Genomic DNA, 121,896 nt, shown 5'->3' with positions numbered 1-121,896 from the left:
AATCTATGGCATAGATATCCTGTCAAAATTAAACATCAAATTTACCCGTCAAACTTTCATATTTTACCCATCAAACATTCATTTTTTTACCCGTCAAAACTAAACATCGAATTTTCTCGTCAACTCAACATAAAATGCTCGTCAAAACATCGTATTTGACGCGTCAAATATGATCTCGCATTACCTAGTTACTATCGTAGATATACTGTCAAAACTAGTTATCATAATAATGCCGACTCATGCACTAGGGAAATTGAATTGGAAAAAATTTAGATTTTTCTATGTAGAATATAGATAGATTTTCGAAAAGGGGAAGCTCCGAGAATAGCGGAAGAGTTTCAACTCCAGGAAACAAATATTCATGTGTTCTGCGGATTTTATTACGAGAAAAAAAACTGATCAATCGCAATGGTGCCGAGACGCCGCATGGCTCCAAAAATCGTCTCTGGCAAGCGTTGGATGACTGATACGTCCTGCCATCTGGTCAATGTATGAAAGTGTATCTGGCAAGTGAGTATGATCATCCGCTGCGCCGCGCCAGTTCGCAGTTGTGAGTTAGAATCAAATTTGAGTTAAGATTATTTCATTTTGTTCAGCGAGTCAAATTCTAATCTAATTTTTAAAGAGCACGGAACAAGGTCAACAATCAGGTGCTGCCACCTGATATCGCCTCGAAGTCGTCTCTGGCAAGTGATTCGGAACAATTTCATGGACCGGCACGTGCTGCCATCTCGCGACTCAATGACGTAATGTGTCATGGCCGCTAATTGACAGCTGATAGACGAGGGATTATTATCTAGATTTTCGGCGCTGCTATCTCAGGATTAGAACGCCGTTAACAGGTAAGACTACCCGCAATCGATTCCGACGGATCTATTTTTTCGAATCGTCTGAATTGTAGCGAATGTTATACTCGATTAAACCCGCTGGCAATATTTTAATTGGCTGTTTTTTTTGTGGCAGTTTTTTAATTTTTGACAGCTCGTCGGCGCCGCGCCCGGGTAATTTAAATGCCGGTGATTTATAGTAATTAATCGCTATTGACAACTTCTGTTTCGCACGAACTGGCGCTAGCCGTGGAATGAGACATTAGATGTTCAACGCTGTTGTTAGTTGAGATTGTCATGAATAATTGGTTTTGATAGTTTCACAAAATCGAATTAGTCTGAGATATTATATTTGCAAACCGCATATATTATTATTGATTTGGAAGTGGTTATTTTTAGTTTGTCTACCATGTTAATCTGGTCTACGCTATTTTGCCAATACTTAGAAATGTTTACTATTAGGGTAAGATGAAGTAGGGTATCCGTTAAGACTGAATAGATTTAATGTTTTGAGTGAGCTGTTTGTAGCAGTTAGTGGCCACCGACAAAATGCCAGGAATCTAGAAACCTTTTTGTAAAAAAGGTAAACGTCACGGGGTCAGTTGCTCAAAAGTTGGTTGAAGATAACCAGTGGATAGATACCATAGTAACAGTGAACTTTTAATTGTCACTATGTCAACTAACCACTGGTTAACTCAAACCAACCTGTGAGCAACTGGCCCATGGAAATTTGTTGAGATTGCTTGATACACATAAAATCAACTTGAACTCAAAAATCAAACTGTTTCTGTCTATGTTTTCCGTACTGACTGTGTTAATTGATTGGATTCTGAGTAGATCAAGTCAGGGAAAATAACGTATTTGTCGGGGAATAGTCATAATAAAAGTTGCCACTAAAGTCTTGGGAAATCAAGATCTGAATGATGTGAGGCAAGATATAAAAGCGCCACCAGGCCTAGGCCCCTATATATTGTTAAAATCTGATGCATTAAATTTTGTTGTTTTTTTTAGGCTCGACTTAGGATTTTGACCAGATTTCGGGGGTAAACTCGCCGACCGACAATATTCGAATATTATCGAGAATGATAAGCGGTCTATCAGCGAATCTCGACAAACGACGCCAGTTCGATGACATCATCACCCGCCGCGATCGAAATATGAACGACAACAGTTTAGAATCGCTTTACAATAAATCATCGTCGAACAACGAGAGCAGTTTTTACCTCGACGAACCGAATTTGGAAAAAATGAGATTGGATCGCGTCGATCGCAATCGTACGCTGTTAGAGGTGAGTTTACACTGTTTTCCTTAACCCTTTCAGTGCGGTGGACTCAACTAGTACATCGCACCGCAGTGTATTGAGATTGGATCGTGTTGATCGCGATCGTACGCTGTTAGAGGTGAGTTTACACTGTATTCCTTTACCCTTTCAGTGCGATGTATCAATTAGTGATGGACTTTGATAGTACACCGCAGTGTATTGATATTATTGGTTTTTATCTCCAATGAAAGATGGCATTGTCAAACATTGGGAAATATTAGTAACTAACGATACACCGCACGGTGGTGTAGATGCACCAATGTTATTGCTGTTATACACCACACTGGGGTGGAATATTTTTTTTTTAAAGTTTGAAATTAGCTCCAGCGCTTAAAGGTATTAACTAGTCGGCTCTGAGAGGGTTAAAGAACTTCCCTGTATCTACCTTAATCTTCATTCTTACAATTTTCGATCGTCCACACTTCAGAACTTCACCTGAGACATTTCTAATTGAAAATGAACTACAAACACCAGATATTAGACATTTTATCAGCACACTTTCTAAACTGATCGTCCACACTTCACATGTGTTCAGTGCTTCACCTGAGACATTTTTGATTGAAAATGAACTACAAACACCAGATATTAGACATTTTATCAGCACACTTTCTAAACTGATCGTCCACACTTCACATGTGTTCAATGCTTCACCTGAGACATTTTTGGTTGGAAATGAACTACAAACACCAGACATTAGACATTTTATCAGCGCACTTTCAAAAACTGTTCGTCCACACTTCACATGTGTTCAGTGCTTCACCTGAGACATTTTTAATTGAAAAAGAACTACAAACACCAGACATTAGACATTTTATCAGCTCACTTTCAAAAACTGATCTTCCACACTTCACATGTGTTCAGTGCTTCACCTGAGACATTTCTAATTGAAAATGAACTACAAACACCAGATATTAGACATTTTATCAGCTCACTTTCAAAAACTGATCTTCCACACTTCACATGTGTTCAGGACTTCACCTGAGACATTTTCAATTGAAAATGAACTACAAACACCAGACATTAGACATTTTATCAGCACACTTTCAAAAACTGATCGTCCACACTTCACATGTGTTCAGTGCTTCATCCGAGACATTTTGAATTGAAAATGAACTACAAACACCAGACATTAGAAATTTTATCAGCACACTTTCAAAAGCTGATGTGTGAAGTGGGTTTCGGTTTGTTCCATAGGCCGCAGATTGATACCTGTGCAAACACGTGATTATGAAAACTCCTCAATAAACCGATAAAATCCGACAAACAAAACCAATAAAGCAAAGTAAAGAGTTCAACTTGTCGATGAATAAATGAAAATCTAATGAAGCTTCGAGCGATAGTCGTGATTTTCTCTTTATGTTTACAGGCTGTCGACCCGGCGCTGGCGAAATGTATCCTACCGAACACGACGACGACAATGGCGACGGTAAGTCCACATTTCACGATCGTCGAAAAATTTGTCGATAGTAAAAAATAATTCCGATTCTTTCACGAATTCGAATGTCGTCGTTTTAGATTGTGATGAGTAATTCTAGGTAAGACGAAGCACGTTCGATAGGGTTTGTAACAAGTGCGTCTGAAATGTGCCGACCTTCGGGAAAAATATTGGATAGGTCCTGATTAGTGCTGGCTTTTGGTAAAATCCTGGGTCCAGTTCCACAGTTCTGAGTTAAGATTTGACCCTGGGTTAAAACATTGAAAATTAACTAACTTTAACTCAGAGTTAACTCTAACTCACAACTGTGGAACTGGGTCCTGAATGCCCTGAAAAGTACTTTAGGTGAAAGTAATTGCCTGCTCTTTTTGGACTCAATGTAATCTCAGGAAATTTCTTTTGACGTATTGTCATCTATTCAAAATTTCCAGTCAGGGTCCGATACAACTCCTTGATACCTTATAAACTCCTTCTAATCAGGGAATGCTTTTAAAGGCAGACATTTCCTCGAAATTCGAAATTTTCTCCGGGAGTGGCCAATCTGTAGCGACCCTGCCTGTTAAACATAGTCAAAACTTGCGAAAGAAATCTGATATATTTTCTTATTTCTGATTTCATTTATTATGAAAACTGTCATTGCATTCAGGGAAAAAAGTGCCGGCCTTAGACTTTCAAATAATGATTATAAGTGCTGACTTTGGCTTCAGTCCGACTGCTACAAACCCTGTTTAACCCTTTAGCTGCGGAGAAGGTTTTTTGCGATATAGGTTTTCCTCGAACTAGGTTTTCCTCTCATCCTCTTCTCAAATCAAAACCGAATTTTACCGGAATTAATCCTCTACATCTGTCTGGTATTCAGCTTTACTTTCCGAAAATTCCTTCATGACAGAACAGATTTCGTCGGTGCTAATTTGATGATGTCATAGGGGGATTTTCGGAGGCGGCCATCTTTCCTAGAGAATTCACCTAGCGATATATCGATTTAATCGTTGAGCAATTTGTTGATGAGATCATAGGGTGATTTATGGAGCTGAATCAAATTTGATGATGTCATTAGGTGATTTATGAAGGCTGTCATTTTTCTTGAAGGTCTATAGTTTCATTCACTAGTAGATAATTTGATGATGTCATAGGGGGATTTATGGCGGTAGCCAGATTTTCTAGAAGTGTCCATAAATCATATCACTACCAGGGTTCAATCTAAGGAATGGAAGCCACTTGCCGGGTTAAGCATTTCTGAAATTTTGCTTGCCCCTCCAAAAACTACTTGCCCTACACAGGCAGTCCGATTGGTGGCACTATGATCCGTTGTATCGAGTGGGAAAAAAACAGCTTTGTGACATAAATGATTGCACTAGCCCGGCGGACAAGTGATTATGATTACCTACTTGCCCTTATGAGAATATACTTGTCCCGGGCAATCGGACAAGTGCTTAGATCGGACCCTGACTACACGGGCATTTTGACGATGTCAAAGGGGGTTTATGAAGGCAAGACATTTTTCTTTTAAACAGTTGTCACCAATTCCGTCAATTTAAACTACGATTATGTAACGGGCATTTATGAAAAATTCCGATTAAAAAAAAAGAATGAAAACAACGACGACCAATTATTACTAGCGGGCAGACGTGCGGAATAATAGCGTGTAACCATGGTAACCGGATCGTAGCAGACGTCGTCACAATGTCTATATTGTTTGAAAAAATCGTGCGTTTATACGACAGGCAATGACCCGTATATATATATATATATATATATATATATATATATATATATATATATATATATATATATATAATCGAGGTCCAGTAGATAATGGTTTAATTAGGTCCAGAGGCTGGTTACACAGTCGTGAATTATGTCCAAAAATGGTCTTAAATCTTGAGATTGGCCCTGGGGCCGGTTGCATAATCAGACTTAGACTTAAGCTTAGACTTAGACTTAAGACCAATCTAAGACCAACTTAGTTCTATAACCAATCTAACAACTTAAGACCAGTCTTAAGATTTAAGACCACGTTTGGACTTAAGTCATGACTGTGCAACTAGCCCCTGAGTTGTTAGATTGGCTATAGAACTAATGTCTTTGACTGGTCCTTAGTCATTAGATTGGCTATAGAAATTGTCAAAATAGTTTGAGAAATTTCATTTAACCACTCCCAAAAATATCAAAAATACTCTCAAAATCAAATGATTCATTGTTCATTTTCATTCAAACCGCTAGTTTTGATATCAGAAACATCCTTTGTCCCTATTTTCCGACCTGATTAAGACTACTATTTGAGAGTAGTTACTTGAATACTATTTTCCCAACAATATCGAAATACTCGCAAAATCAGAATCATTCATTTTCAATAAAACAATTAATTCCGATGACGAATTGCTGGTGAAAACTACAGGATGATTAGAGAGATGTCAGGTATTACAGTATATTCTCTGAAAGAGAGGGAGAGGGAGAGAGAGACAGAGACAGTTACAGTACGACGAGTAACCCTCAGAGAGAGAGCTAGTTACAGTAATACTGCGAGAGTAGTGGCTGCTGCTGCTGCTGCTGCTGCAGGTTGTACCGACGAATCAATACGTAATCAGTATAAACTCCTCGCGCGCGAGTAAAGCATCTCGTTCGCTATGGGGATTATTATTCGGGAATCAAAACGCTAAAGTTAGCCGCAGACGCTCGGCCTGCACCGGTGAACGCGATTCATTGATGATTTCAATTTTCCGTCCGTTTGTGAGTTTTTGAAAATGCGGAAATCATATCTCGCTCGTCGCTCAGGAATATTATTATAGATCAGTGTTTAAGAGGATTATTGCTTACTCAGGGATAAGTGTTTGATTAAAGGTAGGCTATAAATGCGTTGTGGAGCTGTCTGTCAGGATCTGGGGACCGACCCAGTTGTGGGTATGAATTTGACTCTCGTGTTAAAATCGGAAATGAACTGATTTTGACTTGAGAGTCAAATTGAACTCACAATTGGGTCGAAAAAAAATTTTTCTTTTTCTTTTATCAAAATTCCTAGATCTACAGGTCTCCCCTCACCCTGGCCCCACCAGGATTTCTCTGACCCCAAACCAAGCCCCACCGGGATTTGAACCTGGGTCTCCTGCTTTCTAAGCCAGTGTCCTACCACTAGACCATAGAACTGTGGTGAATTAGCGAGTTTGTAAGTTTGTCTTGTCAGCTGTGGTGACCAGTCACCTGTGAAATGACCCGTCAGGTGTGTGGTGACCAGTGGTGACCAGTCAGTTGTGAGGTGAACCAATTCACCAACAATACCAGCTGATCACATTTTTTCACCGAGCTTTGATCTAAGACTTTTAGATAGAGCTGGATTAAGACTTTTAAAACTAGTTCATCGAATAAATAGACTCGGGATAAAATCGGTCTTCATAGGTTTTAACCCTCAGGAACCCAAGCCGTAGGACAAACTGCGCATTCGTGGTTTTAGTTTATTTTCAGTCCCTTTATCACAAATCAACATTATTCTAGGATTTATTTTCACATTGACATAGTTTATGGGGATGGGTCAAATCTGACCCCCACGGGCCGCTCCATTATTAGCACTTAGATATCTCTATCTATCTATGGCCCGTGATCTAAGATTGTCTAGGGGCAGCTGGCAGCAGTTGTGATGTTGTGAGACCGGTCCACTCTTTGATGTTGTCTATCCAAGTTTTCCTTATGGCCTTGATTATTTAACTTCATATAATATGGATCATTGGGCTTTTAAAGTAGCACAGGTGCTTCATAGGTAGTTTAGTTGTTAAGCACAGGTGCTATTCAACACAGTTAGGAACTCAGTTGCAGCCCAACATCAGGAGTTCTGAACAGCTAGTTAGGAGCAGTCCGCAATTGACCCCCGCAGGTTCTCAACCTACTGGACCCAGTTCCACAGTTGCGAGTTAGAGTTACTCTGAGTTAAAGTTAGTTCATTTTCAATCGGTTAACTCAAGAGTTAAATCTTAACTTGAAATTGCGGAACTGGACCCTGATTGTCAGCTAACCAGTACAGAACAACCACCTCGCGGAGCACCTTGCCAGTTTGAAGGTCGCGTTGATTCCTCGTTGGTCTTCGACGATCGATAATTAAAGGACACGTTATCGATTCCTTTAGACCAATTTTCATCATCTCTCGTGATCTCTCGTGTGTCATTGATTTATCGATTGATGATGATCTATAGAAATCTCGTTTCACGCGTCAGATTTTCCGCGGACGTCGCAAATGTTCATCGAAAACGGTGAAACGTCGTCCCCCGCCCCCCTCCGCTCGAACGTGCGGGAAACTCTGCACTTATCGTGAGGATGTGAAAAAATGATCGAATTCCAGAGTTCATACATCTGACCCTTGGACTTACTAAACCCTTTCAGTGCTGACTAATTTGTACCTGAAAATGCTGGAGATGAAATATTTGAGATGAAAAGAAATTCCATACCAGTTGTGTTGAATAATGGCACGCCGCTTTAGTGCGTCTACACTGCGGTGCGGTGTATCGTTAGTTACTAGTATTTCACTACGTTTGACCGGTGCTGCCATCTTTCAATAATAGAGATAAAAACTGATTACTTATTACATTACACGGCCATGCGGAGTACTAGCAAAGTCCATCACCGATTCATACACCGCACTGTGGTGTAGACGCACTGAAAGGATTGATTAAGACTGATACTAGGTGGTCTGATATTTTGGTCAGAGTTGTGCGAAGTTGACTGAATGAATGTATTTGAATCGCAAGGCGTAATCTGTTGGTTCTATGTGAACCGCGTGTAGCTCGTTATTATATAGTTAGTTCAGGTCTGGTCGGTTCGTTGATACGTCTAATGAAATCGGACCGATTTGATTGACCAGTTGGTCACGGTGAACTGACCACCATACTGACTGACCATAGTCTTATTGACCGGACTGCAGTATTGTGGTCAGTTTCATGAGACTGTTACTTAAGGCTGATATTGTAGATACAGGGGGATTGATGGAGACAGTCAACCATCTAATTATAGATGGGTATTTACATCAACTCGATGTCATAGGGGGATTGACAGTGGCAGTAAACTCTTCTGGATGGGTCTTCAAATTGATGATGTCATAGGGGGATTGACGGTGGCAGTCATTCATTCTGGAGAAGCATCTCTTAGATAAATTTGATGATGTCATAGGGGGATTGATGGAGGCTGTAATCTATTCTGGATGGGCTGAGGTCAATTTGATGTCACAGGGGGATTGATTGAGGCAAGCATCTATTGTGGACGGGTCTAGGTCAATTTGATGATGTCATAGGGGGATTTATGGTAGCAGTCATCTATTCTGGAAGAGGATATTTTAGATTAATAAGTTGATATGCTAGGCGGTCGTCTTATTGTGGGTAGTTTAGTTTGATATTGAGTTTTTGGCGAGCACCGCTATCTGTAGCTAACAGCAGGTTGTGGAGGCGGTCATCCTATTGAAGGCAGTTACGTAGATGTTGAGAGTTTTTGGCAAGCATCATGATACGTATAGCTAATAGCGGGTTACTGGCATTGATTCAAACATTCCTGATGCTGAACTGTGTGTGTGTGTGAGAGCTGCTGAAACTATTACGCTTTTAACTCTTTGTTATTTATCGCGTAATTCTTAAATACCTTCTTTCATCGCCTCGCCTGCCAGAGGAGGAATCTGTGAGTGCAGTCATCTGTGTTGACTTGAATTACCTGGGGCTATGACTCTCGTAGAGTGATTACTAGACTCCTAAAGTCATTGCTAGACTTGTGAAGTCATGGCTGGACTCATGAAGTCATTGTCGGACCACCCTCATAGTCATTGCTAGACTCCTAAAGTCATTGCTAGACTCCCTTAAATCATTGCTAGACTTGTGAAGTCATGGCTGGACTCATGAAGTCATTGTCGGACCACCCTCATAGTCATTGCTAGACTCCTAAAGTCAGTGCTAGACTTGTGGAGTCATTGCTAGAACCCATGAAGTTATTGCTGGACGGTGGAGTCATTGGTATACTTGTGGAGTCATTGGTTGACTTGTGGTGTCCTTGGTATACTTGTCAGTGAGATATTACTATGGATCTGATAGTCAATATGAAATATATATAATTAGTAGTATTCACACTGACTGAGTAGAGAGTAGTGCAGTTAGTTAATCATCTATAGTTAATTTAATCATATTCATCTCTTCTATTCATAATACGCATCATTCAAGTCGTTCTGATCAAGGAGAGACAGATATAGTCATATATATCTGATCATTCAATCAGTGCAGTACAAACTGCTATAAAGCTTTCTGCGATTCTGAGGGGCTATTATATATCGGATTCGCCAATGATGTCGTCAAACGGCCCCCTTCTACTGAGTTTCTCAAAAATGTTAAACTCAAATTTTTGGTTACAACTAGAGGACAGCAATTCAAACTTGAACCGATTTTAAGTTTCATAAAACAGCGCTGTAAATGTAACAGAGTTTTCCGTTTTTAAACGGATTTCCGGTTATTTTTAATTGCTGACATACGCGAGTTTTCCAATTGATCCGAGCGATCAAATGAAGCGTTCTAGCTCTGGTACGAGCAGCCATCGACCTTCGTTTCTTTTGGCATCGCCATTTTCTTCGGGTTATTTTGGGTTTTGCCATATCTCTGATATAAGCTTTAAATCTTTCATCAGTCCCTCAGCGAACCGGAGTAAAGGGTTCGTTTCCTCAATTTCTCAGTTGATGGTTCTTCTCTGGTTTGATTAATCCCCGGTGGACGAGCGAGATGTTTGAATTTATTGTTTTCGTTCGAAGCCGTTTTGTCTCCGGTCACGAGTTTTACGAAATTTGCTGATTTCGATCAATTTGAATACGTGACCAGAATTCATCGGTTGTTGCACCGACCTCGGAAAGAGACTGAACTCAATGTCTCGATCGCATTCATACTGAGGTCGGAGCAGACGGATTTCAAACGGAGGTCGGAGCAGACGGATTTTAAAACGGAGGTCGGAGCAGATGGATTTTAAACGGAGGTCGGAGCAGATGGATTTTAAACGGAGGTCGGAGCAGATGGATTTTAAACGGAGGTCGGAGCAGACGGATTTCATACGGAGGTCGGAGCAGACGGATTTTAAAACGGAGGTCGGAGCAGATGGATTTTAAACAGAGGTCGGAGCAGACGGATTTCATACACAGATCGGAGCAGACGGATTTCATTCACAGATCGGAGCAGACGGATTTCATACGCAGATTGGAGTTGACGGATTTATTTCAATTACGCGAGCGTGCATTAGTTTTTGTCGTTGAAAATTTCATGCGAATTTGATTGAAATTCGCTGTAATTGCGTTGACACTGATGACTGATCGCTTTATAGAAATAATCTCATCATTCTTATTCATTCTAATTAAACGAAATATGATACTATTAAAACAATATAGTTTTCGGCGATTTTTCCTAGAAAGGTTGATAGATCAGATCGCTGTAAGCAATTTAATGATGTCATAGGGGGATTTTAGAGGCAGTCATCTTTTTGAAAATAGGTAGTTGTACAGTAAACTACACCTAAATCGATACCATTGGGAACTGGTTATTGTTTCGCTCAATTGGCGTTTGCCAAATTAGAATCCAAGTTTAGTTAGTTCAAAGAATAAAAATTTGTTTATAAAACCTCTGAATTAATGGTTTACTGAGATAAACAGCACTGATTTAGGAGGAGACTGCTGTAATATGGAGTATAGAAGTGATGCAGACACTTCCTTAAGATTTTCTCCTTGAAAACTCCTTATATTGACGTAGGGATCGTGTAGTCACACGCAACCACCCTGTGGTGGCGCCTCATACAATTACCCCTAATAGCCGGTCTCGTCGTCGTCGCATCCGCGTTTCTAATCCGTTTACGTCGTTTATCTTTCGCGCAGGTCCTCGACAACGAGTCGCGCGAGACGCGAGCCGCCATTCGTATCCAAGCGAGTTACCGTGGTTACGCCGCGCGTAAATACTACCTGTCATTGTTGTACGAGCGATACGAACAGGTACGTATACTTACTGAATCAAGGTGGCGCCACTGATGTGGAAAACCTGGGAAACTCCGGCAATCAGAAAAATCTAGTATTAAATCACGGAAAACTCCCCAGGGAATTTGCCAAATTTAAAAAAAACTTTGAAAACTTGGGAATTCAGATGTCGCTATTGACCACGGGTCAGTTGCTGAAAAGTTGCTTACAGTTTACCGGCGGATAGTTGACATAGCGACAATGAAAAAATTCATCGTTACTTTGGCATATATCCATCGGTTAGCTTTAACCAACTTTTCAGCAATTGGCACCTTAACGAGGGCAACTTTATCCGGCAAGTTTTCTCGAAAATGAAAAAAAAACACCCGTGAAATATTTGGAAAAAATTAGGAATTTATAGTTTATGTAACGACGGGAATAATTTGACTAAAATTGTGAAAGTTTCAAATTCGAATCGATTTTGAGGTTCATATTTTTTAATTCGTTTGATTTTTTGATTGCGTCTATGTTTTGTAGGAAGAAGCCATGAGACTGGAAAAAACGATGCAGCAAGTGGATGAAGGGGAACTTCTAGTCGGAAAGTAAGTGTTGAAATATCGATTTGTCCGAAGTGGCCTTAATCGTAAGACTGGTTTTAAGTTGTTACATTGTTTATAGAACCCGAATGAGCTTAGACTGGTCTTAAGTTGTTAGATTGGCTATAGAACCAACATGAGCTTAGACTGGTCTTAAGTTGTTAGATTGGTTATAGAACCAACATGAGCTTAGACTGGTCTTAAGTTGTTTGATTGGTTATAGAACCCGAATGAGCTTAGACTGGTCTTAAGTTGTTAGATTGGCTATAGAACCAACATGAGCTTAGACTGGTCTTAAGTTGTTAGATTGGTTATAGAACCAAAATAGATCTTAAGCCATGATTGGAACATGGATTAGAATTTTGACTTGTGGAGTTAAATTCGGTATATTTTCATTGTTTTACAAACTCGAAGAAGAACTTTACATGTGGAAGCGAGTTGCGCGATGTAAGATAATCGAAATTGCTTTTTAAATCTGCGGAAAATATGTTCGATCTCTTGTATCAGCATGTTAAGGCTGCAGAGAGAGAGGAGAGAGGAGAGGGAGAGAGAGAGAGGAGAGGGAGAGAGAGAGGAGAGGGAGAGGGGAAGGAGAGAGAGAGAGGAAGAGGGAGAGGAAGAGGGAGAGGGGAAGGAGAGAGAGAGAGAGGAGAGTGAGAGGGAGAGGAAGAGGGAGAGAGAGGGAGGTAGAGAGGGAGAGAGGAGAGGGAGAGGGGAAGGAGAGAGAGGAGAGGGAGAGGAAGAGGGAGAGGGGAAGGAGAGAGAGGGAGAGGAGAGGGAGAGGGGAAGGAGAGAGAGGGAGAGGAGAGGGAGAGGGGAAGGAGAGAGGAGAGGGAGAGGGAGAGGGGAAGGAGAGAGAGGAGAGGGAGAGGGGAAGGAGAGAGAGGAGAGGGAGAGGAAGAGGGGAAGGAGAGAGAGGGAGAGGAGAGGGAGAGAGGGAGGTAGAGAGGGAGAGAGGAGAGGGAGAGAGGGAGGTAGAGAGGGAGAGAGGGAGAGGGGAAGGAGAGAGAGGAGAGGGAGAGGAAGAGGGAGAGGGGAAGGAGAGAGAGGGAGAGGAGAGGGAGAGGGGAAGGAGAGAGAGGGAGAGGAGAGGGAGAGGGGAAGGAGAGAGGAGAGGGAGAGGGAGAGGGGAAGGAGAGAGAGGAGAGGGAGAGGAAGAGGGGAAGGAGAGAGAGGGAGAGGAGAGGGAGAGGGGAAGGAGAGAGAGAGAGAGGAGAGTGAGAGGGAGAGGAAGAGGGAGAGAGAGGGAGGTAGAGAGGGAGAGAGGAGAGGGAGAGGGGAAGGAGAGAGAGGAGAGGGAGAGGAAGAGGGGAAGGAGAGAGAGGGAGAGGAGAGGGAGAGGGGAAGGAGAGAGAGAGAGAGGAGAGTGAGAGGGAGAGGAAGAGGGAGAGAGAGGGAGGTAGAGAGGGAGAGAGGAGAGGGAGAGGGGAAGGAGAGAGGAGAGGGAGAGGGAGAGGGGAAGGAGAGAGAGGGAGGAGAGGGAGAGGGAGAGGAGAGGGAGAGTGAGAGGGAGAGAGAGAGATTGTTACTGAGTGAGGATTACGAGGCCTTCTCTCTGGACCGAAATAACGCGTTTGAAAAAACCTTACTCTTCGCGATAGATAAACCACACGCGCGCTCATCAAAATACCTCATGGATGAAGTCACCGTTCACCGGGGTTCTGTTTACATTCACTGTTTATAAACCGATGAGAATTGCATTTTATGGAAAAATTCACCGAAATATCATCGAACCCATGAAACCAACGGCACAAAAGAGGTTTTAAATCCTCCAGGACTGGTCTTTGAGTTGTTTGATCGGAATTAAGATGGGTTTATTCTAGTCTTGAATCTTGATCTAAAACAGGGTGGGTCGCTCATGTTCTTCGGGGAATTTCTTTTTACTAAAAAAAAAATGTTTAAAACAAAATTATTTTTTTCAAAATTCTCCAATATACAGTTCTTCCCATCCATGGCCTGGTAATGTCCTCATCGGGATTTGAACCTGGGTCTCCAGTTTGTAAACCCTGTGTCCTACCACTAGACCACAGAACTGTGGTGAATGACTGAGTTTGAAAGTTTATCAGGTCGGTATGTGTGACCAGTCAGCTGTGTAGTGTCACCTGTCAGGTGTGAGGGGACTCTATTCACTAACAATTGGCTATCATTCCCTGATCAACTCGTTAGACTGGTCTTAAGTTGTTCGATTGGTTATAGAACCAAAATGAGCTTAGACTAGTCTTAAGTTGTTAGATTGGTTATAGAACTAAAATGAGCTTAGACTGGTCTTAAGTTGTTAGATTGGTTATAGAACCAAAATGAGCTTAGACTTGTCTTAAGTTGTTAGATTGGTTTTTAGACTGGCCCCTGAACTCTATATTATACCGGATATGAATCTTAAGCTTGTCTGAAAACTGGAACAGATTTACAGGTGCTATTGGGTTAAACCACTAGATAGTCAACTGGTATGCAGGTTGACTGACCTTGAATATATCTCCCATCAATTTGACAGATGGCAGTCAGTAGAGAGTATGCTGCTGCTGCTGCTGCTGCTGCTGCTGCTGCTGCTGCTGCTGCTGCTGCTGCTGCTGTTGTTACAGTCTGATATGCACTGATAGTGGCTCATATTACAGGCAAACGTTAGATCTGAAAATGGTTCCACCAGGCTGATAGTTAATTTCCAATCACTTAGCAATGAAACCCAGTTCCACAGTTAGTGAACCCAGTTCCACAGTTAGTGAACCCAGTTCCACAGTTCGTGAACCTAGTTCCACAGTTCGTGAACCAAGTTCCACAGTTCACAATCCAGTTCCACAGTTACTGCACTCAGTTCCACAGTTCTGAACCCCGTTCCACAGTTACTGGACTCAGTTACACAGTTCTGAACCCAGTTCCACAGTTTTAGACCCAGCTCCACAGTTCTGAACCCAGATCCACAGTTCTGAACCCAGATCCACAGTTCTGAACCCAGTTCCACAGTTACTGAACCCAGATCCACAGTTAACGATCCATATCGACGCTTTTGCACATATAAATTCCACAGTTATACTGGACCCAGATCCCTAAGAGAAAATAAATTGAGACCAAATTATATTGATTACCACTGATTGTAACATAGAACTCAGTTCCATATGGTTTAGTTTAAAATGAGTTCATTTTCAGGTTTTCAAACTAATAAAAAGTCGAATTCTAACCAATGCTCTAGACCCTGTTTACCCACATTTTTATAAGCGAAAAATTTAAGTTAATTCCAAACAAATTTGTATCGAAGTTTTTGATCCGGGATTGAAGATGTTGATTTGAAGATGTTTTGTATTTTTTATTTACAGTCATCAGTTAAGTTATTAGTGAAAGAAATGTAATTCTTTTCTGAATGAATTTCATTTTTAAGTTTATTGCAAACAAATTTCTATCAATATCTTTGATCGAGGATGGATTTGATTTTTTAAGATGTTTTCTATTTTTTATTTACAGTCATCAGTTAAGCGTTGATATCGAAGACAATACGACGACGAGTCGCAACAAATCCCGACAATACGTCGACCGTATCATTACGTGAGTATTCTCACCACAAGGGGGCGCTGTAGATCTGAAATACCGTGGGCCCAGTTCCACAGTTGTAAATTTAGTCCTATTCTCGAAGAATGGTCGATATCGGAAAATCCGGATGAAATGACGAATGAACGTTCCAGTTTGGACAACAAAACTGATTGATCTTTATTTTACACATAAACTATTTATCTACATTGGTTACAAGACGAGTAGAAACAAATAAATTGATGTAAGAAAAAAGGTGACGAGTAGTGACATGACAGGAGACTAAGAATAATTAATACGCACAGACCTAGACAAACCATCTCGGAGGACATAGAATAATTACATCAAGACATTTAACCCTTTCAGTGCTGACTAGTTAATACCCTATAGTGCTGGAGATTTGAAATTAAAAAAAAATTCCACCCTAGTGTGTTGAATAACGGGAATACCACTATAGTGCGTCTACACCGCGACGCAGTGTATCGTTAGTTACTAGTATTTCACTATGTTTGACATGTGCTGCCATCATTCAAGAGAGATAATTACTAATAACTAATTAAATCAATACACCGCAGTGCGGTGTACTAGCAAAATCCATCACTGATTCGTACATCGCACTGCAATGAAACAATGTGACGATTCCAGAGTTCAGCGATCTGATCTCTGGTTTCGAGCTGATGCATGAGAAGTGACAATTTTGAAATTTGATTGATAGTTCGACGGGTAAGGATGACGAATGGTTGTTATTTACGAGGGGGGGACTTTGATCGGTTCTCTCGTCAGGCGTTCATGAGTGGTTTAATACGATATAGTTCTCTAGGTTAAACTGATTATTTGATAGTCGTTTATAATGCTGCGTAACAACACTATATGAGATATCGTATGTAATAGTATGTATATAATATAGACCTGTGAACAGTGAGTGAGATTGAGACCTGTGAGCAGTGAGATAGAGATATAGAGAGAGGGCTGGAATTTTCTGGAATCAATCAACCAGGTATTATCGTTACAGTTATAAAACTAGGCCCTCTAAGAAATTTCGGCGGGTTTCAATTGAAAGTATTTTTGGTTTTACTTCCGGATGACAGCAGGGCCCGGTTTCATATAGACTGAGTATCAGTAATCTGTGTGACAACCACAGTAACAATGAGAAACCATGGTTATAACTGACAAATTTAAAACTGTTTCCACCATTTTCTTCCATATCAATGAAACCCAGCCCAGGGGCAGTTGCACAGTCGTGACTTCAGTCCAAGAGTGCTCTAAAATCTTAAGACTGGTCTTGAGATGTTAGATTGGTTATAGAACCTAAATGAGCTTAGACTGGTCTTAAGTTGTTAGATTGGTTATAGAACCAAAATGAGCTAAGACTGGTCTTAAGTTGTTAGATTGATTATAGAACCAAAATGAGCTTAGACTGGTCTTAAGTTGTTAGATTGGTTATAGAACTAAGTTGGTCTTAGACTGGTCTTAAGTTGTTAGATTGGCTATAGAACAAAGTTCTTAAGTCTAAGCCATGACTATGCAACCGGCCCCAGGATTCTACAGTAATTTGGTGACGCAGAGGCCTCCTCGGAATTTTCTCCTTTATAAAACTCCTTGAAAACTTCAGAAATGACCGATCTGTACGGATCCTGAAACTCTACCAGCAGATTATGATGGGTAGAGCATATTCTGGTCAAAACAAACACGTCAAAAAAGAATCTGGAATCGGAAATCTGCTTATGAACACGTAATTCAGTAAGATTCCAACAACGGTTTAATTTATTGAGTCATCACGGAAATTTCGGAGCAATTGAATTTCTCGAGAGCAATTCAAAATAAACATCGATGACTGAATATTCTATTTTAGTTTCGATGACAAATTCTATGATGCACCAATGCTCGACTGGTGCTGCCATCTGTCCATAAGATTATGAAGTATTCTCGGCTTCGGTATTGATAGAGTTCTTCACTTGCGCATTTGATGTGAAATTGATCTTCAAGGGTCTGATTATCAAACTTACACGGTGTCGGCCTGGTCTGAACTTGGTTTCCAGTGATCTGACAAAACTAGGAAAGTGATCATGCCCATAAAAATGGTTCTGACAGCTGAGAAAAATGTTTTAGAAATCCGGAAATGTCAGGGAATTTGAATATTTGGTGTCTCGTTGTTCTTGCTGTTGATGAGTGACACAAGGAACCTCTTGATAAGAAACAGTCCTCACTGAGGATATCTTATAATTTAATCAGGGAATTTGAATTTTTGGTGTCTTGTTCTTGTTGGTAATGAGTGACACGAGGAACCTCTTGATAAGAAACAGCCCTCACTGAGGATATCTTATAATTTAACCAGGGAATGAAGGGTCAGAGAAACATCACAGAATTATGGATTCTTGATCTGTAAGAACCCCAAGAAAAATGATATTTTTGGAATTTTGTTTTGTAGGATTCAAAGAGCTTGGAGGGCGTACCAGCTTAAAGACCAGCACCAAAAATCATCCATGACATCGAACAGCAGTCCGAGTTCGGACGTTGAAATGTCGGAGGTGGAAGCGTACGACGAGCCTGCCGTATCGACGCCGCGGAAACCTGAAAAAATCCACCAATCGAAACCGTTCGACGGATCCGTCTGCCAGTATTTACCGCTGACGACCTTGAAACCGCAAAACGACTCTGAATGCGAGTCGATCCTGTCGGATTATTCGGAACTCGCCGACCCGCTGATCGACCATTTCACCGAGCACGACGTCAAAATCATCAACATGGACGACCTGGCGACCGGTAACACGATGTACCCGCGCGACGACGACGCCGACGCCAACGACATCAAACGCCACGACGACGAATCCGACGAAGAGTTCGCCAAACGCGTCAAGAAGATCAACTATCTGAGTTTGGCGCAGGAGTTCGCCGAGTTGAAGAAAATCGACGCCAACGCGTTGCCGTTCGATCTGCATAAGGATTCGTCGGCGCGGGGATGTCGGCGCGATGGCGCGGACGACGACGACGCCACCAGTCCCGATTCGGCGTCTGCTCGTAAAACGACGGCGCCGCACGAGCTGAATTTGAAAACGTCGGAGAACGCCGAAATGCGGAAATCGCGCGAGAAGTCGTCGACCGCCGCCGCCGGTGGCGCCGCCAATGTTGTCGCGCAGCATCAGCAGAAAAATCGTCAGCAATCGACCGGCGCTGCAGACGACGGTTGCGATATTTACCGCAATGACGGAATGATGGACTGGTCGAAGTTCGAGAAGAAGCTGAAGGTCGCTGAAGAGGTTCAGAAAAAGGTAAGTTTTTCTTTTTTTGGATTTTTTACAGGAATCAGGGAATTCTGATTCTTTTCTTGAAAATAAGGGAATTTTTTTTCAATTTTTGGTGTCTTGTTGTTCTTGCTGGTGACGAGTGACACGAGGAACCTCTTGATAAGAAACAGCCCTCACTGAGGATATCTTGTAATTTAATCAGGGAATTTTTGTTCACTGGTCAGAATAGTAATATAAGGATTTTTGGGGGATTTGTAAGAACTCGATGATTGTTCAGATTTTTTTTTGGTTTTGGGGGTGTCTTATTAGTTCCAGATTCCTCCCCTGACTGTCATTTGTTCCAATGTATCGAAAAACTTACAGCTTTATGGCATTGTGGTATATGCATTGTAGTTACTGGTATTGCTGTTAGATGGCGCAAGTGTAATTACATTTCTCAATATCTGACGCAGATGTTTGTACATTTCTATCAAATTTTCTATCTAGAAACTGTTTAAATCCACCTGTTGCAAAAAGAATTCCGGTTTGTGGGAAATTTAGCAATTTTTAAATGATTTTAAGCCAATTAAATGACTAGAATTGACTTAAAGACTAACTTAAGATAAACTCTGAGAGTATACAAGGAAAATGTTTTTGAAAATTAAGATTAAGGCCAACAATACCATAGTCAACTGTGACAGTTATTCTTACAGAAGTGAATTTGATCCAACTGAAATAGACTCGGATGGATCTGAATACCTACTTCAGCTGTGTTTGAAAGAAATGATCCGAGTGCGAGACTCGTTTCAGACTTGTGCAAGTCCATCAAATTATTTTGAGCGCCCTTTTTCATTTGTCAAGAAAACAGAAAATGGGTCGGCGTGGTAGTAGTACACATGATATTGACTTTGGGACACCGTAAAACTGAAGGGTTTGAGGTTCTGTCGTGACAGAAATTGTCACCATAAAACCGATAGGGGGTATGGTTGTACAGTTTTTGAGGTTTGGAGGTGTACGTTTCGAGATCCTGTTCTAAGTGAGAAAAATTGTCACCATAAAACTGATAGGGGTGTACGGTTTGAGATCGTGTTTTAAGTGACTATAAAACAGCTGATTATCGAAGCGGTTTGATTAAAGATCTATCTGGGACGCAACGATCGCGTATTCCGCGCACCGCCGCGCCGGAGTTACCGCGAATCCCGTCGCCTAGCAACCATAGCCGAGATGTATTCCCGGCGGGTCGAATTTTGAGACGGCAGCGGCGGTTGCTCGAGCAACAAGTATGATTGTTATCGTTATGCACGTTTGTTTAGATGACTACGACGGAGGAGAGCAGACGACATTTTGATTATTTCCTTTTAAGAATTTTGTTAAGCTTTCAAATCGAATTCGTTCAGATTTTGATTCAAGTATTTAAATTTTTTTTGCAAGTTTTTTCAAACTTAAAGAAAACTTAAAGTTTTAAAGAAAATTATCTGAAATGATGTTCGATTTTTTTTCGAAAAAATTGAATCTAACTCTTATTATGTTGGGCTATGTTTCAGTGTTATGCATATATTCATAATTGGGGTGGCTCCAGCTGGATTGATATCCCGATCACAGCATTTTGGAGTCATCCCTATTGAAATCACAGCATAAAGTCAAATCTTTCTTTTTTCATGGTAAGCTATGTGTTGGTTTAAAAACACAGGTATTCACTTTTAGGCTTGGACTGGAGCCATCCTTTCTCGAGTGGTTGGCTCCGAGCGGACTGGTTCAGTGGAACACGAAGCTAGGAACATGTCGCACGTGTATATGCATAGCCGGGTTACGTAACCATAGTGATCGGTATTCGATTGAGTCGAGGAAGCTCGCTCTCTCTCGGCAGACGGCTGACGCTCTTCGACCTAATCACTCGAAAAATGGTGTCAATTTCTAATTCAGTCTGACATAAATCAGGTAAAATGAGCTGAACTCAGACGCAGCTATTAGCAGCTTCAGCTACTGCAGCAGCTACCAGACGCAGACCTGATTGTTAACTTGACGCACGAGCTTCTGCTAGAAGCTTCATCAGGTGAATGAGTGAAAACCATCGGAAAATATGTCTGAGTTAGGCTCGTTTGACTTTCAGTCGTATATAATCAGCTCCTGATTCACGGTTGCGATTCAGGCCTGTATTTCGTATCGTACTTTTGAATAAGAATAATATTATTCGGCCAATCTCATTCCAGATATCGGTATCTTTAAACGGCCAGTGTAACTATCGATCTATTGATTGATTGCTTTCGGAATCTTATTGATAAATTGTCAATACATAATATTGATGATTGATGAATGGCTGTTTGTATTCGTTGGAGGGGGAGGGGCTGAAGGGGGTTGATATCGCCCCTCCCCCCGTCGGGTGTCCTAACAGGTATTTCGTTAATTGACTACATTCGCGTTGCGTAAGAAATTTATCTCCTCGTGCGACGAGCATACATTGTTGCACGCGTCACCACGGTGATTTATGATGTCTGAGCGTTGCTGAGAGATTCGGTTTTTACGAGCCCGGCGGAAAAAACGTGCGTCCTTCGTTCGACCTTGAGAACGAGCGACGATTCGTGAGCAGACGGACTTCAAGCAGACGGACTTCAAGAATTTTTTCTTACGTTCGTTTTTGCACGAATTTTCTATTTTTATGAAGCGTTCGGTTCTGTCCATTTGGCGTCGAGGACTGCAGAAGTCAATATCAGTTAATTTCAGTTGACTTGAGTCAAATCGGATAGCTATGAAAAAATCTGGTAGCGCGTGGAGTCATCATTTGACTCTTCAAATTCAACTGACTACTATTGAATTCATTATAGAAGTCATTGTTTTGACTAAAAAGTCAATCCTACTGATAATAAACATTGTACACCGGACTGATGATAATCATTTTAACTCTAGAGTCATATGCAACTGACTCAATGGAACTGGACTCATAGTTTTGACTCAGACGTGGTAGAATGAAGGCATCGTCTTCATGGTGGGGGCTCCATAGCCCCCTTAAGCAGAGCAGCAAAACTTCTACGAGTGTCAGAAATGTCACGAATGAGACCAGGATATGAGAAATGGTGTTATTGAGTGCAGCCGATCCACACACTTATACTTCAAATAGATAAATATCATTAGAAATAAAACCCAAAGGATAATCGGAGTTAATTTCCTTCATGCCCGGGGTCGGTTCTTAAGGTGTAATTTTCTGCGTCTATGCAGATGGACGGCTATTTTCTAACGACGGACTCCTGCTGTGATGAAGACTCGAGAATAATTATCATTTACGCAATTATCTTTTATCAAACCAGGGCTCAGAGAGCTAGTTGAAATCAATACCGATCAATGCTGGCCGCTGAGTGGTCAATTTGAACCGTTGTGGCACTAAAACATGTTAAGCAGGCGCGGTATCTTCTTTCGAATTTAGTGAAATTATTTTTTAAAAGTCGAAAGAATCGAAATTTGTCGTCTTCGAGATTGGTTACTGTTCGATAGTATCAGGAGACAGGATCGATTGTTTGCTTTATCAGATAGCTACAATTGACGTGGACCAGGTTGGCTGGCGATCGAGGGTGTGTGTCCAGGAGCAAGGAAGATACCGCTATAAGACAAAGGAGCGAGGTTTTTGAGAAGCTTGGCATTACTAAGGAGCTCGCTGTTCACCGGTAGCACGGTATATCTAAGAGCTGAGTGTTTCCAGGAGCAAGGAGCAGTAAATTAAAGGAGCTTTTCAGTTTAGTCGGAGCGGCATGTCGCTGTCTTTCAACAAAACGACAGCACCTAGATATTTCCTGCCGTGGTACACGAGCGTCATGTTCGACTCTCCAAGACTCTGTTCTCCGATGCTCCGTTACGCGCAGGTCATCATCTTACCGATCATGACACTCATCGGTCTGTTCGGTAACGTCGCCAGTTTCATCATCATGACCAGCGAGAAATTCCGCGTCTGCTCCTACGCGTCGTATTTGGCGGCTTTGGCCGTTTTCGATACGCTGCTGATGTTCGCCTATACGGCGCCAGTTCTTAACTACGCTTTCTATCCGCGAATGGTCATCAAATTTACCAGCAATTTCGCGTGTGATTTTTACGAGTATTTTTTCACGGTCACCGACATAATCAGTTCGGGTTTGATCGTGTTACTGACCGCCGAACGCTTCGCCATTGTCGTCTGGCCGTTCACCGCCAGAACCATAGCGACGCCGTTCGTCTCGCGGACGCTGGTCATCTTGTTAACCACTACGTGGTTTGCTGCATTCACCTACTTACTCATGGCTGTGGAATACAGCGCCGACTGTTCGTTTCGCAATACTGGGCGGACTTCAGTTTTCGAATTTCGCCCACATTCACGTCGTATTTACCTGTGACGGTTGTGGTGATTTTTAACATGGTTCTGATCTTGATGCTCCGTCGGTCGGAGCGATTCGGTGGAGCGGGTGGTAAGAAGGCCAGCTCGACGAGAAAAGCAACATCTTTAGTAATCACGGTATCGATCATGTTCGTCGTGTTCATTTTCCCGACCGATATGTTCGTGTTAATCTCCACAATGGTCATCATTCCGGACCAGCTTCTCATCGACGTTACGGTGATCGTCGCTGATTTCTACGCCACGAACAGCATCGTCAATTTCTACGTTTATCTTCTCACCGGTGAAGAGGTGAAGAATTACGTGACGAAAAATTGGCTCCCGCGGCGGAAAATATGACGGCGGAAAAGAAATAAAACTTGGTAACTTAAAGATTTGAAAATACGATTAAATCTCCCATACTGATATTTATAAAATATAGCTGCTGAACAGCTATAACAGGTTTCTGTTCCACCAAAATGAATGATACTTCAACAAATAAATCAACATTCAATATAGCTGCAAAGCAGCGATAACAGGTTTTCTGTTCCACCAGTAATGAATAACACTTCAAGAAATAAATGCATATATTCAATATAGCTGCAAAGCAGCGATAAAAGGTTTTCCGCAGCCATTTTCTGTGACACCAATTTTATATGGGAGACTGAAATATATAACTGTAGCAGATACAATCTACAGCTATTAGCAGCTTCAGCTACTGCAGCAGCTCCCAAATGAAGACCTGACTGTGATTACTAGATGTTGGTATATGACGTAGAATGTCACACTCAATGGTGTCATCATTAACCACGAACTCCCTTGCCAAACAACAAAACATTTAAAAGCATCATATATTGCCGCGATCACACAAGCGATTTTGGCCCATGCCAAAAAAACTGTTCACACGGGTGCCAAATCTGTCCGTGCCTGTTTGACCTGGGCCTGTTTGGCCTGAGCCGAATTTTAGCACTGTATAAATGGTTGTGTGTGATTTGCAACTGGTTCTGGAAATGACTCACTTTGCTTTGTTTGAGCATTGTTTAATATCGACTAAGTGGGTTGCGTGTGAGCGCGCTCTTATTAGACATGGGTCAAATTTGACTCGACCTGGTATGCGCCAATTTTGCCCGGGCCAAATCGTCTCCGTGTGATCGCGGCTTATGTCGCATACAGGGTCGTTGAATGCTCCTGGTCCTTACACTTCAAATCGTTAGATAACATTACATGTACGTGAAAACCAAAACGATAAAATCGGAAAAATCTCTGCGTGCCGGGGTTCGGTAGTTAAAGGGTAATTTAGTGTGCGCAGAGGGACCGCTTATTTTCTAACAACAGACTCTTGCGGTGAAAACTCTGAAAAGTTATCGTGTACCCAATTATCTATTATCTGGCTTGAGTTCAGATCAATAACGATCAATACTAGCCGCTGATTGGTCAATTTAAACCACCGCAGCACTAAAACGTGCAAAGTAGGTGCCGTATATTCTTTCAAGTTTAACGAAATAACTTTTTGAAAAATTGAAAAGACCGGGTTTGACGTTGTTTAGGCAGGATGTCTTTGCGATGAGTTCGTAATAGTTTGAAACTGCTCCATCATCGTTTTACCGACAACTGAGGTAGTTTGACGTGGACCAAGTCGGCTGGTGATAAGGCGTGTATCCAGTAGCAAGGAGGAGACCGAGATAAGCTGTGGTGTATCAAAGGAGCTCAGTCTTCCCAGGAGCAGAAGTGGTGTATCTAAAGAGCCAGGAGCAAGTAAGGACCTAGTAAATTAAAGGAGCTCGTTGATTTGATGGGAGCAGCATGTCGCTGTCCTCGAACGAAACTACGGGGAAGCAATATTTCCTGCCGTGGTACACGAGCGTCATGTTCGACTCTCCGAGACTATGTTCCCCGATGCTCCGTTACGCGCAGGTCATCATCTTACCGATTATGACGGTCACCGGTCTATTCGGTAACGCGGCCAGTTTCATCATCATGACCAGTGAGAAATTCCGCGTCTGCTCCTACGCGTCGTATTTGGCGGCTTTGGCCGTTTTCGATACGCTGCTGATGTTCGCCTACACGGCGCCCGTTCTTAACTACGCTTTCTATCCACAAATGGTGATCGAGTCGACGAGCGATTTTGCCTGTCAATTCTACGAGTATTTCTTTGGAGTTAGCGACATAATCAGTTCAGGTTTGATCACGCTCCTGACAGTCGAACGTGTTGCCATTGTCGTCTGGCCGTTTTCTGCCAGAACTATAGCAACGCCGTTCGTCTCGCGGACGCTGATCGTCTTGTTAACGGTCACGTGGTACGTTGGATTCACGTATGTATTCGTGGCTATAAGATACAGCGAGGACCGCGGCGGTTGCGTGTTCGTTTCAGAATACTGGGCGGACTTAGATTTACGAATTTCGCCAACATTCACGTCGTATTTGCCGGTGATGGCTGTTGCCATTTTCAACGTAGTTCTGATCGTGATGCTCCGCCGCTCGGCGCGATTTGGCGGCGCTGGTGGCAAGAAAGGCAGCTCAACGAGAAAAGCGACATTTTTAGTAATCACGGTATCGATCATGTTCGCCGTATTCGTCATCCCGACCGATATCTTTGTTTTTATCACCACGCTCGTCGTCATCCCGGACCAGCTCCTCATCGATGTTACGGTGATCGTGGCCGATTTTTACGCCACGAACAGCATCGTCAATTTCTACATTTATCTTCTCTCCGGCGACGAGGTGAAAAACTACGTGAAGAAAAACTGGCTGCAGCAGTGGAAAAAATGATATAAATGTAATCAATATAGCTGCAAAGCAGTGAAGCAGGTTTTCTGTTCAACCAGTAATGAATAATACTTCAACAAATAAATGTATTCCATATAGGTGCAAAGCAGAGAAGCAGGTTTTCTCTTCAGCCAGTAGTGAATAACACTTCAACAAATGAATAAATATATTCAACAGGTTTTCTGTTCCACCAGAAATGAATTATACTTCAATTCATGAATAAATATGTTCAATATAGCTGCGAAGCTGTGATAAAGGTTTTCTGCAGCCATTTTGACTGCATTTTTAAATCGGGAGACTTGGAAAGCAGTAAAGTCGTAATGAATATTGCTACATAGCAGCGATAAAGGGTTTTCTGCCTTATTGGTTTAAATATCCGCACTATCAAAATTTATGAAGTTGAGTCATATTGGCTCAGTTAAATTATTCCACAAAGTTCAGTGAAAAAAAAGAATAGACTAAAAGTAGCTTTGATAAGTGAATGGAATTAACATTTTCATTCAAAAATATTGATTGATGAATTACATTTGAGATTTAAACACCACACATACAGTATAACGACCTGAGATGTGTTCATCTATTAACCAATGCGTCTCAAAGAGTTGACGCTTAGAGTCAAATTTAATTGATAACTAATAGAACTGAGTCAAATCTTTCCGACAACGATGGAACTGAAGTCATTGTTTTGGCTCCCGGAGTCAAATCCAACTGATGAAGCAGCGATAATGGGTTTTCTGCCCCTAGCAGCACCATTAATATGCAAACCTTTGGAAATTATAGATAGAAATGAAAAAATTCTTTATTGGCCAGGATTTGAACTATGAAATGACTGGTAGAACTACGTCAATGTACCATATCACGTGAAAGACCCTACGACTTACTTTCGATATGACAAGAGTTCGAACAAACACTGTACGAGACTATTCAATAGTTCACTTGAATTTCTTTTTAACCCTTTCAGTGCTGACTAACCCTATAGTGCTGGAGATAATTTGAAAATTTTAAAAATTCCACCCTATATTGTTCAATAACGGGAATACCAGTATAGTCCGTCTACACCACGGCAAGGTGTATCATTAGTTATTAGTATTCCACTTTGTTTGACAGGTGCTGCCATTTTTCAAGAGAGATAATTACTAATTGTATCAATACACTGCACTGCGGTGTACTAGCGAAATCTGTCACTGATTTATACACTGCACTGCAATGTAGACGCACTGAAAGGGTTAACAAGAACTTTATTTGCCAACATATACATCAGTACATGAAATGTGTGCAGTTGCGATTGATATCATTGAGTGAAAACCAGAAAAAAATCAGAGCTGATTTTCCTCATGCTGGGGTCAGTTGTTTAGGGTGATTTTCTGTGTCTAGTCAGAAGACCTTTTTAGCCCGAGACTCCTGCAGTGAAGAAGACACCTTACTAGTTATCATAGCATAGTCATCATCTCCACACTTGTTGTCATCCCGGACCAGGTCCTCTCCGATGTTTCTTACTTTCGATATGACAAGAGTTTGGACAAATCCTGTATTATTCAATAGTTCCCTTGAATTTTTTTGCCATAATATAGATCGGTACATGAAATACGTGCAGATGCGATTGATATCATTAAATGAAAACAAGAAAAAATCGGAGCTATTTTTCAAGTCGAGTTGTTGAAGGGTAATTTTCTGTAGAGGGCTGTTTTAGCGCTAGACTCCTGCAGTGATGAAGACACCTAATTATCTATTATAAGGTGAGCGCATTGGGTTGAAATCAATACCTATCAATACAGGCCGCTGATTGGTCAATTTGAACCCCTGAGGCACTAAAACATGAAGATCTTCAATCATTTATTTGATTTGTCATTATCGACGGTAAGCGTCTTTGTGATGCAGTCACGATAACCTCAGATCCGTGCGCTAATATTCAATATTGGGGAATCAAACCACAGGATATCAGTGATCACTAACCTGACCAGGGACAATTCAGTGTTTGACTTGAACCCGGCAAAAATCGAGGGGAGTTTCAAAGACTGCGCAGTATATCGAAGGAACTCAGTTTTCCCAGGAGTGCTATATTCTGCCTGTATTTGTGTTTAAGTTGCTGAAAAAAACTTCAAACGGTGCAGAAACGGCAAGAAGTGTCTTACGAGAAACGCATCGACGATTGCAGCCGACCTGGGCTGACTGTATGGATTAGCTGCCGAATAGACGAACATGAACTCCTCAAACGAAACTTCAGCGCCTCGATATTTCTTGCCGTGGTACACGAGCGTCATGTTCGACTCTCCGAGACTCTGTTCCCCGATGCTCCGTTACGCGCAGGTCATCATCTTACCGATCATGACACTCATCGGTCTGTTCGGTAACGTGGCCAGTTTCATCATCATGACCAGCGAGAAATTCCGCGTCTGCTCCTACGCGTCGTATTTAGCGGCTTTGGCCGTTTTCGATACGGTCCTGATGTTCGCCTACACGGTGCCCGTTCTGAACTACGCTTTCTACCCGCGAATGGTCGTCGAATTGACGAGCGATTTCGGGTGTCAATTCTACGAGTATTTTTTCGGAGCCACCGACATAATCAGCTCGGGTTTGATCGCGCTCCTAACCGTCGAGCGTTTCGCCATTGTCGTCTGGCCGTTCTCCGCTAGGACGATAGCAACGCCGTTCGTCTCGCGAACATTGGTCGTCTTATTAACCATCACGTGGTTCATCGGATTCACCTATGTATTTGTGGCTGTGGAATACAGTCCAGACCGCGGCGGATGCGTGTTCGTTTCAGAATATTGGGCGGACTTTTATTTTCGAGTTTCGCCCACGTTCACATCCTACGTCCCTGTGACGGCTGTCGTCATTCTCAACGTGGTTCTGATCGCGATGTTGCGTCGGTCGGAGCAATTTGGCGGCGCAGGTGGCAATAAGGCCAGCTCGACGAGAAAAGCGACAGTTCTAGTGATCACGGTCTCGATCATGTTCGTCGTGTTCATTTTCCCGACCGATATGTTCTTGGTCATCTCCACGTTCGTCGTCATCCCGGACCAACTCCTTATCGACGTTACGCTGATCGTGGCCGATTTCTACGCCACGAACAGCGTCATTAATTTCTACATTTATCTTCTCTCCGGCGACGAGGTGAAAAACTACGTGAAGAAAAATTGGATCCCACGGCGGAAAAAAGTGAGAAACCGTCGCGGAAAAGACATAACTTAGTTTCTCGAAAATTTGATGAGAAACAAATTTTCTGAAATTACGATAAACTTTCCCATACATTATTATTATAAACAAATATAGGCGCTAAGCAGCAGTAACAGGTTTTCTCTTCGACCAGCAATGAATAATACACCACCATACAAATAAATATATTCAACATAGCTGCAAAGCAGCGATATCAGGTTTTCTGTCCCTCCAGTCATGAATCATACTTCAACAAGTAAATAGATACTTTCAACATAGCCACAAAGCAGCGATAACAGGTTTTTTGCATCCAATCTCTGCGTTTTTAGAGACAGTGGAAAGCTGAAAAACTCATATTAAATATAGCCACAAAGCAGCGATAAAGGGCTTTCTGCCCAATTGGTTTATATGCTCGCACTATGATTGCTAAAATGAAGATAAGTCTTATCGGCTCTTAAGAATTATTCAAATATATTTGGCGATGGAAGGTCTGAGAACAATAACAATATAGTGATTCTTATCATAGTCCCCCTGGTGATACTTTTCCGAATTAATGCCAAATATTAAATACAACTAGACTAATTGTACTTTTACAGGTTTACTATTTATTTGATGCACAAACTTTCACTACTAGTGTATACTAGTGTATAGTAGCTTTATCTAAGAAGCGTCGATGGGTGCAAGGGACGTGGACCGTTTTAGCAGAGCAGCAAAACATTTATAAGCGTCACCGATTCGTCAATTTGAACCAAACGTGCTTAGTTGAAAGCGTATTTAACGAAATCATGTTGAAAATATTATTATTATTATTACTATTATTAATGTTGTTGTTATAAAAGAGGTGTTCACTGGTATAACAGGAGTTAAGTCATCAGTCAGTCAGTCGGTCGGTGGGGGTATGTGGGGATATCATGCCACTCGGACATACATAGAGTTTATTCAATAATTCATAAAACCAGGCAACATGATGATGATGGCGATGGTGCTGGGAGAGAGAATGAGTTGGTTTTGTCATATTTCCATTAATTTCCAGCTTGTGTCTGGTTGCCGAGTGCGATCGCTGCAGGACTCCCGCGTTCCCGTCGGTGTTGGAATTGTGTCGTCGAGGTGTCCGTCTGCTGCGGGGGTCAATCGGTTCAAACATCACTCGACATCGGTGACACAAAACACGGCTGCGAATAATTCCTAATAACTGGTTGATTTGTCTCCCAGAGTCTGGTTCCATAGTTATCAGTTGAATTCGACTTCATAGTCCCTAGAGTCCAGTAGTTCTTTGAGTCAAAACATTGCTTCCTATTGTCCAGTAGTTCTTTGAGTTAAAACATTGACTCATAGAGTTCCATAGTTATCTGTTAGATTTCACTCTTCAGAGTCAAAACAATGACTCCTAGAGTCTGGTTCTGTAGTTATCAGTTAGATCTGACTCCGTACTCAAAACAATGACTCCTTAGAGTCCGGTTTTCTGTTATTGTCCGTTGGGTATAACTTAAGGAACCCAAATCTCAGTAAAAACATGCAGTGATTTCGATTTGTTTTGTTTACTTCCTGTTGAAGTTTGACATCAGGTATGAACCGTAAAACTGCAATGATATGAATATTAGTGACAATGTTCTGTAGGTTTTACCTATACGACTCCCGTCTCCTGTAGAAAGTGTACCCATTGACACCGCAGTCTGTCTGTAAGTATAAGCCATAAACGACAATAAACCGACTATGAATCTGTGTGTGGCTGGTTTAACGACATGTTTGGCCCGATAGTTTAGTTATTAGAACCCATGAAAAGCCTAAGCCTGGTCGATGTGTGCAGTTTCATATTTGAATCTGTTTCTATTCAGATTGTATAGGGAGTCAGCACCGACTGGACTGGAATGAGCTTAGACTGGTCTTAAGTTGTGGCTGGTCTTAGATATATATGGTGAAGCTGGTAGCCAGGAATTTGGGAAGGGTGGTGTGGAAAATTCAAAAAAAAAAATTCTTAAAAAACATTTTTCCTTTCAAAATTACCCTTCGTTCTCCTCGCAGGTCATGGACATCCTTTAACCCTTAACCTAGCCCATATCAGGATTTGAACCTGGGTCTCCAGTTTGCAAACTCTGTGTCGTACCACTAGACCACATAACTCTGGTTTGTAGGTTTGTCCGGTCAGTCAGCTATATAGTGACCAGTCAGCTGTGAGGTGACTCTATTCACTAACAGCTCACATTCTCTGATTACAGGTGCTTAGATTGACCTCAGTTTGTTATTTTGGAAAGAAAATGCTGTTAGACTTGACTTATATCTAACCCTTATCTGTTCATTTGACCCCAGTAAAATTGGAATTGTTACAGAACTAAGATGAGCTTAGACTGGTCTTAAGTTGTTAGATAGGCTATAGAACCAACATGAATTTAGACTGATTTTAAGTTGTTACATTGGGTTTAAAAACCAAAATGACCTGAGCTCAATTTGACTTGCTTTCTTCAGTCTGAAGAAAATCCTCTCTGATCAGCGGTAATCCTGATCAGAGGTAATCCTGATCAGCGGTAATCCTGATCAGAGGTAATCAGCGTTTAAGTCCGACGTGAGACCGCTTAAAGCAAACATCGATTTATGCTGCGAGTTTTGGTCGTCATTATCCGCGGTGAGGATTGTTACATAAGACAATATCGGATGAGGGAGCGCGAGGGGGAGGGGGAGAGGGGGAGAGATTTCTAGGGACATGATTTCGGCATTAAATCGATCGAAAATTGATCCCTTATAAATATTCAGTCGTCTGCTTCTGTCGTCTGCTCGCGAATTAGGTTCCCGTATGTTACATCGACAGAAAAATGGAAATAATTCACTGAAAATGGCGGAAAGAGTCTGGCGGAAGAATGTCTAGTTCGGTTTTTTTCTCTAGTAAGGGTTTTACGCGGAGGAAGTGATTAATAATATCAACCGGTAATCATGGATTCGTTATTTCATCGCCCGTCTGCCAGTGCGTTACCGGTTGACGCAACGCGAGATCTAATTTGATGAATCGGAAGGTGTTGCTTGTAGCAGGATCGCAGGACGGGAAGCTGCGGGGATGGACGACAATTTTTCAATTCGCGCAACTTGTATTATATCGTGAAAAGGTCGCGCTATTTTTACGACGAAAATTTCAAGAAATTTGAGTCTGCTAGAAAAATAGAAAAAGTATAAAGATGATTTGAAATTCCACACTAAGGCTAAAATAAAATGATACCTTGTTTCTCCTAATCAGCTGGGTAACTGCGGTAAAATTTGTAATCAGTTCATTTCTATAACTGCAGTGTCTTTTATCATTGGCTTGATCATTATTTTGTTATAGCAGAATCAGGAAATTTGAATTTTTGGTGTCTTGTTGTTGCTGGTGGTGAGTGTCTCAAGGAACCTCTTGATAAAAAATGGCCCTCACTGAGGATATCTTGTTATGTTCTTAGATAATTTTCGGTCAGGGGTCACTTAACTAAATATGATTTGGGATCCCCTTGTTCTATAAGAACCCTGGATACAATCAATGCATTGAATAAACCACATAATAAATCAAGGAATCATTTCAGGCTCTATTTTGTCATTCTTGGTGCAAGATTTTCTTATATCGAAGAAATCCTGCTTGTTTAGTTGATGCGTCTGCTGGTTCAGCAGCAGACGGTTTGTCCGATATCGAGGACAGTGATTGACCTGAATGTTGTGTTTATCCGATTATTTGTATAAGATTCTATTTGATTCTGGTCACGTTTGAAGACGTTGAGTCAAGCGGTCGTTCTTTATTCATGAATTCTTTTTCGCTTTCCGCGCGACAACCGCGAAGATCTTTTTTTCTGGGGGGGGGGGCAATGATTTCTTTCTGCGCGCCGGGAGTTTAGAAATCCGGTTACGTGCCTTATCAGAAAATTGTGGTCAAAATGATGGACTGAGTTTCTCAGCTACTGTTGACTGTAACTCACAACTGTGGAACTGCAGCCTGAGTTCATAGTTAAATCTAACTGACAACTGTGGAACTGGTTCCAGAGATCATAGTTAAATCTAACTGACAACTGTGGAACTGGATCCTGAGTTCATAGTTAAATCTAACTGACAACTGTGGAACTGGTTCCAGAGATCATAGTTAAATCTAACTGACAACTGTGGAACTGGATCCTGAGTTCAGAGTTAACTCCAACTTACAACTGTGGAACTGGATCCTGAGTTCAGAGTTAACTCTAGTTCCACAACTGTAGAACTGGATCCTGAGTTCAAACTCTAACTCTTATCTGAGGAACTGGATACTGAGCTCGGGGGTAACTCTTACTTACAACTATGGAACTGGATCCTGAGCTACCGGTGCAACAAATCTAAGTTATCCAACTCTGAACTCAGAGCATCCAGTTCCATATCTGTGAGTTAGAGTTTACTCTGAACTCAGGATCCAGTTCCACAGTTGTGAGTTGAAGAAATACATTGGAATTGACTATAAATCAGTTCTATGTGACTGGATGTGATCTCGGGTTAAATATGACTGCGTTAATTATTAGATTATTTCAATTATTCTAACCCTAGAAAAATCTAATCGAGAACCGAGAAAATTTATCTCGGACAAGAACCGAACTCTTAATAATTGAGATTTGTGGATTCTGTGTGAAATTCAGCTTCATGTTGTTATCTATGCGTAAAGCTTGAATGACTGCGAACTATTGAAAACATCTGACCCCCTTCCTCCCATTCCCCCCGCCCCCGGCTATCGATGACAGGTTAATTATGATTTTCAGATATCATTATTCCGTCCATGGTTATCGGGAAAAAATACCGCGATACCGTAACACAGCATCCCTCGCAGTTGCAGCATCCGTAACCATCATCATCGTCCTCGTTATCAGCGCCGTTAACCGAGCCAAGGACAAAACAATTCATCGTTTGGTAATCGACAACAAAAACTGCTGAAAACGTGATTCGGTTGGGAATATCAGCGATTCACCGGCTGTGACCTAGTTCGCCGGCTGTGACCTAGTTTACCCGCTGTGACCTAGTTTAACGGCTGTGACCTAGTTCACCGACTGTGACCTAGTTTACCGGCTGTGACCTAGTTCCAGGGCCGTATTTAGGGGGTACATTGCTATGAGGTGATGATCATTAAATCAAATTTTCAGATTATATAACATTATTTAGATTCTGCCGTATTCATGATGGAAAACGTCCGAAAAGAAAGATAGCCAGAAAGCCCTCAGAATACACCTTAGAGTACCTTAAATTAAAAAATGGCCCGGGCCAAAAATGCTCGTGCGATCGCGGCTTATATGTTCACACTATTTAGTCTTTGTAATAAGGCGAGCAGCATTTTTGTAAAATGGTTAACCCTCTATGCTTTGGATACTTAAATTGTTGTCTCATAGATAGTGCTGATAATTGGACGGGATGGAAGACAGCCTCAAGTTGTTTTGAGACTTGAAAAGGTTGAAAAGTATTTTCTTCGAATAAAATGATCTGAAGTTTTTCAAGTCGCGAGGATTTGGATTAGAGGACGATATTGAGATATCATGATATCGATAGGTTATTGATCCGCTAAGTGACCGGTAAAAGCTTGAATTGAATTGTTTACGGTCATCTCTAAATACAGCGGTCAACAATTGACCTTCAGGCGATAGCGTGTGTAACAATCGTTAGATGACCGCAGCTTGACCACCGAGTGACCACCGGGTGACCGATCTATCTCGTTAAATGTTCAAACGTCCAATTAACCGCAGTCGTTTATTAATTAATTAAGATCGTTATTAAACAGCACGGGATATTGCGCTGCTGTGGCATGCGAGGTCCCGCCAGGTGTCGCTAGTAGTTTCTCGGTTATCGTACTATATTTATTTCCCCCTGCTTCATGCCATTTCCCCGTGAGCTCTGAAGGCATTAGTCGTTGTCAAGCTTGGCAAATTTCATCGGGATTCATCCAGATCCCTGCGATTTATTTCATACCGCAAATAGATGTTTTTTCTTTGCGTTTCCTGCCGGTTTACCGACTTTAAGGCCATTTTCTCCACAAATATCTGGGAAATATTCAGTTCATTTTCGATTTCAAATCGAAAGTCGATATTTAAGAAATGTAAGCCGCTACTAATCGGTAAGATGTTTAAAGCCAGTCCTCGTCCTCGTTGTCGGCGTCACTGCTGTTCAGTTCTCACGATTGAAGTTTTCACTATTTTCTCTATTCTCGGTTCGCGTTGATTGAATTTGTCTGTTTTCGCCCGTTTCTCTCGAGGCTTGTCAAACACTGGTTTCGAATTAAACGTTTCCTGTGATCAAACGTTTCGGAGATTGCTAGTATTCGTTGTTTTCGACTTTGTTTCGGCTTTTATCTCTAATTCTATCTCGGGTTCGGGTTCTGCCTAATGGCATCTTTCGGAAAAAAAACACTGAAATATTTTCATTGAGGCATGCACTGTTGCTATTTAAGTGATTTTGGATCCACTAGGTGGCGCTAGCGTGAAGTCTATCTTTGAATGTGCTGACAATGCTACTGTGGCAATTGAGGATCCACTAGGTGGCGCTAGTATGAAGTCCGTCTGAATGTGCTGACAATGTTACTGCGGCAATCGATGATCTACTAGGTGGCGCTAGTGAGAAGTCCGTCTTTGAATGAGCTGACAATGCTACTGCGGCAATTGAGGATCCACTAGGTGGTGCTAGTGTGAAGTCAGTCTGAGTGTACTGACAATGTTACTGTGGCAATTGAGGATCCAGCAGCTGGGTTAAGCTACATTCTCCCCTCTCTCCCCTCTCCTCCCCTCTCCCCTCTCCCCTCTCCCCTCTCTCTCTCTCCTCTCCCTCCTCTCTCCTCTCCCCTCTCTTTTCTCGATATGTTGAGATCTTATTAATGGCCGACCTTGACCCCTATGTGCTGAATCCGTCTGGCACAGTCATCATCTCATCGTTGTTGTGGTGATAGAATTAGTCGCGGGGGCAGCAGACAGACAGACAGACATCTTGAGAATGATTCAATCCTTCTGTAGAACCAAAATGAGTTTAGACTAGCCTCAAGTTGTTAGATTGGCTATAGAACCAAAATGAGCTCAAACTGGCCTCAAGTTGTTAGATTGGTTATAGAACTAAAATGAGTTTAGACTGGGGTTAAATCTAAGCGTGAAGTGTCTAATTGGTTACTCAGACTAATGGTTTGTGTGTCTATCTGTGGTTGTTCTCAGACTCTCCTTGATTAGGAATATGAGACTGTATCAGTATATAGACTCAGGCTGCAGACGGAAGGAAGGAAGGAAGGACGGACGGATAGTTCCACGTTTAATGTATTTGTAGCGATCGTGTTGTTATTGATTTCGAGATTTGTGGCGAACGTTTCGCCCGGAAATGAAAACTAACGTCGGAGCGCGACGCGGGAAATGTGGAGATTTCCGTCGCAAAGCGTTTCACATGTAACATCGACGACGACTCAACTAACAATATCACTTAGAACTGTCAATATATATAAACACTTTATAACGTTACTTGAATAAGTGTTTAATGATATATAGTCTGAACATTGTTACACAGTTCTGGATCCAGTTCCACAGTTCTGGATCCAGTTCCATAGTTCTGGATCCAGCTCCACAGTTCTGGATCCAGCTCCACAGTTCTGGATCCAGTTCCACAGTTCTGGATCCAGCTCCACAGTTCTGGATCCAGCTCCACAGTTCTGGATCCAGCTCCACAGTTCTGGATCCAGCTCCATTCTTCTGGATCCAGTTACATTGTTCTTGATCCAGTTACACAGTTACTGTAACACAGTAAATGGATCCAACTCTGCAGTTATTGGATCAAGATCCACAGTAAATGGCCGTGTTCCACAGTTCAGGATCCAGTTCCACAGTTACTGGATCAAGTTCCACAGTTACTGGATCCAGTTCCATAGTTCAGGATCCAGTTCCACCGTTCTAGATCTAATTCCACAGTTACTGACCCCAGTTCCACAGTTCTGGACCCAGTTCCACAGTTACTGACCCCAGTTCCACAGTTCTGGACCCAGTTCCACAGTGCTAGATGCAATTCCACAGTTACTGACCCCAGTTCCACAGTTCTGGACCCAGTTCCACAGTGCTAGATGCAATTCCACAGTTACTGACCCCAGTTCCACAGTTACTGAACCCAGTTGCAGTACTGGATCCAGTTCCATAGTAACTGTACTCATTTCTACGGTTTCTGATTCCCCTCCCTCCTCTCCTCTCTCTCCTTTCTCCTCTCCCCTCTCTCCTCTCCTCTCCCCCATGGGCTCTGGAAACATCATTTCCATGTTTGATGCGAATGCGTTTTTCACAGCCACATCAGAATGAATCGTGACAGTTCTCTGCGGCTGCTACTGGCTCTCGCCGCTGTAAACCACTGCAGCTGCAGCAGCAGCATTTCTCAGCATCAGTTGAGCAGTATTTCATCTGTAATCACACACCAGCGAAAGTCTGCTGAGGATCCAGTCTTGAGTCGCGCTGTTTATGAGTCGCGGTGTACTGCAGGCTTCTCTTGTGAGTCGCGCTGTGCTGCAGGGTTGTATTCTGAGTCCCGCTGTATATGTTGGAATCTGTATAATTTGTCAAACGCGCTAGAAAAGAAAAATTTTTCGTCGAAACCCAACCTGTGGGGATCGTTTGAATAATTGAATTTCATAAAAATCGGTAAAATTTGTTTGCTGGATAGTTGCTGACGTTAAAATATACCTCAAAATTGCGTTCAAATGGATTTCGGATAATTAATTTTCTCAAAATTACAGCTAGAATCTTGATCGTAGCGTACATCGATTATTAGAATGTTCAGCGAAAAAGTAAAGAAAAGTGAAACCGGAGCGGAACGGACTGTAAAGATGATCGGAAATGTGCCGTGGTAGGGTTGTTTTAATTGATTGGATTTTCTGGTTACCGATGTGTTGGAATCTGACGGTTAGCGCGATGTAACCGGTGTCGGTCGTTGCAGCGTCCAGACTCTCATTACTCGTATCCCCGCGTTCACGTAGGTCCGTTGAATCATCGGAGAATCATCGTTTCGAGCAGCTGCTGCTGCTGCTGCTGTTGCAGTCGTCATTGACAGTACCGGCTCGTCGTGTCTTCGATATATGTGGATAGATTGTTGATAGTTTTATACGCGATAGTCGGATTCCTCTGTCGATACCTCGACGGTGTATACCGGCCTTAGCCTCTCGCAAAGCGAGGTCTTTAGTCTTCATATTGAGGAGTACTAGCTCTTTTGAACTCTCGTCCAGTGAGGTCATTCTTCGTCAATGTTAGGAGTGCTAGCCAGTTGGACTCTCGTAAAGTGAGGCCGTTCATCGTCCATCTGTGATTCTTGTTAAATCAGTTCACTTTTCTAAAGGACGTCTAGCTATTTTGGACTCTTGTTAAGTGAGGTCAGTTGTCATCAAAACAGGGAGCGTTATAAGCGGTCGGACTATTGTAAAGTGATTTCGGCTTTAGAACTATTTGCCTTTAAACCTCTGGGATAACGAGGTATTATAAGATCTCTTTTAACGAGGTCTCTTTTAACACGGTTTCAAAACGGTTGTTAATTTTCAGTGGTTTAAAAGATGAGAACTGAGGTCATCGTCTGCTAAGTGAGGACAGGACTTTATTGAAGTGAGGTTCTTGGTGAACTAGGTTGACACGTAAAGTGAGGATATTGCTTGTTCTGAATTGAGTTATTCAGATTGAAGATATCGTGATAAGATATATTCGGATCTCGTTTTTAGTGCGAGGCCATTCAATGAAGAAACCTATGTGAGGCCTCGCGTGAGGTCACGGTGAAAGTAGCGAAATTTAGCGCGATGTTCGATTGTTTCGGTAAGAAAACATACATAGATGGACATTAGATACTATTTCGTGGCTCAGACTCGGGGAATTTTTTAAAATCGTCACTTGACCGCTGACCGCTTATCCGAAAAAGATCTCGCGAGTGATGCGCATCTACTCGCCGAGCGTACTCTATTTTCGGATTATTAGCGAACTTGTCAGTCGGGCGAGTTTCCGACGGTTTTAGCAGACGGATCCGTTGAATTGGTATCAAATATTGAAGGAAATTAGTGGTTTTAGCGCGATATTCTGTCTGATATACCGGCGTTGATTTTTTTCGTCTCCGAATCGAGCTCGGAATATCGTGAATATCGGATATTTATAGGCGTGAGTCTGTAACGCGAGATGTGAATCAATCAGGTGTGTATTACAGTCGTGTGTGTCAGCGTCGTGCAGCAGCAGACGCTCAGAGCAGACGGACTCGGGAGTACTACGCAAACCCGTCTGTTGGACTGTACACTAAAAGCCGTCTGCCGGACTGTGAAAGGAAACCAGTTTTCCGATTGTGAACTCAAACCTGTCTGCCGGAGCGACTCGGCGCTAAAATCCGTCTGCGGGACTGAGCTCTGAAGTCTGCCTGCTGGATTGAATGCTCTTAAATCCGCCTGCTGGACCGAGCAGTACAATCCATCTGCTGGACTGGGCAGTTAAATCCATTGATAGTGATTGTCGTAGGAACCTCAGTGATTATCTCGAAATCTATTAAATCAATCTCGACTGTGATTGAGTTTTGATCGGCCGCGTGTGAGGTCTATGACGCGGGTATAGTGCTGCTGGTGGTAGTGGTACTCCGACCACCCCGATTACGGATTAACAGTCATTCGATCTGACCGGCGTACTTTAATACGTGATCATAGATTTCTGAAGTTTAGAGTTACCGAAATTTGAGAATATTTGACTGATATTTGTGATCGCGAAATTCAGGCATGAGAAAATAGTTCGATTCAGTATTTCAGCTTTTTCAGTGGATAGATAGCTATGACTGTGGATAGCTTGTAGTGGATAGCTTTGATTGTGTATATCAGCGGACTTATGTGGATAGATAGCTGTGATTGTATAGCTTAGGCCACGGATACCTTAAACAGTGGATAAACGCGTTTTAACTGTGGACTGTGGATAGATTTAACTGCGGATAGCTTTTCGCGAGGAATTAATCCGCTATTAGATATCGTTATTCATTGTGTCGCTTTCGCGCGGAATTCCAATCGAGTCTCGTGGCGAATTAAGAAGAATTCCGCTTTTAATCCGATTGAAAATAGCGTGTTTAAAAAATCTTAATGACGGTTTGATCGTTGAGCAAGGTGTCTCGGCGTAACGCGGTTATTATAGGGTTAGGCTCGCTGCTAGGAGCTCGGAGCTGTGTAAACCTATCGATTTGGAAATACCGCGTGGAATAACGAAGCCCCGAAGTAGCGTCGAAATAATCTAGGAGCGATATCAAAATCCGAACGTGATCAAGTTCGGTTTTTTCGAGAGAAAAAAATTCGTTTTGCGACTAGTCTAAAATTGGATATATACAAAATTGGTTTTGAACTTTCGAAATTGTGCGCGATAAATTTTTTGCGCTGACAAAACATATTTGAGAATTATCGCTGAATTATTGTCCGTAATTCGTGAGGATCCAGGATTAGTCTGCATACGTTCATGTAGCTTACCACGAGGAGTCCACGAATGCAGAGTAAGGATTCGGATATGCGATACTTTCCCGAAATTTATCAGTGGTTGTGGTTATAAGTTAGAGGTATAAAATTCATGGGTCCGGGTAACCCTAGCCCAACCGGAACTTAAAACTGCAAACAGTGTTTTTGTGTATTCTCAAAGATTGGTCTTTTCAATTGTTTTATTAGTCAATCCACGATTAGAGTCTGTAGCTCTACTTCATTAACACCCAGAAGAGTCCTACATCAAACTGAAAACTCTTTCCATAAGTGTTTTTCACATATCCTTTGTAAACATGTAATTTATCCCTGCCTCATGAATATTCAAATGAGTTTCGGTTTCCAGATCCTCGGTTCTGTACTGTGTATGTCTTATTCGTGAATATTCAAATGAGTTGTGGTTTCCAGATCCTCGGTTCTATACTGTGTTTGTCTTATTCATAAATATTCAAATGAGTTGTGGTTTCCAGTTCCTCAATTCTGAACTGTGTTTGTCTTATGAATATTCAAATGAGTTGTGGTTTCCAGTTCCTCGATTCTGTACTGCGTTCGACAAGTTCATGAATATTCAAATGAGTTTCAGTCCCTACCGTGCCCATCCAGATCTAATTTTCTGTACTGTGTTTGACTTTTCCATGAATATTTTAATGAGCTGCGGTCTCTGGTTTCCAGATCCTCTGTTCCGAGTTGCGTTTGACTTGCCCTTGAATATTCTAATGAGTTGCGGTCTCTAAAGTTTTCAGATCCTCGGTTTTGTACTGTGTTTGGTTGGTCTATGAATATTCTAATGAGTTTCGGTTTGTTCAGTACTGTGTTCGACTTTATGTCCGATATCCAGGCCATGTTTTGTCAATGCTTGACCTTGGACCCGGTTATCAATCAAACGCCGGACGATAAAAACACCGTCGACGGCCGAGGATGTTTCTCTCTCAAGACGAGATCGAGTACCGCGTATAAGATGGAATTGTATCGAACTAATTACTCCAATTCCTACTGCATGTTTTCTGGTACCCTTACCCGATGCTCTCACTGCCTCTACCAGTCTTAATCGACTGTTTGTTAGGCAATCTCTCCGATCCTGTCCCGGTTCTCGGACCACTTCATGTAGAGCAACGGGGATCGGACTAGATCGCGTTGACCGTCGATTTTACCTAATATTGTCCCACATTTCTAGAGCAATGGCAGAGACACTTCTGACCCCTTCCCAGTTAACAGTAATAGACACAGAAGAACTACTATAACACAAATTCATCCCCCTCTTTTCTCTTGTGCCTTCCATTCCCTGAGTTCGACTGGATTAGATCTAACCCTTCTCTATGCCTCTAGTCTCTACCTATTCTCAAGTAGGAATAATGCCCTCCACTGTTGCCCTACCTCGTACAAATAGGACTGTTGCTCAAGTAGGAATAATGCCCTCCCCTGTTGCCCTACCTCATTCAAGTAGGACTGTTGCTCAAGTAGGAATTATGCCCTCCCCTGTTGCCCCCCCTCGTTCAAGTAGGAATTATGCCCTCCCCTGTTGCTCAAGTAGGATTTATGCCCTCCCCTGTTGCTCAAGTAGGAATTATGCCCTCCCCTGTTGCTCAAGTAGGAATTATGCCCTCCCCTGTTGCCCCCCCCCCTGTTCAAGTAGGAATTATGCCCTCCCCTGTTGCCCCCCCCTGTTCAAGTAGGAATTATGCCCTCCCCTGTTGCTCAAGTAGGAATTATGCCCTCCACTGTTGTAGGAATAATGACGCACTTCTCTCTCAATCTCTCGTCTCTTTATATTTTATTAGTTACAGACGAATCGTGATTTCGTATTCCGTCCGTCTGTCTGTCTATCGGTCGTCGTCTGCTCCGACTGTCAACCTCGTTCTCTTCACACTCTGATTCTATACTGATATTATTCATGCATCACCGACTCCGGAGAGAGAGAATCTCTGTTCCTTTGAATTAATCATTCGTCTCAATGGGAAAGTTCGACGTACTTTTTCGTTGGATCAACAGAAAAAGAGGCCATTCAGAAACTGTGCAAAGAACTGTGGTAAATGTTTGCATTTGTCAGAAGTCGTGATAGGCCTTCAATGATCGGGGTTTAGAGGCTATCCCTCTCTCCTCTGTCTCTCCTGTCTTTCCCGTCCTCTCTCTTTCCTCTCTCATCTCCTCTATTCCCCATTTACTCTCCTCTGTTTCTCCTTTCTTCTCTCTCTTCCTCTCTACTCCCCTACTATACTATCCTCCCACACTTCTCTCTTCTTTACCCTGTCTCACTGAAAGCCCTTTGGTTCTATCTCTCTGACCTCCACTCCCCTGCTCGGGTCTCTACCCCTGCCCACGATAAATCTCAGTCCTCCTTTCCTCTCTCTTTCTCAGTCTCTCTCGCCTCCTCTACTTTCCATCCTCTCTTGTCTTCAACGACAGGGGTTTATGGTCAATGCCACATGTTTACTGGATACCCCCTCTCCTTTGTCTCCTCTTTTCCCGTCCTCTCTCTTTCCTCTGTCACTCCTTTCTCCCTCTCTCCTCTCGTCTACTATCCATCCATTCTTCCCCTCTTCTTAACCCTGTCTCACTGAAAGCCCTTTGATTCCGTCCCTTTGACTTGGCCCCACCTACCTGGGTCTCAATCCCTGCCCACTATAAACCTATCTCACTCCTTCGCTCTCTCTTCCTCAGTCTCTCCTGCTCTTCTTTCCCTCTTCTATCTATGTCGGCCCTTCTTATCGCTTACACACTGCCTGTTAGCCAGTGACCTTGCGTGAATCGCTATTTCAGGGTGATCTGACTGTATCCTGACTCATTGATACGCGGGTATCCGTAGATACTCGAGTCACGTTGATGACGATGGTTAAGAATCCGATGCAAATTGTCTTACAGCGAGCGATACGTTCTCAGAAACTCAGGCAGACGCAGCAGCGACAGTACCAGCAGCAGACGTACAGATAGTGATTAGTATTCCGAATGTCTCTTCATTTACCGCGATACGATCTATGAGTCATAGCTACCGTCTTAATCAACGCGCTTCCCTCCGACTCCTCCATCCGGAGCAGAGCCGCCCACTCGTTCAGCCCGATTTATCATAACCTGCCCACTCTGCGACCAATTACGGACAGCCTGCCCACTCCAAGACTCATTACTGATAACCTGCCCACTCCGAGACCAATTACGGACAACCTGCCCACTCCAAGACTCATTACTGATAACCTGCCCACTCCGAAACAAATTACGGACAACCTGCCCACTCCAAGACTCATTACTGATAACCTGCCCACTCCGTGACCAATTACGGACAACCTGCCCATTCCAAGACTCATTACTGATAACCTGCCCACTCCGTGACCAATTACGGACAACCTGCCCACTCCGTGACCAATTACTGACAACCTGCCCACTCCGCGACCAATTACCGACAACCTGCCCACTCCGCGACCAATTACTGATAACCTGCCCACTCTGCGACCAATTACTGATAACCTGCCCACATCGCGACCAATTACTGATAACCTGCCCACATCGCGACCAATTACTGATAACTTGCCCACTCCGCGACCAATTACTGATAACCTGCCCACATCGCGACCAATTACTGATAACCTGCCCTGCTTACTCGGGCCGATCTAATACATTTGAAACCTGACTTTGAACCTGCGTCTGTTGAACTGGGACTGCAAGCCGACTCCTCCCCGAAATTGCTTATATGAACCAAACACTCATTATTTTGCGCTGTTTAGCGCGTGTTTTTATCCGCTGATCGCTACGATGGTTTTTGTTGAAATTTTGATTCAGTTTTCTATTCGACCGTGAGTCGTCTGCTCGGGGCTGGTTTAATCAGGCGACAGACAGATGAGTTATCATTGATTCCTCGAGAGTGTACACGAATATAGACAGCAGTGAAATCCAATTCTGCAGCACCGGTCGTGCTACAACCAGGTTTCCCGTAAATCCAGACGTGCCACCAGGTGGTGTTACTGAACATTGATCAAACGTTGATAACTATTAGCAACACCTGATGACAGGGGAACCATCAGTTGCAGCAGTAGTTCATGTCCTACTGCACACTAGCGAAACCTGGTGGATCCTCTATTGCCGCAGTAGTTGATGTCCTACTGGACACTAATGACGCCTAGTAGATCCTCACTTGCCACAAGTGGAATCCTCCACTGCTGCAGTAGTCTATGTCCTACTGCACACTAGTGACACCTTGTGGATCCTCATTTGGCACAAGTGGAATCATCTATTGTTGCAATAGTAGGAATCATCTATTGTTGCAATAGTTAATGTTTACTGCACACTGGCGACATCTGGTGGATCCCCACTTGCTGCAAGCAGAATCCTCTATTGCCACAGTCGCATTTCATGAAAGCCATGAACTAGATTTAAATCTGATGAAAAGTGCAAATTTTTTTCGAATTCGGCAGATGGAAATTAGAGTCTGCGTCTGAGTGCGTGAATCGAATTTGTTTGAAAGTCAAATTCAACGAGACTCGATAAATTTGAAATTCTAATATCATCATCACAGACCGTGCATCACTTAGACTCTGTTCTTGTTCTCCAAACCTATTCTGAATTCTAAAAGATGTTTCTTTTTGTTTGCAAAATCTTTGCGCGCAACCTCTTATGTCTAGACAGTGCTTAAAGCCTCAAAAGTTGCGTCAGTAGGAACTTGAATTCTTAAACTGATTATAGAATATAAATGTGTTTAGACTGGTCTTAAACTGTTTGATAGGTTATATAACCAAAATGAGCTTAGTCTGGTCTTAAATTGTTTGATAGGTCATAGAACCAAAATGAGCTTAGTCTGGTCTTAAACTGTTTGATAGGTTATATAACCAAATGAGCTTAGACTGGTCTTAAGTTGTTAGATTGGTTCTAGAACCAAAATGAGCTTAGACTGGTCTTAGGAATAGCACTATAGTGCGTCTACACCATGGTGCGGTGTATCGTTAGTTACTCATATTTCACTATGTTTGACAGGTGCTGCCATCTTTCAAGAGAGATAATTAGTAATTGCTAATAAAATCAATGCACCACAGTGCGGTGTTCTAGCAAAATCCATCACTGATTCGTACACCGCACTGCAGTGTAGACACACTGAAATGGTTAAGTTGTTAGATTGGTTATAGAACCAGAATGTGTTTTAACTGGTATTAAGCTGTTAGCTTGGCTATAGAACTAAAATGAATCTTAAATCTAAGCCACATCTGTGCAAGGTTTAGTTTTTTTGGGGGTCTCTAAACGATCTAACCACTTCGAACGAGAACTAAGCTCTGATTTTGAAATGTTCTTGATACCAGTGGTAGAATGATTTTTGCTGTTTCTGATGCGCGTTAACGAACTCATGAGCTGTAGTCATGAGCGTAGGTAAAAAACGTACCCCATACAACAATAGACTCCCCGTTGAGTTGCCGTGGTAACCCGTATACTGTTGATTGCGGGTGTACCTCACCTCGTCGATTGTGACTCAGACAGAATATCAAGTAGAAAATGGATCGATGGTGCTCAAATCTGAAACTAGTATTTATCTTAAGTTGTTAATAGATTGGTTTAAAACTAAACTAAAATAAGTTAAGATTTGTCTTAATCTGCTGTTAGATTGGTTATAGAACCGACATGCGTTTAGACTGGTCTTAAGTTGTTAGATTGGCTATAGAACTAAAATGAGCTTAGACTGGTCTTAAGATGTTAGATTGGTTATAGAACTAAAATGAGCTTAGACTGGTCTTAAGATGTTAGATTGGTTATAGACCTAAAATGAGTTTAGACTGGTCTTAAGTTGTTAGATTGGCTATAGAACTAAAATGAGCTTAGACTGGTCTTAAGTTGTTAGATTGGTTATAGAACTAAAATGAGCTAAGACTGGTCTTAAGTTGTTAGATTGGTTATAGAACCAAAATGAGCTTAGACTGGTCTTAAGTTGTTAGATTGGTTATAGAACCAAAATGAGTTTAGACTGGTCTTAATTTGATAGATTGGTTATAGAACCAAAATGAGCTTAGACTGGCCTCAAGTTGTTAGATTAGCTATAGAACTATGATGAGCTTAGACTGGTCTTATATTGAAGTCTCGACTATGTAACAGACTAAGATTGTATGAATGCAACGTCCGTCTTCTCATATTACTCGACACTTATTGATTATAAGTTGGTAATTCGATAGTTTCTTGTCATAGAACCATAAGGTCTGTGTCAGAATCAGGTCGGCGTGGGGGGTCAGTTACTTTCTGCGATGATTAATCGTTTTTTTTCTGTCAGAATGTCTGAGGACCAACGTGTTCTGAAATGCAGATATCGATGATTCAACTTGTGGTGCATCCACAAGGTGTCGCTAGTGTGCAGTAGGATATCAACTACTGCGGCAATATAGGATTCCACTTGTGGCAAGTGAGGATCCCCCAGGTGTCGCTAGAATGCAGTAAGACATCAACTACTGTGGCAATAGAGGATTCCACTTGTTGCAAGTGAAGATCCATTATGGCAAGTGGCATTACACCAGGTGTCGCTAGTGTGTAGTAGGACATCAACTACTGTGGCAATAGAGGATTCCACTTGTTGCAAGTGAAGATCCATTATGGCAAGTGGCATTACACCAGGTGTCGCTAGTGTGTAGTAGGACATCAACTACTGTGGCAATAGAGGATTCCACTTGTGGCGAGTGAGGATCTACCAGGTGTTGCTAGTGAACAGTACGACATTGCTGTAGCAAGCAAGGTTTCATTAATTCTGTCTACAAAACCATGAAGGTGATGGGGTTCTTATATAGTGCTGTATCTCCGCGAGTATTTCAGCTCTCACGAGGTCCAGACCTGCTCCTCACCGGTTCAGTAATCAATCATCTCTAATACAGAATCTCGGTGTCGGATCATTTTATTTAAACTACACTTTACGGGAATCATTAAATTGTCGAAACCTTTCATCGTCAGTTTCATCATCTCCGTCTGAGACCTTGAATGAATATCATCAACGGTCAACGCAATTATCAATCCACAAATCTATCCACTATCCTATCCACTATCCTATCCACTATCCTGTCGGCAACATTAATGTTATCCTTATCATATACATGATTATGATATATCATTTTAAAGCTAATACAAGACTAAACTGCAAATCTACAGAAAAGACCGATCTTTGATTCCTCCAGAAAAGACCGATCTTTGATTCCTCTCTTTGTTGAACTGTTCACTGATTCTCATTTCTACATTTCTAAACCATGTTTACTGTAACCATACCTGCGGTTCCAGTCATAGATAAATATTATACCGGTTTACGCTGGTTTTATCTCGAGACTTACGTAACTGTGTAACTGGACCAAAATGATTGTTACCTGGCTTATCCTAAAGCGGCTCGGGCCAAATTTGGCCCGTGCCTAATTAGAGAGCGCTTTCGCACGTAAACCATTCACTAGATACTAAACAATGCTCTAACAAAGCGAAGTGGATCATTTCCGGTACCAGTTGCAATTCAAACGCAATCATTTTTTGTCTGGTGCTAAAATTTGGCTCGGGCCTGGTCCGACGTTTTTGGTTGAGCTCGGGCCCATTTGGCACCCGTGTGAATAGTTGTTCCGGGCCGAATTAGGCACGTGTGATCGTGGCTTAAGTCTCAATTGTGGAACCAGATTCCGCTGCACAGGCATGAGTCATGTCTTAAGTTTCATCGGTGAAACTAGACCGAATTGAGCTTAGACCGCGGTTAAGCTCAAGACCCAACTGTAGATCTGGTCCCGGTTATTGTTAACTATACATAGGTGATAGAAATGTATAAATGAGATCGATTCGATTAACCATTCGTACGTAGGTCAGGAACCGGGCAAGGACCGCGACGTTTCCTACTGCGTCGACAGTAGCGTGGAAAAAACAACGACCATACGACGATTATATAAACCTAATTATAACAATTAACATCGTTATCGCTAACGAACTGTTAACGAGGGAAAAATATTCGAACAATCGTCGGACGATCAGGAAATCAGCGACGACGGGTATTTTAAGTACTCGAACCCGGTCAGCGTGGTCGTAAACTCGGAGGAAGCCGTGATCGTTATAGGAGAAAGATTTTATGAATTATGAATTGTGTTTGTGAATAGAGAAATTCTCGCTTCTTATTTTCTTTTTTTATGAAAAGCAACCGCCATCAAAATCGTCTGGATAATTTTCGCGATCTTGGAAAATTTACACAAACTTTTTTTTTTCTCGTTTTACCTAAAACACTTTTTGAAAGCGAAATGAAGGATTTCGATGATGATAAAATTTCGATTCTCGGGATTGGATTTTAACGAGTTTTGCGCCAAAAGATGTTTGTGTTTTTTATCCAAACCGTTGATTCGAAAATGAAATACGACAATTCGAAACGTGACGTCGTCGATATTCGCGGTCGAGCTGAACAGACGGACGCACGGCAGACGGACTCGGACTCCGGGCAGACGTCGTGAACGTAATGTCTCGAAAAACGCGTTTAAATCCGTACGTAGATAGAATTAGTCTCGTAGCAGACGCCGACGATTTTGACGGCGTCGAAAGCCTTTTTACGCTCGACGAAATTGGAACTATTTCGTATCGTTACGCGCTACGTATTCATACGCCCGCTCTAAGGACGAATCACCCGACGGATTAGGAGCGTAAAGTTACGGTAACTTTTTACGAAGTGGTCGCAAAGGTTAATGCATGAAATTGCGGTTTATAGGGATTTGTTGATCTCGTTGACATTTAGACGGTTGAAATAGATTTCTTAAGAGCGAGGCCTTGTCTCCGAGGACGTATTTATTTCCGGAAAAGCTTCTCATTCTCGTCGAAACACGGTTAGCATAGAAAACTGATTTGAAAAATCTAGATGAAAAGGTTTTTGAAATCTTGCCCGTTAATTCGAATATGATTTTACCAAATTGGGCGGAAACTTTGGATAGACAAAACTGAGTACGGAGTTTTTACATGGACCTGTTCCCATTCGGTCGAAAATGGGTCAAGAATTGTTCGCTAGGCTATCCCCCCGAAAGTCGTCCGGTAATTAACGTAATTAACTCTTAATTGGATTACGAGAAATATATACTTATATAGATATATCGATATTGACATATCGAGATAAATCCGGATTATTTTTTTTCGGCGAAAGGAATTTTTGAGATAGCGAAAAAGTTTCGGTTTTCACGGTCGTGATGTTGTTCGATATAAAAATGTTCATCAACTACGAAATCGTGAAAGTGTTCGAACGTTAGGCGTCTAGTTTCACGAGCATCGTCGTCACCGCCAGGTGGCGTTAGCGGTGCGTTTAAAATGATGTACAGTCGTAACGGTAATTTCAAGTTCTGGCACCGTCGCTGGACGATCATTACCGATGAACAGAGGATTATCTGGGTAAGTCGTCTGCCGAGTATCGACGCTCGGTATTAAAACCCGTCCTTCAGAGGTTGTTTTAACCCTTACCGGACTGGGTTTGTCTTTCCCTAAATTTGCGAAAATGACAAAATCAGGGCAAAACATTTTTTTCCTCAAAATACCCCTGGCCCTGTCCTTTGTACCACTCCTAGGACAAGCTTCACACTAATCTTAGCCACCACTGGGATTTGAACCTGGGTCCCCGAGTTCCAAATCCTGTGTTCTACCAATAGACCACAGAACTGTGGTGACTGGTTCAGTTCGTAAGTTTGTCAGATAGCTGGTGATAGGTGATCAGTCAGGCGTGAGGTGACTCTATTCACTAACAATACCAGCTACCATTCTCTGATGACCTTGTCAAACTGATTGCTAGGAATTTTCTAGGGTGACTCTAAATTTCTGAGCAATTTTAACGTATGTAAAAGTATTAAAAAATTGATTTTCTAAGGGAAGACTGGAGTGGAGAATTGAATTCAGAAACACGTTTTTTTTAAGGAAAATTGGTATAAGACTTGTCCTGGCTACTGGCCCAAAATGGTATTCGGCTGGTTTAAGCCTTTGGAACTGGGCCCTGGGGCCAGTTGCACAGTCGTGACTTAAGTCAAAAAAGTGGTCTTAAATCTTAAGACTGGTCTTAAGTTGTTAGATTGGCTATAGAACTAAGTTGGTCTTAGACTGGCCATGACCATGCAACCGGCCCCTGGAGTTGGTTCTTAAACCTAACATTTCATCTTGATCACCATTTTTACGAATAGATTAGCGTGTCCCGGACTCCGGAGTCCGTACTGTAACTGTTGATATCTCAGAGTCTCTATGCGGTACCACTGCGAGTTGAGAGTAACTACTACCACTACGTGATGATTGCCTGTCAATCATTAACGCGTGGATGGATTACCGTACTAGGGAAATATGTGTTTATTACGGATTAGATTCGTGTGTCTCCCATCTCCGGATATCCGCGTGTTCCCCGAGGAGGAGGAGGTACATCGATCTATCAGGCTGTCGATGCTAGTTTATACGTGTTGTTGACACGTTAGTCCCTTCCCTCATGTGGGAGGCAAAAAACAGAATTCTGATCGATTGTCCTGAAAATCATTTCAAGGTGACCCTACCTCTGATTAGATTCAAAATTTTTAGAAAAAGATTCTGATCGTCCTAAAAATGATCTCAAGGTCCCCCTATCCTTGATTCAAAATTTAAGAAAAATTTATTATCCTAACCCCCCTACCCCTGATTCAAAATTATTAAGAAAAATTTTATCATCCTAAAAATGATTTCAAGGTCCCCCTAGCCCTGATTAGATTTCAAAATTTCAAGAAAAATTCTGATTGTCCTAAAAATGATCTCAAGGTCCCGTGATTCAAAATTATTTAAAAAAATTTTATTATCCTAAAAAATATTTCAAGGTCACCCTACCCTTGATTAGATTTCAAAATTTAAAAAGAAATTCTGATTGTCCTGAAAATGATTTCAAGGTCCCCCTACCCCTCATTAGACGCAGCTGTGCTCCAATATTTGTTTGTGTAATGGAATTTTCAACGCGACCTCGGATGATTTTAGCAGAATTATCTAACGACACCCTCGAGAATTTATACAGTATAAAATATTCTGTTGCATGTGGAAATGTTTGCAATAGAGTGACAGAAGTCTATATGTACACTGTGCTATACCCGACCCTGATGGAGTGTTCAATCTATAAACCCCCCTCCCCCCGGCTATACCCGACCCTGATGAGTGTTCAATCTACAAACCCCCCTCCCCCCGGCTATACCCGACCCTGATGAGTGTTCAATCTATAAACCCCCCTCCCCCGGCTATACCTGACCCTGATGAGTGTTCAATCTACAACCCCCCTCCCCCCGGCTATACCCGACCCTGATGAGTGCTCAATCTACAAACCCTCCTCCCCCGGCTATACCCATCCTGAGTGTTCAATCCACAAACCCTCCTCCCCCTGTCCTACCTGTCTCATTTATTTCACTATATCCCCCCATACATGTCTAGTGCGGTCAATACACTCCCCTTCTACCCCTTCTAGCAAATGCTTAACATATCGATTACGTAAATCAGACTGGTGTCTAAAGCACTATTTTTTCATTTTTTTTCTGATTCGGCAACTACAGTTATGATTTGTATTTTCAAATGTTCTAACGACAAACTACCAACAGAAACTGGTCGTTATATTGTGCGAGGGAAGGAAAACGTGATAAATGTGAGGCAATGACAGATTTAATTTTACCTCAATATTTCAATCCCCTCTTTATTCGACGTTTTCGAAATTTGCCGTTTCGTAACTCAAAATAATTGGTACTTGTTAATTTAACTACGGCTGAATTCTGCGCTCCCTCCTCTTTTCACCTCTCTTCTTACTCTCCCCTCACTCCCTCCTCTCTCTCCTCACCTCTCTTGTCACCTCTCCTTTCTCCTCGCCTCTCCTCTCAATTTTGACCAGAAATGTTTGAAATATCTTGTAAGGGCAGATCTTTCTTTTTCCTGACTGCGCTTCTTACAGAAATATCTTTCATCACGCTAGCTCATTCTGTGGACGTTATATAAAAACTTCCCTCCGATATTATTCTGATTAGATTCATGAATGGATTATTTGGAAAGTCTGGTTCACGCTTCGACCGATCAACAGTTTGTTTTGCTGATTGATTTACGGACGGTGGCTCCCTCTATCAGCAGACGATTGTTGCGATGTGACGGTTACCACGACTACCACGCACGACTGCCCTGTCTCGCGACGGGAGTCGTTTACCATAAATCAGTCTGCTTCCTCTCATCGCACCACTTCGCCATCTATCGGCTTATCTAAGTACTAATCGTGTCCGTCTGCTTGCATTCTGAGAGAAGGTGCTGCCATCTAGTGTTGAAGCGACGAATTTATGGGAATTTATCTTAGACAGTCATCGCCATCTATTGGTGGAAGCTGTCATCGTGTCCGTCTGCTTAGATTATTTAAGATGGTGCTGCCATCTAGTGTTGAAGCGATGAATTTATGGGAATCTATTTTAGAAAGTCATCGCCATCTATTGGAGGAAGCTGTCATCATGTCGTCGTCAACGCATAAACACCATTAATTCCGATCATAATCTTAACCTTGGAACTATGTACAAACAATAATCGCAGCCCGCGGGGTAACACGGGTCGTCCCGGTCACAACTGTCAGGGGTAACGGGTACAGATTCACGGAGGTCAGCATCACCTGGGAGTAATCGATTATGAAATGATTCTTGAGTTTTGTTTTTTAGTCCGAAGAACTGCGATATCGATCTGACAATAATTGATTTTTTGAAGGACACGTTGACGCATAATTTGAAAAACCATTTTCGAAGTAAATTCACCTTTAGATATCGTTAAGTTCTAACCACTGTTCGAGGTGGTCAATTAACTGATGACCGCTGTTGGGAGTGGTCAATTAACTGATGACCACTGTTTGGGAGTAGTCATTTATCTGTTAACATGACCAAAGCTTATGCAGTCACTTGAGGTGGGCAGATGAGTGACCACATCTAAGCAGTTACTTTTTAGAAGTGATCATCGATTGACCACATATTGAATGGTCATTCTTCTTTCAGATGAGTGACCACACCTTCCTGGTCTGACATCTTAGTGGTCATCCGGCGATAGTGGTCATTTTTAGGACCACTTTTCAGCGGTCCCGTTTAGTTGGTCGTCAATTAAGGTTTGTTTCAGGTGACCACATCGGTGGTGGTCACCTGATGACCGCTTGGACGTGGACATAAGCTAATGACTCATATGTGGTTGCATGTAGTCAAAATGTGACTTCAAAATTTGATGAAGTATTAAGTGGAAAGAAAAGAAATGAAAGAAAAGGGGGTCAGAAATGTTTCCTTGAGCTAGTAGTTGTTTTATTCAACATATTGACTCTCCTATACTCATTATCAGGAATACTACTAAAGTGTTTCATCAATGATTATTCCAATTACTCAGATTTCTGAATCTCTACTCTGAAATCAGCTTCTATCGACGTGTGTCAAAATATCGATTCTTCTTTTTTTGGTTACGAATTTTGAGTAGATCTTAATGCGAACGTTTTGTCAGTGGCTATAAATATCGGTATGAGACACGCCGGAGAGGGAACAGGGGGATGAAAGTGTCAGCATCACGTCGACCTGCTGCATCAGCAGCAGCGGCAGCAGCAGGATCCGGTGATTAAATGAAGGGAATTGATGAGTCGAGATCGTATTGACTCACGACATCCGTAAACCGCGAAACAAAGAATTCAGATGGAGCAGACGGATTGAGAGTTCGCGAGCAGACGCAGACAGTTCAGCAGACGGATTCAAGAGGAAAACCAAAAAAAAAACGTTTTGCAATCAATTTCTGAAGATTTTTGGCCACGTTTGATTTGAACGAAAAGTGAAAATGGAACATTTTGAAATCAACGACGAGAATGGAATTTTCTGCGGAACTTGAAACAGACAGGTTGGGGATTTGAACGATTTTCAGGCGCAGTGGAATTTCTGATGGGAATGTGGGACAGGTTTTTTTTTTGAGAATGAAAACCCAAAGGAAATCAACAAGTGAAGCGGCTTTGTTTTAATCAGGTTTCTGAGGAAGATAAAAGTCTCAATTCGACGAAGAAATTTAGAGAAAGTTTATTCTCAGTTTTTTATCGGAAATTCGTAATTCGAATCGCGCGCTAAAAGGAACGGTGTCGAATCGTTTTTCCGCCGAAACGAACGCGTAAATCGATTACGATTTTGACGATCGATTCCGGTGAATATGCCCGCCGTAGTTTAATAGAGGATGGTCGTTTATTGTTATCGGCTCGTCGAATTTGCGGAAACTCTTCACGTAGCTGGCGGCCGGCTACGACCCCGCGAGAGAGATCGCGCGAAAAAACAATTACCCGTACCGCCGCGCGCCCGGTTGTCAAGGCCGACGTGAAAACATTCTCGGAAAAGCAATACTTATAAATAGACGATTAACTAATGTGCCTTACGCGGCCGGTGTTCGACGGCGCCACCTACGAACAACAAACGATAGCAGCAACTCATTGTTGTCGGGACCGCGATCATGAAAACCGTCCCAGACTGCTAAATCGGTTTGAAATGTCGAGTACATATTTCGCGGATAAACAGAGTTATTTTTCTAGGAGATTTTTATAACGCAGTATTTTTAACAAATCGCAGCGAAATTGATGGATTATTTAAATGGAATGTTCATCGACAATTTTCTCAAACGTTTTCGCATCGTAGGAATTTCGTTGTTTTTTATTCGAAATTAAGCTCTGAATTTGCGCTTGAATATTTGCCAGAAATTTCCGATTGCGGATTTCGTCGAATTTTTACGGTGTGTTTGCGCGTGAAATTTTAAACTTTGAATATTCTAGCAATATTTCGCATTAAACTGAAATCCATCAAAGAATTCGGGGATGAAGAATTTGCCCGATCTTTTAGAAAGTTTTGCTTAAATTCAGACTGACTTTTCTCAGTCTTTTAGCATAAAATTTCGCGCGAATTGTTATCGAAAATTTGCCCCGAATTTCTTCGGAGATTGCCGAAAATTTTGCCTCGAATTTCTTCGGAGATTGCCAGAAATTTTGCCTCGAATTTCTTCGGAGATTGCCAGAAATTTTGCCTCAAATTTCTTCGGAGATCACTGGAGATTTTGCCCGCGAGGATTCGTACGGATGTTTTGCCGATGGAATATCGCACCACGCGACCTCGCCTGGAATAACATCGGTTATGACAATGAAAACCGGTCGGTACGAACTAATCATAAAAATCAGGCTGATTAAGTATCTAATCGCGGGGCGTCGGGTGTGAACCACCGAACGACAACTCGGGAAGTGGCCGAACGGTCGGTTGAGTTCGACTTTTAGGGCGTTTACGGAATTCCTAATGAACATCGACCGTTTTCGGCCCTGAAAGCGGCTAATGTCGATCAACGATCGGTAGAATCCGGGTGTTTAGTTCGGAATCTCGCCCTGATCGAAGCAGACGGATTTGATATTTTCTCAACAGACGGATAGAACTCTGACCGTCCGAGAATTTGTCTGGATTTGATAATAGATTATTTTATATAATTTCGTTTTAAACTAGTTTTACTAAATGTTGCTGATTGTGCTGTGACGAAGTCCAGTGAATCGATAGTTTTCGATTCAAATCGTATTTAAAGGATTTAAACCCTGTTTTAGCAGTTATTTGGATATAACCGTTGCTATATATATATATATATATATATATATATATATCGTGCTGCTGAGAATGAAAGACTTCAGCTGCGTTTAACAAGTATACTTTTAACAGAGACTTAAATCCTAAGTCCAGTTTTAAGTTTGAATCGGTTTAAACTAAGCGTTATTTTGGATATAACTTAAGACTGGGTCCTGTTTCTAGGATTTAGTTGGAACTCAGGATATCGAAGGTTCTGTTAACTCTGGTGCGACCTGCTGCTATGATGCGACTTGTTGCTATTGATGCTGCTTAAATCGATCTAATTTTCCAGTCTTCCAATCATTTTTCTGCGACCGCGAATCTTTTCTTTATAGAAAAAAAAATCATATTTTTACAAAAAATAATTTACGAAAACTGTGATATATATTTTATGACTTCTGTATTTGAAGTCACGACTGTCGAAGTCATCGACTCCTCGCCCGTATCCGAGGAATATTTCTAACTGTCGCGTTTTTTTACGGAGATATTTTCGACGTTTTCGTCGTTTTCCGATATCGACGATGTTCCACGAACAGCGTTGGGTTTCGTTGTTCCGTCTGGCGTTCGGACGCGCGTGGGGTATCCTGCCACCGAGGGCGTCGCTGTACACGATCACGCCGCCGCCGCCGAAAAAGAAACGCAAAAGAAAACGAAAAAAGGTAATTTTTCTTTGAATGATTTTGCGACCAGGAGCTGCTGCCATCTGGAGGGAGAGTTTGTAACTACTGTGAACTGATACAGTAACTGTTATACAGATGGCTTCGTTTAAGTAGATTTAAGCAAAGTTTGGTTCTGAATGTGACAAATTTCAAAGTGGTCTTTAGTTCACAACTAGGAGCAGTAAGAGACTTAGATCTAAGCAGTCTTGAATCGTAAAACTGATCTTAAGTAGATTTGGTGTAGAACTAAGACTGGGCTTCAGGCTTTTTTAAGTTTCAGGCTGGTCTTAAAACTAATTTGCGATTATAAGCAGGCACAGTTGCTCAGCCTGGTCTTAACGATAAAGCCAGACTTAAGTTTATTGTTCTTTTGCATGGATCCGGGGGAGGGAGGGGGATGGGGTGTTATGAGACTTCTGCACAACATATATTTAGTGCCCCATTTCTTATACAAACAGCATACAATATTGTGAAAAAGGCTTCCGATGTGTGTCAGAAATTCTCCATTAGTTTTTATCTGCTTTAAAGCCTTTTCTTTTGAATATTTGCTGTCAAAATAAATTTCTTAAAATCCTAAAATCCCCTTGATCCTCTATAATTCATCTTTAGAAATTAAGTTGTAAAACTATTCAAGGCCCCGGGGGGGGGGGGGGTAGGGGGATGTGAGGGGGTATGAGGGGGCAGTGGTTTAATTGTTACCTATACATGGATTTTAATCCTATTTCATCAAAGGGAATTATGGCTGTATTACATAAGACTCAATTGTGGTGGGCCTCAGTACATGTGGGCGAAACGATCTCTTAGAAATTGTGGCTTAACTTTTTCTGGTCAATCGCGCACGCGCGCTTGAGGGGGTTAGGTTTAATTCCCGTGGCTGATATACAGGTATTGTAGTATGACAAGACCGGTTGAATCGGTGAATTTTAATACTCTCTCTCGTAACCTAATCCACCTTTCATAGAGCGACAGGTTTTTCGAAAACTAGGTGACGCGGAGACCGATCTCTCGAGACGACGACGACGACGCTTTGACAAACAACGAGCGTTCTTTTGAAAGTGTTGTGTTCTAGGTATATAGTGAATAAAAGTCCACTTGCTACGAACGAACACTGAGGGAAAATAGTACAATACTGTATACACCGTGCGTATAGGATAAACATAGGATCATTTCCTCATAGCAGACGGACCAGCATTTCCTCATAGTAGACGGACCAGTGTTTCCTCTTAGCAGACGGACCAGCGTTTCCTCTTAGCAGACGGACCAGCATTTCCTCATAGCAGACGGACCAACATTTCCTCTTAGCAGACGGACCAGCATTTCCTCATAGCAGACGGACTAGCTTTTTCTCTTAGCAGACTGACTCGTCTTCTGGGACCAACATTTCATTTTCAGGCAGACGGACTACCGTTTCGTCGTCGGCAACGGACCGGACTGTGTATATTTCTAAAGTCCCTCAATTTTCTTTGTAAATGGGACCCGAGAATTTTTGGATATATATGCGCCATGGCCAGGAATGATTCCTGTCTCGGTCGATATTTGAAATTGCGATGTCGTTAGTATTGATTCACGTTCGCTGAGATAACCGTTAAGAGTGACGTCGGAACTCGAGATTTGGGATAGTTTAAAACGTAGGATAAAGGTGTGGAGATCTGAAATTTACTTATCTCGACTCGACGTTGAGTAGAAGGTGGTTAGACATGGATGACTTGAGAATTATCGATATCGAACGAGCGCAATATCGAAATAATATCGAAAAATTGATACAAGGTCTGGAGGAGATTCACTGCGATTTAGAGGTACATAACCTGAACTGTGGAACTGAGTGCACAGTTCCACACTCAATCATATTGCTCGTGGGCTAAAGCTAGTTGATTTTCAATGAGTGAACCTGCACTGAAATTCTAACTAAAGGGCTCCAGTCATGGCTTAAATACTGATAACCTAAGACCATCTTACAAATTAAGACCAGTCTTAGACTGTCCTAGTTCTATAGCAGCTTAAGACTGGTCTAAGCTTATTTTTAAAGCCAATCTTAAAGACAACTTAAGAGATCAGTCTTAGCTGATCTTAGTTTTATAGCCAATCTAAGCTGCAGGGATTATTGGACTAGTGTTAGATAAATTGACTAACTAAATTGTTAGATTGGCTAAGAACCAAGCTTATAGAGTGGTCTTAAGTTGTTAGATTGGTTATAGAACTAAAATGAGCTTAAACTGGTCTTAAGTTGTTAGATTGGTTATAGAACCAAAATGATCTTAGACTGGTCTTAAGTTGTTAGATTGGTTATAGAACTAAAATGAGCTTAAACTGGTCTTAAGTTGTTAGATTGGTTATAGAACTAAAATGAGCTTAGACTGATCTTAAGTTGTTAGATTGGTTATAGAACTAAATTGATCTTAGACTGGTCCTAAGTTATTAGATTGGTTATAGAACTGAAATGGTCTTAGACTGGTCCTAAGTTGTTAGATTGGTTATAGAACTAAAATGGTCTTCGACTGGTCCTAAGTTGTTAGATTGGTTGGTCTTAGACTGGTCTTAAGCTGTCAGATTGGCTATTTCCCTAAAATCTGTGCTAGGGGCAGCAGGTTGTGTATTTTTTTCTGAATACTGTCCCCTAATGAATAAATCAGTTGTATATTCATCGTTCTATATGTATATGTGTTGCGTATATAGACGTATTTATTCAGTATGTTACAACACGCTGTGATCACTTCCTCTCGTATCCGATGTATAAATATTACAACAATTAATCGTGAATTCTTCCCGCATACATTCAGCAGCTGCTTAAAAATTCTCTACCGATCTCAGACGAAATGCTTAATTCTTACTCTATATCACCTGCTGGTCAGTTTCATAAAAAAAGATTTAAGATTAAAGATTTTAGATTTAAGATAACCTGAATTCATAGAGAAATTGAGTTGAATATGTTTTCTTTTGTTTTTGTCTTTTGTTTTGGAAATTGGACCTTAATTTCAAGTGTTTACGATTTCATAGCATTTTCGAACAATAACTCACTTCCAAAATGTGCTTATTATTCGTATCCAAATTCGATAAATTGGCCATGAATATCGCTGATAAGTGATAAGTTGTTTGTTGATATTTTGGTCTCAAGACCTTACTGAACAGATAAAAACACAATCAGACCATACAGAAGTCTCTCTGGATCGAAATCTTATCAACGTACTAATAACTATGGTGCCCTGTACTAAATATGAGGTGAAATTCTGACCCAGTTTTTGGATTAAGTAGGTCGGATTTAGATTGGCGTGTGTACATATAACAGAGGGATAAGTCATGATATTATCGGTTCTTACCCTATAAGTCGTTTACCTGCGATAGGAAAACTATGAAGTATTTAGTAAATGAAGTATTTCGTTAGCAGACGGATATTGTATGATCGCGCGCGTCTGCCTCAGTTTGTTTACGAGTAGCAGGCGAGATCTAGGATTAGACGATTTTTAAATATTATACCACGTCACTGAAACCACTGTGTGCTTGCTCTATGTGTACGCGTCTGGATTATCTGACACACAGGAAAAATGCTTGTAGATTCTAATCTACCGATCATGAGTTGAATTTGGATTCGATGTTTTTTTTCTAAGACTATCATGGATAGTTTGAGGTCGCGGCATTTCATAGCTGATTTAGGTCTGATGGTATGTAGGCTATTGAGCATGATCGAAGGGTGGCTCTGTGAGGGAAGATGATTGAAGGGTTTAATCTATCGTCTATAATTGTAGGGTGGCTCCGAATGAGGGAAGATGACCAAGGGTGGCTCCGAGTGAGGGAAGACGATCGACGGGTGGCTCCTAGCGGGGGAGGATGTTGGTAGGGTAAAGTTGGTAGTTGGTAGGGGAAAGAATTTGAAACGTGGTGAAACCTGTTGGTCCGGCCAAATTGGGCCGTATGGCAGGGTGGCGCCACTTACGGCTGGAAATTGTCGAAAAAGTCGGGGAATTAATTTATTTCTTAGAAATTTGTGAAGATGCTAAAAATCACGGAAAACTCAGGAAGATTTTTTGATATCGCTAGATCAGCGTTATCATACAGTTTGCGTATTGATCATATTCTTAGCAAAGTCAGGGAAAACAACACGCATTTCAGGAAATAAAATCAGGCAATAGCAAGTCATATAAAACTGTCAAATATCTTTTCTCTGTATTTTTGCACAGAACTTTTTCAGATCCCCTTAAAACCCTTTCAGTGTTGACTAATCAATCCTCTATAGTGCTGGAGATAATCTAAAAATTTTGGAAGATTCCTCCCTAGTCTGTTAATTAATGGGAATACCACTATAATGCGTCTACACTGCGGTGCGGTGTATCGTTAGTTACTAGTATTTCACTATGTTTGACAGGTGCTGCCATTTTTCAAGAGAAATAATTACTAATTACATCAATACACCACAGGGCGGTGTACTCGCAAAATCTGTCACTGATTTATGCACCGCACTGCGGTGTAGACGCACTGAAAGGGTTAAAATGTGCGCTCAGAAGATAAACTTTTTCTCGAATATTCGTTCACGTTTCTCCTTTCTACTTTGCAGTCGCGTCGAAACGACCGCGAGGAGATCCGTCGTAAACTGGCGATGGGAGCCGACGAGGATTACTACGGCGGCGAACGCGCGTACAAGAAACCGAACTTGCAAACGCGTCTGCAGAGCGGCATGAACTTACAGATCTGTTTCATGAACGAGTCGACCAGCGACGCCGAGTGCGCGGACCCCGATACCGAGAATAACACGAGCACGGGCGGCGGCGGTACCAGCAACAACAGCAGCAGCACCTTAAACAGTCTACAACAGCTACATAGAATTAATAAATCTAGACAATTTTCCGAGGTAAGATGAATTTTTTTTTTTTCGAATTTTTTTTTGGTCATCCCCCGGTTGTTGTCGGGCCGAATGACCGAGTTAGAATAAACTCACGAGTTAAAAATCTTAACTCACAACTGGTGAAACCGGGTCGACAACTGTCGATCTGGTTCAGGTTCCGCAGTTGCGATGATAGTTAGGATGGACATTTGACTCGAGGTTTGAAATTGATAAAGTCGATTAAAGCGTCTTCAAAATTTCCCTAGCAAACTTGAAAAACGTGTTAAAACGTGATTTTGGCGAGCAACAGTGGCCGCCAGTCGGCCATCTTGATTCCGGAAGCACAGTTTGGTATCGTTGATGGGTCTGACTATTTCACGTGGCTCGGGATGACCTTTATGTCGGCGTTTCGGCATTTGAAAATTATCCGGGTTTTAGTGAACCATGTGAAATAGTCAGACCAATTGTTGACTAGCAAAGTAAATATAACTGATTTTTTGCCGTCAAAACTGTATTTATTAAAATCTCAAAGATTTTCCTTCAATTTCAAGAATCGATGAAAATGTTTTAAGTTATTCTAACTCACAACTGGGGAACTTGGTTCCGATGTTTTTTGATGTATATTCTATAGCCGCGATCGCACGACCATTTTTGGCCCGGGCCATATTTGGCCCGGAACAACTGTTCACATGAGTGCCAAATGGACCCGAGCCTGTTTGAGCAACTGGCACCGGAAATGATCCACTGCGCTTTGTTTAAGCATTGTTGAGTATCGAGTGAATGGTTTGCGTGTGAACGCGCTCTCTAATTACCAAATTTGGCCCGAGTCTGATCCGTGCCAATTTGGCTCGGGCCAAATCGTCTCCGTGTGATCGCGGCTTGTGTCATCGTTTTAACTGTCGTACATTAATACGTATGATTCAAAAACTTGCTCCGATATTTTCAAAAAATTATGAAGAACTCGGATTTCAACTAATCTGGCTAGGAGCGAATTTTCGGATCGGTCGTTCCGGATAAAAACGGTTTCGAGGCGATGAGTTCTAATCATCTGCTGCTGTTCGAGGTAAGTTTTACCACACTAGGACGTGCTGCCATCTGGTGTATGTATCGCGAATCGATTAGCTGTTTAGTGTTTCAGGTTCGTCGCTGTATCTCATTTTACAACACCTTCAATATTCCGAAGGGGGGTGCTGGGGGGGGGGGGGTTGAGTTCCCTTAGATTTCTGGAGAATTCTCTGTACAATATTTCAAGCTCTTTGAGCTCATGATGGACCGACTACTGAAGAGTTACCCATTGACGCTACTGTGCACTGGTAGCATTCTAATGAAATCAAGTTAATCTTCAGTTCGCGAGACCATTACTTAGAATATCTTTCTAGTTACGATTAACGCGCCGTAAGATTTTACAATTTGAATGTGAGTGGTTTTTAAATTATGGACGAAAATCAATTATCATGAGGATCTCGGCATGACAGGTTTCAGTCCGGCCGGTCCTGAAAAAGTTACGAAAAATTTACGATTACCTTTTCGAAGCGCGGAAAAGCGATGAAATATATTTGTTCACCGAGATTTCAGCGACTAATCGGGGGATTTTATTTTCTTTCGCAAGTCATGGAATAAAAGCTTGAAATCATGGAGAAGTGGGAGAGAAATTTTGAGATGGTCGGATCGCAGATGATCCCCTGGTATAGAGAGAATATAGTAGAATACTGGCGTATTAGAATTAGAATATTCAAATTCAGAATAGATAGGTCATTCGCCGCTCGCGATCGGAAAAATCTATCAGAAATTCGGGGAATTTGACAAATTTCGCCAAAAAAAATTGGAAAACTGGGAATTCTGATAATGTTCTTGACCACGTGGTTCTTTATCAAAAAGCGATTCAATGAAAAATGAATGAATTGGGAATATTTTAAACCTAAGGATTTTTGCGATTCACTCTCAGGGAATTTTGTGTAGACACATGGAAAAATCAGCGAAAAACTCAGGGATTTGTAAATGGGCGGAAAGTTGGATTTCTACTTGATCAGGGAATTGCGGGGAATTCGTAAACGGATGGAAAATGGCCGCGCACCTAGAGAGTTCTTCGAAACCGGGGGGGGACCCTGGATCTCCGTGAGGATGTAACGATGATCCGTTGTAACCTCGAATAAGACACTTCAATTCATCGTGATAGGAGTGTGAGGCCGCTCGGCCCACGTGCCGATCCCCGGGTTCCGTTTCTTACTCAAATTCTCATCATTTCCCCGATGAATCGAATTACGCTCGTCCGGCCGCGTTTCGTGTCAAGGTTAAGCGGAGACCCGATGCTGTTAACTCGACGCGTTGATGGATTGGTTAATAGCAGACGCTTCACGTCGATATCTGCCGGATATGAATTTCTCCTTCAACGATGACAATTTCTCTTAACCTTCACCAAGAAAACAAACATTTCGTTTCTTGAGAGTTTCGATCGTTGAGGATTTACAAACATAACCCTGAGAGTTAACTGTGAACTCAGGATCCAGCTCCACAGATGAGAATTAGAGTTAACTGTGAACTCAGGATCCAGTTCCGCAGTTGTAGGATAGAGTTAACTGTGAACTCAGGATCCAGTTCCGCAGTTGTAGGATAGAGTTAACTCTGAACTCAGGATCCAGTTCCACAGTTGTAGGATAGAGTTAACTCTCAACTCAGGATCCAGTTCCACAGTTGTAGGATAGAGTTAACTCTCAACTCAGGAACCAGCTCCGTAGTTGTTAAGTAGAATTTAACTCTGAACGCAGACGGATTGAGAATTGAGGAACGGACGGATTGAGAATTGAGGAACAGACGGATTGAGAATAAAGGAACAGACGGATTGAGAATTGAGGAACAGAGGGATTGAGAATTGAGGAGCAGACAATTTACAGTTGCTATGACAAATTGAGGATTGAGGAGCGGACACATTTATCAAGCAAATGTAACGACAGCAGACAAGCAGTTCGCTCAGCAGACGGATGGTAAAATGTCAGTCAAATGAAGTAGAGATAATTCTGTCTCGTCTGCGTGAGATACAGTTGTTAATTACACGTGTTAACGAGGTGACATCGACTTTTACCAGCTACGACTAATCAACGTCTAGTTCGTGTTTACGTGTGAACAGGTCAAATTGAATTCATTCCTCAAACCCAGTTCCACAGTTACACGCTCGAAATGTGGAACTCCCAGGTCCCAGTTCCACAGTTACACGCTCGAAATGTGGAACTCCCAGGTCCCAGTTCCGCAGTTATCACTTTGAACTATGGAACTCAGTTCCACATTTCCAGACTTGAAATTTTTTCCGCAGTTTTGGAAATGCTTATTTTGATCTTAAAATAGGGATTGACCCTGTTATTTATTGGGTTGGTAAATTTCGTTTGAATTTTTCGATTGGGTGTCCCTTACAAACCCACCACACCTGCCGGGAGTGAAACAGAGGGTTTGATATTGAAATCGGAAATTGAAGTACAGATAAAGTTGTGTGATCGAGTTAACAGAATTTTTTGTTTTAATCAAAGTACATAATTGGGAAATTCTTTTCCGGTTCATTCAAGCTTATTTTAAAGGCATTGATATATGTAATTGCCCCCTAAACCCCCCCCTGAACCCCTCTGACCTGACCCCCCCCCCCAATCTTTTTCTCATGTCATTCATTGATTGACTCTCATGTATTTATGCATAATTGCGTATATTTATCACGCTCCGGTTATCTGGTTATCCAGTTATCCGGTTATCCGCTAGTTTCTGAAACAAGACGACGAACAAATTGAACAATTTGTCAATGTCGGGCTCGCTGTGATAGGGTTAATCCGCGGGGCGCCGAGAGACGAGTAGAAATTGATGAAAATGTGTTTTCATACGAGATGTCAAATCTTGCCTCGTTGCTCTCACCTCCTTGGATTCAGTCGTTCAGGAACAGACGGATCGACCAGAACAGCGTCGCCATAGTTGAATATTCGGGGGATCTGGAAACCGTCGAGAGAAAGAAGACAAGCAATCGTCGGGGATCTAGAAACTACTGATTGGATCGAATCACCTCCTTGGATTCAGTCGTTTAGGAACAGACGGATCGACCAGAACAGCGTCGCCATAGTTGAATATTCGGGGGATCTGGAAACCGTCGAGAGAAAGAAGACAAGCAATCGTCGGGGATCTAGAAACTACTGATTGGATCGAATCCTCCCGGGAGCCCGTCAGAAATTGCGGCGTCGTTATTTATACATCTAGTCGCAGAACGTATTCAGTTTCTTCTGTTTCTACGCTGAGTGTTGTTGCCTGGTCGCTAATGTGTGCGGCTATTTCAACCCTAGACACAACGTCACATTCTCTCTCTCCCTCTCTCTCTCTCTCCCTCCCTCCCTCTCTCTCTCCCTCTCACTCTCACCCCCTCTCACTCTCTCTCCCTCTCCCTCCCTCTCTCCCTCTCACTCTCTCCCTCTCACTATCACCCCCTCTATCTCTCTTTCCCTCTCTCCCCCTCTCACTCCCCCCCTCTCTCCCCCTCCCTCCCTCACTATCCCCCTCTCACTCTCTCCGTCTCTCCTACAGTTATACAGATGATAATAGAACGTTCGCGTGACTGGTTGGTTATTTTATTGACCGGCAGACGCAGAAAACAATTGCCTGAAAATATTGCCAACTCGTCGTCATCGACATGCCGGCTATCACGCTATGTCGGGCAAATAAAAACTATTTGGATAGAATGCTTTCTTATCCTAACCCTTGCCCCACCAGGATTGTAACGAAAAGCCCATAGAACTCTGGTGGCTGATTGAGCTTGTAAGTTTGTCTGGCCAGTGAGCTGACCAGTCAGGTGTCAACAATACCTGCTATTATTCTCAGATGACCAGAGCTTAGACTGATCTTAAGTTGTTAGATTGGCTATAGAACCAAAATGAACTTAGACTGGTCTTAAGTTGTTTGATTGGTTATAGAACCCAAATGAGCTTAGACTGATCTTAAGTTGTTTGATTGGCTATAGAACCAAAATGAACTTAGATTGGTCTTAAGTTGTTTGATTGGTTATAGAACCAAAATGAGCTTAGACTGGTCTTAAGTTGTTAGATTGGTTATAGAACCCAAATGAGCTTAGACTGGTCTTAAGTTTTTAGATTGGTGAAAGAACCTAAATGAGCTTAGATTGGCTTCAAATTGGCTTCAAATCTGAAGCCATAAAGTAAAACTGCACTACTGGTTTCAGCCTTTTAATGGCAGACTTCAATCCATAGGCGTCCCCAGGAATTTTCATGGGGGGTTCGAATAAGCACCAATCAAGTAGACCTATCCACAATGTTGAGTGTTTGGTGGGCCTCCCCATAAAAACTTTGTGAAAATTGGTGGCTTTAGCTGGAGACATTTTCCAGGCTCTAAATGAATCATTTAGAGTTAAAAGTCTATTCAAATTGGCAAGAAAAATCTTGAACATTCATTACATGGTATCTTGAGAAGTTAGCTATCTCGAAAAGGGGGTGCGTCCGCTACCCCCACACTCTCCTTCGGGACGCCTATGCAATCTTATAGAAACTGAAATGAGTCAAACATATTTAATCATAAGTTGAGTGTATGGTATAATCCGCGAGTGAGTGACTGGTCAAATATGAGACACATTCGCAGAAATAAAGATAGGATGTGTGACTCAGTGTGGATCATCGCACGAGAGGCTGGTTTACTGTTTCGTGATTTGAATATGTGGCTCTTCACACACTCCGGCGCTTGTTCGCGTATAGCTGCGCTCGCGATCAGTTGCTGCAGCTTTCAGTGAGCAGACGTACAATCATCATCCGTCGTCTGCTGAGAGAACGAACCAGTTCGAACAGACGGTGAGCCGGAGCGAGCTGGATTACCCGATCGCGTAGTTTTAAACCTAGCTTCAGCGGTTGCGACTTAGTTAGGACCGGTCTTAGCTTATTTCATTCCTGTTCTTATAGATAATAAGCGCTTTGGACCTGGTTTAACATTTAGATTTGATGCCAGCGTCAAAACATCGTCGAAAATGAACTAATCAGAACTCGAGAATAAACTCTGACTCAGAATTCTTTTGTCCTGGATCTAAATTCGTTTTTTATTTTGCCGCGTGGATAATGCAAAATGAGCTTAGACCGGTCTTAGATTCAAGTCATGACCTAGTCGAAGGGATATTATTAAGTTGTGACGCGCTGAAATGGTTTAAATCTTAAGACTTTTCTCGAGTTGTTGGAATCGGTTATGGAAACAAAATGAGTTTAAACCGGTCTTAAATGTATTCCATTCATGTAGCTATACAGGACTTAGTTCTAAGGCCAGTCTAGAATCTTTTTGTTCACATTTCTGATCTTACAAACTTGATACGGGTCTTCAGATTAAAACCATTTCAATTTTACAAATAGTTTTACGAAATTCCGACAATTTAGGATTTATGGATATTTTTCGAATCGGACTTTGTGAGGCAGGATTCGTGGAATATCAGCGGATTGAGGTCGAATAGCCGTCTCCGTCTGAGGAGAGTAAAAATACCGCGAGGGAAATTTCGACCGAAATTTTGTCGACGAAATGAAATAGAAAACTGCTGAGATAATTGTCGGAAATCGGAGAAAATAACGATATCGAAATATATTCTCGGATTTTCCGCGACAAGCTTAACTGCGAGGATTATTTACAAAGCAAACTTGCAAAAATGCCGCAAGGAAAATTTTGACGGATTTAAACGATTGAAATGAAATAGAAAACTTTTTGAACTATCGCGAAAAAAATTGGGATTTATTTTTTGTTTCAAATTCTTGGGGACAGCCTGCAATCAGCGACAGTCTAAACCTACACTGGAATTATGGCGTGGTTTTTCGCCGGGAACAAGAACTGTTAATTTTGAAAATAGTTTTCGCTTGAAACATCGGTAATTGCCGCCTTCACCATGAAACCTAAAGATACTAATAACAATGGTAAGTTTGGTAGATTTTTTTCACTTTTTGAAAAATTTCATTAAAGATAAAAGTCTATTTCTGTTGTTATCAAGAGTCACGTGAGTCAGAGCCATATTTTTAAAGTTGAAACTAAAAGTGTTTGAAAGTCATCACTCTTCAGTCACAGTTTGTATCGATGTTAATATTCTTCAGACTGAGTTCATCGTAGACGATTAAAATCAGTTTAGATGAGAGAGTTACGCAATATCATCGGTTCAGTTGTCAGTTCAAAATCAATCATAGCCACAGTTCAATTGTTAATATCGCAAAGCCATATTTTAAATTTCACGCATATATATACCCTATGGGAGTGGCTCCAAAAAATTCCAAGTGCTGCATTGCGTATTAATTAGTAGGGTACTCCAAGGATATGTAAATCAACACAACCCGGAGGCATCAAAGGGTGGCTCCGGTAGTTGTAAATACATTTAAGGGTGGCTCCAGGAAATCATAGTTTGCAGTGTCGAGCGCTACAGTTAGTTCAGGAGATATCAAAGGGTGGCTCCATGAAATCGTAGTTTAGAGTGCCAAGTTCTAAAGTTAGTTCAGGAGATATCAAAGGGTGGCTCCTTGAAATCGTAGTTTAGAGTACCAAGTTCTAAAGTTAGTTCTGGAGAATTCGATGGGTGGCTCATAGTTCGGAGTTGCCCGAAATATTCCCTCGATGTGCAAGCATCCGATTATCGATCATTATGACGAATTATCCGTCGTTCGTTTTTGACAAGATGGCCGCCGCGGCCCTCCACGTATCTATAATAACGCTGTCACTGCGTGAGTAATGACGGTGGCCGGCTCCGGCGAACGAACGAAGATAAACAGCTCATCCGTTTTCCCCGTTCCGGAGAAACTCGCGACAAAATAAGGTTAAAAAATTGACTCGATTTCGATTAATAAAGCGTCGTCAGGGTTTCGAATGATTTACGATCATTTTTTTTGCGTCGTTCAAATTGATTTATCAAATTTCTCTCGCGATAAACGCAAAGGGGGGTAAACCGGTGAGTTTGTTACTCGCCGTGTGAGAAAGTAAGAGAGGGACGGGGGTAAGAAAGAGGTCGGGAAGAGGCAGGAGTGAAAAGAGTAAAGGGAGAGGCAGCATTGGAGGAAAAGGTATTGAGAAAGAGGGAGAGGTTGAATGAGAGGAAATAGAAAATGGAAAGAGGGAAAGAGTGAGAGGGAGAGGAAGGAGGGAAAGTAGGAGGCAGGTAGAGAGATGCATTGAGAGAGAGGGAGAGGAGAAAAGATGAGAGGGAGGGGAGAGAGAGAGAGAGAGAGAGAGAGGAAAGAGGAGAGAGGACTGAGAGAGAGGAAAGAGTAAAGAGGGGAGAGGGAGAGGAATAACAGGGTAGAGGAGAGAGGTGAGAGGAGAGGAATGAGTGAGAGGAAAGAGGGAGAGGAATGACAGGGGTGAGGAGAGAGGGTTAGGGGGTAAGGGGAGAGAGGGTCAGGGGGTAAGAGGAGAGAGGGTTAGGGGGTGAGAGGAGAAAGGGTTAGGGGGTGAGAGGAGAGAGGGTTAGGGGGTGAGAGGAGAGAGGGTTAGGGGGTGAGAGGAGAGAGGGTTAGGGGGTGAGAGGAGAGAGGGTCAGGGGGTAAGGGGAGAGAGGGTTAGGGGGTGAGAGGAGAAAGGGTTAGGGGGTGAGAGGAGAGAGGGTTAGGGGGTGAGAGGAGAGAGGGTTAGGGGGTGAGAGGAGAGAGGGTTAGGGGGTGAGAGGAGAGAGGGTTAGGGGGTGAGAGGAGAGAGGGTTAGGGGGTGAGAGGAGAGAGGGTTAGGGGGTGAGAGGAGAGAGGGTTAGGGGGTGAGAGGAGAGAGGAATGACAGGGGTGAGAGGAGAGAGGGTTAGGGGGTGAGAGGAGAGAGGGTTAGGGGGTGAGAGGAGAGAGGGTCAGGGGGTGAGAGGAGAGAGGGTTAGGGGGTGAGAGGAGAAAGGGTTAGGGGGTGAGAGGAGAGAGGGTTAGGGGGTGAGAGGAGAGAGGGTTAGGGGGTGAGAGGAGAGAGGGTTAGGGGGTGAGAGGAGAGAGGGTTAGGGGGTGAGAGGAGAGAGGGTTAGGGGGTGAGAGGAGAGAGGGTTAGGGGGTGAGAGGAGAGAGGGTTAGGGGGTGAGAGGAGAGAGGAATGACAGGGGTGAGAGGAGAGAGGGTTAGGGGGTAAGGGGAGAGAGGGTCAGGGGGTAAGAGGAGAGAGGGTCAGGGGGTGAGAGTAAGAGCAATTGAAATGTCTCATGTGATTTCACGGTTCATACACAATCGACGACCTTGAAAACCACAGCAGCCACAGCAGTTACAGATTCCCCGACACTCATAAATACCACCACTCATTCTCCACTCGTCGAGTGTTACGAGTGTTATCATCGGTTATGAGAAACGGTACAGATGACGTTCTACATCCTCGTCAGCAATCATCCTCGTCATCCTCGTCATCCTCGCGCGACGAACTGTTGTCGATGACATCGATTTCTTCCGCGACTAAAAGAAAAGAAACGAAACATCTTTTCAATCGTGTTTCTTTACCGAATCATCTATAGAATTCAACCGACCGGCGTCTCGGGTCCTCGACTCAGACCCGTCCTCCCCCGGCACGGATTTGAAAAGAAACAAAATATCTTTTCAATTGTGTTTCTATACAGAATCATCTAGAATTCAACCGACCGGCGACCCGCGACCTCCATCCCTGGGTGATGCAGTGTCTTAATAATCCTCTCGAGGCTCGACTCAGCCAGACCTGTCCTCCCCCCAGAGAGGGATTTGAAGATAACGACATCGCTACACTCGACCAGGGTGCTAAACCCTGCCACACTAGACCGAGTGCGAAGGTTTACCGTTAGAAAACTTGCGGCACCAATCGGATTGCTCGTTGTATAATCGCTGAGATTATTTCATGGGAAAACTATAAATGGAAAAACTGGGGCTAAAATAAAACGAGATTTCTGATTGGCTAATAACGACATCATCTAAGCTGTGCACTGGGTCTAGTGCAGCAGGGTTTCGTACCGTGGCCAGTCTCGATGCCGTCAGGTTCGGGAGGATGAGTTGTGATCTGAAATTAGACGCAATTTTACGATGTTATTCAGTAATAATTAACTGTAAAACCTTTCGAAACGTTTGCGCCGCTTGTAAATTCGTTTCGTAAACACCGTTATTACGAGTGTCTTTATCTCGAAATAACCGGCGTAAATAACCGCGGGCAATTATGCAAATTTACGCTAGTTTTGCATCTCATTTTTCCCTGGTGACGTCGAAACTGTTGCTGCTACTGCTGTTGCTGGTGCTGGTGTAGCTGGTGCTGATGTAGGGGAATCGGCGGAGAGTATTGAGAAGGTGTCATCGTAAACAAACAGCGTAATTTGTATGCACCACGTCGACACAGCGGCTACAAGCAAGCAGACGGATTTAGACGGACTTACCCAGACGGATTCAGACAAACTCGGGCAGACGTATTCAGACAGACTCGAGCAGACAGATTCAGACAAACTCGGGCAGAAGGATTCAGAGGGCAGACTCAAGCAGATGGATTAAGACTAAAGACTCGAGCAGACAGATTCAGATGGACTGATTCAGGCAGATGGATCCAGATGGACTGATTCAGGCAGACGGATTCAGACAGACAGACTCGAGCAGATGGATTCAGATGGACCAACTCAAGCAGACAAAACTTTAGACAAACATGTTTAGACAGAAAGAAGTCAAGGTAGACCGACAGTTATAAACAGGCTGATATTCAGACAGTGATTCAGATGAACACAGACAGACAGATTCAGATGGTCCGAGCAGATGAATTTAGACAGATTTAGACTGTTCGACTTAAGAAAGAAAGACAAGTTAAGGCTGATGGATTTTTGGGTTTGTACGGACAGAAGTAGATTTGGACAGATGGACTCAGCCATTTCTGTGTCATTAACAATTCTAGTTCTTGCGGAAGAAATTATCGAAAAACTGCTGCAGAAAAGTCAACAGCGTCGTCATTACGCAACAGGTCTCGAGGCGGTTGAAACCTCTCGACGACTCTTACGCTCCCAGTTTGAGAGATCCGGTTCAGGGAAACATTTTCCCGTCGTCGTGTTCCATATCGGATTATTCCCGCCGAACGAGATCGTATCCGGATAATGAAGTGGTGCTCGAGGCGTCGCGAGAGAGGACCTCCGGTACCGGTCAATATCCGTCGACCGGTCGACCGACGGTTGAGCGATTTAAACCGCTACGATAAATATGATTGATAACGTTTCCGTTGGTAATTCAATAGATAATCGACGGAGCGCGGACTCAAATGCGGCTCTTTTCCGATCAATGTCCCGCTGTGTGGATTATTGAAACATCTTGACTTCTAATCAGGGAGTCAGCTCTCTTTTCTCAGAATCATCTGTCTTCTCTCATGTTTTGGAGTCATCTCTTCTGACTCAAGTTTTGGAGTGATCTTTTTTTCCTGTCTCGGAGTCTTCTGTCTTTTCTCTTGTTTTGGAGTCATCTCTCCTGACTTAGGGGATGGAGTCATCTTTTTTCCTGTCTCAAGAGTCATCTGTTGAAGTCATCCCTTTTATCGCAAGATTTATCTCTTCTTGAATCAAGTTTTGTAGTCATCCCTCCTGACTCTCAAGTCATCTTACTTTCCTTGTCTCTCTTTAGCTCAGATAAGTTTGAAAGTTCATATTCCAGCATGTTAATCCAGGGGAAATGTGGCTGTAAGTCATAAAACATATCTTAAGTTGTTAGATTGACTTAAGAACTAAGATGGTCTTAGACTAGTCTTAACTTGACTTAAGAAACGCGCTACAGGAATTTCTGCTTATGGCTTCTACTAGGCCAGCATCTTCAAGAAAAGCCCCACATAACCAACACTTCCGTCATCCTCAGTTTTGTAGAACTATGGTAACTTAAATCGGAGCCATCTGGTTCGTATTAGGTACTAATGTCTATTTCAACTTGACTTGAGAGCATATCAAGTGGCCTAGCTTAGTCAGTGTGCTCTCAAGTCAAGTTGAAATAGACATTAGGTTTTCTGCCCTATGTATCCCGAGGTCTATACTCACTTTTTGTTGGCCTCATGCCTCTTAGGTGGATTTAACAGTGAGATATTGTCTGTGACAGCCATATTAGCCCTAACCCTCCCTCACGTCCGTTGAATTCGATTTAACTAACACGATTTGACGCTCAGTTACCAGTTGGTCGGGTCATTTTAGTCGTGTTATCACTGATATTCCGTTTGGCTTATTGAATTTGCGAGCAGACGTCGGCGTCTGATCGAACGACAGACAGACTCTCTCCGGATAAATATGTACAGAACGTTTAATCAGAGAAAATTTACCCAGTCACTGCTCGATGTTTGCCGTATATGTGTTTGTATCGTCGCGAATGACTTCTGCAACTTTGTGGCAAGTGAGGTTCCACCAGGTGTGGTTAGTGTGCAGTAAGACATAACTAGCTAATGCTACAATAGAGGATTCTACTTGTGGCAAGTGAGGATCCACCAGGTGTCGCTAGTGTGCAGTAGGACACCAACTACTGTGGCAATGGAGGAATCCACTTGTGGCAAGTGAGCATCCACTAGGTGTCGCTAGTGTTCGGTAGGACATCGACTACTGCGGCAATAGAGGATTCCACTTGTGGCAAGTGAGGATCCACCTGGTGTCGCTAGTGCGCAATAGGATATCAACTAATGCAGCAATAGTGGATTCAACTTGTGGCAATTGAGGATCCACCGGGTGTCGCTAGTGTGCAGTAGGACATCAACTACTGCAGCAATAGAGGATTCCACTTGTGGCAAGTGAGGATCTACTAGGTGTGCTGCAGTAAGTATCTATAATTAAGTATATTTAAGCTTTAAGCTGGTTTATGAGCTCCCCCTCCCCTCCCAAACCAATTTCAATATTCCAGAAACAACCTTTACCTCTCATCTAGAAACTACGCATCTTATTTACGAGAAAAAAAAAATGTCCATTAAGTTTCCGTGGCAACCGGATCAAAGAAGTCTCGAAACGAGGACCCGTGACGGAATCCAGTCTTACGCTAATTTCTTCTAAGAAGATTCTATTAAAGTCTATTTATACTCGGTAGCAGACGCAATTCACGTTAACGTTTCATTAACCAAGCGACAATCTCGTCTGCCCGGGAATCTAGTCTCAAAGAATCCCGTCTGCCTGAGAATCTAGTCTCAAAGAATCCCGTCTGCCTGAGAATCTAGTCTCAAAGAATCTCGTCTGCCTGAGAATAAATCTAGTCTCAAAGAATCCCGTCTGCTTTAGAATCTAGTCTCAAAGAATCCCGTCTGCCTTAGAATCTAGTCTCAAAGAATCCCATCTGCCTGAGAATCTAGTCTCAAAGAATCCCATCTGCCTGGGAATCTAGTCTGAAAGAATCCCGTCTGCCTGAGAATGCCAGTCATGATTTTAACCCGTTCCACCTAGCTGTCGAACAGTAAAGGGTTAAAATTGTTATTGTAGCAGAAATCATCACTTGTGGCCTTGATCGCGAGTGAGTTCGTGTAATATTTAGATGATGATTGTAAATTTATAAATCGCGTGTGTGTGTTCAGTGTTACAGGTGTCTATAAGCACACCTACTGAATCACACAATAACATCATCAGGTATGTATCAATGTACCCGGTAACCCTGTCTCTATTAATTAACCTCGCTGCACTAATCGTTTTCAATAATTGATGGTTGTTAAATCGACTTGTACTATAATTTCACAGTAAGCGTCGATGGTTTAAGCGAAGCGACGTCATTCAAACATCGAATCTCTCTCAGAGCCCGGGTCTCGCTGGTATATCGGGATTATTAATATGTTCAGTGCTTAAAATTGGTACCTAGTTCAGAGGTATGGGCCTAATGATAAGACCATGCCAAGTTCATTCAGGTCCAGTACCATTATTGAGAGTTAAGCTAGGCCCAGTCTAAGCTTATTCAGGTCCAGTACCACTATTGAGAGTTAAGCTAAGACGAGTCTAAGCTCATTCAAGTCATGTACCATTATTGAGAGTTGAGCTAAGACCAGTCTAAGCAAATTCAGGTCCATTCACTATTGAGATTTAAGATATGACTGGGTGTAGCTCATTTAGGTCCAGTACCGCTATTTAAGTCTTGAGATATAAGACCAGTTTAAGCTCATTTTATCCAGTAACACTATTGAGATTTATGACGAGTCCAAGCTAAGCTCGTTATATTGAGCACTGAGCTTAGGATGTTTGAATTCAATCAGTAAGATGACAAATGAAATTCCCGAAAACCTCCCATCTTGAAATGTTTATACGATTTGCCGCTTCATCTATAAAACAGAAATCGAGATGAATAAATGAATCTTGTGTAAGCTCCTTCAGGATCTGAATTATACATGCTCGGAAAACAAGCGAACCCCCGACGGGATCGGGATCGCTTCCTTAATGTGACATGTAGACATTGTTTAGCGGTTATATAAAGCCCGCTCCCCGCCTCCCTCCCCCTCTCCCTCCCCCTCTCTCGCAGTATACCGTGGTAGTCGTTTATGGTGCTATAAATCAATGAGTAGTTGATACCACGGTTTGAAGCGGTATTTGCTCAACAGTCGTCGCGGGATATTAACGACCGGTTTTATTCACGTATACTGTTTAACAATTACAACTTATGCTCACCCTCAAACCTCGCTCCCACAATATACCTCCCTCCTACAATATACCTCCCTCCTACAACATACCTCCCTCCTACAACATACCTCCCTCCTACAACATACCTCCCTCTCACAATATACCTCCCTCTCTTCAATAACTCTCCTATAACAACCTCTCCATCATACCTACTTATCCTTAAACCTCTTCAACAAAATACCTCCCTCCGACAACATACCTCCCCCAACAATATACCTCCTTATCCTCAATTCCCTTTCCCCATTTCTCCTCTCTTCCATTCCATACCTCCGTTTCTCCATACCTCCTGACTTCTCATATTGCATCTTCTATCCTTGTCATACCGCATTTACGATACCTCCTCATCCATACCTCCCTCAAAACCTTCCTTTCTCCATACCTCCCTTTTCCCACCCCTGTACTTTGCGTCATTCTGTGTTCCATCCCTATTCATAGTTTCCCTTTATCCCCTCATCACCTTTATACCTCCCTCCATCCCTCCCTCTTCACCTCATACTTCCTCGTCCTCTCCATATTTCCCTCCATTACCTCTCTTTCCCTTTGTCCTCTCCAATCACCATCATTTCTATCTCTACTTTATTTCCTCCCTCCATCTCGGTCTTGCCCTCCATTTTTGCTATCCAGTCATTCCTCCCTCCGATCCCAGCCATCTCTCTCCCAACCTTCCTCTTCTGAAGCGGTTCTCAAGTTTATCGCGTCTTATTGTTCTACAAGTTTCGCAATAGCTATTTCCACTTCTTTCGAACGAATCTCCATTGTTTTCTATTCGTCTGAAGGAGTTAATGTTGTTGTTGCCGCGACGATGGTTCGAATGCCCCGGGCAGACGTGTAACACGTCGGGTCAAGGTCACGTATATTTCCAGTTTCCAGTACGGATCGGATTACGATATTGTTGTTTTATGAGAGTGTTTGAAGGATTGTCGGTAGAAACCTCCATCGCACAATCACACGCTGAACAACTGACAAATGTGACAAGTGTTGGATATGATTACATATATTATCTTCTGCTCCCTCTCTCTCCCTCTCCTCTCCCTCTCTCCCTCTCTCCCCCTCTCCCTCTCTCCCTATCTCCCTCTCTCCCTATCTCCCTCTCTCCCTCTCCCTCTCTCCCTCTCTCCCTCTCTCCCTCTCCCTCTCTCCCTCTCTCCCTCTCTCCCTCTCTCCCTCTCTCTCCCTCTCTCCTCCCTCTCTCTCCCTCTCCTCTGTCTCTCCACTCTCCTTCCCTCTCCCTCCCACTCCCTCCCCACTCCCCTTGCGTCATAAAATTCAACGATGGTAAATTTGAGCGAGGAACGATTTGTCAACAGCTGAAAAAAAATCAACTTTACATCGATTTCTTGCGATGTCAGATAAACGTGCGCGCGAAGCCGTCTGCTCAAACCGATGAATAATCAGAAATCTGCTCCGGTTTCTGCCAATTCCGTGACCTACTTATCAATTATACGACCTAGTTAACGATTCTGTGACCTAATTAATGATTCTGTGACCTAATTAATGATTCTGCGACCTAATTTACAAACACCGATCCGGAAATATCTTTCGTCTCTTTTTTCGGAGCTGTCCGATTCCTAGATTGCCAGGGGTTGTTTCCGGTGACAGGTCTTTGTTTCGGAAGACATTTTGTCGATTGCGCCTGGAAATCAAATATTAGTGCGATGTATATACATTGCGGACGTGTGATAATAGAAACCTGTCAGCATCGTTTCTGTTTCCTGTAGCGAGCGGGTTCATGTAAGGTCTGATTATAAAAACGAAGCGCTCCCCGCAGCATCCTCTGCGTCCTATCACCCCGTCCTCCTCTCTCTCCCCTACTATATCTCTCCTCTTCATTCTCCCCCTTGTCGGGGAATTTTGTGAAAAAATTCCGGGGAAATTTGTTGAGATTGTCAGACGGCATGAAAAATCGGACAGGTATAATATGACTTACGTATTTGACTTGAGTTAATATAGATCGGATCTCTCCCTCCCTCCCTCCCCTCCCTCTCCCTCTCCCTCTCCCTCTCCTTCTTCCTCTCCCTCTCCCTTATGACCCTGTCTCTCTCCTGCCCCTGTAACAGGGCTGTATAGCTCTATTAATGACCCTCTCCCCCTACCCCTTCCTCACCCTCCCCTCCCTCTCTGTACTGCCCGTGTAATGGGGCTGTTAAGCTCTAATAACGACCTGTAGGCACTTGTTTGCAGCAAACGGCTATAAATCTCTCTTATGTTTCTCATGTATATGTGTAGAAGGAACGTTGATCAGTAGTTTATGAGACAATCCCACATTCCGTCTTATACGACTCTTATAGACATACGCAGACATCGGGCGGGGATACGCGCTGTAGGGGTCAGATTGATGCGACATGATGTCAGGAATGGATGTCGTCTGCTTGAAATACTGTGGAAAACGTGAATAATTGTGGAAAAGTGGATGATGACTGCTTCTTTAGAAATGATAAACAAATGTGAAAAATATGTAAAAAATCTAATAATTTAGAAATGAAATCAGTTCGGAAGGAAAATCATCGGTGTTAGCATTTCAAGGTCCATCCAGAAATTTTTTTTTTTGAATCGTGAAAACGTGTGAAAAATATCTGTCAAAATTTCATCTACTGCGGAGCTCTGAATTTATGTGCACATGTTGTGACAAAATTTTAAGAGAAATTTCATTTGAATCTGTCTCAAAAAATGCCGCGAAAAATCTGATCTTGTCGCGATAGAATTTTTAAAAGACGATGTGAAAAACGCTAAAATTGCCTTCCCTTGACTGCGATTTCTCTGTTTTAGGAAAAAGTTTAAGTATCAATGCTGTTAATTTCATAGGTAAATTCTAGCTATCACAATGGGGGAGAGGGGAGAGGGAGGAGAGGGGGGATGAGAGGCTTGAAATACGTCACAGCCCTGCGCTAGTCGAGTACCCGTGTATATATATATATATATATATACATGCACGGTCGACTCGCAGCTAGAATCCATTTACGTCAATTTGCGAAGATCTCGACGGTTTCCGTTGCGCTTTTTTTTATAGCGATTGAAGTTACTTAGACTGAGATAATGATTTGCCGAGGGTTTCGCAATAGTTTCCCGTCGTCGGTTGAGTGTAATTTCGCTGATGGCTGCCATCGAAAGGTGATATCGTCGTCATTTTGACGAATTTCGCGTCTAATTCAGGCTGTACACCGATAGCGGATGAGGAATGTTTTGGTTTTAACGCAAAAAGTTAATTTGTTGCTGTAACCAGAGGGGTTTCCTTGGCCTCATCTACAAAATAACTTCCTACAGCGGTATTTGAACCTGGGTCTGCAGGCTGCAAGCCCTGTGTTCTACCACCAGACCACAGAACTTTGGTGGTTGATAGAGTTTGAAAGTTTGTCTGCTCGATGTGGCTGACCAGTCAGCTGTAGTGACTGGTGACCAGTCGGGTGTATGGTGACAATTCACTAACAATGACAGCTATCATTCACTGTTGAATGAGTTTGCCTGTGAAACTGATATAAGCTTAGACTGGTCTTTTTAGCTGTTAGATTGGTTATGGAACCAAAATGAGCTTAGACTGGTCTTAAGTTGTTGGATTGGTTAGAACTAACATCTGTTTTAAGCTGTTAAACTGGCTATAGAACTGAAATGGCATGTAGGAGGGGCCTGAAGCTTTATTAACCTCTAATAAGACATATAATAGGGTGTGGTTCGGGTTCAGCGCGGAAAACACCGAGCTAAACCAAAACATCGGAAGAAATATAAATATGGTTAACGCCTAAAATCGTTAGTAATATTATTAATCAATATGTTACGGTTACATAAAATAACAAGAGACGCCTTACGGTTAAATTATCACTAATCACAAAATACTTTAAGCGAGGGCGGAATCAGATATTCCCACTTAGTGCTTATGAAAGCGCGGTTCAGAGAGGGGCACAGTTCAGAGAGGGTCAGCGTCTAAGATCGATCCCAGGTTCAGAGAGGGTCCAATTTCTTTTGCGAATGATATATTCGAAATTGAATGTAAGTGCCGATACGGTGGAATTTAGTTAGAACAGATATAACGATATCCGATAAAACCGCGACAAAATCACAACAACAACAACAAAATTCAACGTAGAAGATAGTGTATTACAGCATAAGCCCATAGCAGAAATATATATATATATATATATATATATATATATATATATATATATATATTCTGGATATAGTTTTAATAACTACATTTTACCTAATGAGGCTGAAGGAAAAGTTTACAATAAGTTATTTTGCTAAGGTCAAAATTGACATTAATAGCAAAGTTATAGATATTTAACATTGAAAAGACCGCTATGTAGAAACATTTTACCTAACGAGGCTGAAGTAACTGTGCGAAATTGATCGTGCTGATTTACATTATTATCAGGGATGAATCTTGTTATTGTTGTGATTTTGTTGTCGGCAACCCTGACCCTATCTACCCTTCATAATTTTCTGCCTTTGAAAAAGTCGCCATTTTGTTTTTTAATGCCTGAATATGGCAGTGGAAAACAATAGTTCACCGTGTTTGATATTGCGGTGGGAATTTTGTAACTGATAATGGGATTTGCTCAGTGAGTGACGGGTTAGGGTTCTCCGGGGAGGTTACCGATACATAGTAGCCCGGGGGATCGTCCACAAATAGTTACAAAGTCAATATCGATGTCATTCGTCGTAATCGGTGAATCTTAGTAATTAGAAATCGGTACCGAGCGAATTCTAATTGAAAACCACTGCTGCGTAAACCAGATGATATCTGTATTTAAATGATTAACAGCGGGGCAGGTGGTCGTATTGCGGGGCAGGTGATCGTATTGCGGGGCAGGTGGACGTATTGCGGGGCAGGTGGTCGTATTGCGGGGCAGGTAACCGTATTGTGGGGCAGGTAACCGTATTATGGGGCAGGTGATCGTATTGTGGGGCGTGCGGATATGAATATTTGTACTGGTATTAATGATTCACCTCGGATACACTCGTTACTAATGGATTCTTTTTAATCGCGCGGTAATCAAAACTGATTACATTTTGACACCGATATCGGACGAACGCTTGAATCGCAATTGATAGATATTATTACATACTTCAGGTTCCCCGCGCCGCCGATGTGTGTTACGTATTGGCTCGTTGCCAGAAATGTCGATATGAAAATGACGATTTCGATATGAAAACGTCGGCGTTGTTCATTCATTCCGCGCTAAAAAAGAATCTCGTCCCGGAAATAAGGGTTTTTGATTGAATCGAAATCGTACGGTTGTTATGAAGTACCGTTTATGAAAACGCGTAGAATTTTACCGATATTAACCCGGCGAGCTGTGAGGCTAGTTTCACGTTTTGTACTGAAATCAATGAAACTATCAGAGACTCCTTGTAGATTTTGAATGACGTTTTTTTTTTCCGTCAGAAATTCCAGCAGTCCGATTTTAGACGTCCGTTCAAAATTTATCGATAAAATTTGTTAAGAAAAAAATTGAGAAAATAGAGTTGACTAATTATATAAAGGTGATATTCCTCAAGTTTTAGAAATTTTATTTCAATCTGCCTCCAGATTGTGATCAGTCTGTTTTTTTTATCGTATCTTGTTGATTACTTGATTCTAACTTCTGGATAGATTCGTCGAAATGGTCTATAATTTTACATAATGTTTGGCGATAGGTTTGTAGGAGGTCTTTATATAAAAGTGATAATCATGCCTACAAATCAATTACTGGGCGTTAATTAACGCAAACCAATTAATTAACTCATCTAATTAGTAAGTAATTGATAATCTTTAGAAAACAACATGAGGTGCTGGCATCGTAGCTGTCATTTATAAGACATCTAAATATTTAGTTTGAATAGTTCTGGCGAGATCGACGCAGTTCTCGAGAACAGAAATTCAGACTTCGTAATCCTTGAAAAATTCGGCTTAAAGCCTGATGATGTTGGAAGATCTGCAGAAGTTAATCGCGAAATATGAAAAAGGTAATTTAGAACTGGCGAATCAGATAATTTTCGTCCCATATAAGCCCTGATTTCGGTGTGCAACGCAAATACTTCCTATTCGGATTGTGTGGGTTTTTGAGCCATTTTTATAGAAAAAAAGTTTTTGTTTGTTTTCGTGATAATTCCTTGTTATTTATATATTCTGTACCGATAGAAAATAGGATAATTCTCCATCCTGGAATAAAAGCCGCAATGCAAACAGCGCATCATCGACTGATATGAACTTTGTACTTAGAACCGATTCATTCGACGCTGGTAAATCCCCGTCCTGCTCCGATATAACAGCGATTCCACGAACTTTCTATTCATTCACGTCTGCTACGAACGACGATGAACTAGTTTTTCTCCGGCGGTAAAACGAACGCAATTCTCGAGAGCGCATTTGAAATCTTTTGTCCGCCGTATTTCTTCTCGACGATATTTCGAGCTATTACCGGCTATTATCTCGAGGGTGTAATTAGATTTTCGTAAGTATTCGTTGCGATCGATATATATAGAGCTGATATAATTACGCGTTTTGAATATTCATCCGTACGGCATCCTTTTCATTCCGTATGAATTATGTATAATCTTTAATTACTTTCAAACGGACGCGAGAGGGTCGGCTTAGTTCGGTATTTCCATCTCGATTCTCGAGTTATCGTCGTATTCAGCCGAGCGTTATTCTCTTCATACGCGTTATTAGCCGCCTGGGGGCCGTATTAGATTCATCTTTCAATAGGTTTTAATTTCAACGGTTCTCGTATTAATCGCGGCGTACGATAAAAGTTATAAGCTGCCTGGCAGCCGTTTTTAAATCTGATTAGGATGAATAATATATTTAGGTATGTCTGGCGTACTAGCTTCCTGGTACCTGGCTTAGTTACAGATTTTTGTTGGCTTTTAATAGTCCGACTCGCTAAATAACAGAAGGTTTGAAAATTTCCCTTTGACTATTGATCTGAGCTGCCTGGTGGCCATATTTCGGTCATTCTGTTAAGGTAGGCGTATGAGTCTTAGGCGTATCAATCATTGCTTGTTTGAAAATGACTCATTGCTAGGATTTTAAGACTTGTAAAACTACGAGGTTTAGGGGCCATATTTCAATAGGTTTTTCTATGCGAAGATATGGCTTTGTGTGCATATTCGAATCGATATTATCTTAAGTGGCTGCCTGAGGGCTATATTTATATAAATCATTAATGCGTAGGTTTTTAGTAATATGAACAAGGTGATGGCCATATTTGAATCGGTATTAATTTCTAAGTGGCTGCCTGTGGGCCGTATTTGAACATGATATGACTGCCTGAGGGCTATATTTATATCGATCATTAATGCCTAAGTTTTTGGGAATATGAACGAGATGATGGCCATATTCGAATCGGTATCAATTTCTAAGTGGCTGCCTGTGGGCCGTATTTAAACCCGATATGACTGCCTGAGGGCTATATTTATATCGATCATTAATGCCTAAGTTTTTGGGAATATGAACGAGATGATGGCCATATTCGAATCGGTATCAATTTCTAAGTGGCTGCCTGTGGGCCGTATTTAAACCCGATATGACTGCCTGAAGGCTATATTTATATCGATCATTAATGCTTAAGGTTTTCGGAATATGAACGAGGTGGTGGCCATATTTGAATCGGTATCAATTTCTAAGTGGCTGCCTGTGGGCCGTATTTAAACCCGATATGACTGCCTGAAGGCTATATTTATATCGATCATTAATGCTTAAGGTTTTCGGAATATGAACGAGGTGGTCGGTAAGATGAGATACCGCGACGAATCGCTGTACGTTTACCCCGTTAAAGGACGTCGCCAGCTGTCGATCAATTACACTCGCAGATGGGAGGTAAGCAACGCCACCTACGTGTCGGTTACGTTACTAAATATTCGCGTAGTAAGGACCCAGTTCCATGGTCGTGAAATGCTTGGAGTTGTAACAACAATTATATATACAAAATCCCATGATGAAAATGAAAAAACATCAAGTCCGAAAATGTTTCCTTGAGCTAGTAGTTTATTAGACATTTCGACTATATCCTAATAGTCATCTTCCAAGAATATTCCTGAAGATGACTATTAGGATATAGTCGAAACGTTGAATGAATGGGTATTAGCTCGAGGTAACATTTCAGCCTCGATGTTTCATTCTGATCGTAGGATTTCATATTGTCAAAATGAATTCTTTCACTTAATTGTGGAACTGGGTCCAGATCATCGATAAAGGTAAGTTGTTTGGGTTGCAGATGCTTAAATGACACCAGGACTAGTTCTGCAGTTGTGAGTTAAAATTTGATTTCACAGTGAATTGGTTTTAACGCAGAGCCAAGAATTTTATGACTAAGTGTGGTGTAATCTGTTTTATAAAATGTGGTACCGGTACAGTTACAGTATGGAAGAGAGTTTGTATTCGGGGAATCAATATTCCCGAACTGGAATACGTTCAATTGAAACTTGTGTTAGTTTGACTTTACTCTAAAACCTACTTTCATTCACGCCATCTGGTGACGAGTGCCTGTACCTCGTTTCACCTCGCTATCGATGTATTTTTTCATGCTCTATTTGTTGTTTTTCGATGTTGTCAATTTGTGTTTTTCGCTTTTTCCGTTCGTCGCGCGCAGTTTACGAAACCGATGCAAATATGCTACATAAACGACATGCCTCTGAGCGACGATGAGGAGGACGCGGATGGCGGCGCCCCCTATTACGGCGGCGGCGTACGAGAAGTAACGGGCGGAGGGTTACGCGGTATTTCCGAGGCGTCCGATCTGGAGGCCGATCTCGAGCGAACTTACCTCGTCGACGATGACGATGATAATGAAAACGAAGAGGTCGCGTCGAAAGAGCAGACTACGAACGATCAAACTTATCTCCACGACGATGACGACGCGAACGAATCGCTCGTAGATTCGGAATCGACGAATTTGATTCGCGGCGATGAGACCGAGGTGGCGCCGCTGGATTTACCGCGGGTTCGTCGCGAATCGGAGGAATCCGGCGAATCGGACGCAGAGGACGATATCGTCATGTGCAACGATCGTAGTTTGAGCAGACGGAGCATCGTCGATGACGACGACCTCGGATTGTTGGTATGTATCGGATTGAAAGCGTACCGGGGCGAGTGAGGATATTATTATTTTTATTTCTATTATTATTGTTCTTTTCAGATTATTATTATTCTATATATGATGTTAGATGTTGTAGAATAAGTGTTCAATTTGATGTAATTATTGTTGTATTTGGAAAATTTTGAATGGTTAGTTTAGGTACAAAAAACAACAATTATTAGTGGAGTGAATATACACATGTATTGTGGGGGGGGGGGGGAGCAGACGGACTCCGCTCGTGGAGAGATCTAGAATTTTAGGAAGGAACTAGAGATCTGATATTAAATCGTATTTTTAAGTCTTTTATGATAATAACATTTGAATTTCAACTATTGTTATTATGATAATGATTATTATTATTGTTATTCATTTTTTTCCGAATTTTTTATCGTTTTTGCAGCCTAAACAGATTCAACCTCCCGTGAAATTAAAAACACCGTCCCCAGCGCGACACAGCAGCGATATCGATCTGTACACGCAGTCGAAGCCAATAGATGGCAGCAACGAGGATTTCTTCACTAAACAAGCTCGACTACAAGCCGAAGCCAGAATGGCTCTAGCTCAGGTTCGTAAAGTGGATTCCTTGCTGGCAGGGCCACCTCCGGTCATCGGAGTTAGTCGACTATAGTCGAACTAAATGAAACCGAATGTCCGTTAGTCGGAACTATAGTCCGGAAATGGTCACCCACGCAATTGAGCACGGTCGCTACAGTTCAGACCTAGGTTCAAGATGGCCGGCACTGTGAAATACGTTACGACCGAACTGGATTGTGTTCGGTTATTAGTTCCGACCACTAGTCGACTAGCTACGAAAACCGAAGTTGGCCCAGGTAGCCCACTAGATAGCATGGATATCAGGAGCAGATCTAGAGTCTGAGTCAGGGTGTATCATATATGATTAAAAGGGGACCCAAAAAAGGAAACTTATCGGGAAAAATAAATAACTTTTGGGATACAGAGAACAAGCTTATGAATTAAATATTTTTAGGTATCTGTCATTTCGTCTTAAAATTTTGGACAATGCCATCGACTAGATGTTTATTCATCGATACATGATTCAATGAAAAATGTATTGATTGTAACATTTTAAACCTTAAAATTTCTCTGATTCACTCTCTGGTCGAATTTTGTGTAATCACATGAAAAAATCAGGGAATATTGAGGGAATTTGTAAATGGGTGGAAAGTGGCGCCACCCTGTGAAAATTCAGATCCCTGAAGTCAATAAAAATGGTTCTAAACAATGAAACTGACGCCCAGTTGCTGGGACCAGTTGCTGAAAAGTTGGTGAAAGATAACCGGCGAATAGATAACACCATCGTAACAATGAACCTTTAACTGTCACTAGGTCACCACTGGTTAACTCTAAAAATACTTTTGAGCAACTGCAGCCCCTGTCTCCTCTTGTGACTATGTTGTTCTTCATTTTCTGAATATTTTTCCAGGTTCGTCCAATGGCTCACATGCAACTCGAGATCGAACGACAGAAAAAGAAGAAATCTCCGATCGCCGATATAATGGTCAGTCTTTATTAGTTCTAGTTTACGCCGCTGTACGCGTAATCGGCAGCACTTGTTTTGACACGTTTGTTTTAATGTTTCGATTGCAGATTGGATTGCCGAAGATCACCGGTCAAAAACAGATCAATGGTTATATGTTGTACGAGATGAATATAGCACAGTTACAAGTGTTAGTCAACGACCTTCATAGTCAAATAGAAGGTTAGTGGAAATTGCCCTGAAATGACTTTCAGGTTATGCTTGGTCTTAAACCCATGATTTAAACAACTCGATTCAGAATAAGCTCTGAAGATGGTTGGAAGGATTCCATTTGAAATGTAAGAAAAATACGATTACAGTTGTTTAAATTGGTATCGTGGGTTTCCTTAGCATCACTATATGTAGACCCATCCAGAAAATATGTCTGCCCATGATATCAAAGAATTGTCCATTAGTGATTTGAACTTTAGACTTCGGTAAAAATGGCGATGAAAAGCGATTTGATGATGTCATAGGGGGATTCTTGGATGACAATTTGATGATGTCATAAGTGGATTCATGGGGATTTGTGGAGGTAGCCATCTTTTCTTGAAAGTTTTATATGATGTCGTAGGTGGATTAAGCAGAAAGCCAATTTTTCCAGGAGGGCTATCGATCAAATCAGTAAGATGACAATTTGATGATGTCATAGGGTGATTAACGGAGGATATATTCTGACGTTTGATATTGTAGGGTTAAATGAAGAATTAGTTCAGTTATTAGTGAGTAGAGATGATAATCACATGGAACAGGATTCGATGTTAGTCGATATAGAAGATTTAACCAGGTACGTACCACCAACACCCTCTCCTCCCCTCCCCCTGTTTTAATCACATATGTACCAACAACACCCTCTCTCCCTCGGTTTAACCTGATTGGAATAAGCTTCATGGAACTAGGCCCGAGGTGATGAATCTACTCTTGAAATTGAAAGTGTTCTTAATGACAAATAACGTTGCAAGCCTGCAAATCTCTCAAAGCTTTCAAAGGTTTTTGGGAGACCCTCTTCATTGTGAGTATTAAGTCCCTTCTTCGATCGTGCTTATTCTGGAAGAGGAATTTATCTTTTTCGATTGTCACGTTTGAAAGTTTCAATTCTTCCAATGAACTCAGGGAATTTGACAAATTTTACCAAAAACCTGGAAACTCAGGGAATCAGGATAATGTTATTTTGACTACGCGATTCTTGATCAGTCCGTGATTTAACGAAAAATGAATAAATTGTAACGTTTAAAACCTAGAAATTTCTCTGATTCGCCTTCACGGAAATTAGTGTAATCACATGGAACATTCGGGGAAAACTCAGGTGATTTGTACCCGGGCCCTAAGTGGCGCCACGCAGGTGGAAGAAGCACCAAAGTGAAAAAGCCTGAAACTTTGGCAATACCAATACTATATAAGTCTTGTTCCATTTTCCATCTTATTTTTGTACAGGAGAGCTCAAGAATATGCGGCGCGTTTAAATTCGAAAAACTCTCGCGAAAAATCGTCGACTGACGCCGGTAACCATGGCAGCAGCAGCAGCAGAGGTAACAATGCTACGTCGTCGTCGTCGTTTCGCGAAAAATCGAACCGTAAATGCGGCAAGAAAAAATGACCCGCGACGCTCGACGCGTATTTATTAAGAGACGTCTGTTAGTTGTTTTCATGCGAGCGCGTAACCGTGATCGTCTGCTGCGTGAATTTTCCCGATGAACAAAATTTGTGATCGCCGATGACGCGAAGAGAGGAGAAAGTCTCGAGTTTTAAAGATATCGGTTTGTTAACGATTTTACGTCTGCTGGAAGTTGTTCATCCGTCTGCTGCGAAAATGTTTCGGGTGAATTTTTTTTTCAGTGATGAAATTAAATGCTGCTGTTGTTGCCGCGGCGATGAGAACGGGCGTTTGACGATGACGGGTCCTGCTGCGGCGTTAGATTCAGTCGTAATAATATCGAATCCTACGAAAAACGGTTTTCCGAGAACGATGGGAGAGTTTCGCGAAATTCGCGCGTCTGATTGGGCGAGAGAGGGATTGTTGTTAAAGATTGTTAATTGTTTTGTCTCGTCGGACGCCGTGAAATAGCCCCTGGCAAGCGGGCTGACGAGCAGACGGATTTGTTTATGAAACGTTGCGTATTCTAGAAAATGAAAAAAAAAAGAGAATGAAAAACTGACCGCGAAAAACCTCTCAAATTCTCGAAGGAGAGTTGAGGTTTTGATATCGCGTCTAAAATTCAATAAACTCGAAATAAAAACTCATTTGCTTCTAAAAGCAGAGCGCTGTATTTTTGTGATAAATATGTATAGTCAGTTTCACATTTAGTGTGAGCTTAATTTGACTAGAAACGGCTTAAAAATGATGGTTGTATTCTGACTTAAAGAACGCATTTCAGGATTAATGAGCAAAACCGACAGTTAATGATGATATAACAGTTTATTATGACAGTTTGAAAGTTTTCACTAAACTTCATGATCAGAAAACCATAACTGTCGGTTTCGCTTATTGACCAGTCATGTGAACATATTTCAGGGTTCATTTTCACGAAAAAGCTAGCGATTGTTGGACGACAATTCAGACTTAACCGTTTAAAGCTTTGGACTTATCACTATTTGAACCCTGGTGCGAGTTGCGGGTTTCCAATGATTCAAAATAGACAAATTTCAACTCGTCTTTGAGGAAAACGTATAATCAAAATTTACAATCCTGAATGATTCAAAATGGACAGATTTCCACTCGTTTTTGAGGGGAAAATTAAAATCAAAATTTAGAATCGTTATTACCGGTAGATGTAGTACTATGTCACTAGAACACATGATGAAAAGTGAAGTGGATATTTTTTAAGGTAGAATTAGACAGTCATCAGTAATGTATAACTATGTATATCTAGTCTCTAAGTATCAGAAAATCAGAAAATACCTCTTAGAATGTTCGTAGGAATGTCAAGAAAACATAGGTCAGGTTCCAGTTCCACAATTGTGTGGATTTGATTCGTTTCTGGACGCGGTTCAACAGTTGACTGGGGTTTCATTTGACAAGGTGAACATACTTTGAATCTAGTTCCACAGTTATCGGGAGTTAGTTTGATTCTGGAGTAAAATACAGCGGAACCTCGTTAAAACAAACATCAAGGCACCAGATAATCTGTTCGTTATAACAAATGGCTCGTTAAATTCAGTTTGAACATAAATCTTTTGGAGTTACTCAAACTTCAGAACGCTAATGGAACGAAAATCCTGAAGGATTGGAGGAACTGGGTCTGAGGCGGAAATGAATCAGGTCGACCACCTTCTATATGAATGTAGTGATGAAAATAATGATAATAAGATATGAATATAGATATTGATATTATGATAATAAAATGGTGCTCAATCTCGAATGAAAAGTGTCAATGTAAATATAAATATATATATATATGAATATATAGATATATATATATATAAATATGTATATTATATACAGTAGACTTTGCTCAAGTCAGATCTAACAACAGCAGAGATAAGCGTTTAGCTCGAAAAGAGCTGTTTATCGCAAGACACAAGAGTTTTACTCAGAGATAACTGTTTAATGTTGATGTTCGTTTGAATATTTGTGTGAAGCTATGAAATATATACAGGAGTGGATCTAGAAAAACTGGAAGGCCTGGGTCCAGTAAAGAAAACAAAAGACATTTGTCGGATAAAGTAGCCATGTCAAAGGTCTCTAGTGGGATTCGTCATCAGTTTTGGATATTTTTGAAGATACGCATCCGAAAGGTTGCAATATCCGAGAGGATGAGTGTCAAATTTATGATATCTGTCTTGACGAAAAAGAGCCACCTCAATGGGAAGGCAGGGGGTGCAGACCCTGAGACCAGCCCCTAAATCCGCCCTTTATATATTAGATTTACCTCGGATATCGCTCTGAAGTCGGACAAATCTTTGCAATCGGGAAAGGTCCGATTTGAGCGTAGTCTACTGTATAATACGTATATAGCAGACGAGTTTGTATCGATGAATAATTGTATTGAATCCTGCTGTGTACGCTCCTCTATCTCTCTCGATGTGTCTGTCTGTTCACTATTTTCGCACGATGATTGGCCAATCAAAAGACTTCGTTCTCGAAAAAATGCATCGATTAGAAATTTGCTTGAAAGATAACCGGTGGATAATAATTGACGTAGTGGCGATTAAAAGTTCTATGGTATCTATCCTCCGTTTGTCGTCGAGCAACTTTTGAGTAACTGGTCCCGCAATCCCGTTACAAAAACTGGTGCCTGTGAATATATATTTACTCAAAAACCATGTTCACGGAGCTTGTACACATCCGTGACTAGCGAGGGCGTCTAAATCGGTTTCTTCTCCCCGAGTATGTATGTTAACGTTTGAAATAGTTTACATCTGTGATGTTTAAAATCGGTGACGTTTTGTGTGCGTTCTTTGTGTACAGGCCCCTCGCATTTCTAACTGTATAATAGCTACCCCTTAACACCCCCATGCCTGACCCCCCTATGGCAGTACATATTTTGTATATTTTTCTTATTCAAGCATGTTCATTTCGTTCATTTGTAAAAAAAAATCCATTTTCTCATTTCGTTAAGGATAATCGTCGTTTAAAGTTTGATTGATAAATCGGTGAAATTAATGCAAAAAGAAGAATTTAGTTCATCGGATCAGCTTCTATACTTGAAGTCTAGCTTTCTGTCCTGAAGCCAGACATGGCATTCACAATCATGACCTGGGTCCAGAAGTGGTCATAAATCTAAAGACTTGGCTTACAGAGCCGCCAACTGTTCCAGATTTTCAGTTTTTGTTACTATTTTATGACGAGAAATACTGTTTAGATTTGTTTAATGCGTGCAGAAGGAATATGAAAGATGTTGCTGAAGTTCTTACTGTTGATAACTAATTAATTTGAACATTTTCTTTCACATTTTAACGAAATGTTACCGAAAATAATTTAATTTGTTACAGATAGCGCTTTGCAGAGGTTGGCAGCACTGGTCTTACGTTAGATTGTCCGTAGAGATACTTAGACCGGTCTTAAACCTAGGCCATTGACTGTGCAACTGTCGCCTGGTCGAAGTTTCAAGGATTCAGGCGAATAGTATAATGTTTCAGAAAGTGCAATAGATTTTTCATCAAATCCCCGAATTCTTAAATCAAACAGCAATATTGATGTTCGCGAGGCATTCATTGCATACATAGGCAATCGTATGAGTTTACCCCTTGAGCTTACCTAGGCTTGACCCCCTCATTGCTTTGAGGACAAAGGCTAGAAATGCAATGTATGAGAAACGATGTTTGCATTGGTTTGTGTGTCTGGGGGCCGGGGGGTTAGGTACATTTATCTTATGCTTAAAGTACATATTGGCGTTGGAAGTGCAGCGGCCAAAGCCGTGGCAATATGTTTTCTTTGAATACCATGTTTTCAAAGAAATTGAAGTAAAATTTGCTGCAACAATGTTTTAAATTGGCAAATGGCCGCGGCAATCAAAGATTGCTTCAAACGCGCTTGCATATACCAGGGGCGAATCCAGATTGGAGCGCATAAAGTTCGCGATTTTCCCATGCCCTTTTAAAAAACAATGGTAGGACTTTTTCAAGGCAATTTTTCCATTTTAACTTTCCAGCCAAGACGATTTTATTCCTAAAATTTTCTGAAAAAAACCCATTTTGGCTCCGCGCGCTAATGCTCTACGGTGACATTTGCCCTCTTTTCATTTGTTTGTGCTCCTGTCAAAGTCTGCCCTGCACAGGAGAGAAAAATATACCACGTCCAGACGCCAGGAAGGGTGAAGTTATTTTTTGTGTCCTTTTGAACATCAGTGTTTGAACTATCTTCACGCGTCGGCAGATTTTCAATATATCAGTGTTTAAACTCATAATGTACCGTCATCACGAAACATCTCTCATTTCTAACCCCCACCGCACCAACCCCCACCGCACCAACACCCCCCCCCCCGTAAAAATATTAACTATTCATTATGTGACATCATGAAATTAATAAATCAATAAATAAATTGTGCTGAGATCAAATTTCAAGTAATTTTGTGTCTTGCGTTGCTTTTATTGTCTGGTAAAAGGAAGGCCGCTGAAGTTGCATGATTTTGAACGAAATCAACTCAACGCGCACAGTTCGAAAGACCGCCATTTTATTTCCGTAATTTCATTGGCGATTTTTCTATAAAAAAAAGAAGGTGGCAGCTGAGTATGGTCAAATTCAATGCAAATATACTATATTGAACCAGATTCCGGAACAAGCGGGTCCGGGTCTGACGCTGCTCATGAGTATTTTTGCGCTAATAACTGGTAAGTGATTTTGATAAGAAATTTGGGAATTAGCCATAGGCCTTGCACCCCGTTGCAAACTATTGTAAGATATTTCTCGTAACAATTCGGCATATCATTCTAATTCAGACTCTAGAATATCTATCAGCTGCATGCATTAGTGAATCGTCAAGATATTGAAGTTAAAAGTGGGTCAGTCTGGTATTATGATAGAGCCAAACGCTTATAGTTCTGCGGTATTATCTAGCCAGTGGTGGCCGTGTCCATTGAACCGCATCGTGACAAAATCTGGCCATATTGTGTCCTGTTATGTCTTCGATGAAATCAGGCCGTTCCAATTCGAATTGAACCAATTCTGAGGATTAATTCTTAACATTCAGTGAATTCACAATACAAAGATAGTGTGAACCCTAAGATCTTTAAAATAGATTTAAGATTTAAACTTTTATGTGAAACCGACGGGGCCAGAGCTTCATTCAGAGCCAGTAACGGCTAGTGTCGGTTCAAGTTCAAGTTCATTTATTTCATAGAAAAGAACGTACAACATACTATATTTACAATTACAGAATTTAGAAAAGAATGATTTTTTTGACAAAATGTATGGTTAGGATGCTAGAGAAAACATAGTGATGTTACGTATATAATTTTCTATTAGGCCAAGCAAAGAATCTGCAATCGGTTGCAGATGGTCATATGGATGACAATTTTGAGAATAAATTTAGATTATTGCGATTAAGATCCTCAAGGGCCACTTGCAACCTGGATGTTACCGATGATACTTACAGCTACCTAGAGTACCACTGTTAAGTATGTTCGGGCGCTTTCGCCCGGAAATATTGTATTTGCATCTCTATCCTCCTATAGCGCCCTCTACATAGCCGCCATCTCGAATTGTCGTTCCAGTACACCACTGAACAACCGAACAAATAGACTGGTTGCCGGTTTTTAACTTCGACTGCGAATGCTAACAGGCAACCAGTCTACCGAAGAAACGAACATAATAAGCTGGCGGACTTTTAATTGAAAACGACTGTTAAACATTTTCTGCATTTTTCTTTGTTTACAGAAATCGGGGCTTTTGAAACTTTTTCTCACGCGTGTATTGAAGGAAATCGTTTGTCATCCCGTCTGGAGCAGACCAAACTTAGACACAGAAATAAACAGTAAACGAATCTAGTACGCGATGTGGGGAATAATGGAATCAACGTGTGACGACCGGTGAGTGAGTAGAATTCTCTATTGCAAATGAACTTAACACACGGCGGATTAAGATTATACATGTTGGAGGGATTTATTTACATCTGGACCTAATTCCAGCCAGATTTAAAGTTGAATTTTGCAATACATCGTTCGAACAGGGACTTAGAATTTAAGTAATTTCAGAACTTGATTCAGGACTTGAAATTGTCGATATCCCGTTTTGTTTATGGACCCCTGATTTTGTTGCTTAGAAATTGTTCGTATTCGAAAATTGCTAGTTAATTCTGATTTTATCATATCATATCATATCATATCATATCATATCATATCATATCAGGTTCAGGAACTGGTAGGCTTGCTATATAGGCATTTCTCCTGACCGAAGCACTGTTCGCGATTTTTCTGATATCTTCGACTAAACTTTGCAGTTAGCGAGTGGGTGGAGTCTTGGAGTAACCAGACTGATTACTCCAAGGTGGAGTGTGTAGTGTGGTGGCGAGATCACTGTAGGCTACTCCAGTCTCACAACAACAAATTTGCTGATTTCGTTGCGCACAGCGTATGTGTAAAAAATGACCACGTGACTGGTCATTCCGTCTGCTAAGGATTAATTCCACCAAACAAAGTCAACTCGACAAGACGTGACAAGCGTGCGAATCGGACTAGAATCCAATTTGTGGTAAATCAAATTACTTATTACTTAGAGCTTGTTAATAGAGTTTGTGCCCGTTCGTATAAAAGGGCGAAGATATGTTTGGCGTCATCTTTTCGCGCTTCGTCATATAAATTTGGAACGATGCCAGTATATGATGGACGTTGTCTGCCGGAATCGTTTGCTATTTACTTATTCATACATTTTTTAAACGCGGCGTTGATTTTGCGACGGAAGAAAGAAAACCTCTCCGGAAAATATGTGATTACCTTCGTTTCTGATGGGTAAATCTGATACGCGCTATCATCAGATCACACGCCTAGCAGTAACGGGATCCAACGGGTTTACTACCGCGTAGTTACTTGATCTGCTGCTTTCAATTTCTTCTCTACGTTTCAGTTAAAACTTGTGTTGAAGTTTTTCTTAAATAGATTAATTAATTATCAATGAAAATTACACTTGATATCTGAGAAAATAAAAAGAATTTCAAAGAATATTCGGCGGTGTCGTTATATAATGTATGAACTCGCGAGCCTAAGAATTCATGATTATGAAACTAATTCGATGATGTTATAGGGGGATTCGGTGTCAGGCAGCTATCTTTTCAAGACCAGTGTCTAAATGATTATAGTAATGAAACTGATTAATGATGTCATAGGGGGAACTAACGCAGTTCAATATCGTCATTCCGTAGCAGTCTCGGCGGAAAAGGATGAAAATGATTTTTTCGACTCGGTACTGAGGAGTGTTTCTGTGTTAATGAAACTAATTCAATGTCATCAACTATAATGATGTCATAGGGGGATAACAAGGATGCTGACATTTCTTTAAAAATTTATCGACCAAGTTCGCAAAATAATTAGGTGAAACTCCTCAATAAGTCAAACTAATTAATAATGTCATGGGGGGGGGGCTAATGTAGCGTCCCCGCGTAAATTATTGATGTCACAGGGGGATAATAAGGATGCCGCCATTTCTTCCAAAAATGTCTCGACAAAATTCGCTAAATGATTCTCAGGTGGAACTCCCCAATAAGTTGGGATAGGATTGATTCTGAACATCCCCCGTGGCTATGATTATTTTGCTCAATTAGTTCACGGTTTAATGCTCAATCTCCGGGTTGAGAACAGCAGTCGATGTACTAACTTATCGTCTGCCGACTTTAGCACGCACGAGTCGAGTCGACCTTCACTGAATTAATAAACGGCGGCGACGATGAAATTCGATCGAGTCAAATGTAAATATCAGTCACTACTGTCGGTTTCTCGCTGGCGGTTTCTCAAGTGGAACCAAGAGTCAGCAAATATACAACAAAGTTCATCGAATATTAATCGATAGATCTTCACCTCGAGCAGACGGCGAAACGCATTGCAGATCACCTAGGATTCTATATTTCAACAAGTGGGGCAACTAGGAGCTTTTAAGCGGTCTTAAATATTATACTATTATTTTCTAGATTGGCTTTGTTAATAAGATGGCCGTAGACTGGTCCCGAATGTATGCCATGACTGAGTAACTGAACAGTATGCTTACCCCCATACCACTGAGCAGTTGGGAGTTTGTCAGGTCAGTGTGGTGACCTGTCACGTGTGTGATGACCAGTGAGCTGCGTGATGACCAGTCACGTGTGAGGTGACCAGTCACGTGTTTGATGACCAGTCAGCTGCCCGGGGACCAGTCTGGTATAAGGTGACCAGTCCGGTGTGAGGTGACCAGTCACGTGTGTGATGACCGGTCAGCTGCGTGGCGACTCTATTCACTAACACCCGCCATCAGTCTCTGATTACAACAGTTTCTTACGCGTCAAAATGCGGTATTTTGTTCAAACTCTATCCAAATGTAATTCAAATGTCAAACGTAACTGGCAACTTGACAGGAACCGGATATACGTATCCTGAATTATCTGAGACGCATTAACTAATTAGAAAAAATGATTGTATTGAGAGTTTGTGCAGTGACTGTAAAATGCTCCAATAGCACACTTTCTGCCGCTATTCGCGAGAGACTGAGGTGTTAAAAGAGGAACATTAGGTAGATTGCAGGGTTTCAGAATAAGTGTCTATTAACCGTTTTAACGCGTGGTTTGAGTGCTGTGCGAGACTTACAGTAATTGATACACATCTACTGCCATCGGCAGAAAGCACCTAGCCGTTATCCAGAATACTTGACGGCCACTTGACGGCCAGTGTTGACTCCGAATCTAATATCACCAACAGAACTTTGGTTGATGGGATGAAAAGTTACCAACATTACCTGACCTTAACCTTAGACTTTCGTCGTTTGCCAAGTCATTGAGGTCGGTAGTTTTATTTCCTGGATATCAAACCAATAAACACAGAACTATTAATCGTTGGCCAAGATTCCATCCGGCACAAAGTCTGTCTACAATGTATCAATGCGCTCAGCAAGAAATGGATGTCTGGAAAGGTCTCCTTCAGCGATTTTAATGTTGCAACATAATTTTGTTACGGCCATTACGTTGATTGAATTATAAGCTGGATGAAACATTTCGAACTTTATCTCTATATCCTCAGTGTGATAAAATGGTAAGTCCTGGGGCTTCGGCAAGTTTAACTAGGTACAACAGCAGCATCCCGATAATGGAGGGTCCTCGGGGGGAAAAGTTTCAGCAAAAGAAGTCGAACAAGGTAAATTCACAACTTCAAAAACGTCTACTTAATCGAGCGCGGATTTCATATCGACGTGTAGCAGGTAGACACAGGTACCGACTCTTTGATGGCTGATAATTTGATCGTCTGCTCCGATGGAAGACTTTCGTCTGCTGCTGCTGCTGCTGCTGCTGCTGCTGCTGCTGCTGCTGCTCCTGCTGCTGCTGCTGTTTGGATTGATATTGTGAGAGAATATGTACGTGATTGGAGAGAAAATCATCTGTAGTCTCCCGTAACTCGACGGCGAAAGCCTCCCTAGATCCACAGATAAAACGGTGTTCGCCCTGACTGACACAGTCTGGCCTGAATTATAGGAGTCCCCAAGCAAATCGGCCATAAGAGAAAACATTTTCCATCCAATTATGTTGGCACCAGCTACGCCGCCCTCAGTTAGGTGTGAGCTGAGTGGAGATTTCAAACCCGTTATATATGGAACAACTAGAGATAATTGGACAATGAATTTCGCCTCAACTCGTTCCCATTATTGAGGTGTACATTTTGTTTGATAATTCTTTTTACGTCCACAGATGTCGTAACGAATCAGAAATTTCATCACCGGGATTGAAACGTGTTCATTTCGGTTCTAAAAGATGTTTAGATCGGTTTATCACGTCCTGTCTTCATCAGTTAACTTCATCGAAACTTCGTCGAAACTTCATCGAGATAGCGAACTAATTGAGCTAGTTTTCTTTTTGTTTTCACTTGACCCCTGCTTAGATATCTCTATTCTAAAAACCTCTGAACCGTTGTTGAGATGATTGATGATTGTGGTTGGATACATAAAACCTCACTTCAGCTTTACTCGTTCCCGGGGATGACAGTATTCAGGTAGACATGGATACAACAGATGTCTTATTAATCCAGCTCAACGGCGAATTTAGGTCCAACATCGATCAGTCAACGATTATAGCGTGATCTCCCAATATCCCGGCCACAGACACCACATTCCTCACAATTTCTGATTGCGCTGTTTTTTTTTCTGGATCTCAAGAGACGGCGAAAGAAGAGAGAAAAATAGGGGAGAGAAAGATCAGTCTGATTACTCCAAGCTCATATGTAATAGCTCTTACATTGAAAACGGCCAGACCCTGGCCCGCTCTCGACTCTCCTCTGCCGGTGTGAAGTAGAATGTGCGCGAACAAACATTCAAAGAAAGTTCGCAATAAATAACGTAGATTTTATCGGAATATAATCTTGTTTCTGGTTTGCGTTGTTTTAAAACGATGTTTGTAGTTGTAAAATCTCAGCGGTAATAAAAACCTCGCGGGACATTTTTCTGTCGTTTTTATGAGTTTAAGAGAGATGTAGTGTTTGCGCTGCTGCTGGTGCTGATACTTAGCGATACAGTTTTATCTTGGTAAATGTTCGGCGATGATTGACGGTTTGTCAGTTTTATCGCTATTAAAGTCTCTGGTAATGTAGTGATAATGGTAGATAACAATGAGCTCTTGACATCACGGTTATTAAACTGCTATTTCAGCCACATACATACAAATCTACTATTCAGAACTACTGTTTATATTTGATAAGAAAAAAATACTGATTCGTTCTAGTTAGGAATATGCAATTCTACAGTCGTGGAGTTGAATTGGATCTCTGAAAGTTAATTTGTCTCTGAAACCAGTTCCACAGTTGTGTGGGTTTAATTTGATTCTGAACCCAGCTCCACAGTTGTGTGGGTTTAATTTGACTGTGGACCCAGTTCCACAGTTGTGCGGGTTTAATTTGACTGTGGATCCAGTTCCACAGTTATGTGGGTTGAATTTGACTGTGGATCCAGTTCCACAGTTGTGTGGGTTTAGCTTGTCTCTGAACCAGTTCCAGTATAATAGTTTAGTACTCTCTGTGGAGTTCTACACAGATATCTAAGCACGGATTCCGCTGGTTATTTATGTTTCGTCTCTGGCTACAAAACCTGCCATTTATATAACAATTAACCTAAACTATTCACATAATAAACGGGAACACGTGTCACCAAAATGTCGAAAAAATATCCATGGAACACAGAGAGAATTGGTGCAGACTTTATTACGAAGCTTATAGCGCATTGATGGCGGCATTGATGAAAAAATACGGCGCGCCAGTTTGCAGCGAAATAAACAAACCCTTTCACTCACAGGGGACAGGAGAGGGTCGTGTACCGAATAACTTCGGACGGTTTTCCTTCACCGGGGAAGGCCTGCCTGATTTAAACAAACCCTAAAATCCTCATCAGCGCCTCAGCCCACCAGGGGTCGGTCATTAGACGCTTTTGTTTCATTTTTGTTGTTATGAGTTTCTGTAAACGATTGCGGTTGGTATCTCAGCAGTGTACGATTTAGTTTGGTGCTACCTGAAATCTCCGGAAGTACTCGTTACTGCGAACATCCGGTTTACGCTCAATCCGGGGGATAAGATGGTATTTTATGATTGGTTGATTTATTGTTGGTTTTACACAATGATTAACGGTTTTCGAAAGCCGCAGACGAGACGGCCGTCAGAGAGTGGAAATCCCCGACAAACTGCGCGAGATCTCGCGAGCTGCGTCTGGCAGCAGCAGAGAACTGACGGGAAACACCGCAGTTATAAATCAGCTGCCGCATCTTTATAACGGGAAGTACGGGGACAAGACGAGTCTTCTGAGCATTGGGTCCACGGATTTCAACAATTATAAGTGAGGCTTTACTCTGAACTCAGGATCCAGTTCTACGTGCGAGGTAGGGTTAACTCTGAACTCGGGATCCAGTTCCACGTTGTGAGTTACCTCTGAACTCAGGATCCAGTTCCAGAGTTGTGATTTAGAGTTAACTCTGAGTTAATTTTCAATAAGTTGAATTTTACCTGTGGAAAAATTGTGGATCCGGTTTCACAAAAAGTTAGACTTCTTCAATATTTCATTTTTCTCAATCAATCATAAGATAAACCGATGAAAGCTCATTAAACTTTTCGTGAAATTGGACCCTGATCTAAGTAAAACCGACTGTTATTTCATTGTGAAGATGTAAAGGATTAAATCACCCGGTGTTGAGCAGGGAAATAATGAATGTATGATGTTTCGCATATATGTTACTCGCACCTGCAGATAAACAGTATGTATTACAATAACGTTTACGTTTAACTCGTGTTCTGTATTTTTATTTTTCTGTTTACGTAACTTACAAATTTGAACAACTGTTTCCCATACCGTAACAGTTCCACCAGTTGTGTATTTTTAAACCCTGCTATGTAAGCCTAGCGCACACATATACACAGGCGATGTTTTCGAGCAATTCTCGAGCAACTGCCCGATATTCGCTCGGCGTCGAACGAAAAAATCGCCCGTACGGTTTAGATTTGGCCCGTTCCAAGTTAGAACGGTGCGTTCTAAATCGTACTGTGCGATATGAGTTCAATTGCGATAAACTGGTCACCAATTCGTCATCGAGCTGATAGATATAGTTGAATTTGGCACGTACCCATTTGGGACACTCTTGATTTTATGTATTTAGCCACTACGCTATTTAGAACCGTCGAAATTTGGCTCGTTACAAGTCAGAACGCTCCGTTCTAAATCTAACTGTGCGATATGAATTCAATTGCGATAAACTGGTCACCAATTCGTCATCGAGCTGACTAGTTAGATTTGGCACGTTCCCATTTGGGACGCTCTAGATTTTATGTATTTTGCCACTATGCTATTTAGAACCGACTAAATTTGGCTCGTTACAAGTTAGAACGCTCCGTTCTGTAAATCGCACTAAGCGGTATGAATTCAATCGCGATAAACTGGTCACCAATTCGTCATCGAGCTGATTAGTTAGATTTGGGAGGCTGTAGATGTGTATTCTGTACAACTGGAAGTCGTCATTATCTAGTATTACGTTGCATTGTTTATGAATACAAAGGCTGTTGATTAAAAGAGTTCAGTTCTCATCCATGCAAATCAACTGTGTTTTGTTCGTCATCTCCCGATTCTGAGGACATCGTCAACACTAGATTTTGATCGAGTTTATCGTATTGACTCAATTTCCCAAAAATTTGTTTGAATTTTCGCTCTATTTTAACTCCATGAAATCGAAGTTAACTCTTGAACTGTGGAACCGGGTTCCGATTCGTAACCTCAATTGTTTTACTTTGACCCAGAATCCGTCCCTGTTTAACACCATAAAATCGAAGTTAACTCCGGATTCCGATTCGTAATCTCAATTGTTTTTATGTTTTACTTCGACCCAGAATCCACCCCTGTTTAACTCCATAAAATCGAAGTTAACCCTGAACTGTGGAACCGGATTCTGATTCAAGGAAGAAGATTAGTCTCTCGTATAGATTCAATGTTTCAAAATCTTATCCCGTCGTTCATCTCAATTGTTTTAGTTTTTAGTTCTAAAATCAGAAAATTTCCATCGACAATCAATATAAAATTTGTTCCACGTAAAACTGTGGATTCAGTTCCACAGTTCTGGTTGCTCAGTTGTTTATTCTCTATAAGCTACCACTATACGAAATAATAATGATATATCGCTACATTTTTATGGTTATGAATGTAGACTTTACTTATGCAGCTGACAATCTGTCGTCTGTTCCCATCCCCCTCCAGACGACTCGATCAGCTTTTTAAATGGCGAATTCTGTACGAACACGCTTTTCTTCACAAATGGTGAATGTCAATCTAAAGATGATTCAGACACGACGCCCTAATTCATTTTCGTAGGGACATGTCTGGGGTACTGCCACAGGGGGGGGCCTGGGCGAACATGTTTTGGGAAAATGGTGAATGTCTGTGGAACATCTGCCGAGTGTGTAATTGAACCCTGTGATTAGGATATATCAGGACCCAGTTCCATAGGTTGTAAATTAGACTTGGCGAAATAATTTCATTTTTTTCCCTCAAAAACACGTAGGAATTGGGTCCTGGAACTGTGGAACTGGCTCAACAATTTCGAATAACACCAGGAGCTACGATGCAATGGTTACGATGACCCTAGTTGCGTTAAAATGATACATTATTTCATTTAAGTCATGCTGAAATCTAATCCCTGAATTTATAGAGCCGATTGAAGTGATAAATAGCATCTGTTTACGAAATTATTTTGCAGCTTTTACAAGACAAGCCAGTGTCAAGGGATCTATCTATATTCATCAGCTTCAATAGTTCACTGCCAGGCATTCATTTAGTTAGATCTCGTCGATCTCAAGGCAGGCGACACTAGATGTCGATTTAGAGACGAGACAGAGTTTATTTTTTACGCCGGCAAACAAGCAAATATACAAGATCTGAGGCTTGTTCTGTGAACGCTGACACTAATCAGGTAAGATGGTTCTATCTCATGCACGCGTAGTCTTCTTCATCGTCTGCGGAAAACGCTAGACTGGAAATTTAAAAATATCAGACGAACTGTGCGATTAGTTGACGTTTCGTGTATGAGACAGAAAACAGAAATTTGGTTAGGAGATTTTATTGATCGAACACGTGCCTGGAGATTGGTGGCTTATTCGCAGGATTTCACCTGCAATACGTAACAAGCAACACAGTGTCGCATCAACGCCTGTGTCTGTGTTCACTGGAACCCTGTAATCTGCTGGAGCTTGTGCGCGTAAATTATCTGATACAGATCGGGAGGGAATTAATATAAATTGAAAATTATCCTGTAACTGATAGGTCGGGGAGAATATTGATCAATCTGAATTGAACGTGAAAATAAATTGAAAATAAAATCGATTGAATCGATTCTCATTTTTTTCAGAATTACGCGCCATCGCCCGAGTGACGTCACACTTCCGGCGTAGATACTGTACACGTGACTGGAGTGACGATACACCGGATTTTTATCGCCAACTTCGAGGAGTCGCAGGAATCACTCCGCCGGGACTAATAAATACAGATAGCAGTCAGCCACAAGAGGGTTGTATTCATATATGGCGTGCGACTGACACCGCTAGTCGACTCTCTGGAGGTTCTAACCGGAACGGGCCCACCGCAGAGTTCACGAACCCGGATCTATATTTGAATATTCAAAACACGATCTGCTTCGATGAGCGCCATCTGTTGGAGCACTAAAAAATCCTCGGTTCGCAGTTGACTCGGTTCATCAAGGTCAAGGTCGCATCATCGCTATTGTCGATGTTCATAAAACCTTACTCAGCAACGAAAAAAACAAATGTTATTGGACTTTTGATATCCGATATATCACTATATCACGACATCAGAAGAGAGCGTGGATCTCTACTTAATAACATCCGTGATTGGAGTTAATAGCCGGCTGAGCGCGTGTGTGCAGGCTATATCTTAGATCTTCAGTACGGATTAGTTTCAGATAGCCACCGTCATTGAATTATCTCTACGCTACCATCTCGTTATCGTGAGCGAGTCCAGTTTTTACAGCTCACCAATCATTCGCATTGCCTTACGTAGAATAGGGCGACGAATACGTGACCTACATACCACGCGCGTAGAACAACTAATCTTTGATAAGGCTGTGAAGCGTTCACAGATCGCGAAAGTACGCATTGCCGTTTAGATAGGGTGGAAAATACGCGACCTAATCTTTGAGAAGTCGCGAAGTTGTTCGTGGAACGGGCACCGATTCGGTGGAACCGGAATCTCTTAATCAATCTCGACACTATTGAGATTGTCGGCAAATATTTACCCCCGTATCGACGCAGACGACGTTGAGTTGCACGTACACTGAATACCAGTATAAGATACATTATACGTTAAGAATAAACTGACGATTTCCCGTTGAAAGTGCTGTCTAAACATTTACGTTTCGCGGTACCGAACATCCAGGCGGGACCTTACAATATATAGAAACATAATTCGCCGGTTCGTTTGCGTAAAAAAAAGAGTTTCTACTTTTGTTTAATGATTCGTAGTTCTGTTACGCAATCGGCCTCTGTAAACCTCGTCGAGACCGTTGTTGATAAAAAGGAATCTCCGGTTATCGCTCGGTGATTAATAATCAAGAGCGCCGCTATGGCAACTAAGATTACGTAGCGCGAAAGAAAAGACTCAAAAGAATTCTAAAATTTCAACGTCTTTCGTCATGTCGGCGAAAGCTTTCATGAATAAACATTGTTACTGATGGTTTTGATAGGATAATGTTACGTTTACGCGGTTTTTGGTCACGATAAAATCGCGGTATCGGATTTCGATAAAGAAGCACAGAACGCCAGCTTGTTGCGGCGTGTGATATCGGTGATGAATGTATCGTAGAATTCTAGATAACTACTATAGAATATTCCACGGATAAACGCGACAATTTCTGTACCGTTTTCTGGAGAAAAAATCTGTTTATTGAGTACACACTAGTCAGTAGTGTATGACAGAGTGGCGGTTACCACAGAAATCCGGCTGATAGCGTTTCAATACCCGCGAGGGTTTTATACGCGCAATATCCGCCTTTTGAAGATAACTGCATCTCCGGAGTTCAGAGAACGTAATAACCATTGATCCAAATAGCAATTTCTTTCCTGTCAATTTCAATCAAAACATAACGTTACTCGAGCGAGAAAGCGGGCGCGGACTTTCATTCGAAGTCACGTCCACGCGACCTTCACCGCGGGAGTTCCGGTACAAAAAAAAATCGTTAGATTGTTTACTCGGCATGAATTGCTATTATATCACGACTGGCGTTTCATCAAGATGTACATTCTGATCGGAGGAACGGTCCATGAATATTTTACGAGTCAGTCGCCCGCGGTGTCGTCCAGCAGTCGAACTTTTATCGTCTGCCGTTCACGTCCATCTGTCACGTGTCCTATATCCGTATCTGAATCTGCGTGTGTTTGAAACCGATTTCTATATTTCCATTTGAATACAGAAAAGGAAAACGAGTATAAAGATATCAAATCTATATGCGGTAAATGATTGGCTTCATTCGGGAAAATCGAGACAGTAATATCGATTTTGAGCACGAGAGTATCAAACTAGGAAAATAGTCACCGGTATCGTCCAGCAGTCGAACTGTTATCGTCTGCCGTTCCGTGATCTATTACCATATAAAAATCGACTTCGACACGACGAACAGACTCTATCAGTTCGTAACTTGCATATGGGAACTCTGCAGTCATAGATATAGACTCAATCAGTTCGTAACTTGCATATTGGAACTCTGCAGTCATAGATATAGACTCAATCAGTCCGTAACTTGCATATTGGAACACTGCAGTCATAGATATAGACTCAATCAGTCCGTAATTTGCATATTGGAACTCTGCAGTCATAGATATAGACTCAATCAGTCCGTAACTTGCATATTGGAACTCTGCAGTCATAGATATAGACTCAATCAGTCCGTAACTTGCATATTGGAACTCTGCAGTCATAGATATAGACTCAATCAGTCCGTAACTTGCATATTGGAACTCTGCAGTCATAGATATAGACTCAATAAGTTCGTAATTTGCATATTGGAACTCTGCAGTCATAGATATAGACTCAATCAGTCCGTATCTTGCATATTGGAACTCTGCAGTCATAGATATAGACTCAATCAGTCCGTAACTTGCATATTGGAACTCTGCAGTCATAGATATAGACTCAATCAGTCCGTAACTTGCATATTGGAACTCTGCAGTCATAGATATAGACTCAATCAGTCCGTAACTTGCATATTGGAACTCTGCAGTCATAGATATAGACTCTTAACAGTTCGTATCTTGCATATTTGAACACTGCAGTCATAGATATAGACTCTAACAGTTCGTATCTTGCATATTTGAACACTGCAGTCATAGATATACAGCAATAGCGACAAAACAATTTAATCATTTTAAATCAACGCATTAAAACAACACGGAACTAATGATGTTATATGTATATCTACACGATCCATTGTGGTACTGATTACATTTAGGGCTTCAGAACAGACGATAGCTACAAGATAGGAGACGATTGACGACTAAATGGCTAAAACCACTTTACAGGAAAAAAGCACATTTCGATCGCGCAGATGAATTATCATTATGCTTTGATTTTGCGGTATTCGTAACGCGTCGACCGAAGCGCTATTAATTCCGACGAGTCGTAATTACATATTTACGACGCAATTTCCTCCGCTCGTTTTGCGGTAACTGGCGTCTCGATTATCCAGCGCACATCGTCACAACCTCTCCCGGATTGCGTATAACAACTACGGTAGTTAATCGCTAGACGGTCAGCGACAGTTTTCGCGCCAGTCACCGGAAAACATATCGAATAATATCCTCTATTGGCGCATAAATCTACGGGAGGATATTAAACACGGCCGCTATGGCAGTTAAACGCGCTGAGAAATATTCCCGCGATGCACAAAATCGGATTTAAAGATCGCCGCTATGGCAGTTATTCATGTTGACAAATGAGATATTCATCGATGGAGAAATAATATGGATTTGAAGATCGCCGCTATGGCAGTCATCCGTCTTAAAAATAGATATATCCAGTGATGGGCCAATAATGCGGATTCAAAGATCGCCGCTATGGTAGTTATTCATGTTAACAGATGAAATATTCATCGGTGCACAAATGAAATGGATTTAAAGATCGCCGCTATGGCAGCTATTCGCGTTTACAAATGAGATATTCAACGGTGCACAAATAATACGGATTTAAAGATCGCCGCTATGGCAGCTATTCGTACTGAAGAATAGATATTGTCAATTTTCGGCTCAACGGATTTTGTATTTTTAAAGATGGCCACCATGGCAGCTAATTACACGAATAACACGCTACTTAAACCCGGACCGACTCGCGAACCGTCGGTCGAGGCGTATATATCGTTTCTAAACTGTTACGCGGCCATTTTCGTCGTGATTCTCGGAGTATTTGGAAACAGCGCCAGCACGCTGATCCTGTTAGCGATTAAAGCGTTGAGAAGGTCCACAACGGGCATGCTACTGATCGTGCTCGCGTTTTCCGATAACGGAGCTTTGTTGATCGGATTGTTTCCCGTTTGGATTAAAGCGATCAGCGGATTCAGTCTCTACGAAGAGAGTGCTGTCATCTGTAAACTGAGAACCGTATTCATGTATTTCACGTTGCAATTTTCGTCCAGCATCCTAGCGCTGATCGCCATCGAGCGTTTCGTTTCCGTTTATCAGCCGTCTAAAGCGAAACGATGGTTCTCGCTAAAACACGCCGGGATTATGGTCGGCTGTTTGGCGTTGGCGTTATTCGCCCTAAACAGCCACGCGTTCGTAACGATCACTATTGTTGACATGGAGGACGAACCGAAGCCGTGGTGCTACGCGACGCCGCATTACGTCAACTTCGTCGAAAATATCTGGGTTTACATCGATTTCTCCGTCTATTCGGTCACGTGGTTGATTATCAGTTTCTGTAACGTGTCGATCATACTGCGCGTGCGCCGGATTAACCGGCGTGTCGAGTACAACAGCCACCGAGTGTCGGCATCAGCCGCTAGTCGGCGCTCGAGGTTGACTAGTATGACGGTTATGTTGCTGGTGGTGAATACGTCGTTTTTGATCACTACGATCCCTTTCGCGATCTACGTTCTTTGCGATGTCAATCATCTGAACGACGACACGCAAAACATGATTTACGACAGTTTGTATTTGTTGTCCTACTTTAACAACGCCGTCAACTTCCTGTTGTACGTCATCAGCGGCACCAAGTTCCGGTCGGCCATGTTTGAATTAATACCCGATAGAGGGTGCATCGGTGGCACGCTCGGGTCGGAGAACGGAGTGACGAATAGAGGTTTCGCATTGTCGCACGTAAACTCAGTGACCTCCGCGCGAAGCCAATGAGAACAAGATGGCTGCACCCATAAATCTCCCTATGACGTCATTTTTCACATCATCATATTAACTGGATAGAATATGGTTGTAATCATAAATTCTCTTTGTGACGTCATTATGTATGCGATTGTAGATGTCGTATGGTACTCGTGGAGAAAGTAACTTTATATTTTACTACTAGCGCCTCTAGCGGTTGCTCGACTGCCAGTGGTCAGAATTGAATGTAAAAACAGTTTAATGTGGGTCATGGCTTGAATCGTGTGTATTTTTGTATGTCGCACGTTATGAAAATAAAGGATAAATCAAGAATCGTTTTGCTTCATACTGTGAGCATTGATCTGTCTCATAACCCACAGTAATCATTTGATCGTTACACGCGAGAGACGGGAAGCCTCTCGCGTCAAAACATCATTCACTACTGAACTCGAGGATTTCCGACGAGTAAACGTCACTAAATTGCATCCAATCATTTCATGACCGAACATCAAAAACAACTCAGCGCAATACGGGATATCGACAAATTCAAGTTCTTGAAATCCTCGTTTGATGGCGCTAGTCAGAACCGGAAATTGGAACCTAAATTCGCCATGTTCTAGTTCATTTGCAATAAAAATCTCTCGCTTCAAGTTTTTAGTTAGCGATATTTTCCTTACTATACAATGGCACGTATAATCCTTTGAGTATGATATCCTGACAATGTGTTGAATTCGATAAAACCCCGCTTCGAACGCTCAAGATTACTAGAAATGCAAAAAAAAACTACCAAAAATAACAAATTTAGCGATGACGCTCGAAGCAGCTAACGGAAGTAATGACTGGTGCCGGGTGTCATCACTTTGTTGTTGAGTTCAAGACTCTTAAGGTTAATTTATTGCAGGCTACAATGATAAATATAAAATAATATTATGAAATAAAATTGATTTTAGAAGAACTAAACTCGTAGATTCATAATAAAAATATGAAAATTACCAGGACTCGAACCAACAATTCAAATTGGGCCGTCAAGTGCTGCCACCATGTGATACCTGGCAACCAGTCTTTGCATCGTCAGCAGTTGCAAAATGTTTTTTTGATAATTTTAGGACATTTATAGTGATTTCTAGCCTTTGCAGTGAGGTTTTATCATATCCAACGTAGCGGTAGGATATCATATTTAAAGGATTATGCGTGACGATATATAGTAAGTAAAATATCGCTCATTGAAAACTTGAAGCGAGAGATTTTCATTGCAAATGAACTAGAACATGGCGGATTTAGGTCCAAATTTTAGGTTTAGTTTTATTTATTTCGCTCTAACCACGGTTCTGACTAGCGCCATCAAACGAGTAATTTAAGAACTTGAATTTGTCGATATCCCGTATCGCAGATATCCCGATAAAGCCTATTAAAAGTACACGTAGATAGAAATTATGATTACGAACTCCAGCGGTCCGCTCGGTTCCACGGTTCAGAGAGCTATAATATATCCGCTAGCTATAATCCGATTATATTCATAAGGACGTAAAAAGCGATGTCTTGTCGTATATTACCGATACCGTATCTTATCCATTCTCCGGGGGAATATAAGAACTCGTCGGTAAATTCTCGCTTGTTTGTCAAATATTTGCATTTTCTGATGGTTTTCAATATCGGGGTCGCGTGTTCGCGAATCCCGGTGATAAAACGAGCAGCTCAAACATATGACAGTGTCATGAATCATGCAACTTTTCGAAGTATTATCTTATCCGCTCGAGCAGTGGTTTAAAGCAGCCTCTATTTATCATTCCTGATGACTAGAAATTAAATTTAAGTAAGAAAAACAGTTTGCCTCGCTGGAAATGCTAGTGCTGGTTCTGGTGCTGGTGCTGGTGGTGCTGATGATACTGGGTCTGCTGGTGGTGCTGCTGCTGCTGCTGGCTGCTGGTGCTGCTGCAGGTGCTGCTGCTGCTGCTGCTGCAGGTGCTGCTGCTGCTGCAGGTGCTGCTGCTGCTGCTGCAGGTGCTGCTGCTGCTGCTGCTGCTGGTGCTGCTGCAGGTGCTGCTGCTGCAGGTGCTGCTGCTGCTGCTGCTGCTGCTGGTGCTGCTGCTGCTGCTGCTGCTGCTGCTGGTGCTGCTGGTGCTGCTGCTGCTGCTGGTGCTGCTGCTGCTGGTGCTGCTGCTGCTGGTGCTGCTGGTGCTGGTGCTGCTGCTGCTGCTGCTGCTGCTGCTGCTGGTGCTGCTGCTGCTGCTGGTGCTGCTGCTGCTGCTGGTGCTGCTGCTGCTGCTGGTGCTGCTGCTGCTGCTGGTGCTGCTGCTGCTGGTGCTGCTGCTGCTGCTGGTGCTGCTGCTGCTGCTGGTGCTGCTGCTGCTGCTGCTGCTGCTGCTGCTGCTGCTGCTGCTGCTGCTGCTGCTGCTGCTGCTGCTGCTGCTGCTGCTGCTGCTGCTGCTGCTGCTGCTGCTGCTGCTGCTGCTGCTGCTGCTGCTGCTGCTGCTGCTGCTGCTGCTGCTGCTGCTGCTGCTGCTGCTGCTGCTGCTGCTGCTGCTGCTGCTGCTGCTGCTGCTGCTGCTGCTGCTGCTGCTGCTATATACACTTCACATACTTGGTTGCAAAAAAGATTTGTTTAAAAAAATTCAGTTTGAAATATTTTTATTCTACATAAAGTAAAAATGCTCCCAATTCCTATTAATTTGCACCAGTGATTTGACTCTCGACTTAGCTAAGTCCGCAAACCGTACACATTGAATTAGTTGAAAGTCTATTGCAAATAGGTTTAAGATTCATTTTAATGATGGTAGAATATCTGATATATCAACTTCATATATTTGAAATGTATTCGTTAAGATATTGAAGTTAAGATGATTTCCTTAGTCCTAAAGTGAAGTTGATAGGGGTTATTTCTATTTTGTCGGAAGAATTTTACAATAATGAAATGTTTCATTTCAGATATAAATTCATTGATTGAACTAATCAATTCTCGATTTCTATAGATTTAGAATTCTTTGTGAAGCCTGCGCAGTTTCCGGGGTGAGACGAGGGCCACAAAACAGCACACACCGGGAAGAGGGGACACAAATATCTATTTCATAAATTCAATTAAGATTCTTCTTCCTGGGCCCGCGATCTACGTCCCTTGATGCATTTAACACTTGTCATTTAAATATTTCCTAGCTAGTCGATGAGTGTCATTGTTGGGGGCATTTCTATTTTACAATTATGAAATGTTTGGGAGTCCAGATTCAGGAATTTTTAATCATAGATAAGCATACATTGATTGGACTGATGAATCATTGCGAAAATATATCAATAGATTTCTATATCATAAATTGTTTTGGAAGCTTGTGCAGTTTCCGGGGTGAGACGAGGACCACAAAACAGCACAAACTAGGAAGACTGGGACACAAACCCTGTGTGAACGGACGACAGCAGTTCTACTGGAGACAGACGACAGCAGTTCTACTGGAGACAGACGACAGCAGTTATACAGTTGATACTAAACGACTCTACTGAAGATAACAGGATGGATCAGTTACAGATTATGTTTGTGGCGGCAGTTTTACAGATTCTGTTGTTGGCTCAAGGTAATTACTCAGTAAATGATTGTTGAAAACTGGCGGGGGGGGGGACTGTCGATTAGATGTTTACTGGTGTGAAAAGTAAAGATTTACGGAAAAGATTTTAAATCGTGGTTCGAACTTACGTTGATATATCGACTAAAAATCATAATATATATCAGATGTTTTTTCTGTTTGTTTAAATGACTACGGTAAGGAGGGTGGATCTCCTTCCCGTGTTCCATGTCGCTATCGACCTGTTTTAACATAGGCCTGTGTATAGTTTAAGGCAAGTTTCGAAGTTATTTGTAGCCTGCCGTTCTGGGTATCGTCGTTGTTAAGTATGCCTGAGACCTAACTGAGAGGCCCTGGTCTAAAGGACACACGAGGGTATTTTTTCGCCCGATCGCGCGCCGATTAAATTCGCCAGCGATTTCGCCGACGAATTTAACGCCCGATACGAGAAGCACACGTAGCGATCAAACCGAAATTTGGCGAACCGAAGTCAGCGACCGCCACTTAGTGCGAGAGGGTTAACAAGTCGCATGATATCAACAATGCATCCTATTGGTTGATATAAATGGATCGCTCGGCGGAATTCACCGAGTGCTGGCAGACGAGTGAATTTTGCGGCCGATCCGACGGCGTAAATAATCGAGCGAAAGTATCAAACATGTTTGATACGGGCTTTTCGCCGGGCGATCGAGTCGGCCGACGAAATCGTCGTCGCCGTCAGTGGCCACACGAGCGGTTTATAAATTTGCCGCTATCGGGCGATGAGATACGCTCATGTTCCCCAACTAAACGTTTTGGTCAAACGGGCGGGCGCAGGAAAACATTGGTTAGTGGCGTATCCGTGGTTTGGCTTAACCAGGTTATAATGAGAGGCCACACGATAGCAATGGTTAGCTTACAGCGTTTTACTGCGCATAAGCATTAACAGGGTTTTCCTGCGCCGGCCCCAATTCTATTTTTGTTCGCCCTGAGTCCGTTGCGAGTGGGTTCAATGCTAGAGGTTTTGGTAAGATTTGGTGTTTCGGCTGATCGCAAACGTATATCCGTATATTCTTTCGTAGCTTTTTCATACCCTCTGCCGACATCGTTATGTTGAGTTTGACGGCGTTTTGGTCGAGCGCATTCGGTTCTATCTTTGAGGGCATATGTGTATGATTAGTACTGTCCACGTCCCTTCGAGGTCGGTGGGTCTTTGCGAGGCGATCATCGCTGGTGGTTGTGTACGTACGCCCGGCTTAACGGCACGCGTTTGTCGGTTTCTAGTGGACTATTGCATGCAATAACTGGAAATTGTTGCCGGTAGCTGGAAACCGCTACCGCAGTTTGACCGTTTTCGCGAGTGTTTTTTTTTCGGTGGCATAGCTTGAAACCGCTGCGGAAAGCATTTTCACGAGCGGTTTCCAGCCAGCAATATCCAGTTGGTCGGTTATTTTCTTTTCGCCCTTTCTTTTTCCTAGTCGACCGGGGGTGGACTCGCGCACGGTTTGTCCACGTCCTCGTAGCGCAGCTGGTAAGAAAATTATATATACACAATTCAGTGTTAGAGACGCTGATTTAATTTTTTCTTTTCAGGAACAGCTCTTTCAAATCTGACATGCGCATCCTGCTGGTACGATCATGGCTCTTCATCCGGATTCGGTCCGCTGAATGCCTTCGCCAAAAAGGGTGAGTTTAGGATATAGAAATTTAGATTAAAACTTTCTACATCGATAAAGTAAATTCGTCTACTTTTTGTTGTCAGTTGGAATTTCTGTAATCGAAGACTCTTCGTCGATGAACGAGTGTAAAAAAACTATATATGAAGGTACCTCGACTGGTGAGAAATTAGTTAACGCCAAGCTCGAGTCCTACAAGACAAACGTAAAAGGCACCGCATGTCCCATTGGTCATACCTGTGTGGTAAGTGTTTTGTCTATTCAAAACTTCGTAATGCACTGCGCTACGGGAGTCGAAGATACGTCATCACCTATTCATTAGCTTAACAAAATACAGTAGGTGGCGCCACGTTACGGGCCGCAAAAGTTGTTTTCAGCATTACGCGAGCGTATGCTAGGTAAACGATCGCCGATAGATGAAAACGCAAACAAATTTATGCCAATTCATGATTTATATCTGAATGCAAATTCCTTACCGGACAAATTGATGCATAATATGTACAGATAAACTCACTATTAACGAAATTACGGACCAAAACGTCGCACGGAGAGCAGGTGTGACAGACAGTATATTATCTTTCCAAAGTGTAACCAACGTTTTTAAATAGAAACTCACCCGCACCAATCCTCGTGAAATGGGATTAATTTCTAAGCAGTGATACTTTTTAACACAACCCCTTAAATATGTACCATTGTTTCTATATCCATTGACTTACACTAGTATTGAAGGATTGTCAAAAAGTCTTCATTTCTCATGTTGAAATGAGAAAAGAACAGCCATTTCTCAAAATCTAACATTGTTTTTCCTGCATTCTCATGCCAACGAACCATGAATTAAGATGATTTGAACATGATTTCAAATGGTAGGCATGGAAACATATTGTTGAAATTAATTTAGAATTGAGTCTCTTTCTTTTCTCTGATTCAAATGAGGTAAGGAAGACTTTTTTTTAGCGATTTATCAATAAAGTGTAGACTTTAGGAGATCACGTGTGTAGCTCCTAGTCTCAGCGCCATCAATTGAATGTATGTCTTCTTATTTTTAGAAGATAGCCGATAAAGAAAAATCAGCTAGTTATTTCATTCGAGGCTGTATGCTTAAAACTGATGAGAATTGTAAATTGGTGCAAAGTGGCGCTGTAACACAAAATGAAGACAATTTCTATGTTTTTTGCTGCGACGATTTCAACTATTGTAACAGTGCTGTCATCTACAGGATGAATTTGTTAATAATTGTTGGAGTGATTCTCGGCGCGTTTCTGGACGGTTAAAATATGTGATGAGTTTTAGTGATACATAAACTTTAAATCGCTTTTAGGCTTTTTAAACAGATTCTTAAATCCTACTTTACTAGAGCCACGTGGTGGATCCGTTAGATTGCCTTAGTAAGCATAGTCGCGTTTGCCACTCGATTCAGGACCAGTTCTACAATTCGGGTTTGAAATTCGTGCCCCTGTTTGAATAGGAGTTAACTCACTATAGGTCGGTCTTGCGACGGCTTGTTACTCACTGCGACCTACACCCGGCTTAACTCTCGATTCAAGCCCGGGTCCTGTGTGAGCCACTGAATTTCAGGATTCGAACCTGATAGCATGGTGAGACGTCCTGTCAGCGCGTTAGACCTACTGGTTATTGTCTGCAAATCAAATACATGTAATCTACATATAAATTCTATGTAATATAACAGATGTCTATCTAATCTACATATCAAGTCTATGTAATTTAATCTATAGATATCAAGTCTATGTAATCTAAGATGTCTAAGTAATCTACATATCAAGTCTATGTAATTTAATCTATAGTTATTAAGTCTGTAATCTAAGATGTCTTAGTAATCTACAAATCAAGTCTATGTAATGTAGTTATTAAGTCTGTAATCTAAGATATGTTTATGTATAATCTATAGATAGGTCTGTATTATCTAAATAACAAGTCTGATGTAATCTTGACATTTTTAATATATGTATCAATTATGCAAATTAGGAAATCAATTGTGGTTATCGGAATTGAATAAAAGATTCATCTGGACAAATAAGATTTCATCGTTTGTTTTATGGAAAACTAGGACCTCCCTCCAGCAGTAAACCGGTTTCGAACCTAGGACAACTCAGCAGCAGTAAAACGAGTTTGGACCTAGGGCACCCCTGTTTATCCAGACAGCGCCCATAGATTCACAGATTGTCATCTTTTGGAATTTCCTCTGAACTAAAGATTTGCTTAGTCGAGTAGTGTGATATCTGACTTGATGAATAGTGTTACAAAAAATATTTCAACCAACATCGAGTTGATCTTTAACGATGTCTATTTGATTACAAACTAATTATTTGAGAGAAGTCTTGACGATCAAAAATTTGAAGAAGGAAATCGGCAATGTATTGAGTGTCTGAGGGGCTGCATGACCGAGGCCGAGGGAGGCAGGCTCCGGGCTGCTATAAATTGATATCTGCAATTTAATGTTGGGTCTCAAGAAAAAAGATGGGGTAAGTTAAAAGCAGAATTTAATTCTTTGTATTGTTTATGATGTCGGATTTGTTTCATCTGGCATCATTATCGCGATGATGATGATAAGGTTTTTACAATGTACGCATTTGATGACGAATATTGTGAGCATCTATTTTTAAAGTAAACAAGTGTTAAAAAAGACGCATATTTTACGGTTGACAACTGAAGAAAATCGACCAAAAATCTTTTGATACTAAATTTTGATACTAAATAAAAAACAGTATATTATAAATCTTAGATTTGGTTTTGGATTTTTGTTTTCCATTTTGGACAAAAGATAGCTGTTACAGTTAAACATAAGCGGAGTGATTAGGGTCTTCGAACATCGGATATCCGGCCCTGAATCGGCATGAGTTCTAGATTGGATTCGAACCCGGGATAGCCCAGATTTTATTCCCTTTTCGCCATCTTGACCACTGTGGTGCTGGTGGAAATCTGCTAGATGAAAGCTATCAAGGAATTGTCTTAACATGGTGAATACTTCAATGAAATTATGATTCAACATTAATTTTATGTTTATTAACATGCCTATTCGTTTGGAGATTGAAGTTTCATATTCCGCCTCGTACGACTCAATGGAACCGTGACCGGGACAGACGCGATTAACCTATATACATTCTATACACTAAACTCCCCGCTCCTCTTACGGTAACTTAAACTTATATATACTGCCTTACGACACGAAGGGATTTGGGAGAATATCTACCGTGTGTGGACCGTGTGGTGCAGTTTGAATTAGCAGAGATTCAGGATAATATTGACTGACCAAGATGAATACATGTGGGATTTTCCGTATGGGAATAAGATAGGACTAAACTCCCCCGCTCCTCCTACGGCCCTGAGGTCTAAGCGTCACCAAATAGAACATTCTAGGGATTCGTGTCATCAAACTGAGTGGTAAGTTGGTATTCATTTTCGTTCTTTTTCTGTATCCGTATATATTTAACATGTGTGTAAAATTTTGTCTCGTTTGCCATAGCAAAACGGGACCTTTTCCTCGCTTGCCAGGGCTAGATCGTTTCTTATCTGACGTGGTTAGCGGACAATAGAAAGAATCTCTGAGGTTTTTTGCCGTTCGTTGTGTTAAAGAGTTCTTTCATCTCCTCAGACTCACTCAGTTCGGCAGGTTTCGGCTCATTCAAGGCATAATTTGAAGCGGCATTGTGAACAAGCCGAGTATTTTTGATGAAGTTATCTTTGCTCGTGCCATTTAACCGCCGCACTTGCCGGTAAGAAATCACGGGAGTCAGCTTCGTTATTTTCCAGCCGACGAAACGAACAGTATCCCGGCATCAATCGCTTTCTACGCGGCCCTGTTCAATACATTCGGCCTCGGTCCACCCGACGACAGACTCAATGTTCATCTCGATGACACCAAACACAACACACGCAAATACTGATCAGTTGGTTCCGTACGATTAGAAAAAATAGTTAGATGTATGAAATAGTTAGCAATAAATGCCTGTGCTCACTTGATGACCGGTTTTTGGATCAGGTTTAGAATCGTGATCGTCTAAAAAAGACTTTTATAGTACCTTGGATACTGGGGTCAAAACGCCTGTCGCTCTCTCCCCGACTATACTAGAAATACCCCGATTCAAATGTACTCTTAAGCCTAATTCTTTCATAGAAGATTGTTTCTTTAATAGTTTCAGAGCATTTTTTCCTGGTTACAGTCTTAGTGGTTGTTGAATGCACTATTTTAGAGAATAAAATTTAATTTGCTTGAAATTCTTCCTTTGGCATGTGAGCCTATCGCTTTACCGGATGCTAATACATTCCGCTGACAAAAGAGTTCTATCAAAAATGGTTTGAAGTTCGTTTTAAAAAGATGATCCCCTTCAAAAAACCCTAAATGAGAGTAGAAATATCCATATACAATGGAATCGTATTAAACATTGAATGAAATTCGGCTAAAAAAAATATCTTTATTACTCGCATGCCACAGTAAGATTGCGAGGCTGAGTCAGATATTTTCCGTACAGTGCTGCCCCTAGAAATTACAAAAGCGGAATTTCTGTGAACTAAAATAGTGGCGCATATTTACCACCGGAATTTTAATTTACTTATTACGTACAATACGGACCAGTGTGTCGTCTAATTCTGATTAAATATGATACTATGAATACTTTATGAATTTTGTATGATATTGCCTTAATTTTTAGGTAACATATTTCTTATATTTCTTTTTAGCTTAAATTCACTTACTTATCAATCAATATAGTATTTATATGCAGAATTGATTATTTATTTGCATTTTGGAATGATGATTTATCATCTGAATTGACAAAATGTACATATTTTCTCTTCAATATATTCTAATTGCGCGCAAATAATCAGGGAACATACAAACACCTGTCGCTCTCTCACCGACCATACTAGAAATATTCCGATTCAAGTTTACTCTTTTAAGGCTCATTCTTTTATAGAAAAATTGTTTGGTTCAAACGTTTCAGAACAGTTTCCAGAATTTGAGAATTTTCCTCGGAATCCGGCCCGCAAATCGGTAATTAGTTCGTCCACTACTGCCGTTCGAAGGCTCTGGCAAGCGAGTATTATGTTAGTTCACGTTTTCCACGCTATCCTTTTACGTAGCGGCAGCACTAGACGGTCGAGATTGTGTTGATCGCGCAATTTTTACTGTGGAGCGGGCTCAATTCAATCGCTAAATCTTTATTTACAGTTCGAACTCAATTGATAAAGACGTTAAAGCCACGATGATTTTAGATGTACGAATTTTGATATTGGGTAAAAAGACAAGAATTCATGATATTTCATATCCTCACACAGGGACGCACAGGGGGACCTCACTCCAGTCTCCAGTTGACTTCGGCGCAAGATAGACACGTCGTCACGACACTGTCACTGGTGAGGGACCTACTAAATTTATTTTGAATCTGCCAGTCTTTGTTACACTACCTGTTCCGGGTTGTTCGGGGAACGACGGCTAGGTGCTAGGCTAACAGGGACCTCACTCGGTGTCAATAACCACTTTCTAGCCTACACGGGCCGCACTACCCAGGCCGCTTGCATTGCACATGGTGCAGGTGATAGTTTCACAAATCTTGTTGGTTGAGACCAGCTGACTCGACCAGTTAGTTACAACGGCTTTCTCCCACTGCCACAGGCTGGGCTCTTGTGTAAAACGAGAATCTGTTAATCCAGTGTGACTGAAAACTGCTGAAAACTTTTGCCTCAGCCTTTACTTTGTCAGAGTAATTGTACTGTTTTGCCTCCCTTTTCACCCATCCTCCCTCAACCTCATCACCCCATCCTCCCCCCACCTCTCATCCCATCCTCCCCCAACCTCATCACCCCAACCTCCCCCAACCTCTCATCCCATCCTCCCCCAACCTCTCACATCATCCTCCCCAACCTCTCACCCCGTCCTCCCCCAACCTCATCACCCCATTGTCTCCAACCTCATCACCCCCTCCTCCCCCAACCTCATCCCATCCTGCCCCCACCTCTCATCCCATCCTCCCCAACCTCTCACCCCATCCTCCCCCATCGTCATCACCCCATCCTCCCTCAACCTCTCACCCCATTCTCCCTCAACCTCACCCCAACCTCCCCCCACCTCTCACCCCATCCTCCCCAACCTCTCACCCCATCCTCCCCCAACCTCTCACCCCATCCTCCCCCAACCTCATCACCCCCTCCTCCCCCAACCTCATCCCATCCTGCCCCCACCTCTCATCCCATCCTCCCCAACCTCTCACATCATCCTCCCCCAACCTCTCACCCCATCCTCCCCCATCGTCATCACCCCATCCTCCCTCAACCTCTCACCCCATTCTCCCTCAACCTCACCCCAACCTCCCCCCACCTCTCACCCCATCCTCCCCAACCTCTCACCCCATCCTCCCCAACCTCATCACCCCATCCTCCCCCAACCTCATCACCCCCTCCTCCCCAAACCTCTCACCCCATCCTCTCCCAACCTCTCAGTCAGTCTCCCTGTTAATGTGATTTCAATTTTATTTCAGGTTTTCCTGTCGGGCTGTCGTGTGTAAACTTCATCATGAATACTGGACGTGGTCAGTCAACTTCTTCCGGACTACTAGTCAACTAACTGGACTACTAGTCAACTAACCGGACTATTAGTGAACTAACTGGACTATACGTGAACTTACCAGACTATATGTGAACTAACTGGACTATTTAGTCAACTAACCGGACTATAAGTGGATTGATACTCATAAAAAACAGTCAATGGTGGACTCCAGGAGGTTTTTGTGGAACTCGGTGGACTACCATTACTGCTAGACAAGGGCTAGTGAGTGTGTGAGTAGAATTTCTTATAAGTTTCCAAAACAATTATGAGAAAGCAGTTTATCTGTAAACACTGTTTACTGCATTTCATAAGAATAGCAATGGGGTTATTTGAAGCAGCCTGTAATTGTGTTGCAGGAATTATAATTCAGGGTTTTTAGATAGAGCATCAATTTCTACCTTAAAAATTAATTGGATATTTGACATAATTGAATAAAAATCGTTTTAGGACCGAATTTCGCGAATTTCATCAAAAGTTGTGACGAAATTAAGGGGGTCAAAACACGAAATCCTGAATATCTCATTTTAGGAACCTCGGATCCAAAATCTAACCTCATATTTGTAATCAGCACCCCAAAAAACATGTCTGCACTAAATTTCATTAAAATTGGGCCAAAAAAAAAATTTTGACTTTGTACCCCATTTTTGGGGTGCATATTTTGGGCATTCAAACCCTTATTTGCTCATGAAGATGAATTCCGATTCAAAATCTGATTGCGGATCCGTAATCTACACCTCAGAATACATATTCCTACAAAATTTTGAAGGAATCGGAGAAAAAAAGTTTTTCGCTGAAAAAAAACTCCTGGACTTACACCTTAGATTTTTGCCATTTTTGGCCAAAAAATCGAATCTCTTCGATTTGCTTGATATTTTAGTCCTTTATATTTTTAGGGATGCGGATTCCAAATCTGCAATCAGATTTTGAATATCTCGATAACTCTGGGGTCCAAGGCCTTTTGAAAATTTAGGGGTCCCCCCAAAAATTCGAATTTCTCATTTTCTGGGCCTCGGATCCGGAAAATTCGTTCAGATTTGCGATCAGCACCCCTTAATACATGTCTGAACGGAATTTCATCAAAATCGGAGACAAAAAATATTTGACCCCTGACACTCATTTTGGGAGTAGCCTACCTTAGATTGCCATTTCTCTGATACACCAGTAACTTTACTTAACTCTTACACTGTGTATAACTGATTGGTGGCATCAAATCTATTAAGTTTCTTTTATATCTTTTAGGATGTTTGTCATCATTAGGATGGAATTATTTTGAGTTTGATGATCAGGATCAGATGAACTGGATAAATATGTGTGGGCAGTGTTAGAACTCACCGGGAGGATAAACAAACAAACGAACAAATATTGGGATAACTTGACTTCAAATTTACTCTTAAGCATTATTCTTTAATAGTTTCCGAGCATTATTTCTGGTTACAGTGTTAGTGGTAGTTGAATGCACTATTTTAGAGAATAGAATTTAATTTGCTTGAAGTTCTTCCTTTGGCATGTGAGCCTACCGCTTTACCGGATGCTAATACATTCCGCAGACAAAAGAGTTCTATCAAAAATGGTTTAAAATTCGTTTTAAAAAGATGATCCCCTTCGAAAAACCTTAAACGATAGTAGAATTATTCATATACAATGGAATCGTATTAGATAATCAACGAAATTCGGCTAAGAAAAATATCTGTATTGCTCGCATGCCACAGTAAGATCGCGAGGCTGAGTAAAATATTTACCGTACAGTGCTGCCCCTATGAATAACGATAGCGGAATTTCTGCGAACTAAAATAGCGCATATTTACCGCCGGAATTTAAATGTCCTTATTACGTACAATACGGACCAGTGTGTCGTCTAATTCTGATTAAATATGATACTATGAATACGTTCTGAATTTTGTATGATATTTCCTTATTTTTTAGGTAACATATTTAATTCTTTTTAGCTAAAATTCACTTACTTATCAATTAATATAGTATTTGTATACTGAATAAATTATTCATTTTC

General features: G+C 41.9%; 2 protein-coding genes across 2 annotated transcripts; both read left to right on the top strand.

Moving 5' to 3' along the window:
- Positions 1–758: 758 nt before the first annotated feature.
- Positions 759–90,047, top strand: LOC141910976 (uncharacterized). The gene is made up of 14 exons (XM_074801885.1): positions 759–842; positions 1,839–2,116; positions 3,516–3,575; positions 11,449–11,562; positions 12,061–12,125; positions 15,573–15,653; positions 18,064–18,904; positions 61,284–61,577; positions 84,660–85,127; positions 85,546–85,710; positions 86,590–86,664; positions 86,754–86,865; positions 87,376–87,469; positions 88,117–90,047. Exons 2-14 carry the CDS (start codon positions 1,910–1,912, stop codon positions 88,277–88,279), a joined length of 2,739 nt encoding a protein of 912 aa, XP_074657986.1. The 5' UTR covers positions 759–842; positions 1,839–1,909; the 3' UTR covers positions 88,280–90,047.
- A 21,578-nt stretch (positions 90,048–111,625) lies between these two features.
- Positions 111,626–114,976, top strand: LOC141911107 (uncharacterized). Its single transcript, XM_074802065.1, has 4 exons — positions 111,626–111,686; positions 113,247–113,339; positions 113,416–113,573; positions 114,376–114,976. The coding sequence occupies exons 1-4, from the start codon at positions 111,626–111,628 to the stop codon at positions 114,598–114,600; spliced, it is 537 nt and encodes a 178-aa protein (XP_074658166.1). The 3' UTR covers positions 114,601–114,976.
- The last annotated feature ends 6,920 nt before the right edge of the window (positions 114,977–121,896 follow it).

This window comes from Tubulanus polymorphus, chromosome 9, assembly GCF_964204645.1.
Source record: "Tubulanus polymorphus chromosome 9, tnTubPoly1.2, whole genome shotgun sequence".
Taxonomy (NCBI): Eukaryota; Metazoa; Nemertea; class Palaeonemertea; order Tubulaniformes; family Tubulanidae; genus Tubulanus; species Tubulanus polymorphus.
Note: the sequence above shows the minus strand (reverse complement) of the source record. Positions and strands in the feature narration are given on the sequence as shown.

What these genes read in the sequence shown, in the direction of transcription:
- LOC141911107 (XM_074802065.1), top strand. Translation starts at nt 111,626, where the DNA reads ATGGATCAGTTACAGATTATGTTTGTGGCGGCAGTTTTACAGATTCTG. An exon ending in GATTCTGTTGTTGGCTCAAG is followed by an intron (nt 111,687 to 113,246) that starts GTAATTACTCAG and finishes TTTTCTTTTCAG; the next exon opens with GAACAGCTCTTTCAAATCTG. An exon ending in GAATGCCTTCGCCAAAAAGG is followed by an intron (nt 113,340 to 113,415) that starts GTGAGTTTAGGA and finishes TTTTGTTGTCAG; the next exon opens with TTGGAATTTCTGTAATCGAA.
- LOC141910976 (XM_074801885.1), top strand. Translation starts at nt 1,910, where the DNA reads ATGATAAGCGGTCTATCAGCGAATCTCGACAAACGACGCCAGTTCGAT. An exon ending in ACGACGACCTCGGATTGTTG is followed by an intron (nt 85,128 to 85,545) that starts GTATGTATCGGA and finishes TCGTTTTTGCAG; the next exon opens with CCTAAACAGATTCAACCTCC. An exon ending in GATATAGAAGATTTAACCAG is followed by an intron (nt 87,470 to 88,116) that starts GTACGTACCACC and finishes ATTTTTGTACAG; the next exon opens with GAGAGCTCAAGAATATGCGG.